This window comes from Mauremys reevesii, linkage group 7, assembly GCF_016161935.1.
Source record: "Mauremys reevesii isolate NIE-2019 linkage group 7, ASM1616193v1, whole genome shotgun sequence".
In the NCBI taxonomy this organism is placed as follows: domain Eukaryota; kingdom Metazoa; phylum Chordata; order Testudines; family Geoemydidae; genus Mauremys; species Mauremys reevesii.
In genome coordinates, this window is record NC_052629.1 from 17,812,493 (window position 1) to 17,956,671 (window position 144,179).

The window sequence follows — 144,179 nt, forward strand, 5'->3', positions numbered from 1 at the left end:
CTCAGATAGAACTAGAAATCCTATCCAGTTGTCCAGTAAAATACATATTTTAAAGCAGCACCTGCTTAAGTCTATTCCTTTCCATGAGTTTTCTTGAGATGATATTGGAATTGACTTTGCTGCAAGATCAGAGTTTATGTACAAAGTTTATGCTCAGTGCAGCTGAGAAATGACTCTAAGCCACCTTTCCACTACCCAGATCCAGGTCTAACTGGTGGCTGAGTGTCTCCCTTCCCCAGTGTAATTTAGAGCAACTGCTGTGCAGCTGTAAGTTACTCTGATTGCAGGAATTTCATAGGGAACGTGTATACTGGAATAAAAGACCCGTCACACAGACATGGCTGGCCCAGGTCAGCTGACACAGGCTTGCAGGGATGAGGCTGCAGGGCTATACATTGCTGTGTAGACATTTGGGCTCTGGCTGGAGCCTGGGCTCTGGGACTCTGACAGGAGGGAACATCCCAGAGCCCAGCTCCAGCCTGAGCCTGAATAGCTACACTGCAGTTAAACAGCCCTGCAGCCTGAGCCCCACAAGCCCGAGTCAGCTGACCCAGGTCAGCTGAGGGTGTTTAGTTGCGTGTAGACATACCCATAGGGCTCACTGCTTGGACTGATGAGCAGGTGAAGTGCTATGCACTCAGTCCAGGGGGAAGGTGATGGGTGACATAGAGCAGCCTACGCCACCCAAGGATTGTCGTGTCAGGAGGTCAGACTAGATCATTACAATGGTCCCCATAAACATATGAATCTATGTCAAGGGAATCTTCAGCTGTCCCTTGAGGGTAACTTTACGGCCACTTTGCAATGATACAGAGTATCAGGTGTGTTAACCATTAAAATGTAATACTGGCACGCTTTGCTTATCAGTGCACATTTCCCTTTACTGTTACTACCTTTTCTGATTAGTATTAATGATAAAAATAAAGAACCAACAATGGGATATATTGTTTGTTCACAATCACACTTTTTTCCCCTGTTCAGCCAGCATGGAAACGCATAACTTCCCTTGTGCTGTTTCACTGGACGCCAAGCTTTGCCAAAATATTTTTCAAGAAAATTAAAACAAACCATAAATACGAAAGTAATTCCTTTAAAAGAAAGGCAATTGTGTGGAATGGGCATATATGTAGGTCTTGTACAATGTATTCAGTGGGATGGTTAAATAAATAACTTCTGTATCCCAGGAGTCTGGAAGCATTAAGTTACTGGAATATGATAAAGTATAAATTCCCTGCGATGTTTTCTTTTTTCTTCTTATATTTGGTGAAATGAACAAAAAATTATTGGCAAGGAGTGTTTCTGTGCCTGTTCTTGGTTCCATATGAAGGTGAGTTTAACAGAAATATTTGTGTATAAATATGCTACCATCAGTTAATTAAGTGATGCCTTCCACATTACTGAAACATTTTAAGAAATACCAAACCTATCCCTACTGCAGTGGTGTAACCTACTAGGGCTTAGTAACGTGTTTCCTTTTCAGTAGGATCATTCTGATGTGTTACCAAATATTTTGTGACATTACTTATTAGATTACCTGTTCAAAAGAAACCAGTTCCATATTTGTCCTGTCAGAAAGGAGAATCCGTTAGCTTTATCCAGCAAATTTATTTGAGTGAGCTTCTGGTATCCTTTTAAAAAATGTCTTTTTAATCAATGATTCATCTTGAGTTATGTAGCTTAAGGTTTGAGGAAGGAAGGAAGAAATAAAGGGCCATGTGGTAACTTGATGGAGGTAGTAAAGAACACGTGCAAGCAATGTGTGTTTGGGTTATGCTAAAAGGGAATGTATTGCGGTAATACACGTAAGAGCCAACGCCTGCCCTCAGATAGGTTTAGAATTCATAGGTCCTGTATGTGGGCATCTGGGGGTGTAATTTGGCCCCAGTGCTTGACTTCTGCGCTAGGGAGTATCTGTGGAGCACAACAGTTTGGAAATAGTGTGGACCAAATTCTCAGTTGATGTAAATTGGCATAGCTCGGTTGACTTCTATGGAATTATACTGATCTACGCCAACTGAGGATCTGACCTTACAGATTTACATTGGTGGACTCTCCTCGTGATGCCTTTAAATGTTTTGCCCAAGATGAAAAATAACTGAAAAGTAGCAGGTCCAATATTAAACCACTGAGCGCATCATTCTAAGATAATATGACAGAGTGGCCCTTACATGATCCAACAGTTTTAGGAGGAAGTAGAGATGCATGAAACAAGGGTTCTGGAACAATCTGTATGATGGGGGTGCTGAGAGCCATTGAACCAAACTGTAAACCCTGTATATGATGGAAACCACTTCAAGCCAGGGGGTGCTTCTGCACCCCCAGTTCCAGCACCTAGGGCATGAAATAACATTGTTTAAGGCTGCCTTGAGGAAGATGAGAATATGGTGCTGTCACTGAGATACAGGTGCCTAGAGTAGAGAAGATGTGTAGTAGCGAGATAGAGAGAGCGTGGAGGAAATGGAGATTATAGGGAACAGAGTCGGTCTGGGAAAAGAGAAACCTGAAATTCTGCAGCAGAAAAAGGGAGACTTTGGGTACAGGGTAGAAAAGAGAGAGATAATTTGAGAGCCCCAGAAAGAGAAAAAATCTGGAGAGAAGGAGCCCAAATGATGACAGGGGAAAGAAGACCTAGTAACCTTGAATTGTTTTAATAGTACAACTACAGTCAAGGACTTGTGTATCATAGTAGTGTCCTTTCCGCATTTAAATCTATCCAAAAACACATTGCTTCAATTAGTCTTTCATTCATGATCCCCAAAGACAGCCACCACTCCTAGAGATGGAACATTAACCTGTGAATTATCATATGCATATGGCTGACCCAGGTCCTGTTTAGATTTTAAGTACCTTTGAGAGGGACTGAATTATATCTTGTTTATATTGTACCAGCCACACTGAAGTTCCTCAGTAAATACTGTGCATTATTAGCAGAGCTCGAACCAACTCCTATAATCCTGGATTCAGAAAAGCACTTAAGCACATGTTTAATAACATTAAAGGCACATGCTTAAAGTTAAGCATGTTTAAGTATTTTGGCAAATAGGAATTGGTATAAGCATATGCTTATGTGCTTTGCTGACTCAGGGCTATAATTCCTCAAAGCATATTTTGTAACATCACTGTATCTAGCCTTACATTCCTCTCAAAAATAATTATTAGGGGGAACTAGCCCACAGACATCTTCTGCATGCACCAGTTTCCACTCCCTGAATGAGTCTAGTTTGTCACCCAAGGCAGTTTCCAAAGAAAAAGGAAAACACAATGGAGCTGAGGTGATGAAATTCAAAATGAAGAGAAATTTGATCAAATAATGTTAATACTAACAATGCTTGCACCAAAGGAAAACTTTAAGCAATATGCAAGCCCCTATAATTTGTTATAAAAGTTGTGAATGTGGTTCTCTGGTGCCAGCTGCTTTGCTGGAAGCAATTATGTAAGCTTTCTCAGATTTCCACTAGGAAACCTCAGTAATCATATATTTTTGTAAAGGTTTTTTTGTTTTGTTTTGTTTTGGTCCATTTGTTAGTGAAATAATTAGACCAAAATTTGGCTTAGACCACTGTCAGGGGGAAAGCATGCCTACGACTAACAGGAGGTGTGCTCCATTGTACAGCAAAGTGTACTGAGTGCCAAAGCACTAGCAAATATACAATGTACTCTGTATGTGGTAACACAAAACCTTTCCCTGGTATGTAGTGCACTGATTAGCTGAAATACAGATAGCCTCAATATGTGTTGTCCAATCTGAATAAAATACTTCTGCTTTCTTTGTATATTGGCCTAATTTTCAGTTAAGCCACACATGTAGTTGGATCAGGAATGGAAGGTGCAGCAGAAGTGACTTTTTGACCTACCTTTTCTCCCCCTGTTTTCTGGGGCAGCTGAAGGCCTCCGCCGCCTCCCTATGAAAGTTACAGCAGCCTGAGGGCTACACAGACATAAGGCTTCGGTTCCCACTTTCCTTAGGGCCTTGGGAAGCATAGAATAGCTCTAGAGCAGTAAACATCAGATTTGCTCCCTTATTCCTACACTCTGTCCCAGCCTTCTCCTTACATCAAGAGCTGGGAGCAGGACAGGTCTTACACCAGTTCTACCCCAGCCAGCATAGGCCTTGTGCAATGGATATTCCTAGGGCCTTTTACACTTCCAAAACAATTTAAAGGATCCTTTGTGTAACAGAGACTCAGGCCCATTGTGTAGCATAAATAAAAGTAGGACTACTAAAAGTAGTCTGTTCGCCTTTTACCATCTAGGGATCCCACCATCCTTCAGTTCCTCTTAACATTCTATGCGGTTATCTACTACTTGTTTAAACATCAACCGGGCATAGGGTGATCAGACAGCAAGTGTGAAAAATCGGTACAGGGGGTGCAGGGGTAATAGGAGCCTATATAAGAGAAAGACCCAAAAATCAGGACTGTCCCTATAAAATCAGGACATCTGGTCACCCTAACTGGCCAGGCCTGTTTGGAGCTTTTCCTTGGCTCTGGCAGACTTTCCCTTTCATACTCTGATCAACCGTGTTTAACAGGAGAGTGGAACAGATCTGGGGAGAGTGTTTCTGGGTCCTTTGGCTCAAAAGACCCTTTGCCTCAGATGAATGGACTCCCAGTTCAGGGCTGCAGCTGAGGTCAGCTGCTGCATGCTTCAGCAGAAGCCCAGAACTGGTGCTTGGCCGGCCTTAAATGGAATGTGACCCTCAGAAGTTCTGAGCCCCTATTTTATGTCAAGCAAATGTTCCTAGTTTTCTTTCGATGTTCAAATTTAGGCAAAATCCCTTTTGCCCATCTGTAAGTATTGCTGCAAGGGATGTCATGCGGCAAAGTGCAGGTGTAGAAAGGGAGTGGAGTTTTGTGGGCATGTTTCCCCTTCAGCACCTTTTAATGTGAGAGAGGGTCACAGCGATTATCGGGTGGTGTCTTTTTCATCAGGAATCTCCATTGTTCACAAAGAGGAATAAAAAGCAGTTTTATGTGTATAAATTGATGTGATATAGCCGGGATATTGTTCTTTGTATTAACCATCCGGCAGATTGATTGCTTTAGGAGAGTTTACAGGACATATCCCAGTTCATTTTGACAGTTTGTACAATATACATGACAAGAGACCAGAGCAGAACAAAAGATAACAAATGAAACAAACTACACTTTGTCCATAACAAATGATGCTTTCATTACAAAGAATGCACAGGTTTTTCTATTCAGATTAACATTATTATGACTTACTATGAATTACTTCCTACATTTCTGTGCTGAAAATCCGGTTCCATGATGTTAAAAAGTTAAACATTTCACCTATTATTCTTTCTTGTCTGTGTATTTTTAAGAGTTTCCTATAATTCAATCTAAAATCTCCAATTGTTTAAAATATATCAAGACAGTGTATGTAAAGATTTTATTGACTATTTGGGAGACTTACTGTGTAAAAAGAGTGAATTACACAGGACAGAATCAAATTACTTTGATAAATAATATTAACTGATTACTTTTATCTGGCATGATCATTTACTCCCAGTACTGGAACATCCTATTATGGACTCAGTGATGATATTTCACAACTAGTCTAATGCTCCTTTGAACTGTAGATTGTCTAACAAATGTGATTTAGAAATTCCTATTTCTGGAACTTTACATTATTACTTAGAAGCTGACTTGACAGCAGGAAAACATTTTCAGTGCATTTGCAAAGGCAGAAAACAGAAATTGAAGGACTATTTTTACAGACAGGTGTCACTGAAGTTGATTTGGTGACCAGATCAAGAATTAGGCACTTATTACAGTAGTATTGAAAGAAGAATTTCTTTTGAGAAATCCTTAATGGATTCAAATATGAATTATAGAAAAATGTGTTCATCTATATAGACCCCTACTTATTACTGTGATGGGTACATTATAATTGCATTTGAGTAGATTAAATTAGATTTGATTAGATAAATAGTGCATTCCTATTTAAGATTTTTGTCCTGGAATTAGATTGTTTTCTTCCCTTCTATAAAACAATTACAGAACGGTCCCTTGTTCCCACAGTATGGGTGCAATTCTCACAAGCACTACTGGTGCTTGCACTTGCATAACGAAGGGAAAATAGACAGTGGCAGTCACTAAAGGGTTAATTGTTTTATTGTGCTATACACTGCTTCTATGGATGGTGCTAATAAAAGTTATGCACAGATATTTATGGTTGAATGGACCCTTTAGTTTTTAATCCGGACTCATACCTGTTGACATGTTGAAGAAAGCAAAAGGAGTCCATTTTAGAATCTTCAAGATACAAGTGTATTACAAGTTTCTAAGGTGAATATGAAAGGAACTACTGTAGATTTCCACATTTCAGTGAACTGAAGGCTCTGCTCTGCTGATCTCGCTTTAAGAACAGTTTAAGTTCAGGGTTCCCCCAAGAACTGTCCCCAGAGTCAATTTGATCTCACTTGAAGAACCAGGTGTCACATCACATTTTTCTGCAGAGCTATGCTGAGAGAGAACACCTTCAGATAAGATTAATAGTCCACCATAGTTTTCAATTTCCTGCTTCCTCTGAACCTATGTCTTAGAGTTTCATTGAGATCCTTTGGAAATAATTAGATCTCAGTATAACACTACAACAGGCTTACTCAGACTTCCAACTAAGACAAGTTCTCAGCGGAGTAGCTATATTATACTGTACCAAGCCTGCTGAGCAACCAAATCATATTGAGGTCCCACTGAGCTCATTTTAGTGTCAGTTAAAGTTAATTCAATGGATCACCTTTACTTTAAGCAAAACAAAAATTCCCTCACTACAATATGATGAATAATTAAAAAAAAATTAAGACACATTAAGGCAATGTCTAACTTAAAACCACAGATTCTAGGATTCCCTGTGTGTCTGCTCTACAATAATAAAGTCATCATCAGAAGCTACTGGATTTATGACACCCCATTACCTTTGCTCAAGAGAAAATTAAGTCTTAACTGTCAGTTTCCTTCTATCTCCTTACTTAATTCAGGTCCTTCATGATCCAGTACCATACATAATAATGACCTCCAGTTCAGCAAAGTACCCAGTCCCAAGTACATGCCTAAGGTGAGCAACTGAGTAATCCCATCATGTCACATGCTTCAAGTTAGCCTCACGCTTAAGTACCTTGTTAAATGGGAGACATGCTTGGAAAAGGAGAGAAACAGAGGGACAGAATATAATGTGGTGCCCCTGTAAGATACTATGTAAGCAAACCCCAGCACAGCTACTTTGTTAATAAAACTATATGAAACCTGCAGGTGCAGGCCTGCCGACGGGGCGGGGGGGGGGGAGTGATGAATCATCATTTCCTCCTCAGGCCCCACCCCCTCGGGACGGCCCTGTGTTCCAGAATTGCTCTCAGTCGGCCTGTGTAGGTGTGTGTGTGCATGCACACCTGGAATTGTCTTTTACAAGACTGTACAGAGAGAAAGACTGTAAAACGGCTGAAGAGATGGTTCAGAAGGATGATAGTATTCAGCCTTGATTTCTTAAAGAGGCTCCCTTGAACATCGGCTATTCCAGATAATGTGATTTAATTATCATATGGTCAATGATAGAATATTCCACTCAAATTCTAAGAGACTGGACAGAAGCCAGTAGTTTAGTGTTTAGATAGATAGATAGATAGATAGATAGATAGATAGATAGATAGATAGATAGATAGATAGATAGATAGATAGATGGCCAGCCTTAGGAAAAATGCCTGGGCAAACTTGTATTTTGGTGCCCCCTGCATCACCCATGGGCTCCCTGGGTTCCTCCCCCTCTCCCATCACCTCTGGACCCTGCTGCCTCCCCCAGTATTTAATTTGTATTGAAAGAGATGCCAGATGCTAGAACCCAGCACTGGCAGGGTGGCCTGATACTGGCGGGTGCTGGCCCGGCACCCAGCTCTGAAGGCAATGCTAACGCCAGCAGCAGCGCAGAAGTAAGGGTGGTCTGGTATATGGTGTATTGCTGCCTTTCTGCACTGCTGCTGTGGCTTATGGTGCTTGATGCTCAGCACATGACTCAAGGCGGGCTTTGTGCTGTCACTTGGGGGCTGCATCTTGCCAGAGCCCATGGCCCTCTTACAGCCCTCTGTCCACTCCCGGCTCACCCAGGGCACCATTTCAGATTTAGCGGGATGGGAGGAGGGGAACTTTAACCCTGATTCCAGGGACTACTTAGGCACCTGAAAACTCTAAGGTTTTTGCAGATAATAACTTAGGAATTAGCTGACAGGAGCACTGTATCTAATCGTTATATAAAGAAAGAAAAAATATATACAAACTCCAGTTAAAGCCACATTTAAAGTTCATACGTAAATTTAGAACGATTAGGAAATAACACAGCAAGATATTTCGTATCCCAAGCCTTGAGGTATCACTACTGTAGCTTTAACACAGATATCAGAAACAAATGTTTGATACTTTGTACACCATCTTTAGTAGAGATAAATAAAAATAAATAAAATCTGCTTACTTTCTCTAACAGATACACTCTGTGTTACTGCCATTATCTACACTATTTCAGTCAATTGTTTTTTCACTAAAAACATAATTTTAACTTTAAATTTAATCATAATTGTGATTAAGGTTTTTTTCTTTTATTAAGAAAGGAAATTTATTTTTCTAACCATTTTGGCATTTATGTTTACTGATCACAATCATGTATGTGACTCACTAACATTTGACTCCATCATTGCTATTGGTATCATAGTTGGAACTGCATTTATTTTCATGCAGCTTTTAAGTTATTTTACAGATATAGCTAAAAATACATTTGAAAATAAGCAACCTTCATCTGCCCAGGGTCTAAACTTACATGTTAGCTCATGTTTTTACATTGGCACCGTTAAGGTTAGTATACGCTAAAGTTACAGTCTAGAAGGATTCTATTATTTGATTGTACCACAATAATGAATGACAAAGCCCAATGTGATATTAAAAGTAATAATTATAATTACTCCAGCCAGGACAAGTTACGCATTTTAGAACTCAAAGAATTAAATGTAAGCATAAGGGAGAAATAAAAACATGAAATGCATAGACCAGTCAAAAAACTAAAATAATAGCACTTTAACAGAATAAAATTACAGAGAATATATGTGTATTGCAGGAAATACCAACAGGTAACAAACAACAACAACAATAAAAGCATATGTTGGGGGGTGAGTGTGAAAGAGACTGTGGGTGAGCTCAGGGAGTTGGGAGAGTGGGTGAGAGACCGCATGCTGCCCCTTAAAAAGCATGGCACTCACCACCAGTCTGAAGGAAAAAGCTCCTTCAGACACAGCAGCAGCTGCCAGCAGCTCCGTCCCTCTCCAGGTGAGCCCTGTTTCCCCCCCCACACACACACACACACACATCCCGCTCTGTCCAGTATCTGGAAGAAAATTTGACCAGTATGTTCAATAATAGTAACGAGATCTTACTGTAATCCAGCCACACACACAAAGCGAATGCAGAGCATGCCAATGTATATTGTACCTATTCTAGCCTTTTGTGTTCATAAACAGAGATTTTGTTTTGAATAAACTGCAAACACATTTTCATTTTTTTTCCTCTGAAAAGTTCTAATAAAAAATGTTTTTAAAATGTATATGCGTTGGCACACCCAGGCTCATATGGCCTCTCCAAGGGCTTGTTCAGTCTTATGCCACTTCATTCCTGTGCCTGCTCTGCAGCTTTTTATGGAAGGTGAAAAAGCAGGACTTACAAACTCGACATACCGCTGCTATTTCATGAGAGGAGGTATGTGTGAAATTCCCAGGCTCTGTGCAGGGTCAACTGTGTTGACAACTATTCCACTTCTGGACAATTGTAGCTTGAAGCAGCTGCTGAATGGGGTTTACACATGGTTTCAGAAGTCAGATAGAAAACTGCTTTCCTTCACTCTGCTTAAACAGTGGCACAGTGTTCAAGCCTATAAATGAAGTCATAAGAAAATATTTTTGTCTAATTATCTGTTTTAGAATGCCTGCCTCATCAATGTGCGTGTACCGAGGGTTTTAAGGAAAAGCTGGAATATGACACAATCAATTACCTTTTAAAAAAACCACACATCATGGAAAAGATATTAACAAACCCTGAAGCATATGCTTTCCTTTTCAAGGCTAAGAATAGGCATGTTTAGGAAAGTATATTCAGAATCTTATTTTGCCTGAATCTGATAAAACTGTAATTGAGCTGATGTTTAGGATAGCCAGCTGGTTTTATGTAATCCAAGTGCTTACTTCAAGCTCTAAGGGATGCTATAAACATATTAAGTAGATAATTATTAAGGAGGCTAATTACGGTAAGTTTTGCTGAAGAACACTTCTGAAAGCATACCTATGTTGGCAGCTTCTAAATCATAAGTCGGTAGTACTGCAAGAAGTAGAAAGAGACCCTTGTGGGGAAAATCACATAGCTACTTCAAGAAGAAAATATTTATGTATTATTAAAAGCCTGATTTTTCATGTGCATGACATTAATTTAATTGAAGATAGAAATCACAGAGTTTTACTGTGTCCACCCTTCATTGTGATGGAGATCTTGCTGAATATTTCAGTAAAGAGATACAGGTCTTCAAACACCTTTAGTTACCCAAATGAAAGCAGACACTGCAGAAAATTATGGTAACATACTTACCAAAAAAAAGGGCCACTTTTGTCATAAATTCAAATAACTTGAAAAACAATAAAATGCAGTTTAGCTGCTGCAGGACGCGGACTAAGAAGATTTGATTTAGTGGTTTGAGGCTTTGTTCACAGTCTCATCTCTGCCACTGAATTTCTGGGTGACCTTGAGCAAGTCACTTAACCTTTGTGTCTAAAGTTACCCATCAATAATTTGGGAGGGGGAATAAATGTCTGTAACAATACTTAATTCACAGGGGCTTTGTAAGAGCATATATATATTAAAGTGTTGTGAGATTCTCAGATCACAGCCCTGTGCAGTGTGTTATTTCTATAGTCATCTTTTCTATGGGGATAACTTCTCATGAATCCTACATCCTTCTCATGTAACCACGACCCTGCCCTGCCACCATGAAGGCCCACATTGCTCGCCCTGCAGTGTAGCAGGCACATGTAGCACCTTTCAAACAGTGCCATAGCCACCATGCACCCACTATGTTCCTGGGGCCAGAGTATCTCCCAAATCTCAGGGTGGGGTGATGGTTGTCTGCACTCCTCCGAACAAGAGAGCTCACCTTTCGCTTAGGGTTGATCACTGCTAGAATTAACTTGCATTCTTTCATATAGGACACTGTACTAAAGTATACAGTCAAGATTTGAAAAATCATTCCAGGACTATGTAAAAGGGGAATTAACTGCATTTGACTGGTTGGAAAATACCACTCACTGGAAAGCCTCCATGAAATATACATACATACATGCACACACACACACATACATATACATTTACAAACTAAAATATTTTAAAAGTACATTTATAATCAATTTAAAGAAAAGATACATTTGGTATTAAAACAGCAATATTCAGGCTAAAATACTCCCTCTATCATTTTCTATAGAGAAGCATTACCAAATCCAAGCACAATATATTGTAGCTTGCATAGTAGAGTATGCAACTTAGTACACCATTGCAAGATGAGAATTGGTTTCTCCTTGATTCTCCTCCTTTCCTTTCTTCCATCAGGCCAGAAATGGAGTGGGGAGAAAGTGGTTCGCATTAGATTACGACAGTGACACTTCACTGTGAGAGTTAGCACCAAGATTTTGAAAAATAGGAGCTTAAATTGAAAAGTGTATAATGTTGATGTCAATGGAGGTTACTAGGTGCTTTGCACTTTTGAAAATCAGCCAAGCTCTTTAGGACCCTAAAGATAGGATTTTCAAAAGCACTTAAGTGATTTAGGTGCACAAATCCCATTGAAAACCATGGGACTCGTGCCCTTAACACACTTAGGCCCTTTTGAAAATCCCACTGAAAATCAGGATCCCAACTTTAGACTTCTTGACCTAATGTCTCTAATACTTCTTCTCCAGGGCCGACAGTTTCAAACATAGCAATAACTTTACCTGTCATGACAAAAAGCAGAAATTGTTGCTGCTCTAGTTATAAATCCAGAAAACTCTTTAAATATTTTAAAAGCAAGTAAAATGAATCAGCTTGTTTATTTTAATCATTCTCATTTTACACATGCAGCACTGAATAGATCTGAAACATGCAGGCTGAAAATAAACCGTGCCCGGCTTTGGCAGTATTAAGCCTAGTATTTTACAGACTTCTGAAGTTAAGCGCACCACATTAAATGTGCTAAGTGAAAAGAAGAAATTGCTGGTTTTGGTTGTTGTTGAGTTCATTTTGTTTGTTTGTTTTCAATTTTCAGATGTCAAGGGGTAGAAAAAATAACAAGACCTGCTTACATTACAACACACCTTGCATCTCAGAGGGCTTTAAAGACTGCACTTATGGGGATGACCTCACTCACTACTGATACGCATTAATCCGTGGGGTGCTTGCACAGCAGTTACTAACTGAAGCAACCACACCACAGTGTTTTTAGAGGGGAAATATGCAATACTCATCCAGTTGAAAAAGTAGTGGGAATTTAGGTAGAGGCACCAGGGGATGTAGCCAGAATATTCAATCTAACACTCTTACTCTTGAAAAATGTGTCTGTGGGACCTTCTAATGACCACAAGTAGTTAGCAGGACCTGGGTTTTAGGTCTCAGCACATCCAGAAACACAGTGCCCTCCAGCTATTACTTGAGTACTGGCAAATTCACTGGGTACTGATTCAGAGAGGACACTGAGTTACAAGAGAGAACTGTGTGGCCAACACCATAGCACCTGGACCTTTAGTAGTATGGAAACATTTTGAGCAGTTCAGTCTCCGTGACTTCTTTGTTGAGACTGCCAACAAAACTGAAAAATTAGTACCAATTAAAATGGCCAGGTACCATTAATCAAACAAAAGGGACAGAGTTAGAGGAGGTCTTCCAGACTGGATGGTGGTTGAAGTGAGAGCAGTGGTATGTCTAGGTGAGTAACACACCTACACGTAGGTGACCTAGTTTTGGTTGATTCCATTTCTTTCCTCCACTCTTGCTCATTTTTGTTCCAAACTTGTGGCTCAGACAGAGAACACCTACTAAAACCCAGCCCTTTTCAAGTCAGGTTTGTTTGCAGGAAAGGGACCTTGCCAGCTGGCATAATTTGCAACAAGACTTTAAACTCAGCACATTTTTGCAAAACAGTTTTCCAGAATGAAACACTAAGTACGAAAAATGTAATTGGGCTTGGCGGCAGCTGGCACTACTTTGCAGTGCCACAGAGATGGGTCTCTCCTGTTCCAGCCAGCACTGCCCTCTCTTCATCTGAGCCTGAAAGAACCACCCTGCCCCACTAGCCAAGGGGCAAGGAGCGCCCTGGTATAAGCACCCAACTCAGGGCCAGCAGCCTAGCCAGAACAGCCCCAGCCGTGGAGCCTGAGTCTTTCATGCTTAATAATTGTTTTGGCTGCCAATTAATACTCTAAACTGGCTCTCTAGGACACAGCTGATAGCGGGAGTCAGTCTGATCCACCAGCTCAGGGCAAGCAGCAGCCAGCACCAGGAGCAAGCAACCTGATCCCAGTCCTCAGCCCAGTCCGAGACAAGGAGTAAGCAAAGGCAGAGCTTCAGAGAGCTGGAAGTTACTTGGGCACCAGCCCACTGAGATATCAGAGCCAGCCAGGAGCATGGCAATTCCTATGCTCCCAATATTCATGCCATGCTACAGCCTCATCAGTCTTAAGTTTTAGTAAGCAGAAAACGTGCTGTCATATATGTAAATACACAGCCTGGGTCATTATATAGTTTGCATAAAATGTCCAGGTTCCTGGTGCTTTAGTCTTAATGACGGAGGGAGGAGGTGGTCTAAGAGGGAACACGCTATTCTCTAGAATCTGCAGAAAGGTTAGGATAGGCTGACACTAAATTAAGTTTTCTGCAGCTCCTCACCTATGCTGTAATGCAGGGGCGGCAGGGGTGAAAGTAACTTACAGGATTTACTGGTACTGCAGGAGTCCTGAGGGGGCGTGGCCCCATCCGGAAGAGGCGTGGCCTCTCAAGATTTAAAGGCCCTGAGGCACCAGCTGTGGCTGGGAGACCCAGGGCCTTTAAATCAACCAGGGGCTCCCAGCTGAAGAGGTGGCTGGGAGCCCCCTGGGGCTCAGGGGCAAATTAAAGGACTTGGGGCTCCGGCCGCCAGGGGGAACCCCGAGCTTTGTGGGGCTGGGGCAGGGATTTAAAGGGCCCAGAGCTCCTGCCGCTGAGGGAAGCCTGGAGCCCTTTAAATCCTGGCCCCAGCCTGGCCGCCAGAGCCGTGGTTGGGATTCAAAGGGCTCTGGGCTGCCCACAGCCACGGGGAGCCTTGAGCCCTTTAAATCCCAGCCCCAGCCCTGCTGCCGGAGCCGCGGTCGGGATTCAAAGGGCTCTGGGCTGCCCGCAGCAGCAGAGAGCTCTGAGCCCTTTCAATCCCCACCGTGGGAGCCGGTGTGGTCCAACACGGCGTACTGGCTCTTGCCGGTACACCGGACCGGACCGGCTTACTTTCACCTCTGAGGGGCGGGCAAACTTTTTGGCCTGAGGGCCACATCAGGGTTCAAAAATTGTATGGAGGGCCAGTTAGGGAAGTCTGTGCACCCCCAAACAGCCAGGCATGACCCGCCTTCCCCTATCCAACACACCCCCCGCCAGCTTCTTGACCCCTCACAGCCCCCTGGGATCCCTGCCGCATCCACCCCTCCCTGTCCCCTGACTGCCCCCAGACCTCCCACCCGACTGCCCCCCGCCGCCTCATCCAACCCCTCCTCTCATTCCTGACTGCCTCCCCCCCGGACCCCTAGCCCCATTCAACCCTCCTGTTTCCCTCCCTCTGACTGCCCTGACCCCTATCCAGACCCCCACCCCTTGACCACTACCCCAAACTCTCCTGCCCTCTATCCAACCCCCCTGCTCCCTGCCCCCTTACTGTGCTGCGCTATAGTCACACCGCCCAAAGCACCAGGACAGGCAGCTGCGCTGTCCAGCTGGAGCCAGCCACGCAACCATGCAGCACAGAGCACCGGGTCAGGCTGGGCTCTGCAGCTGCGCTGCCCGGCAGGAGCTCGCAGCCCCGCCGCCCAGAGCATTGCACTGGCAGTACAGTGAGCTGAGGCTGTGGGGGAGAGGGAATAGCGGCGAGGGGACAGGGGCTAGCCTCATGGGCCAGGAGCTCAGGGACTGGGCAGGAGGGTCCCACAGGCCATAGTTTGCTCACTTCTGCCTTAATGGATGCATGGAAGGAACAGGAAAGGAACGAGGTTCCAGAACTGGGGTAGACACAAAGGGACCATTTGCAGGTGGCCTTGGCCTCCTGCAGATCCCTTGTGATCATCACAGATATCGGCAAAGGGCCAGCCCTAGGTGTTTTGTCACCCAGGGCGGAAAATGTTTTTGGCACCCTCCCTCCTGCCACCAGGTCAAAAGTCGTAAGAAAAAAAGCAGCAAACATGGATTTGGTACCTCCAAATGGTGGCATCCAGGATGACCGCCCTGATTGCCCACCCTTAAGGCCAGCCAGAACCTGTGGATTCTAGGTTCACAACTTCTTGTTCATTCCATGGTGGGTGCATACCCTCTTCCCCGCTTGGATAACAAGTCTGCAAAAGGCATCTCCCCCCAACTCCTTCCTGTGGGTTTTTACTTTTTACATGGGAAGAAACAATTGGGCTCAAGGTAATTTGGACACCAGAGACCAGTTTGTCCTTTGACTTGTATCCTGTGCAGCTCCATGGACTCAATGGAATTGCATAGGACAATATCTGGAACAGAACTTGGCTCTAGAAACATTGAGACAGGCAAATTACTCATGGAAGGTGAGGCAGCCAATTCTGGATTCAGCTTTAAGTCTTAATCATTGTAAGACTCTGACTATTGCATCTGAGACTTCCCCTGTTCCTAAGGCTCTTATGGAATTGATAACTGGAATTGCATATCTCTAGAGGCCATTGTAGTCAGCCAAATTTTGAAATAAAAAAACAAATATTCTAGATGTGAACATTCCTATTTCTCGGACACTGGTACTGTGTTCCTGACATCATGTAGGCTGGTTACCTAGTAACACTACATTAATTTAACACTACTTTAAAATCCCCTTCTCTCCCCTTGGACTTTAGTTCTCTTTAAACAGTGTTATTTTAGTACGAAATATGGTTGCATTTAAAGTGGATGATCCTGCAAGGTGCTAAAATCAGTGAGCGTCGAGAATGGTTGGAACCTTGCAGAAAGTGTTTAGCATTTTATAGATCAGGACCAAAGAAAGAAACAGGATTGCATGTGACCATAGCTGCAAACAGCTGTTAGGTTTACTTGATACTACTATAATCTAACACACTGAGCCAGTACTATTTATCCTTTCAGGAAGTTTGTTTTGTTTCTTTTAATTTTCGCCCACTCTCTTCTCCTTCCGCTATATGATCTTTAGCTTCACTGCTTCTCAGTCTGAATAAGCATTTTGAGCTGAAACACTTGGTCTCAGCTCTAGGGGAGCATTGCTGGAAAGTTTGAGAAGATATTATTTAACCATTTTTGTGTTATAAGGTTCTTGACTTTTAAATGTGACACTTCACAGGCAGGAAATTCCCACTGGAGAGATGTCTTTTAAAAGATTTATTTGTAGCATTTGAAACCTAAGTTCTGCACATGCCAAATAGAACTTTTCACTGAGATCCAAAACTATGATAATATGCTCTATTAAGACGACATCATAACTCATATCTATAGTGTGAGACTTTATTAGCTCAATAAGAGTGAAATTCACCCCTGTGCAGCAGACCAGCATCGGACCTATGCATCACTTAAGTGCCACTCAGACCCTGACTCTTACAGCTAATATAGTCTTCTGATATGCAGGATGCAGTCAACCTCTTTGTAGTGCAGCAGATGAAATGCAAGCCATAATCCTTCCCCAGCATGTGGTCAACAGAGAATCATCAGGAGATTCCAATCCACTGATGAGATGCAACCACATGAAAGAGACTGAAGGTTGTCTTTGTCCCATATTAGTACAAGAATAATGTCAGGAGTGTAAAAAGCTTGTTGGCAAAGAGTGGCCACCCAGCACTTTCTAAAGACCAGGGAGAGATCAATGGCCACCAGGCACAAGAAGGAGTGGAGAGTAGATATAAAAATGAAAGGTGGGGAAAAGGTTTGTTGAGGGAAAGAAAGTAGCTTTGATGGATGTGTGAGGAAAGGGAAGGGTGGAAGCAGGGAGCTGGACTGGAGGGGTAGGAAGAACGCAACCTTCATGACTAGGATGAAGTCTAGGGAACATTGCAGTGAACATTGAACCCAAGCTAAGTTTCAGTGGGTTCAGAGTTCACTGTGAATGTTTCACACAGATCTACATTGACTGATACAGGCACAATCTTGGAACCAGTTAAAAAAGTCCAAGTATTCCAAGAAAAGAAACCTGCACTTCACCAAGAGTATCCTAAATAGAACGAACAGTTGTTGAAGTTTGAAATTATTTTCTTCCCCCTAATCATATAATCATGCAACACAAGAGTTTCAAATACCCTGATGGCAGAGAGGTTAAGAACAACAGCTACAAAGCCCATTGGAATTTGAATCACCGGCTAACAATACTGGGTTTGTGACCCTTTACCTTTTCATAAAAGCTGAATATTCAGTCGTGTTCCAGTGTTTTAAAATAAGTTTTGGATACGATTCATTTTCCTCTTACAAGTGTCCCCAGTTGTCAGAAATGGACAACTGTTTACTTCTGACTGTTTTTGTTTTTTTGTCAAACTGTCAAAACAATGACCTAACTGGAAGCCACTTCTTGGCATAGACACAATGGAATCAAGAGTGCTTCTACTTCGTGAGCTACAAAACAATCCATTCAAGCTGGCTACTCTTGGGGAGCATCTTGCTCCAAGATAACATGGGAGAGGAATGATTGCACCATCTTTTTCTCATGTTACAAAACACAAGTGCTTGTGTAGGCTCCAGGAGCATCTCTGTGCCAAACATGACAGAAGGAAGATTGTAACCTCTGCAAGCTGCCAGTGACCCAAGAAATGTATATTTCTTCTGAGGATCTGATTTCCGCCCACTATCACAATGGTGGCCTTGAAATAGAGAAAAATGAATATTAACATACATGACAGAAGGAACATGATCTTATCTGAGGAACGTGTTATCTTTGGAGGCACTAGGTGTGAGTGTAAGTTCACTTCTGCTAGCAACAGTGTGAACAAGGTATCAGCAACTGTCTTATCTGATGAAAAGAGCCCTCGGCCATGTGCCTTCCTTTCACATTACAGAGGATTTTTTTTCCCGCTGAGAGAAAGCCCTGCACAAAAGAGTCAGTGATGGATTAACCCTTTCTGCTGGCCCCACCGTCCCTCCCATTCTACTTACAGTAAGAAATAAAAACATTAGTCTCCATCCTGCATTCCCCCTCCGTCCCCTACTCATTCACTGCAAAATTGGCAAACAGGTAAAACTTCAAGCTCATGTAAGAATAATACTGACCCAATCCCGCAGTGCTGACTCAGGCAAAACTTCCCTGACTTTTGCCTGAGTTAGGAGTGCAGTGGGCCATAGCTAAACACCCAGGCTAAATCAAAACAGAAACATTTTCGAAAACTTCCATTTAAATGGACTTCCGTGTTCTCATTGAGGAAAGCAGCTGCACAGCATATTCATTCAAGGCCAAATTCTGTCCCTGACCGCTTTCGCCCCGGCACAAGAGTTACCACGCTACTGCTATGGGAGAATCCAGGCTATGGGGAGGAGAGCTTGGGCAGGGCAACTCAGCAACATGAAGGGAGGCACAGCATGAAAGGAGCAGATTTCAAATTATTATTAGTGAACTGGAAATGATTTAGAAGTGGCATTGGGTCAGACAATTTGTATATGGATTTTTAAATGATTGCATGGCAAGGGCCTGCTGAAGTCAACAGGAACCTTTGTATTCACCTCAATGGGTGTGGATCAGGCACAAAGTGCACCTGGAAACTAAGCTAAGTACGTATTAGAGAAACAAAAGTTCATGCCCACAATTTTCAGCTTGGGAGCTACAGTTATTTGTAATCTATAATGAGGGACCTACTATAAAAGTGTCCTGATCTTCAGAGGTGCTGAGCCTCCACAATTCCCAGTGAGGCCAGTGCAAGCGCCAGTGTTTAAAAATATTGACCTTAATGATTTACATCAATCCCATTTACCAGCATGAGTGTCTGCTCAAACCATTCACTTGCAATATAATTAGCCAATCTTCATAGAGACCATGGAATAGAAAACTGAATGGTCATTTTCTCCAGTGATTAAAATGCCTCATTTCTATCCGTCCTCAGCAAATCCATCTTTTCCATTTCTTTTAACAAATACCCAGAGAAAGTGACATTAATGGTGTTTTGTATCATTTGAGCTGTAAAGCTTTATTTTAATTTTGCTTCAGAAAACTACATCACTACTAGTACTGTTTACCAATACATTTTATTTCAGGAGTACCCTGAGAAAAGGTTGAATGCCTGACAGGAATGCCTGTCACTTGTAATGGTTGTCTTGGATTTGTCCTGTTTAAGGCCAAATACCATTCTGGGGCATTTGGGGGAGATGGAAGTCAATAGCAACTGCATGTATACACCTAAGTACAGAGTTTGGCCCTCATTATGTCTGCTTTGTGACTCTCTGGTGACACAAAAAAGACTAACTGGCTAGTGGAGTGTTCCTCTGGCATAGGTGAATTCCCCAGTGGCATAGGGCTGGCTACACTGGCACAGGGTGGCATCAGGGACATGTTCAGGGAACGAGGGTACAGACAGAAAATTGCTGTGCTCTGATAATTCCCAGTTGCCAAAACAGTTCCTGCGGCTGCTATTAGTCAGGTGTAACTTAGAGCAGACCCAGGATAGGGGAGGGTTGTAAAGGTGGCACACAACTGAGGGAGAGCTCAGCCAGGCTCAAGGATTGGCCCCTAGTGAATCATTCCACTGATTTCTGGCTCTGCTGTGGAAATACTGTTAAACTTTGCTCATTTCACCTCTGTTTTTAACTCCACCCCTTGTCTGTCTTGTCTACTGAGACTGTGAGCTCTTCAGGGTAGGGATTATTTTTCAGTATGTGTTTGCACAATGGGGCCTGTTCTTAGTTTAGACCTCTAGCTAATACAAATAAAAATAATGATGGTGCAGTGGGAGATGAGAATGAGAATTTATTCCAAAAATGGGAAGTTACACTCTCCTTCCCTCGTCTTTCCAAATGACATGATCAACAACATATATATGTTTGGAATCATTTAAGTAAAATAAAAAACTCTTGTCAAAGGTAGCCTCTTTTAAATGATCTAGTTATTAGTCTTTATCTACAAAAGGTTATATTTATCCTTTAGTTTCTACATTACTGTATTTCCGTAAGTTAGTAAGATACTCTATTATAGTAGTTCATAGTTACTATCTCATTTCAAATACCAACTGTTTACTCATAAATATGCTATTTTAAATGTGTATGGTTATATATGGTAAACAAGCCCTGATAGATGTCTGAAATGACATTGAAATGACAGTCAGTAGTGCCAGGATTCAGGGTGACCTTAATATTCTATAACTGGAGCATACACAGGATACCAATTGATAATTTTTAACCCTTTTCTCAGGGCTGATCAATGCGGGGCACCCTTTAAATTAAGCACCAGTAATTATTCTGAATGCTATAGAATATCGATCCCTTCGGATAGAAGCATAACCACTATACTTTAATTGGAAAAATGAAAGGCCTTGCAGTGCAAGCCATCTTGATTAAATGTAGCATCTGGAAAACAAGATATTCACAGATACTTCATTTCACAATAAGATTTCCTCCTCATTTTTATCACACTTACTATAATTTCTTATGCCCTGCTTCAAATGCAAAGGGACCCTTCTTTGTCACACCACATACCATCATCCTTTGCGTCCGGCCTCCAATACTGTATACCAGGTTATTCTTTGCCATGGAATTTCAACATTCATTGTACAGGAGAGGATTTTATCATTTTGCTTGACCTTTTTCTTTACTGTAGAGATAGACTCTAATTAGATTCAACCCATCCCTCCTAGAACCTTAGAGAAGTTTGGCTCTGGGACCAGACTTTGTATCTTGGGCACATCTTCATTTGAATGCCTAATATTCAACTCCTAAAGAGTTTTAATAGACAGAAGATTACAGAGGACTATGTAAATTACCATTTCGCATTAGACCCAGAGCATAAGAGAGATGCAGATCCCGCTAACACTTTTCATAAAGACAGCTTAAAGACTAGATAAGCAGCTGCATGACCTCAGGCTGTGATCTCAGCAGGTCTCACAAGCTCAACAGGATTCAGTACTTGGTCAGTAAATGGCTGACAGACCTGGAACATCTCGACGGTGTAGGAAGTTGTATCAGTAATTCAGTAGGTGGCACTCTTAACTCAAACAGTTTTGTACCAGTGTCCCAGCAGTATATTATAAGAAGGAAGTGTGCTGTTGGAAATGCCGTCCTTTGGCTGAGATGGAAAACCTCATGACCACTTGTGGTCATTAATGGCAAAGGAATGGAAAAATTAAAGATCTTATTCCACTTTTCACAAGAGTAGGGTTGTTAATCTTAGTTTTGTAGCCAAATTCCAGTATGGGTAACTATAGTCAGCCTACCTAAATACTCCTAAAACTTATAACTGTATATATTGTATTCTTTCTTACTTCCTGCCCTAAACTGGTATGTAGCATTTCTGTGTGCTGCTATACAGCTGCCTCATTGTACCTTGGACATACTGTAACTACATTGTATTGGTAGATGAGTGAGTTCAGTGTATTTAAAGTGCTTTGAGATCCCTGAAGATGAAAGGCCACGTGTAGAAGCAAGCAATTATTAAACACTTAATAAGATGGGTAAGAGTAGACCACACCTATGGAGAATTAAATACATAGGAAGTATTAATTGTATGATAGTCATAGCTAAACACAACAGAAAAAATATCCTCCACACTTTATTTTTATGATTTTTTTTGTTAAACAATAGCAAAAAAGTTTAAAATAGAAATTGCACCGAATTAACAAATGCTTGTAAATGAAAGTGCAATATCCATCCTAGGGAACTGTATCTGTACTGGAATGTATGTTTTAATTTTAATATGTTTCAAACAATGCCCTGATAGTCCCCGGCATATGCTCTATGGATCTGATTCAACATCCACTGGAGCCCATGAAAAGAGTCCCATTGACTTCCTTGGGGATTTGGATTGTACCCAAATCATTAGTGCACTAAATAATGCTTGTTCTGTGATGCATTTGGTAGTTGTAGAAGATCAAGGGAGGATATGAGAGGATGGTCTTTAAATTAGACTTGGGGCCTGAGCCACCAAGTTCAGATCCAGATCTTGAATCAGTTCTGTCTTCCCCAAAGTTCAGGTATGTTTGGATGTGGTGATCCAATTTGGGACAGGTTGAGCCATGAATTTTGCATCCATATGCATTTCCAAAGTTCAGGATAGGCTTGGGAGTGTCACGATTTGGGCCAATTCTATTTCTAAACTACACATAATGTAAAAGGTGATGGTATTAAAAAAATTGGATGAAATAGTCTCATGATCTGTGAGGACATAAGATTCAATTGGTTAAATAAGAAGCAGAGACTGTATGGGCTCAATATTAAGGAAAACTATGGGCAAATGGCCTAAGCTACCCAGAAGAATCCCTAGGTGGTACGAAGCTGGGCATAGTCATCCTTACACCTGCCTTCCTGGCCCTTCTGCACAGAGTGCATGCCAGAGGCCTGGCCAGACAGCTGCTACTGACTGGCAAGCCTCAGCTCATGTAATAGCCCCTTAGGAGCCATTATCATTGGGCTGAATCCCCGAGACTGCTCTGACCGAACTGGCCCCAGCAGCCCCTGGGATTGGGGAACTTCAGAGATGACACACAACCATTTCTGTTTGGCTGGGCTCAAGATCAGACCCTTTGTATCTCTAAAAACAGAGAAGAAATAGATCCAACTGCCAAGGCTAGTAGTTGAGTCACATTCACTGGAGGTATTCAAGACCGAGAGTGGAAACCCATCTATTAGGGATCGTTTGGGACTAATTAAATCTTCCCTGACAAGATGCAGAGGGGTGAACTACATGACCCACTAGAAATCCCCACCATTCCAAATGGCGCTCTGAACCTACAATATGTATTTTAATTGAACTTCTGTGTAAATTACATTGAGCCCATGTAACTGATGGTGCATAAACTCATGCTGCCTCTGGTATTGGAAAGGCATAGAAATAAGCTGGATGATTTATATTATTCATTGTGCCCTTGGGCTGCCTCCCTACTGTTCGGAACATCAACAGAAGAGCTCTTCAGCAGAATTATAGCTTTGTATTCACTCACTGACTATATATTATGTATTTGTTAATATGCCTGTGAAAAGGCAGGAGGCCTACGTTTTGAGGCTCCCTTCTTGCTGTTAGCACTGTACTGGCCGCTTCCAGCAATGATTTTTAATTGCTTTCTTACCAGATCACAGTAAGGAGTAAAGTCATCTACCTGTATGGAACTGGCTCTGTGAGACATGCAAATTGAAAATAATTGAATTTGATTTCTCTACAAAAAATCCAATAATAGTGGGGGGATGGGAGAGTTAGCATAGGTCAGGCCAAAACAAACATGAAACACATGTACACCAAATTAGCCAGAATAAATAAATATATTGAAAGCTATATATATCTGGCAGGTCTTCAGTGAGGGCAGGTTGAATTAAACAAAATATTGAGGCATCCAGCCTGCTTTGAACACACTTATTTTAGGCACCTACTTTAGAAACACTGATGTGTTCAAAGGGGGCCGATTCACATGAATAATTCACTTCACTCTTCTGTATATAACACTACTCAGGAGAGCTGCCAAACCAAAGCATTTTTTAGTCTGTTTCCCATTTCTGAGTGATTCAGTACACGGGTCTATTGCTTCCATATAAGAGATACGCTTGTTTATTTGCTTTTACCTGGGAGGTAACACTAAAGGTCTGTCAAAACTAGAGATGAGACAAAGCAAACATTTAATTCAAGTCCCACCTCTCCCCATCACCGCCCTCTGTATCACATGAACTTGGGTGATATGGAGAAAATGGCACCTAGATTCAAAGCACCTCCGTTTTGAGATTTGCAAAACCTGACCTACAAGGTACTGCAGAAACTAAAACCAAAATCAAATTATAACCTCATTGGTCAAAAATGCCATTGTTGTTCTTTCTTCCTGTCATTAGAACTCTTCTCAGCAAATTTTCTCTCCTCTCCTCCTTCTTTACTGCTCCTTCATCTCAGCCCCTCTCCCCCAGTAGCTTCAGATACTTCATCCCTTACCTTACTAAAATGCAGGATAAAAACCACCATACTAAAATGGGCTTCTGGCCACTGCATTTTGAGAAAAAGCCTTCTTCAAGGGCCATATCCCAAGAATAAGGTTGTCCTGATGGATTTGTGACATTAGCATCTTCCCTAACCTAAGACCTCTCCATGTCATTCTCTGGAATGATCACCATCAGAATATTTGAATCACGTTATTTCCTGTCTCTTTGTAGGCAGGAGTATTGAATAATATGAATAACAATCTCCAGACACTGATGGCTGCAGTCATACTTGTTATGGCATTCTTTAGATTATCTGTTTTATTGCTATTTTCATCTCCCCACTGTTAATTTCTTTCAAGGGGGAAAGTCTTATTAATTCTTCTGTCCTGAGCTCAAATGGCTGTGTATAAATTCCTGAGGTCTTTACTTACTTTTTACTAAATCCATACTTGGTCAAATGAGCAGATTTGCTAGGCTATACTAATGCTTCTTTTAAAATGGCATGAATATTTGAATTTTAGAAAAAGACAGGATTTGGCTTTAAACATGGCTACTGCCACTTCCGTTTATTGTTTTCAGTCCCTAAGGCAGAATGTTCTACTAAACTGATTTTTTTTCCTAGTTTTGAATTTGCCACACTTAACTGTCATGGGTGTGACATCTTTTTCCATTAGAGACAAGCAGAACAGAGCAGAATCAAATAACAATGATTAAAAGGTGACAGGATGTGAGGGTAGAAGTGAGCCCTTCACTGCTTCAGTCTGGCTGATTCTTTATCTACCTGCTTCTCTGTGTAGGTATTTGTAAAGTGCCTTTTCTCCTGGGTATCTTCATGGTGAGGTGACATCACAGAGACTCAGCATGGCTTTCTCTGCTGAGATATGCTCTCCATTCATATGCGGCAACTGAGAATGTTTTTAACAACTCCAAAATAGGAACACCTGACCACACCGGGGTCCACCCTCAAGAACACAAGAATGACAAAAGAGATTGTTGCACCTCTTCTGAAATATAGCTGTGTACTACATAGCACTTGTACAGAAATATGGATGATGTCGACTGAAAAGACAGAAGTCAAACCCTTCAGCCATTCTTTAAACTGCCCTTGCTGTGAGCCACAATATCTAGTGAAGCCAAAAACACTGTCTGACAAGACTTATTAATACAAGCAAGGTTTTTTGCCAGTTAAATTTAACAATCTCCATATATTTACCTGCTCCCTGAATATGTATTTATTTACAGTTGTATTTAATCTCCTGTTCATGACTGCTTTCACGAGAATTAAAAACACACAAGATACACTGATGGCATATTAATAGATTCAAACTGTTTGGGTAAAAAATATTTGTACATACTAATTACATCCATAACTTATACTGCACCCTGTGGCAGTAGCCCAATCCAATTCTAAACAGCGGAAGTCTGAAATCCTAACTCTTGTTATATTTCAGTGAAATATCTGGCACAACCTTTACTGTGGCTCTGTTCTTGGATTTGCTTATTACATTTGCTGATATCAGTACCACCAAGCATGGCAGCTAAGGAAACAGTCAGTATTCACTATAGCTAACAGTCCACAACATATCAAGTTCATTCCCACTGTACAATATTCTTCTCATTTACTTAATGATTTCATTGTGTTTTAATTTTCAGTATTTATCTATTTTTTTCTGTCTACTATAGCTCTTGCTTTGTTTTTCCATAATGTTTTTATCATAAACTCCTGGAAACGGAGAGGATATAGTCACTCTGAAACTGGGTAATGTAATTAAACTTTTTCCGTGATGCTTCGCTCATTCCACACTAGAGAGAGATTTATACCTTTCATGAAAATAATGAAACGCCCTTAACTAGCTAGGTTCAAAATGCCTGTGCTCCCAAGGTTTCCATGTTTTGACATTTTGCAATCAAACTATTCACCTTTTAATTAAACTGTGTTCAGTCTGATAGAGAGAAATGAAAGGGTCCTATTTGTCACAGGAAATTTTACAAAGCTAACAAAAGGATTCCTGGTGGCAAGCAGCCAACAAGGAAACTTGATCTTGGTCAGTTTTATTAAAGTAACTTTACACTGTTGACATTTGGCTTTTCCCTATAAAACGCCTTGAATGCTTGCAAGGATAAGGAATTTAATATTGCTAAGCCCAGAGGTGGATGGGCAGAAGCTTTGCTTTTGAGTTAAATATCAGCCTTGAGTCAAAATACACCAATCCTGCATTAGTTGTTCCAGGCTAGTAATAAATTATAACTAACTTGAAGTTCACAGCCAGAGAAGTCTGGACTTGAGGCCCTAACTTCCATGACATAAGCCTGACAAATCAAGTCTCATGTTACAATATGAAAACCTGACCTTCAACATAATATTGTGATTGCTCTAATGGCTAAGCATGTTCAGAGACTACCTCCTAGAGTTTTATGACTTATTTAGATGTACAAAAAAATGGCAGATAGGACAAAAATTTCACTCACTCAACCTTTTTCCTTAGCAGAAACAAGAAAATTTTTCAATATAATGATTGTAACCCAAATTTGCTCCGGTCTTTTCAGAGTTTCCTAGAAAAAATATGCATGATATTGCATGCTGTGTTTTTTCATTTCTTAAAACATATGGCATGCAGTGGAACTAATTCTGGAATCTTGTATAACTTGAACATAATTCTGTTTAGTTTAGCACTAGAATAATTCACTCTCAGCATAAAAATACAGAATCAATGAAACCCAATGAAGCAACATATTTCAGATGTTCAGAATATGACTTCATGCAACATTTGGAGTCACGTTAATAAAAACCTGAGACCTTTAGTATTCAATGAAAAAGTACTAAGTGGCTTTCAATTTAAAGCTAGATTCCCACTGTTTGTGATGAGAAACAAGTGTTAAAATGCAAGGTAATTTCCAATACAGTTACCTTTTAGAAATGTTTAGGACTTTCATTGAATTTGTTTATCTTTGAAACCATGATGGAGTTCTCCAGAGTGGTCGTTGCTGATTGTGTTTTTCTTGAATAACATATTTCATTTTTCTTCACATGCTGATATTGAAAGAATAGGGCTCTGGTCCATGACTGGAGTTCCTAGACACAATTGTGATACAAAAATAAAATAAAATGCGTTGGGTGGAATGTGTATATAACAGTAAATTCTGCTTCACATTATAAAAACCAAAGTAACCCAAATAGATTAGAAAGGAGGATTTCTTTCTCTGAGTTTTCAAAATTGTTTTGTTTTGTTGTTTTTTTCATGAAGATATTTGAAGCCCTGATATTAACAATGAAAGACTGCAATAAAGAGACTCTTTTTTTTATACTAAGAAATATGGAGACTACTTATAGAGAGACCATGGCACTACACACACGAGCTGTCAAATCAAAGGCTGGATTCTAAACTAAGTTCTTCCACCCTCATTATTTGTGGATATCCACTGATATTTTCAGGTTATACACATGGATCTTCAAAAGGCCAGACTGGCTCTCTATCAGTTAATGGGATTCATGTTTTCCTTCCATCAGTTTTCACTTATCTCGCTCTCTATTAGGATCATCATAATTCAAAAAAGGTCAGCCTTGCTAGTCTTCATTCATCTTATAAATCCAGCTGATGCTCTGTTCAGGGAGTTCGAGGTATTTATCTATCTTTTATCCAGAGATTTCTTTGTGCATGCTTTTTTCTTTTTCTTTTCTTTTTTTTTTTAAGAAGACTGTCTGCCAGCAAGCAGGTGAAACTTGGGCTACTGTACCTTAATTAAGACCTGATGAGGCAGAAGAAATGGCTGATCATTTCATATTTCAACTCAGAGGTTGGCTCTTCCATGCTAATGCAGTCCAACTGTTCGGCCTACTACAGAAATACTGTCCCCACACCTTGTAGCTTAAGAATAGGATAGGGAGGAAAATTAAGTCTATCTGCACGTCAGTAGCATCCTGGCTATTATCAAGCACCTCAATAGCTTTTAGGTAGGAAAAGAAGACAAAGTAACTCAAGATTGTTAATTGATCTTACACTTGCTCTAAGCAGTAAAACTTTTGCTTTGCTTGGTTGCTAAACATCACCCCTTATTGGCATTATCCATGCCATCACAAGAGAAAGAAGGTGGGCAGAAAAAATCCCTTGAAGAGAGGCGAGTGCAATCTGCCAATTCTAGATCATTCTTGCAGGAAAAGAACATGTTTCTAAGGCTTGAATGTCAACATATCTTCAAACCAAGAAAAAGAAAGGAAATCATAGCTGGCTGCCTTATGGGGGTGAATTAAAAAATGTAAAATAGTTTGGTGAAACATTTTTTAAGTTATTTTCATTGCACAAGGCTTTAAAGGGACCAATGGGTGGGCAGACTATGTGATGTTTTATTATTATATATATATATATTATTTATCATTTTTTGTTTTTTTCCTCTTTCCTTTCTACCCCTTACACTTCCATTCTTTTTTTCTCTAGTCATTTTTAAAAGAAGTTCAAGCATATTGAAAAAAATCACAATAATATTTGTGAATTCGTTAAAAAAAATTCTATTTTGAAAAGTGGCAATTTTTTAATGAAAAAAATTTTTCGTAGAAAAAATTTGGACCAGCTCTGAAAACAACTAATAACTGGAGTTGTTATACTTGCAAGACAATAGAATGGGGCAAATTAAATGGCCACACATTTCAGTCCTGCAGCATTAGAATATAGCATTTTGGAAATGTTAGTGATGTGCATGTATAGTGATGATCATATAAAGTGTATTTTCACAAAATTTATTATGGGCCACTTATGCCCTCAATTGTCCCTTGTTCACTTAAATGGGAGCTGGACACATAGAATCAGACTCGTAGGATAGGAAGGGACCTCAAGAGGTCATCTAGTCCAGTCCCCTGCTCTCAAGGCAGGACTAAGTATTATTTAGACCTTTCCTGACAGGTGTTTGTCTAACCTGCTCTTAAAAATCTCCAATGATGGAGATAACTGAGGGAAGAATTGGTCCCAGTGTTAGTAATATCAGTTGCTACTGGGAATGAGTTCCTAAAGCTCTAAATATTGTCATTTTTTCCATGTCTTGAGTAGTAACTTTCAACAATAAAAAGACTGAAAATTGAGGAATACAAACCTAAAAGATGCAGAGCTAGGAAAAACTTGGATTTGTTTCTACTAAATTTTTATAGTACATGGTTAAAAAAATCACTTTTCCAGCTCAATGTTGCAGTTGGACAAAAAGGTAATTGTATAAAATTATATCAGCTCCTTTTCCTCCCAACTCCTCACACCAAAGACTCCCCCCTCTCCTGTTACGTTTCCTAAAGATCACTGGTTTTCACTAATTCCATTTTGCACCCTATGAAAAAAAATCACTTGTGCTTTCTGTGAAATTTATTTCCCACTTGTTGTAGGGCTATATTTGGTGCCTTTCAAATTAAAGGAATGAAGCTTGATCAGTGTTAGAAGCAGAAACTCTGCCAGCTTCTGAACCAGTTGTATATCACACAGGCAGCAGAAACTTTGAACTCTGGGGGCGGGGGGACCCAAAATCCACTACACAGAATGAAAGCAGAGGGAAATCTGTCAAAAGCATATAAATCACCATGAAATCATCTGAAGAATGATTTGTAGAAGTGACTCCAAAATTCACAACTTTTCAACTACCAAAAATGGAAGCAGTTAATTTTGAAAAGAATGAGAAACACTGAACTACACAGGTAAAATCCTGGCCCTATTGAAGCCAATGGCAACACTCCTCTTGACTTGAATGAGGTCAGGATTCCACATATACACTTTTGGGTCTTAGCTATTTTAGGGCTCAGTTGTGAGCCACCTTGCTGCAAGAGAGGAGTGGGACCTTAGTTCTGACCCCAGACCAGCCCCCCAACTACATGCTGGCTAACACAGTTGAGATGGTGTGGTGGAGGAAATAAATTTTGCTAGCTACAGGGATGGTGCAGATTATGTCTCTCCCAGAGCAAGAGGTGGAAACCAAGATTGTGACTTTTACCATCACATTCTGATTCTTGGTCTATTCTTGGAGATGGGCAACTATGCGCTGCCTCTTCTTCAAGGCTTGTGACAAACTTTAATTGAGCCCTTAGAAGCTGCCAGTCCCCTGGGTGCTATCTCAGCAGTTGAGATCAGCTGGGATACTTTCTGCCAAAAGTGTCCAGCTGTGATCACACCACTCAACGGAGCAACAGAGAGAACAATCTCAATCTCCCTTCTTCCATTGTTCCTACCAAGAGTAAGTCTGACTTCCGCCAGCTTTGGCCTAAAGCGGAATTTCCTTTGGGGTTGGCTGTTGGCAAGTATCTATTTTGTACACAGATATTTCTTAAATGTCTGTGTACATGTTCAGAGGACACAATGGGAACATTTTTATCAAGTGGAGAAATAGATTCATGATTTTACTTTTGGCTAAATCACTTTCGAAGGAGGGAGGACACAACCAGAAAGAATGTAGTGGAGGAAAGAAATTTCTGCTTTTTTAGAAAAAAAAGCCCAGAGCACTGTATAAACACAAGCAGGATTCCCTGGCCACCTAGACTTTCATCAGCATATTTATTCTGGTATGTAATAAATTCTTTACTGTCACCTAAATTTTCATCTCCCTCTCAACTCTATGACCTTTCCCTCATGTGAAAACATACCTATGCCCTTGATCTGATCATTATTAATTTCCCCTTTGTGATCTACCACTCAGCGAGCTCTCCCTGATTACATTTATTCTCCATGAATCTCCTCCCCACTTTGCCCACACTCTTCTGTCTGCTATCTACTGAAGTATCTTATACCCTCTATGGCAAAATCCTATCCCTTTTTCTTCAACTCCTCTTCTCCATTTCCTACCTACTAACCAGTTTTTCCCTGCCTAAAACCTCAGTTGCCCTCCCTTTCAGAACACGTAGGGCGAAGTCTTAAATGGTGCTGAGGTCACACTTATTGCAGTTTGGGGGAAAGGTAAAGCTACTGTAACCCTTCTGCCAGTCAGAGCTGGCAGCAACAAGGGCCAGGTTCAGTATCTAGGGGTTCCTTTTCAATAATACAACACAAAACCGGCTCGAGCCCCCACCCAGTGACCGGGGACAATTACATACCACCCCTTGGGTGCCTCTAAGAGGCAATACTTTCCCTGTCGCAAACACAGAGTCTGAGTGTAGAAAAAAACCTTTTAATTAAAGGAGGGAAGTAACTCGGCATGAATTTGGGAAAACACCACAAACAGGCTTCATAAACATAAACCATGAGCAAAAGACCCACCCCCCAGTAAGTTAGGCAGTGTCCTTTTCCCCTCAGGTTCTTAAATCCAGCAACCAAAAGTCCCTTTAACATGCCCCACAGAGAAGGGATTTCTCTACACCCCACTCACAGTTGTTGTCCTTGGTCAGTGCAAATCCACAGTTCAGAGGTGCACCTGAAGAGTTCACCTCCCACCCTGGACCAAGGGGGGAGTAAGAAGGTACTCACTCCGCTCCCTGGGCACTCGCACACCGCTCCTGTTTTCCAGGTTCTGCTCCAATCCTCTCCGCCAGCCACCTTGTTGGCTGATTGCCACACCTCTCCACTGGCTGTCCTGCCAGCTGATGGCCAGTCCACCAGGATGTTTTCAGGTCCCCCACTTAACACAGTTCTCAGTGATTTCAACTGTTGTGGAGGGAAGCATCACTGTTGGTACACACTGGACAGTCTCTTGCATCAAAGACACTGTCCCAAAGCAGATCTAATGCTTAGACTGAAGTATCAGTGGTTTCAGCTCTGTGGTGTGTAGCAAGACTCACCATTGATTCTATATTAGCTTTTTCATTATACAGCAGAGAGAGTAGGGTCATAATGTGTCCAAAACCCTTTAGCAGGACCCACACCAAGTACATATGCCTGTCACACACACACTGGGCTTTGGAACCCATTCTTCTGCCTAGCAAGTGCCATTTAGTTGAAGGTGAGTCCCTCAATCACGGTATGCCAAATTCTGCTGTCCTTGATTCACACAGCAATGATAACAACCTTTTATTACTCCTGCCCCAATAACAAGGGGACTGGGGATCCAAAAGCATCCAAAAGTGATCATTTGGGCAAGCAATCCTATCATGCTGAGCACCTAGGCAGGGTGGGTGTGCCCATGCAAACAAGATCAGCTCCTGAAGTCCTTTTCCACAGCTTACCACTAGATGTCAGGGGAGAGCCCATTCAGACTCTGTTTACACTATCTTTACACCCGTCCCCAATTTTTCCCTTCAACAAGGGACTAAAGCTGCTCCCATTGTAAACCGCTGTCAGGTCTGCCCTGACACTTCTACCCCAAACTTGTTTTCCCTTCTCCTTCCCACAGCCAAAAAGTGGATTTGGATGGCTGGTGCAATGTTGCTTATCCTAGTAACCTGTTTCCCTCAGAATGCTCCAGGTTGTCTGGTAGAAATCTGTGTGGGGTTTTATGCTACTTGTTCCATCTGCAGCTTCAGCCCCTCCTCCCATCCCATCTTTAGGAAGTACCATGTAGAGCTATGGGGGAAGGGACCAACTGCAGCCTGACTCCTAAGTGAGCTCTCTTGCCAAGGACATGAGGATGTTCACGCTGCAACACAGAGAGATACTTTTTCCATGGCATATGATGGAGAATCCCAGGGGAGCAGATTTCCCCAAAGACCCTTAGGCTCACTGGAGTTTCAAGGCTGTGCAGAACCTCCTGCCTCTTCATCCAGGGAGAATGCACCAGTGACCTCCTCACAAAGTGAACCCTGTAGAGAATTTTGATAACTTTCCCCTTCCTGGGTGCTTTTCTGTAAGAGACAAGCATTTAGCCCTCAGTTTTAAAATAAATTACAGGTATACACCAAAGCCATTTTTCTTGTCTGATATATTTGTGACATACAACTTCTCTTACTGGATCATTTCTAAAGCCACTCTTCAGCATTGTGTCTTCGTTCTTTTTAATTATCCACTGCCATTTTAAAACACACTTTATACTTCTCTATATAGTCTATAACAACAAGCTCAAAATATGGCTTATTACTATTGTTAGCAACATCAATGTTTCTTTAAGTGTTAACTACCCTTAGCTTCCCCTCCTAATGGTTAGCAGACTAGCAGGTCATTAACTACTGGAAATGATCAATTTTTCAGGGATTATGTTTTAAACCCTTTCAAGTTCACGCAGTTCTCACACAACACTGTTTCTGATGAGCATTTTTAAACACATGAACATTTTGGTTTTGCACTGCTTATCACTCTTGCTCATTTCTCAAGATATTATAGCATATTATATAGCAAAACAAAGACTTCATTGTTACCTTTTTAGCTATGGGGTTTATTACACTGGTGTGATGTGCACGTGGGTATCACAAACCAAAAAAAAAAGAAACATTAAGTGACTTTTCAATTGCATTTCTAAAAAAAGTATGTTAATATTGTCCTATGGACATTTTTAAGTACAGGCTCTCAATATTTAGTGATAGCCCTATGTGCGAGGTGTTATGGAAAGTAGTTTTATTTTTCAGGGTTTATAGGTAAGAGAGAGTCACAGCCTGGTCCCCAGTTCACCCCTTGCTCCAGGGGGAAGTAATCCATCTCAGCCCTTGACCTCGAGGAGATTGCTTCCCCCTCCAGTATCACTCTGTTGCACTGGGATGGGGACTGACCCAAATCTCCACCCACTCCCTGCCTCTTTCCATCCACTCCCCTACCACTGGAGTGGGAAGATGCATAGCAGCTACTATTCCACCACATGCAGTCACCTGCAATATGGATAGCTAGCACAGGGAGAAATGAGGCACCTTGCACATCCAAGAGGGTAGAGTTACAGTCTCATCTTTAAACCATCTGTTGGCTTTTCTGGGTCTTTCCTAATTGCCATTCTCCTCTTAATGCAGTCAATCTAATGCTATATCCCGAGGAATTATTATTTCCCTGCTCTGTGACATTAACACCTGCTCAAAAATCAGAAGGCAAAGCAAAATAACTTAATCTGTATTATTTTTTTAAAAATCTTATTATTTTTGAGCCAATCTCATGACTTTGGGGTTTCTGACTCCTGATTTTTGAATGCTTAAGGTTTTCTAATACTACATTACACATTGGCTTCTTTTCAGGGGTCAGCACCACCATGTCGCATGATGGACACTTGACAAAATTACTGTACTTAGTGACTGACATTGGGGGGTGGTTGTTCAGTCATTCAATTTTTTGAAAAATTACGATGGACCTCAACATTTTTACCACGGACACTTGTGTTCGCGTATGGATACATTGCTGACCACTGCTTCTTTTAGCACTGTATTGAATTGTCACACCATAATCACACTTGCTGCCTCTTTCCTTTCAGCTTATTTTCTGCTGAAAGCAGCTGTATTTAATGGCCTGGAACAGAAGGAGGCCAATAAAATGGATATGCACATCAGTAGCAGAGAATGCACTGTGACATCTAATGGATATATGTGAGATTAGCAATTTTAAAAGGTTTATGCTAAACATGAGCAAAAACTATTTAGTTCAGCAGTGAGAAGTTGAATTTCCAGTGCAGGAGCCATTGCAAATTCTCTGTAACCTTGAAGGGAATCACAAGAAAATCTGTATGAATTTTAGTTACTTATTTAATCTGATTTTGAAGCATCAGTCTCAGGAACTTCCATAAAGGTGTTGAACTGATATCATTGAAGATTAAGTCCTGTATTTATCCATAAGCAAAGGTACAGCAGCAAACTCTTACTACCACCATTGTGTCTCAATCTCCACCTGCAGGAAACATCTCTCCATCTTTCAGATTCTCTGCCTACACATTTCTTGCCTCTCTTCTGAGACTACCAACAATGGTGCCAATTGTGGTGGGTTCTGTGATATCAACATTGATATGCTGTGACCTGGACTGAAACCAAGAAACATTCTATACAGACCAAGAAACCATAAGAAACCAATGGAAATATGGCCAAACAAGCATCAGATAGAAACAATCTACAGGAGAAGATTTGAACTGGCCACCTAGCAGTGAAAGGTTCTATATCTCACTACCTATACCCTGAGCCTTCCAAAGCAATTCAAGATTTAAGCCCAAAATATAGAAAATAATGAGCAGTACTTTTAACTTTTCTAGTGCCTTTCATTTGAGGATACCCTGTCACTTCTCAATTATTAATGAAATTAACATCACAAAAGCCCTGTGAAGTAGGTAGCTTATTATTCCCATTTTACAGATCAAGAAACAGAGGCACAGAAAAATTAAGTGATATGCTCAACATCACACAGAATCAGGGACAGACCCCAAGGTTCCTTGCTTGAACCTTACCTACAAGGACATCCTCCAAATCAGCCTCTTTCATGAGATTCCTGCTGTTTTAGGCAAAAATCTTACAATAAAAACAGTTTACAACATTTCTCTGTCATTGAGTAGGAAACTCCAAGTCCTAGTATAAATCTGACCCAGATGTGAATATGAATATTGTCTCCTTGGCCCATTCCTACTCAAAACTGGACTCAGTTATACTCAAAAGTGTTATAAAATTGTTACATTTTCTATGAATTTGTGCTGAGATTCAGATTTATAACAAGCCCTCCCCAAAACAGATGAGTTTCACGTCACTTTCCATTTAATTGAAAACTCTTTTCACAGTTCTAATCTAGACCCTTGGAAGATCTATTCATGGGATCCCTACACAAAAATATGGAAGGGAAAGGTCTCAATTCCAGATGCAACCTAAAAAAAAACCCACCTATGTTATTTTGTACTTATATGAACCTTTCAAATGATCTGAATCAATTTGGACAGCTTCCAGAACCACAGTTTAGGCGTCTGAGATTTTTTTTTCTGATCCAACACACCCATGTAAGTACATTCTTGTGATATTAGAATTTTTAGCAACTGCTTGTTCATTAGCTTTGAGCTACTGCTTTGCTCCACACTGCTTCATATTTTATTCAGAGTGCAGAGCTGTTGAAAGATTTGTGGAGCAATATATCCTTGTTATTGTAAGCTTGTTAAGACAAAAAACTTTTTTTTTCTTTTTTCTTTTGTGCCTTACCTGTTCTGAAGAATTCTGAAAAACAAAGGTGAAAAACTTGCATATCTGATATACACATAATTCATTGCTTTGAATAGGGCAGCATAATCTTATCAGCTTTGCTATACAATCTCTCCCAAGTGGGCAGAAAAAATACTTAGTATAGCTTTAAGAATGTTATTGATGTGACGCTTTCTTAATTAATGATAATTACACTATGTTGGGTTGATTTTATCGCTTTTCTGGTTGAGCGTTTGACTTTAGTTTTGGGGCCATCTACGCTCCTTTCTCTCAGTGAAGCATCTTCTCTCCAGTGCAGAGATTGTATGGGACTCTTAAGGTTATAAAGTGTTGGACAATTAATTCAGCCAACAAAGAATGGTTTTACCACCCCTTCTCCCAGGATTCAGCTGAATCAAAGCATCGTAGCTGGCCCAGGAATGAAATATGTAACATATAAGACATGAAAAAGAGGTACATTGGAAGCAAGAGAAAGATGAAGGAAAATGTAAAGTCCTCTACTTAGTGGAGAAGAAGAGCTAATAATTGATGACTTCAAGAAGGCATAGGTATTTAATGCCTATTTTGCTTCAGTATTCATTAAAAAAAAGGTTAATGGTGATCAGATACTCAACACAATTAACAACAAGAGGAAACAAACATAAGCCAAAATAGAGAAAGAACAGGTTAAAGAATATTTACATAAAATAGATGTATTCAAGTTGGCTGGGCCTGATGAAATTCATCCTAGGATAGTTAAGGAACTAGCTGAGGCAATCACAGAACTGTTAGCAATTATCTTTGAGAACTTATGGAGGATGAGTATGGTCCAGAGGACTGGAGAAGGGCAAACATAGTACTTGTCTTTAAAAAGGGGAACAAAGAAGGCCCAGGGAAATTATAGACCAGTCAGCCTCACTTTGATACCTGGAAAGATACTGGAACAAATTATTAATCAGTTTGTAAGCACCTAGAGGATAATAGGGTTCTAAGGAAGAGCCAAAGTGGATTTGTCAAGAACAAATCATGCCAAAGCAATCTTTGATCAGGTTACTGGCCTAGTGGATAGAGGGAAAGCAGTAGACATGATATATCTTCATTTTAGTAAGGCTTTCGACACAGTTCACATGATATTCTCATAAGCAAACATGGTCTAGATGAAGTTTCCATAAGGTAGTTGCAAAATTAGTTGAAAGACCATACTCAAAGAGTAGTTATCAATGGTTCACTGTCAAAGTGGGAAGATGTATCTAGTGGAGTCACATAGGGCTGAGTCCTGAATCTGGTACTATTCAATATTTACATTAATGACTTGGATAATGGAGTAAAGATGACATGACACTGGGAGGGTTCGCAAACATTTTGCAGGACAGAATAGAATTCAAAATTACTTTGACAAGTTGGAATTGGTCTGAAGTCAACAAGATAGTATTCAATAAGGACAAATGCAAAGTACTTCACATAGGGGCAAAAAATGAAATGCACGACTACAAAATGGGGACTAATTGGCTAAGTGGTAGTATTGCTGGGAAAGATCTGAGTACTATAGTGTATCACAAACTGAATTAGAGTCAACAATGTGATGCAGTTGTGGAAAAGGCTAATATCATTCTGGGATGCATTAACAGGAGTATCATACGTAAGACATGGGAAGTAACTGTCCCAGTCTAAAGCACAATGAGTCCTGTGGCACTTTAAAGACTAACGGATGTATTGGTGCATAAGTTTTCGTGGGTGAATACCCACTTCGTCAGACGCAGAGTAGACTTCTCCCAGTCTACTCTCCCTGGTGAGCCTTCATCTGGAGTCCAATTCTGAGCACCATTCTTTAGGGAAGAAAAGGATAAATTGGAGAGACAGCAGAGGAGAGCAACAAAAAATGATAAAAGATTTAGAAAACCTGACCTCTGAGGAAAGGTTAAAAAAAACCTGGGCATGTTTTGTCCTGAGAAAAGAAGACTAGCAGTGAGGAAACCTGATAGTCTTCAAATTCATTAAGGGTTGTTATAAAGAGAACAGCAATAAATTCTTCTGCTTGTCCACTGAAGGTAGGACAAAAAGTAATGGGCTTAATCTGTAGCAAGGGAGATTCAGGTTAGTTATTAGAAAAAAAAACTCTCTCACTATAAGGGTAGTTAAGTTCTAGAATAGGCTTCCAAGGGAGGTTGTGGAAACTTCGTCATTAGAGATTTTTAAGAACAGGTTGGACAAACACCTCTCAGGGATGGGCTAGGTTTACTTGGTCCTCCCTCTGCTTAGAGGGCTGGTCTTAATGACTTCTCAAGGTCACTTCCAGTCCTATGTTTCTATGATCTAAGCTGCTCTCCCGCCGAGGTGTGGCTCACGTCTCTTCCCTTTTCTCTCCCAGGCTCTTGGTATTACCAGCATTTGGAACAGCTTCTCCCCACTCCTCAAGTGGAGTGGGTCCCGGGTTTTACTGTTTCTTAGCACTTGGTGCCTCCATTCAAAGTGACACCCCTCAATGTATATATAGATATAAACCAAAAATAACACTATCATGGGAGGTGGGATGGGGAGAAGACAAACTTTATTGTGAACAGAAAATAGGGTTTGGGGAAAGAAAGTGTTAAGGTTAACTTACTAATAAACCAACATTTACAAATAAGATGATTTCCTACCTCACAAAATCCTCCAAACCCAGCTCCCTCCCTGGCATTTCCAGATGGTATGGCCAAAGTTGTACATCCTGAGATGGAATATTGCAACAGTTTGACAAAAAAAACACCTCACTTCTCTAGTAGAGATTGTATCAGTCATACAAAGTGGTGATCTTTTGTCATGTTGTATATTTTAATGAAGAGCCTTCAACGATTCATTGTGTCATGCTGTTGATAGGTCAACAAACACCATTCCTGTTACCACACCCTTTTTGAGGTCATCTTCTGTGTATTGAGTGGTGTCAGCACTCGACTGGTGCATGCCTTTCCTGGATTAGGTGTTTTTCAGTGCTTGGTAATAGGTGGTTTAAAATGAGATGCTCATACAGTTTATAGAGGTGATTTAGTAGTGTTATATGCCTGAAGTTCTGTGGCTCCATTGGGGCTATAGCAGAAGTATTCACATTGTGGCCCCTGTTAGATTCTCTGAATCTGAGACTCCAGCTGTACACCTACCAATACAATATAAACAAATTATATGTCTATGCTTGCAGACTGACACAGTCATCAGCATAACTGACCAACTGTACATGAAGGTCAATGCAGTCGTCATTGTCATTCAAAAGGGTCTTCATCAGGGTGGCACGGACATAATTTCAGAAAATGTCAAGCGCTCTCGCATGTCAAACAAGACCTTATAGCCAAAATGTATGCTGACTACAATTGCCAGGTGTTATGCCTCTAGAAGATATTTGGGATGAACTTGACCATTGAAAGACCGCACGAGCAATATGGTATTGACATTTTCATGAAATCTGATGTCATCCACACAACATCTGTGACCGATAATAATGACTTTGAAATCCTGACTGTAGACATTAGTGGCATTTCCATCACATCAGTCTACAAACTGCTGTGCAAACAATTCAAGTTCACTAGCTCACATAACCTCAAACATGATAAAACATGAGTAATCACTGGTGACTAACAATCAGAGCATCAAATGGGGCTACAGTGTAACTGAGAAAAATGGTGAACTAGTAGAATCCTGGGCAGATGCATACCACTTAAGCTTAATTCATGACCCCAAGCTCCCCAGTTCTTTCAATACAGCTGATGGAGAGGGGGCTACAACCCTGATCTGGCATTTGTTTGCAGCAACATAGCAGGTTTGTGTAATAAACTTAGTTTGGCTCTGAGTCCACATTTCCAGCACTGTCCCATCACATCCAGATCAATGCAGCCATAACATTTTGGCAACCTCGATGCCGTGGTAAGAAAGATAGAGCCAATACCAGAAAAATATGATCAGTTTGTGAATGTGGAGTCCATTATCTAAAATAAGAATATTTCAGAAGGCTGCAGAACAAATTATGTGCCAGGCCTAACATCTGAGTTATTAAATCAGAACACAAAATACAAGCAGAGGTTTGAAGCAGACCCATTTGCTGAGGATACCATCACACCCAGCAAAGAACTGGTCTCTGCCATAAAGGAGGAAAAACAGAAGTCATGGCAGAAACTCACTAAGAGTGTGGGCATGACCCTCTGCAGCAAGAAAGCATAGATAACCATCTGGAAGCTTACCAACAACCCAAAAGAAGACAGAGGAACACTATAACAGATCAGGTAACATACCATCTCCTAGAAAATGGCAGTCACCAAACAAACAAGCCAAGACATGGCATAAGTGGCAAAAATACAAGGAGAGTTATAATTCTGGGGCACAGTACACAATGACCAATTAGCCTATGGAATTAACGCCCTCAAGAGTGGCAAAGCCACCTACATAGACAACTGTCATATACTTCAGACCAACAAAGAACTGATTAATCAAGTTGTATAACCCGTGCTCAACCACGTGCAAAAATTAAAATGGTTATGTGGCACTAGAAACTGACATAGTCCAAGTACATGGTGACATACAGCAGAGAACACTATATGTTCTGATTGAGTTTGCATTTCTCAAGGCTCTATATCATACAGATCCATCAAAAATATTTTCCATTTAACTCTTATATCTGAATGCTGTTAAAATGGCAAAAACAAATATTCACCAGTGCCGTTTTAACAGAAACCTGCAATCTTGAGATTAGAATGTAATTTCTCTGGGACTGTATTTTATATATGTAGCTTTAGCTCTTTTGAGCTGTCCCATTGTCTGGGCACAGCAGTACTGGAAAGTGTCGTTCACAGCAATATAAATCATCCTAGGATAACTGGTCTCCCAATCTAGCTAAGAAAACTGTTTGTTTTCTAGGGAATGCTATGGCACTTATTGCCAATAAATCAAAGGAAATTTTCGTCATTCAATTCAGTGTTATCATTTTTAAAATAATCTGTTTAGAGTAAAAGCTACAAATTGGTGACTGCATGTCAGGAAGTTGATGTTCACACTTGCTCGCCTAGTTAGAGCACTTGAAAAAACAACTTCAAGATAACAGAGACAGCTGAATCATACCATCACATCCAAGCCAACATTAAGAACTGCTTGGCTTTGTTTGACAGTCTGAAGGTTTAGGATTTTGCCACCATAGTTTTCCAGACTTGCTGAACATAGGTGGTTATGGTACTATGAAGTGTTACTGTAGGTGGTTATGATTGCATTAAAGTCTTTTTTAAAGGAATATTTAGGAAATAAAATTTAAAGTGTACATACTAGTTACTCTCAGACTGTAATAAGATCACATCACTTACTAACATGTTATTTACTAACATCTGAAAGCAATTCAGATCCCTACACACTGTGTAGCCCCCAATTCAGCAAACAATTCTGATTCAGAAAAACACTTAAGCATGTACTTTATTCTAAGCATGAGTTTCAGTCCCATTAAAGTCAATAGGACTTCTAGCTTTAAGCCTGTTAAAGTTAAGCATTTGCTTAAGTGTTTTGCTGAATTAGTGTCTATAAATGGATTCAGTGCCTTGTGAAACATTAGTCAATTTTCCTCACAGATAATGGGGCCAAATTCTCTTCTCAATTACACTATCTTGTGACCCATTAATGTAAAAGAGCTAAATCCAGCTCTCAGTTACAGAGAATTGAACCAGTGTGAATGAGAGCAGATTTTGACACACTGAAATCAGTGGGTTGGCAAGAGGGTGGCTATAAATTAAGAAAGAATTTGGCTCATATATTATTGTTATTGCTCCCAGTGGGACAATTTTGGGGTAGCTTTGCACCATATTATTCCCAAACCTAAATCCACTGATGTCAAAAGGCTCTTATTAGGGTAAATGAGGATAACATTTGTTTACCTTTACCAAACAACCTGTCTTGCTGTTGTTATTAATAATAATAATTTTTATGATGGTCATGTCTATGGACCAGCCAAGATCGGGGTCTTTCTGTGCTGGCACTAGGCACTGTAAAAACACAAAGTAGTAGACAGTCCCTGCCCTAAAGCACTTACAATCTAAATAGACAAGAGAGAGAAAGAGTAGGGGTTTTGTCTACAAGATGGGTCAGACTATATCCATGGGTGTTTTGGTGGTACACCTCTACCCCAATATAACACGACCCAATGTAACACGAATTCGGATATAACGCGGTAAAGCAGCATTCCGGGGGGGCAAAGCTGCACGCTCCGGCAGATCAAAGCAAGTTCAATATAACGCAGTTTCACCTATAATGCGGTAAGATTTTTTGGCTCCCGAGGACAGCGTTATATTGGGGTAGAGCCGGTGTATAGTAATTTACACTTATGCAAAGTAAATGCAAAGAACTAAAAATATTGCAAGACAGTGGAGAATTGGACCAAATCTCCCTACGCAGTGACACCAGAAAAACATTGGTACTACACATCCCTTTAAGATACTTTCCATGGAAAAATGTAACAGCCATTTTGCTATGGTGAGCTCGTGGCAGCCACACAGGAATGAATTTCATGTAGCCCAATACCATACTTGTCCTAAGAAGTGGACAATTAGTTGGAAGAAAGAGGAAGTCCAATAATCAATGGGTGTCCTTTCAGAGCAGGAAAGAGATTTCACAGATCGGGTGAAGTTCAGATCTGGTATGAGCAATTGTAACTGAATTTGGCCCATTGACATACCCTGATTATGCTGAACATACTTAAAGAAATCCTCTCTCTTAAGGCCTGGTTGCCCCATGTGCAATAGCTAGTTGTTCTCATTACGAGCCAGAGATTTCCTATTACAGTCCAAAGGCATCAGCCTGTGTGTTTTCCCTTGAAAAAGGACTGTAATGAGGTCTTCCTTTTCCTGAGGCATTTTTATGTGGGGAAAGTTAGTGTGCAGCAAGTTAGAGTGTGAATTTACAACACACTGGCTATTGCGCACTAATTCCCCAATTGGAGACTCTACTGCACATTAAAAGTACCCTTGGGTGGCTTAGCTTAATGCACTTCCAGAGTGAATTAAGCTACTGTGCACAAAGGCATTCTTAGTGTGCAGGAGGAATGTCTACACAAGGAGTTAATGTGGAGTAGCTAGCTACTGCAGGCTGTTTCCCTGTATAAACAAGAGTTCTCCCCAAGTCACAATACACAACACAATACTCTGTGGGTATGTTCAGTCATGTCACTATAACATATGTACATGGAGGAAAGTCTAACATATTGCTCTGTGTTAGGAATAATCTAAATAAAATGAAGGAATGGTGCAGATATGTATGTGTCTGCCAAACCAAGCTCCTTATTCCCTGCATTGCGCTGTCTACCTAAAATCCCAGCATTGAACTGTTTGTCATACAACATTACATACTTTCATTTCAGAACAAATCATTTCATATCTTCCATTGCCACTAAAGGTAGTAAAATTCTAATTTACACAATTTTCACACTTTCCTAAATGCCCAGAGACTCTGGAGCCAAGAGACCAGACTTTTTTCTGCCTTTAGAATTAGAAAATGAAAGCAATTCTCTTCAGATGGCGATAATAGCTACTGTAGGGTGACCAGGTGTCCAGATTTTATTGGAACAGTCCTGATTTTGGGGTCTTTTTCTTATATAGGCTCCTATTTTCACACTTGCTGTCTGGTCACCCTTAGCTACTGTGGCATATGATAAATAGTTCAGTGCTGAGGCTTTAGTAAAATGGAGCACAGTCCTTGATTCCTGCAATACCTTATACACATAACTAAACTTAGAATGACAAAAGAATGACACATACCAGGGCATCAAGGAAATCACACACGCAAAAAAAACGCTTTGCATTTTCATAGAGAAGCTGTTTTCAGCAGGGGATCTCAGAGCTCTTTATATTTACTCTGGGTGAAATTCTGTACTGTCTCTCTAAGAGGCACAGCACAGAATTTGCTGCCCATAGGGAAAGAGGGGACTAAGTTGGCTTTTAACCTTCTTTGCATGCTTCCAATCCTGGGCTGTCCTCCGGGCAACTTAGACAGGCCTGGGGGCCTGTCTAGGTTATGACAGCCTCCCTGAGTTGACCCGTGAGCCACAGTCCTTCCCCAAATGTCTGCAGCGCTGCCCCCTGCCTTCCACTACACTAGGGCTTGCAAGAGGATCCAAACTTATGGCTACCTACTTTAGAGCCTGGACCAAGGGAATCTTCCACAGGCTTGATACAAGGCTTTTTAGGGCCCCTGTACACTGCTCTAGCCCTTTTAACCACCATAAGGGGTCCAGAGCAGGGGTGAGGATCTCACCCAGAATAACCAAGTCTCATAGCACTTCTGTGAGGAGTTATTATTCCCATTTTACAGACATGAAAACACATCCCAGAGATCAAGTTTCTTGTCCAAGATCACACAGTGAGTCCGTAGATGAGGCTGGAATAGAACCCAGAAGCCTCAGCCTCACAGTCCTTTGCTGACTCACAATCCTTTGCTTCAACCACTAGATACTCTCCCACCCAGAGCAGCATTTCTTTGTGTACAATGTGCCAAAATTCATTCTTGAATCATAAGGAAAATATGATAAAAAACAGGTTGCTGAGTAAAACTAGATTTAACCCAATGCCCTTCCGCCACATTCTAATGACTCTCTGGGGAGCCACAAATTGGAGCTGTATGATTATGAGAAAGGGAGCAGCGGCAGCACATTATAACTCTGATGTATTACGAAAATGGTAGAAAAGTCCTCCGGGAGGGAAAACGTCTGATGGAATCAAACATGACTCTTTCAGATCAGAAGCTTTTGCGGCACTCCAGCCAAACTACTGCATGCTGTAGTGTCAATGTCCTCGTAGCAATTTCCGAAGAGAACAAAAGAAACACATTCTGTTCAGCTAACTATTTGAATGAGAAAAAAAGAAATTCTGAAGGTCAAATTCAGCTTTATCCTTTTTTAAATCCTTCCTTTAAACCCACCTCTGTTGCGGCACCTACATATTACTCCTGTTTGGCTTTGATTAGGGACGTGGCAAGCTAAGACTTCCGCTTTTCTACTAAACTCTGTTACATTGTTAGTTTATCTTTCAATTCTCTCCCTATCGTTTGTCTATTTCATCCACCTGTTTCGCCCTCTCCAACACCTAGACTGTGAGATCTCAGAGGCAGGGACTGTCTTTTTTTTAAAAATACCTGTACAGGACCTAGCACAGTGAAGACCTAATTCTTTATTAGGATTCCGAGACAATACCATAAAATAATAGTAAAATTCTGCACAGACTTGGGGTATGTCTACACTTTGAGTTGGGGGCAGGACCGGCTCTAGGCACCAGTGAAGGAAGCAGGTGCCTGGGGCGGCCAATAGAAAGGGGCGGCAGTCCGTCCGTTGTTGGGGCGGCATGTCCAGGTCTTCAGCGGCAATTTGGCAGTGGGTCCATCACTCCCTCTCTTCCTCTTCGGCAGCAGCTCAATAGGGAGCAGGTTGTTGTTTTTCCTTTGCCATTTGGGGTGGCAAAAAAGCTGGAGCCGGCCCTGGTTGGGGATGTAATTCTCAGCTCAAGAAGACATATCCATGCTAGCTCATTAAAAACAGAGTGAGGCCATTACTGCAGAGGCTATGGGAGGAGGCATGTACCCAGGACAACTAGCCCCTCCCACCACTTGTGTTGCTATGGTAATACACTGTTTTTAGCACGCCAGCTCCAGCAGATATGCCTCTTTGAGCAGGGAATAACAGTTTGAAGCGTAGACATACTCTAAATCTCTATGCTATCCAAAATCTGGCCTAACACGTAAAAAGACAGAAGGCCAAATTCTGCTGCCATTTACACTACATATAACAGAGCAAAATTTAGCCTCCTGTCTACCAGGAAAGAACTTCTTCTATATTATTCTTATTTCACTATAAGAAACAATTTGTAATTCTCCCCTCCCAGTAAAATTTCTAACTCAGTTTAATGTGAAAACAAAAAAAACAGCCACTATCTTGCTCTAATGCTTCCAATTGCCAAAGGAAAATATATCTATTCCACTAGAGCTCTGAATAATTGAATAGGTTATTTACTGGCACCCAGTAATATGTGGATGATTGCATTCTAGTAGATATTTAAGGTTAAAGTCCAAAACTGCAGAACCAAAAGCAGTTTTCTATTCACATTTGGCTAGAGATACCCTAAATGAAAGGGACCACCCACAATCTGACACTTAGGAAGGCTGCAGTGCGTTGGATCTGCTGAGAGTCAGTTATAAAAATGGATTCAATGAAAAGCTGTTAAACACTAGGAGAAAAAATGACACAGAGTACATTTAAAAAAATTGAACCAACAAAAATATATTTATACTTTAGAACAGAACCTTCTTATAGTGAGCTCATTTATAGTGGAAGGAGAATAAAGTCCAATATTGTTTCAATATGCTGCAGTGTGCAAATTTCTGCTCCTATTAGTTGAAGTTGTATTGTGAAGAAATTTGCTTTAAGGCAGATCAAATCTTTAAAGGAACTGAAATCCTGCCGTTCCCACTGACTATTTTACTCAGCACTGGCCTCAGGATTTGGCCTTACAGGAGTGGTCCACTGAAGTACAGTTATAATAAATATTAATGCCTGCAGAAGTTAGCTTAATATATTTACACAGATTGTTTCTCTCTTGAGTTCAAACAAGGGAAGGTAGCTAAGCAAAAACCAATCTGATGGTAAACAACAAAGGAAATATTTTTCACCATGATACATAGTCCCTTTGAAACAATTCAGAGCTTTCATTTCTAGGAACTTCGTCAGAAACCAAGCAATATGTTAGCAGACCCTAAAAGTCACCCCAACATCACTGAGTCAGACAAGTCGGATTGTACAAGGTAATGGGCAACTGACCATTGTTGCCCTAAAAATGTTAAAAAAAACTTTGTCCCTCCATGCACTGAGATCTTAATCTAGCAAGGGGCTGAACAACCTGGTTCCAGACCAGAAAAACATTTAAGTATATGCTTAATAGTGTCAATGGATTTACTCGTTGCTTAAAATTAAGCATGTACTTTAGTTCTTTGCTGGATTAGGGCCAACGCACTCAACACCTTGCAGAATCATGTCCTCTGTAGAAGCAGCTGGTCATTATTCTCATTTGCTCAAAAAAAAAATCCTAGGCACATTGGAATTTTTAACACTAATCTTGCAAAAGTACCTTAGAGTAAAATGGGTTTCTTGTACCAGATTTGCAATGACAAGGTTGTTGAATGATAAAATTCACCTCAATGCAGAGAACCTGCAAAGGGACGTATGTACCACATAAATCCCATGTTAAAGGCTTCAATGGTGTGTAGAGCCTTTCATCATATATGATTTTATATTGATACATTACAGCACTCAGTTGGCTTTTGGTGATTGTTAGCATTATTGCCTAGGGAGGTTGTGGAATCTCTGTCATTGGAGGTTTTTAAGAACAGGTTAGACAAACACCTTTCAGGAATGATCTAGTTATTACTTAGTCCTGCCTTGTGTGCAGGGGACTGGGCAAGACGGCCCATTGAGCTCCATTCCAGTCCTACACTTCTATGATTCCCTGATTCTATGATTTATTCCTCCTTTCTACCAAGGACAAAAGGTGGGTCAGAGCCAGAAACAGGACACCAGACTAGATGGATCAATAGTTCCCTAGACACAGTAAGGTCAATCCAATTTTTTTATGAAATCCTGCTAGGGCCATCCCATTTTTACAATCCCTCAAACTATTTTTCTCTCCAGAAACAGATCTAATTCCTTTTCAATTTTCTCCTAATCTTGTGCAGTTTTTGACTATTAATATTTATTCCTGTTTTATGGTGAATATTTTGTCTCCTTATAGTCATTTCAACAGACTGAATTATAAAAATAACCCATCAGTTTCAAGATCTTTCAAATCATGTTGAATTGTTGCCTTCTCTTATTCATTATTACTCGTATTAGCAGGTTAGGGCACACACTTCCATCTACTTAAAGCAAACAAAATGAAATCAAAATACATCTGAATATTGATTCTGCAAGCGATCTGTTATGGGACTTACTTCTGTGCACTTCTCTTGAACCTTAATCCAGTTAAGCAGATTACCCCTTCACTGATTGTCTTATTGATTAGATTTTTTTATGGTGTTCCATTTTCCATCTAATTCCTATAGTTCAGGTAAATTATAGTATGTGCACAGCCTCCTCTTTATCTTTCCTGATAGTTGAGTCCCTTACATTACCACAGCAAGGCAAATTCATTTAAATTGCTTTTGTGGTATCCCTTGTTCCGCTTCCTTCAGAATTCTGTGCAAGGGGGGAGGGGAAAGAGACTTTCACACTAAGCAAAGCTCTCAGGCACAGACTTAATGGGAGTGGGATTCTGAAGACTCTAGTTCTAGTCCCAGCTCTGCCACTGGCAAGCTGGGTGACCTTGGGCAAATCACATCACCTCTCTGTGCCTCAGTTTCTCTGTAAAATGGGAATAATTATACTACTGTGTAAAGTGCTTTGAAATCTACTGATAAAAGGCGCTATATCAGAACTAGGTATGATTATTATAAAGTTAATTCTATGCATAGCTCAAAGTTTTGCTTAATACGGATGGACTAAAGCAGGGATCGACAACCTTTGGAACACAGCCTGCCAGGATAAGCCCCCTGGCGGGCCGGGCCACTGTGTTTACCTGCCACGTCCACAGGTTCAGCCGATCGCGGCTCCCACTGGCCACGGTTTGCCGCTCCAGGCCAATAGGGGCTGCGGGAAGCAGCTCAGGCCAAGGGATATGCTGGCTGCTGCTTCCCGCAGCCCCATTGGCCTGGAGCGGTGAACAGCGGCCAGTGGCAGCTGCGATCGACTGAACTTGCGGACACGACAGGTAAACAAACCAGCCCAGCCCGCCAGGGGGCTTACCCTGGTGGGCCACATGCCAAAGGTTGCCGATCCCTGGACTAAAGCATGTGCTCATAATCAAGCCTGTGCTTATGTGCTTTGGTGAATAAGGACCTAAAGCTTGTCAGTCTCCAGACATTCTACTTTTTAAATTACTGACAGTATTCTGTTGTGATCTTGATTTCCTTCTGTATTTCTTCTTCCTGCCCTGGAAAATGTATGACTGTTTACAGCATCTGTCACCATATCCTTCTTTGTAAACAGCCTGGCAAAGAATTCACTTAATGAGACATGCAGGCCAGGGGTAAATTCTTTCCTAAAGAATAGATACAAGCTGTTGTGAGTGTCTGTTGTTTCCGGTCAGATTTTAGCAGATGTTTGTGGGATGCCATTTTTGTTGTTGTTCTCCTTTTATGGAAAAAATCCTATAGAATTTAATGTAAAGGTATAACTTTTCTGTAGATTTTTGGACGATCCTATAGAATTAATAAACAATAATAGCCATGTTACAGAATTCTAGCATATAGTTCAAAAAACCTGTAGCAAGGATATCATTCACGATTAAATTCTGTAGGTTTTCAGAGTCATTTACATAGCACCCTATTAAATTGCAATAAGACTCTTGTTTTCATCTATGCTATATTTAATAGGATTTTACTATAAGGGTTCAGACTACAAATATGTAGTGTGCTACATAGGTTGCTACAAACATCATGTTATCCGAGTCCATCCTCTCCTCCTCCTTACGGGTTTTTTTTGGGGGGTGGGGGTCAATATTAAATACTGTTGAATCATTTTTGCAGCTGCAGGAGTTTTGATATAGGCTTAGTGTAAAGACAATATGATGGTGAAGAGTATAACTAGTATTATTGTGTGCTAGATATTTTTAAGAGTTATGAGTGCAAAGGAGGCTAAACCTTGTGTGCAGGGCTGCTTTATTGTGACACTGGCTGACTTCTCTGTCTGTGAGAAGTAATAATATCACTAAAGTATGTAGATTGTAAGCTCTTTGGGGCAAAAAAGCCATTTTTGGTTATGTAGTTGTACAGCACCTTGCACAAAGGGGCTGGGGCCCTAGGCACCAACAAAATACAAATAATAAATAAAAAAAATAAATACCACCACCACTTTCCATTCAGAGATTTTAAAGCTCTTTAAAATGGTGGATGAGCATCATTACTAGAGCTGAAATTTCAGGTTTGGAGCAATTTTCTGACCTCTCATCATTATCCCATTTTACAGCTGGGGAAACTGAGCCACAAGGAAAAGTTAAATCACTGACTTGTGATTACCCAGAAAATCATGAAAAAAGATGAGAATAGAATCCAGGACTCTAAGCTCCCACTCTAATGTTCTCTATGCTGGACCATCCTACCTAGTCCTGCTATTCTCCGGTGTGTAGTGAGTTGAGGGATAGTGACAGATTTCACCGAGGAGCTTTGCTATAGAAAGGCCCGGAAGTCCTAGGGTCCTTAGAGCCAGAGCAGAGTGAATAATATGTATGCTAGGATTTTCCAAAAAGCCGAGGGCAGTTTTGCACCCAAATCCCATTCAAAAGGCAGTGGGAGCTGGGTGTCTAGCTCCCTTAGGGTACTTTGAAAATCCACATTGTATTGAATAATTTATCTGATGATTGTGCTGCTGCGAATCATCTGAGAGCTTCTCAGATTTATTCACTGTTCAAAATTATTGCAATTTTTTTCTTGGTCTGCAGGTCATCTGAGAGCAGTTCACTGCAAGTATTCATGAAATCCACTCGGAGTGAAAGTTAAATCAACACTGTGTGACTATTTAAATTAATCACTTGGTATTATTTCTGTTCCCTTTTGGATGATTTACACAACAAACCAACAGCAGCATGAATTTTGATTTGTAAATTCAAATATAAATATCACCATTTGAAATTTCCAACACTGCTTGTCAGTTCAAAGTATAAAGGGTGGCTCTCAATATATCTGCTGACAGCATACAAAAAGGACAGAAGTATATTTAGTACATTACAGACGTGCATCACAAAGATAATATACCTCATATGAAAAGCATGACAAAAGGGGATTCTTGACTGCATTCTGTGGATGATCTTCTCAAATATTCAAGGAGCAAAAAAGCTTTGTTATTTTCTCCAAACTCTCTATATTAATTAGCAACACATTTTCGCAGAGACATTATACTGAAAGCCTAATGCTCCAAAATTCATTTTATAAAGCAAATTCCAAAAAAGTTTTAGTCCAAAATGAAAGAACGTGTTTGGGAAATTAAGGGCCCACCTAATTAATTTTTCTGTACTCCATAATACTGCTGTGTCTTCACTACACCTCCAGTTGCTGGATTGTAAGTGGGTTATAATTCTCTAACACTAAAGACTTGCTTCAGCAAACTAGTTTTGAGTAAGATTTGCATAGCGGCTGGATGGCAGCTATAGACTATGAAGAAACTCCTTGAACTTCTGTAACATGGATTGATTCCTGGTGGCTTTTAACTGATACATAACACAAGATATAACACTTTATGGTGTATTATGTGATATATATGGCATTCATTTTTTTGAGCGGACACATTTCCCTAACATCGTAAAAGACAAAATCCAAAGTGACAGGGAAGTTGGTGCTGTCATAGTGAACCGATACCATATGTATGTAATATTCACTGGATTGCAATGAATCACAAAAAGTTTTCAATAAATGTACAGTCTTACTGACTTCAACTTTACACTTCCATACATTGTTTGAGTTTTTAATCTTGTACAGTTCACCTTGCACAAACTGTGGTTTTAGCATAATCTCTAGGAAAAATATCCCACAAAGGCCTGTTTGTCAATGTTCTATCAAATTTCTCAAAGCTGTTTTTGCATGCAGACCTTCAGCTTCCAGTCACAGTTACTTTATCATTGGTCTCATATGGGCCAAGACTAAGAGCTACATTCTGCCCTCTTTTACTCAGGCTGAATAGTATTTGACTACTCCTGTGAGGATTTCCACTGAATCCACAATCAAAAAGTGCCTGTTTTGCAGGATCAGGTGCCTGATCTACCCAAAAACATATAAGAACAGCCATTCTTGTGAGACTTCTGCCCAAGTTTTCTGCTACTTGAAAACAACTTGTGAGATTTTGGTAAGAGTCAATCCAAACTGGAACCCCAGTGCCTTTCAGCCCAGAAACCCAAGTCTGTGTCTAAATCTACTATGGATTCTCAGCTCTTCTCCACATTGCAGAGGAGAGATCCACCCCACAGTGTGGTTCCAGGACATAATTGTGCCTGAGTCTTTCAGAGAGCAGGAGGCCTTTTATTTTCAACCCACAAAGCAACTGTTTCCTTATGTCTCTCTTAAAAATGCCAAGCACAGTGCATCAGCCACATAGTAAAAAGGAAATATATGTTTTCAGCAAGAAGCAATTATTCAAAATTCAGTGAGCATGTCAAATCGTGTCAGTTACAACACCTAATATCAGAATTTCTTCATGTATAGACAGCAAGATGGGAGAGTTTGTTTTCCCTAGGGCTCAGCTTTGATGATTTCCATTGTTTCTAATAGACTTTATGCTGTCTAAAAACTGTAGACATGAGGGCTCCTCTTCTTATCATTCAACAAGAATACAGATTAAGAAGGTATGTGTTTCCTATCAAGGATTTTCTTTCTTTTGAGGGGGGGGGGGAGGGAAGTAGGAGAAGGTGAAGGGGAGAGAATAGAAAATATAAATAAAAGCCAGGATTAAATTTCTGCAGCAAATTCTCCTTCCCAATGCACAAACAGAGATCATGGATTTAAAAATTCTATCTACCATCTAATTTTCAACAAACTGAGAATTGTTGTGCAAATGATATCTAGGAATTCTCCAGCCAGCAGACAGAACCCTTACAGAGCAACGCTCCTCCTTACCAGAATGACCACTGAGCTTAACTGTAACACAACTCAGAGGAAATAGCAAGGGCCAAATTCTGGTGCTCGGATCCTGGCCATATTTTGGTGGGACAGCACAGGCATTGCAAGATTAATTCTTTGCCCATTAAAGTCATTGTTAGTCTTGTTATTGACTTGAATGGGTGCAGGATTAGACCCTGTGCCAGCCTCCCCAAGGCAGAGAGGAAGGGCAGCGTGACTCCACCCTTCCATCTGCAGCAGCTGGCTGAACACAGTAGGGAGCACAAGCTGCACCCTTTCAAAAGCTGGCAGAGCTAACACATCAGCATGTGCTTCCCGAAGGTCCCTGAAGGAATTCTGGCTGAATCAGCCAGTATTTCTCCATAACATTTCTGCTGCAGTATGGCTCCTTCTTCACCAGGGCTGCATCTTAAAGGCGCAATATATCCTAAAGCCTATTTTTCCTCTCCCATTGAAGTCAATGGTAGTTTTACTGTTGACTTCAGTGGAAGCATTATTGGTCATATTTGGACAGAGTTTGATAATTATATACCCACAATTGCACAAGAATTTATACATGCAAACACTCTGATGCGTGTACTAGGGATGACTGGATATTGCTTCAATAATTCCATAAAAATGGAAGGATTTACTTCCAGCTTTCCAGATATATTCAACTTTGGACAAAGACAAGGTAATGGGTAGCTTTGAAAGAGCAATTGAAAACTGGACATTATAGTGAAAGACAGTTTTCAAGTGCAGGAAAATAACCCAATTATAATGTGAGGCCAAGATTTTCAAGCAAGGATGCCTAAGGTTAGATTGCTAACTCCATTGACATCAATGTAAAGCTGGTTGAAAATTTTCAAAGAAACATTTTTCTATCAGAAAACAGGGTTTTGACAAATAAATTCCCATGAGGCACCGTGGCAGCTCAGCTACCAGGAAAGACCATTAATGCATTATGAGGAATGTAGTTTGTTTGGGGAGAAAGGCCAATAGAAAAGAATGGGGCATGAAGAACCCAGATGGCTTAGAGGGATGTAGAGATTAATGTCTATTGACCCAAAAGTAAACTTTTCCTTTTAGATGGACAAACTAAAATGTAGCAGTTCAATTTAGGAAAGTCAAAACATTTTGATTTGGTAAAAAAATGTTGAAACAAAACATTCTGAGATTTCCTAATTGAAATTTTTCAGAAGTTCTTGCTCCAAAAATTGTTTTCTATTTTGACTTTTCATCCAAATTTGGGACTTAAAGGTTGCAATCAGAATTTCCCGCTTGGAACTGATGTATTTATTTATAACTTTCAGCTCCATCTCAAATGAGATCTGTTGGATGCTCGGCGCTTTGAAAATCTGGCCACTTAAGCAACTAAACATAGATTTAAAAGTTGAACCTCAGGGACCCATTCTTTAAAATCTTGAATATTTAATATCAGATAAATTCTAAGTAGCAAGAGGATCTGACTAAACCAAACACAGCAACATGTTTCTATTCTGTACTCACTCTTTTTATTGATGGAATTGTTCTCTATCCTGTAAGCTACATGACAATTGAAGCCAGATTTTTCCTTTTATTTTCTCCTCTATTCGACGGTTTTTCTTATGATTTTAAAAACAAAAATGATCTGCTGATAGAGTAAGAAGTTCCCTTTTAAATCACCTGAGAAAAGAATTGCAAATCTTCATATGAACCACGCAGATTCAAACAAATCATAATGCATTCAATAATACATCCATTGTTCCTCTAAGTATAGGGCTCATAAATTATTTTCTAGCAGATACAACTCTTCTGCTTTTAAATGCTTTATTTAATGTTTACACTTCATATTCTGACACAATCAGACCTTATTTTTGTGTTAGTCCTGGTGATGCTATAGTTGAAGGATGACAGATGTGCTGAAAATGGGAGATTGGGCAGGTAACCATAGTGTTCCCTTGCAGGAATCAGCCAGAAAAATGCAGTCGGTGATCCCAGAGCGCATTGGTAAGGAGAATTAGTGGAGCTGGCCTGAGCTGAACACCTGAGGGCTTATTAGTGGGTGGATAGGGACCATCTGACACTACCCTCACCCAGCCAATGTGGTTCTGATCCAGTTCACTTAACTGAAGCCTAAATGTGATTTACCTTTTCAATAAGAAACCTGTGATCCTAGTGGCCCCTTCTCGCCTTCAGATCTCTGGATCTATAAATAGGGTTCATCAAAAAACATTAATGAAACTTGTTTTCAATTGGGTTTTTACTACACTTAATTTATTGTGGAAAGTGTCTGCTTTCCTCAAAAAAAATCCATTTGTTTGTTAGAAAACACTAGATAACTCAAGATTTTCGGCAACAACCTGAAAAAAAATGATCTGATTTTTGCTTAATTTTCAGTTTGGGGACCAAAATATTTGGGTTTTGATTTTTCTACAAAAAGTCAGCATTTTCCACTAAAATTTGGACAAAAACAGAACATTTTTCATTTTTGTCCAAATTTTCAATGGGGAAATTAAAAATATTTTCTGGCCAACTCAGTCTTTGTAACATTGGTTCAAATTCTATGCTGATGTAGCATATTGCTGGAATTGTATGGGATACAACTGAAAGAAAAATCTGGCTTGTTTTCCCTCTGGAGGGAGAGGGAATCCTCACTTTCAGGTGGTTATCAGTCATGTTTTTAATGGTAAGGTCAGACGGTTAAATCAGATGCAAAACATATATAAACAAACAGCAATTGACTGATATTTGGCTAACTGATTTACCAGTATTTTTTATGCTAACACCACTCCAGAAACAACTGTGATTTGAAAACAATTAATCATGCTAATCTGTGCACATTAGTCTTTATTGAAACCATATCACATCATATTTCAATGAGGCGGGGGGGAGTGGAAACCTGATTTAAAACAGGCAGAACAGAACTCTTTCAAGAGTGGCCACAAGTTATTAAGCACACTATCTTCTCAGCAAGTGTCTCAGACAGATATTTATTATTTGCCTCAATACATTTTCATATAGCAAACTACATTTCATTACAGCGGCTAGAGAAGGAGAGACCTTGGGCCACATGGACCAAGATAGTTCCCTTGCAATGTATTTTCCAGGAAAGGATTAAAGTAATTAGGACCAAATTCTGCCCTGAGATACAAAAGCACATCTTCAGTGATGTTCATGGGAATTAGATATACATATCCGAGGACAAAATTCAGCCATAAGGATGGACAGAGGGACACTGTCGCACTGTATCTCAGCCCTCATATCTTCAGTGGTACTGAATTCTCATGTGGGGTGATCTGAGGGGGAGCTGCAAGATCTATCACAGTGAAATCTTCCATCCATCCATCCACCCCAAAGTGACAGCAGATAAGGGGTATGGAGAACTATTTGGACCAGCAGGTTCAAGTAGCCTCCATAGAGTGACTCTGCAGCTGCTCCACAGCCGGGGGAAGGATTCTTTCCCCCTGCCACTGATCATATCCACCTACTATCCAATTTACCTATTAGGGATCACTGGGCACTGACATGGGCCTTTTGATTTTAGAGCTCAGTCCCAGAGTGCCTGCACACCCTTTGAGTTTAATGGGAGTTCTGCCTGTGTGAGGACTGCCTAAAGGCTGGACCAAATGTTTCACAGTTCAAAAGGGGATTGTACCCCAAAGCGTCTTAGATACTTTGATTCTTACACTTCTTTCTGTGCTTTTTCGGAACGACTGGTTTGCAAAAATTGCCTATGATTTTGTGTGTTCTGCAAAAAGCTACTTTTTCTGGAATCACATTTGTCCTTTTGTTCCGTGGTCTCACTTGGCACTAAGTACCCAGTTCCTGTGCCGATCTGATTAGCTCAAATTACATGCTTTTACTACCCCTACAAGCTAATGCAGCAGACCTACAATTAAGTGTGGGATGGTTTAAGCCCTAAATGGAACTAATGTCTGGCCTTTGCAAATGCCTTAGGTCCCTTTCTTTCCCCTCTCTAAATTGGTATTTTTTTAGGCTGTTTTCCAACAGTTGAGCCCCTGAAACAAGTCAGAACAGGGAACCTACTCACTCTATTCACAATTATTGTTGCTCCCAAGCCATTTTTAGTATCTCTGACAGTTTGCTGAACGTACAATATTGCCCTTGTAAGGGAAGAATGAATTGGAAGCAGTGATGTGATGTCATTCAAAGTTATATAAAATCAGTATTAAGTGTTGTTAGGGTTTTTTTTCCAATGTGGACTGGGACATGGGCTAAATAATGCTGCCTTCCCCACCCTCCCCGAGTATCAAATACAAATAGCAGCCAAGTTGCAAATGAATGAAGGGGAAAAAAATGTTTGGCAGGAGAGCTAAAAATACCATAGGTGTTAGAAGCCCTCTGGCACCAGGATTCCTGAAATGATGACTGACTCTTCAAATTTATTCTGGCCAGTTAATCTGAAAACTTCACAGAGGGAAACAGAAAAATGGATAATAAACATGATTATTTCTTATAGGTCCCAATGGAAAAGGACTATAATTTCAGTATACTGATAGGATTATCTTTAATTGCCCACTATGAGTTGCAATACATCATATGCTGAAGGGGACAACCAGATAAGTCTCAGACAGTGCTTGTGGAATGTGCAGCTCTTGGCACCAGGACTAAAATTACCTAAATCTCATTTCACTGAATATCCTAGTCCCCAAAACTAATATTAAATAAAATCAGTGACCCAGAGAACCGCTAATGATGGAAGCCAAAGATCCATTAGATTGTTTATTCCTTGATAAGGCGTGCATTATCTCAACTGTATATTCTATAGTGCTACCTTCAATTTTAAGTGACTCAAGTGAGGGGGCTTTCACCACTTCCCTTGGGTGTCTAATATTTGGAAAGGAATTGGCCTTCTTTTTCGAGGTAAGTGGGTGACTGGTCTTCATTTTTTTTTTTTTTTTAGTACGTGCTGTACTGTAAACTGGTTCACACTGTGGTTTCTTCCTTTTGGCTTGATCCAGATGTTCAAGTCATTGTACAAGAGTTGGTCAATACTCTAAAGATGTGCTCAAGTTTGTGACTGTACTATTCTATCTTCTGGAGCTATACAACTTTTGATTTTCCTAAAGCACCAGTTTCCTTTGTCACTCACTATACAGCTCTATATCCTATATAGCATTAAAGAAAACAAAAACAGTGCATCATGTATTATACATAATACTTTTCTGTTTCAAAAGTGTTTTACAGACATCAAGCAGTTCATTAAGACTCACTCAAGCAGTTGTAATAATAAAGGGTTAAATTAAGCTTCTTCTTTTTTTGTCCTGGAGACCTGTCAGTATGTTATTTTCCACACTGATGACTCTGAATTGCTGGATCTTTTCCAGCTATGTTCAACTTCAAATTACATTCTCCTCTTCTCCTTATTCGTTTGTGACAGATGGTGCCCCTCCAGGGTAACTGGCCAGCCCAGTCTTTTCCAGTCTTGCCTTATGCTAACTCCACCTTCATCAAGAATTGTAGCCCCAAGCTACCATATTTGAATAGAAGACATTTTCATGGCGTAACAAATACAGCTCCTTATGTATTGCAAAGCACTCATTGCTTTCTTAAGGCCTGCTCCTGAGATGTCAATTCCTGAATGTGGAGTTTGAGCCTATGCTTCCTGAAGCCAATGGGTAAAAAAAAACATTAACTTCAGTGTTGCAGGAACAGGCCTATAATCCCATTATTTTCAACGCAGGATGTTCAGATATAAAGGTTTGAAGAATCAGGGCCATTCATTATCTATTTTTTTAGCAAACTTTTAAAAGAGAGAGTGCCCCCAAGTACATATACCATTATGATTATTTTAATACATGTGTCACTTTTCTAGACACACAGAATGCTGCCAAACATACTGAGTGAGGGAAATCAGACGCGGTCTGGAACAAAGTTATTTTTGTTCCTGTATTTATTTTTTGCCTTCCTTCATTCATTGCATATGCCATTCCACTTCCACTTCCAGACCATACAGAACCTTAGATACAAAAATGTGGTATTGTGGTGGGAAAAGTTTCAAATTATATGTGGTTGCCTTTCCCAGAAAGAAATTATTATGGCAACTCGCACTAGCAACTGAACTACATGAAAGGCAAGATATAACTCAGTATATGTACACGTAGCTCTCTTTTTCTCCTTACTTTGCCTTGATTATTGTTACAATCTGCGTGATAGTGAAGGCATGACAACATCTTTGGCACCTCAGCACTATTATAAGACTTTTTCTTCCTACATGCTGCTAAAATTTCAATACCTGCATGCTTTTTGAATAATAACCTCCCAAAGTGCTTTGCTTAGAGCAATTTTTCCAGTATACTATGAATTTGAGTTTCATAAATTCAGAGGATGTGCACTTCTCACTCTTTTTTAATTGGGATCTGCATACCCTATTCATCTCGTTTCCTTTCCTTCATCCCACACAATATGGCACTCATGCTGTAGGGCAAATATCACTGCTATCTGTGTTCATATAAGTGAATATTGCAAAGATAAAGCAGAACTATAAACACATGGGTTGCTGGGTAGAAGTATTCAGGTGGGAGCTAATTGACAGCTGGTAAAATCTAAGCTCTTTTTTCTTATTGAGAAACTTACCTTCAAGATTGTGAATTCACAGGTATTCAAGGTATTAGAAGATGCACTACTGGATTATGAAGAGATGGGGCAAGGTATTGGTGAAAGTTTGTTGTAGTTTCCTGCACACCCTTTGAATTTCTGCTCAGAACTGTATCAGTTCCCCCTGAGATCCTTCAGTAGTTACTGCTGGCAGTTGCAGAGGATCTAACCTACGTCAGCAGAACTCCAAGAGCTAAATTACTAGGTAAGAAAGGGACCAATGATGATGCACTGAGAATGGCAGAGACATGTGAAGTGTGCCTGCTTCTGTGGAACTAGGATGTCCCTTCCTAATGGTTCCTGAGCATCCACTAGATGGGGCTCCACTAGATGGCGCTCCACTAGATTGGGAAGCCCTGCCTCCTAAAATGCCACCAATCTTGAATAGGAGGTGTTACAGAAAAGTCCAAGTTTCCTGCTTCTCTGGCCCCAGCCTTGCATTTCTCTGTGAAATTGGGGGATCTGGACCTTGGGGAAAATAAACCTAACAACACTTATCAGGAAATTGGTGGTAGAGCAATACAACCATCAACTGGAAGCCATTGCTAGCACTCTTTCAACCACAGCGTGGCCTGGCTCTGTCTGGAACCCTGAACCTATTGCACAAGTGAATATATTCTTGTCACGTTGTCTTGTCTAGTGCAATCCAGATCAGTGAGAGGTTGTGTCGCTGCTTGTCCTGTAACCCTGAGTGCTCTAATATGCTCTGCTGCTGTAGCTCCCTGTCTGGAGGCTCCTAGCCAGCATACAAGCGTGCACTGAGTGTTTGTGTCTTGAGCAGCCCCAGTTCAACAGCTCTGAATCCAGCAGCCCGCTGGTTACACCACAGCCACATTTTGGTCTCCACCAACCTTAGTTACTACTAGCTAAGTGACCCAATACACCCCACATCCCAAATTTCTCCAAAACCATCTGCCCTGAAATGTCTAGCCCTCTTCTGGAACATTGAGATGAATAATAAGGTCCATTGCTTCTTTAAAGAGAACCAGTTTCTCCCTCTGTTTGGTCACAGACTTTAAAGCATAATATAACTGAGTATCCATGTTGCTCATATAGTGTTAATATATACATTTCACAATGATATTAATTACCAAGGTGTCATTAGTTTTCATAAAATACCTTACTTGATACACTTTTATAATACAGTAATATTGTATACAATCAGTTGATTGATGATCAGTTGGGTGACTGGGCAACAAAATGGCAGATGAAATTCAGTGTTGATAAATGCAAAGTAATGCACATTGGAAAACATTATCCCAACTATACATATAAAATGATGGAGTCTAAATTAGCTGTTACAATTCAAGAATGACTCCAAGATCTCTTTGTGGAAGTTCTCTGAAAACATCCACTCAATGTGCAGTGGCAGTCAAAAAAGATTCCCAACATTCTGTTCGCATTATGACTGGGATAGATAAGGCAGAAAATATCAGATTGCCTCTATATAAATCCATGGTACACCCATATCTTGAATACTGCATTCAGGCGTGGTCACCCCATCTCAAAAAAGATATATTAGGATTGGAAAAGATTCAGAAAAGGACAATGGAAATTATTAGAGGTATGGAATGGCTGCCGTACGAGGAAAGATTAATAAGACTGGAACTTTTCAGCTTGGAAAAGAGACAACAAAGGGGGGATATGATTGAGGTCTATGAAATCATAACTGGAGTGGAGAAAGTAAATAAGGAAGTGTTATTTACTCCTTCTCATAACACAAGAACTAGGGGTCACCAAATGAAAGAATCTCTCCCCACCCCCTTCACTAGGTTGATGGCTTTGTTTACCTTTTATGTAAATGTATCTTCATTGTCTTTGACTGATGACCAGGCACAAATGCCTTGTCTACGGCTGACTGTGCTTATGCATCACTTGCCAGATACATTTTAAGAACACAGTTCTAGCACATATCCATAACTCTTTGTACACACCCTAATCATACATCATGAAAGAATATTAAGGATCAGTGAGTTCTTAGTTTTCCAGGGATCTATTACATGCCACCTTTTAGGTATACATCATGACAACAGCATGTTATGTGTAGTGAGTATATGAGACCTGATGAGAATTGGTGACAGAATAGTGAACCACTGTGACAGTGCTAGCAGCAGCACCTTGATCACTGGACATTACTGCAGTGTGAAGAAGGCTGCAGGCTCAGCTGTGAGCAATTAAACACTTTCTATTGGGGGATTATGAGCACTGAGTGGTAAGTACTGGGATAATGGAGTAATTGGAAGTATCTAAGTGAAAGGAACAGGAAGCAAGGGGAGCTCTGCTGAGGAGAGAGGCTGTGTGAAATGCTCCTGCCTGTGTTATGTTCTTGGGCAAAACTGCAGAGGAATAAAAGATATACTTGGTGAAAGGAGAACTGTCTGGGTATGTTCATGCCATGTGGAGACAAAAACAGGCTAGACAGTGTGGCGCACCTGGTAGCTAAGGGAGCAGCCTGTGACAATCACCAATAAGCCTCTGTGTCACAATTCCATCCACGCGTCTCAGACTACAACTTATTTTCTTTCAAAAAGACAATTCCAAGTGCAATGCAGGGCAGAGGGCTTCATAGTGCAGATCATGAGGAGGGTTCAACCGTATGCAAGTGAGGCAACATTCACTACTCACTGCATCAAGAAAATAAAGCCAAGAAAAGGTAGAAAATAAGTCCAGAGTTAAATATTTGCTACACTGGAGCTCCTGAGAGAGCTAAATTGGAACCCTTTGAATCTATAGATTTTTTTTTTTTTTACTTTACTTATGGCCAAAAGTTACTACTGAAATAAACACTCTCAGCCCATCTGGGGAGAGTTTTTGGAGTCAAATAATAAACCATTCATACCTAATGAAAGCTTAATACTGAGAAGACTAAACAGAATCTTGAACAACACAATGACCTACCAGTAATTTTGCATGAATTTGACTCTGGATTTTTGTGTGTGTGTGTGTTTTTGGTTTGTTTTGTTTTGAAGAAGGAAATATTTTTGAGATCTTTACAGGAATTGGGTTGACCCTCTAATGAGATATCCTGTGATATAATGTGCTCACCTTAGAGGTTATACTTATGTTTTTAAATTGCAAGACGATACTAGTAATCATGTTACCACTAAGAAGACAAATGATTCTCAGTATAACCTTCAAACTCAGACAAATTCAATGAATGGTCATATATTTTGATTCTGTTCTTTGAGTTTTCTGACTAGAGTTACTCTACAGGCCATTACAGCTAATGTATTATGTTTTGGTATTTGTCTTTATACAGGTAAGTTTGAAACTCAGTATATTGGGAATTATATGGATCATATTATTTATTTATGTAGTAGGCTATGCTGTCTCAATGGTATTTAAAATGTTGCTGCCTTTGCAAAAGGCTTTCTCCTCTCCCCACCATACCTCTTGTATGTACTCTGTTAAAGTCAGATTTAGGGTACACATATTGTATGTGGACACACTTAAGCATTACACTGATATCCAATATTTACAATAGTATTAGTATAATCTAATAGTATTAGTATCTCTAGTCTCAATGCCTTTACGAAAGAAGCTTGAGATTTTGAAATGATCTTATATTTTAAAGATATCTATGTAGATTTGTCAGTGGTGTGACTCTTTTGTTGTCCCTTGTTGTAGCATTTATAAAACCCCAATAATACATAAGGAAAATAATGGATGTGTTTAACTCACATAAGTTTTGCTTCCTACCACAGCAACAGCAGCCATCCTACAAGCTACCATTGCGAGAAACTGGTTTCTCCTAAATGACAGGAGTGTGAGATAATCAAGAGCATTAGCGGGAAACACCCGACCGAAACTGCAGCTACAGAAACTGACATTTACAGAAAGCATTAATGGTGCAGTATGTGGGGAAACACATGAAACTGTAAGTAATATTGTCTCTGAACAGCTTCAAAATGCAAGAAGAAATTGCGAGCATGTCAATTTATTTCAGTCATTCTAACCGATAACAGATCAGGCTCAGATTGTAAATGAGGGCAACCAAATGGCCTTATTGTAATTTCAGGGCATCTACTCATGTGATTAACAGCTCACTAGTGTGAAAAAGGAGTGTACAATGTGGTCAAAAAGGGAGGGTGAAAGGAAAGAAAGGCGCTAGCACATCATTGTACAGTGCCTCAATCAAGCACAAAAAACGAATGAAATCACAAGTCACTGATCCCTAGTACAGAAGGAGAGGGAAGGAGGAAGGGAGGGGATCATAGTAACAGACACTTTGAGGCAATTATACTTAATGTACATTGAAAAGAAAGAGTCAGAATTTCCCTTCCCCAAGGCCAGGTGTAATATGGAAAGATCTCTATCTGCTCTGTTTCAATTCATAAAGCAGACAAAGAATTCTGGAAACCCATATTGTTTTGTGCAGCTGGTAACGTCATGTGTCAAGGGTGGTGTGGTCTGAAAGCTTGTTTTTATTCTCTCTCTGACATATGTCTTTATTTACCATTGTACTGTTAGTGATCTGATTTGGTTCCTTCAATTTCAAATCCTCTGGCTTAAAATCAGATGCTATATCAGAAGGGAAAACTTCTCCACGCTCCTCCACCCCTAATTTAAATAAAACTAGCCTTCCTTGTTCCTCACCATAAATATAAAATATTCCATAAATTCAGAGAAAGATGGGGGGAGGGGAGTGGCACCAGTGTGTCTATGTTTAATTTTATGTCTTCTTGCCATATTTGAGAAGCTTGAGTGAGAACATTGACATGATGGGAGATAGAGTACAGTTCCTTAGTGAGAGCAATTATCACATTTTTGTATGGTGCAAAAAAGAGCCTGGTTGAACTGAGGAAGAAAATTACTGTAAAGGAATAACTGTAAGTAGCTGAGAAACTACTGTGATGACTTAGACAAAATACATAATCCGGTTTGTAGAGCTTTTCCATTACGGCTTACTATAAAAGCAGCAAAGAATCCTGTGGCACCTTATAGACTAACAGACGTTTTGCAGCATGTTAGTCTATAAGGTGCCACAGGATTCTTTGCTGCTTTTACAGAACCAGACTAACACGGCTACTTCTCTGATACTTGCTTACTATAAGTGTCAGCCAATTAAGCAGGCTGTTTATGCAGCACTATTGCTCGTCTCAGCTCTGTGTTCCACATGTTCCTAAGTGTGTACAGTAAGAACAGAGGTGTGCTGAAGACAAGTTTCTATTTCTAGACTGGGTAACTGAGAACGAGAGCTGGTCAGGAATTTCTGTCAAAATTATTTTTTGACCAAAAATGCACTTTCTGCAAAATTGAAATTTCCCATGGGAAGATTTTGATTGTGCCAAACTTCTTAAATTTTCTCAATAGAAAATTGAAATTAAATATTTATTTTTGACCCAAATCAAAATATTTCAGTTTGTTGAAATGAATTGAAATATTTTGTTTTGAATTTAACTACATGGTGCCACAGATCCTGTTGGGAGTTGAAGTTTGGGTGCTTCATGCCCCCGTTATCTCCTGTGGGGTGGATTTCCTGGCTGGACTACATCTTGAATTTGTACATATCAAATGCTTCAAACATGGTCTGACTGATTTAGCTGAATGTGTGCAATCTGCCTGCCAGAATACTGAAGTGACCAATCTGGAAGCTTGAATTCTGAACCCCCAAAATGGATACTTCATGAATAATCTATAGACCACTACTGGTTTGCTCATGATTTGTACTGCCTACCCACCAAAAAAAGGCCACAATTCACCACAATTTGTATTTGGGCAATACTGTTTGACCACCCTTACTCAAAAAATAGCTAAAGACAAAGGTGAAGTTGACTACACTGGATCTATTGTCCAAATTGAGTAAAGTATGGGCATGCACACACACAAAGTGTAACCAGTAAAAAGTAATAACAAATAAAATCAGTTATTTAAAAAAAAAGTTCAGATTTAATAATTTCAGGTGCTGTATGTAACACTCAACAGAAGGGTCACCGGTGTAAATTCTGATGGAGGTACCAAATCCAGTGGATAAGAGACTGGGAGTCAGAAGGCATGGTTTATCTCCCCAGTTCTGACACTGAACTGCTGGATGATGTTGAACCAGTAACTTTACCGCATCTCTTTTTTCCTTAGTTTTCCTCATTTGAAATATGAGGATAGTGATAATTGCATTATTTTAAGTGCTTTGAGATATAGGGAAGAAAACTCATGTTAGAAGTAAGACCCCAATCCTGTAAATACGTACACATGAGTAACTTCTTTATGTATGTGAGAAGTTCCCTCATATGCATAAGTGTTTGCCTGACCAGAGTCTAAGTATTCGTATTACTCAGCTGAATAATTCTTACTCAAGTTGATTCCAACAGAAGTCTATGCATGAATAAGAATTCTTTATGTGAATAGGGTTTGTAAGAGCAGGCTGCCTTCTTTTTTTTTTTTAATTATTTTTTTAAAAAATGTGACTTTTAATCCCGACCGTGTCCCTCTAAAAGTAATATCATGTAAATGGTAAAAGAATTATAGTAACACCTTTTAATAATGGCAAATCCTGATTATTACTTTTGATATTCATTTTATTAACATTAATGATGATGAATGCACTTGGCATGTTGCACGACTGCTGTGTGTAATTCCTTAGGAATTCCACTTTCATTTAACATTAATTATAAAGCATTCATTATAAAGTGTTACTAAAATTAATTCCCGGTCTTCAGCCCTGTCTGCCAAGTTTCAACCTTCAGCAAATTATTATGGGTGAATTATAGACCCTGGGAAAATGAGATCTATAATGGAATCTTAACTACAGTGATACATTCAGCACGGCAATATTAAAATAAGAACAATATGCAGTTGGATGATTGCAATAATTTGCAATAACATATTCTATGATTCTCCTGTTCTCAGTCCCTTGACATCTTCTCTTTGAGCCCACAAAAATTAAGATATTTAGCAAACTTGTTTAGTCCAATATGACTCACAAGACACTATATTCTTCTTGTTTAGAGACTGTTTGATTATGATATAATGAACTGACTCAGGATATTACCTCTTTGGCAATTCAGCTTCCTGTTGCTGAGGCTGCACAGACACCATGGCAATACTTTTGATACAGCCCAGCAGAGCCAAATGTGGTTCATTAAAAGAAGATTTATTCTCATGCATCTGTCTTGAGTCTGTCATAGTCTCCCAAATGGGACTCAAGGCATTTGACAGTCTTATTTTTCTTCCAGCTCTGACATTCACCATGGAGTATATAATTTTATTTCTCTCGTATTTCCAGCATCAGAAGTAGCAGTTTTGTATATCTAAAAGGCTTTTGCTGTATCCTGTTTTAACAAGAAATCCTAACTAGACATTGAATTTTATAGCAGATCCTACAGCAGAGGAAAAGGAAGGATGGCATTCGTTTCTCTTGCTTTATGCAAGTTCACACACCGTTATTTGGTCTCTTGTTTTGGCATCTGGCTTTTAACATAATGAGCAGATCCAGGTCCATTTGGAAAAACCCACCCACTGGAAAAGAAACCACAAAGATTGAATTTGCCAAGATCAGGAGCTTATTAAAGTGAATGGAGAAAGAAAAAATTAGAGCGAGAATGTTGTGTAAAGATTGAACAGGGAGACAGGATTCCTCGGTGCTCTTTCTTTCTCAGTCATTTATTCACTGTCTGACCTTAGGAAAGTCACTGAATATTTCTGTGTCTTGGTATTTATAATAGTAAAATATTTATTCGGCTTTTATATATGACTTTCCATATTATAAAAGCACTGCACAGTGTTTCTTTCCTTGGTGAAGGAGATGCACTTGTGCCTAAGGCACTAGACTGATATTTATTTATTTTGATTTATAATAAATGCATCAAAGAGCATACACCACAAGCTCTGGGCACCCTGAATAAACTCTTAGAGGTACGATTAATCATAAACACACTCTGGCAATGCCTCCACTAGCCCCACCCATAAATTAAAGCTTATAGTTATTATCTTGTTCAAAAGCTTTGCCATCCTGTCATGGAACACACAGAGTATGTGGAATAGAGACAATACAATGTGACGCAAGTGACCAACATCAATAACAGGGACTGAACGTTCATGCAGGTCATAGATTTTAAGGCTAGAAAGGGCCATTAAATCATCTAGTCAACCTCTTGTATATCACAGACCATAAAATTTCATCCAGTTTCTCCTGTACTGAGCCCAATAACTTGTTTAACGAAAGCACATCTTCCAGAAAGCCATCCAGTCTTGAAAAAAATCCACAGGCTATAAATTAACTGAAACAATTCAGTAAATACTTATAAATCAAAATAAATCAAGCGTGGTTTCTAAACTATTTCTGATATAAAGAAGCTACATGTGTGCCACAAATTGTTCAAAATGACCAATTCAATCATTATGCAAAGAATTTATGCCAGTGATTAATTAAAATATGGGCTTGTGGATATCAAACTGAATTTAATAAAATCTCATTTATTTAACTTAGTGTCCGCCACCTTCTGAAACACTGTTTTTCAATTTTAAAAATTAAAGAAAGGAGACACAGGTTTTGCAAGAGACATGAAAAAATATTTCCTTAGTAAAAGTACAAGTTTTTCTTGAGGTCTAATCCAGATATTTGAGTCTTGAGTCATGCCGGTGATATCACTGACCATGCTGCCAGGATCTACTCAGAATGAATAAATTAAGGTTTTATTGGTGCGGGGGGGGTCTTTTTAGGTGACATACTCCTCATGCAAGCATCGACTTGCAACAACTTGTTTTTAAAAACTCATTTTGTGAATTGTTCTTACAACAAGTCCTGAGAATACAGATCAAAACAATAGTCAGTATGATAGCAGTCAATGCACAGACACATACATGAAAGCTGGCAGTCACAATTTAACATTTTCAGGTTTTCATTTTTATGCGCTTTCCACATACCATGCCAGCTTCCTCCATTCCAGGCCAACACAATCTGCAGTATGAATAAAAGAACCCAGAAAATGTACCTATCACTACCAGGAAATGTACCACCAGCAGGTGATTCATTCAAAGAACATTTCAAACTACTGCGTGGGTTTCAGCTAATTGATTACAATAATTTTGTCAACCTGTTTCATTCTGTTATTCAGTGCTAAGCATTTTCATCTTCTGAGTAGTTGTACATAAGTCCAATAAAAATTAACACAGGCACCTCTTTCCAAGTGGCTGTTTGGTTGCTGGATTGCTGTTAGTACCATAAAATAATCTGTTCACAAGGACTGCACCAATGCATTTGAGCCAAAAGATAGACTTATATTGTGTCATTAAAACACATAAATCCTACAGATTCAAAGGTTTATAAAAATTATGACAACGGAAAAGATCTTTAGGTCAGTAATCAGGAATGACACAGCATATTATTGCCCAATTCCAACCCCATCTCAGGTCAGCCTGACCTTTTCTTACCCCAGTGCAAACTCACTCATTATTTTTAATTATTTGAATTGCAGTAGCCCTAGGCAACCAGTCAGAGCCCTATCATACTATAAGCACCATGGAAAAAAAACAGTTCCTGCCCCAAGAAGCTTACAGTCTAAGTATAGGATGGACAAGAGACAACAAGTGGACATCTCCTGTCCTCTTATTGAACAGCCTTGGAAAATTCTACTCACACAAAGTGAATAATTTTATTTTAGAGGCAATTTTTACCCAGTTTTTAGTTCATTATTTTCTTTCTCATCAGCCATCCTAGGAGAGGACAAACAAGTAAATTTTGTAACCGGACTGGTAAATTTTCACAATTTTGAAAGTCTTGCTTGGTCACCCAACCCAATTTTTAGGGTTATTTCGGTTGTGGTGTTCCTCAGACTTTGGAATTGAGAAAGGGACTTGGCAGGCAGGCTGTACCCTTCAAACCCAGCCTAAGCCTACAACCTTATGCTGACCTCCCACAAGCCAACTTTTAAAGACAAACCAACACAGCTTCTCAATTCTCTCTCTTTTCTCAGCCCCATAATAAAATGAGCCTGACCCATCTGGCGTCAATGAGAGCCTTTTCTTTGACTTCAGTGGACTTTGGAGACGTGCTTGATCACATTCACAGCCAAACTGTACACTGTGTGTTACAGGGCTTTCAATAAATGTCTATTCTTCCTGCAGTAATTCCAAGATCATGACTGAAACAAATGTGGTATTGAAGAATGTGAGTGGGTGATACTGAGTTTATGATTCATTCATTTTAAACTGCACCTGCTCATCCATTAAGGTATATATAGTCAACATTTGAATAACTTCATCCAGTGGGGTCAATATGGACAGAAGAAGATAGAAAGGGTGTATAAAGTGGCATAAGAAGGGGAAATGTGCAGAAAGTAAAATAGTATATATAAGCAAAGTCATCTCCTATCTTTCTAGCTTGTAATACTAAAAAATAAAGGGCCAGATGATGTCTCCTTCAGCAGCACCCAAAGGATATCCTCTGTGCACAGTTCTTCCCATTTACTTGTGGAAATGGGAGGGAATCAGACATCTCTATGCTTGTGGGCCTCACCGAGGCCCTTCATGAGGCATGGGATAATGTGGGCAGGAAGAGGAGGATGCATTACCATCACCCACCAAACCAACAATGAAACTGCAGAAGAGGCAGGGAAGTGGTAACACAGGGATGTGTATAGGTGGGGGAATCCTTAGTGGGGCTTTTTCACTGCAGCTGCTCTGCTAGGGAGGCTGAAGAGATGGGACCTGGGTGAGGTTGCTTACATCTTTCTGTATTCTGAAAAGTTTTCTGTAAAAGCTTGCATTGCCGTCCAAATACAGTGCTGTTCTCAGATGGATAATTGAGGTTTATGAAATGCAGGGACTAACCACTAAAATGTCACTTTAGGTTGAGGTTGTAACTGAGAAACCTCAGTTGTCCCGTTGTTCAATTTTATAACAGACACACAAAACCAAAGTTTTGTAGTTGCAAGGGAACTGTGTCATTTTATAGGGTTTTACATCCTTGAATATGGCAGTGAAGTCAGTAGGTGTATTTTAAAATGGATCCACTGAACAACAACTGTTTAATAAGTTAAATACACATTGGAATTACAAAATAAAGTGAAACATAACCAAATAAAACCACAAATTGTTGTAAATTATGCAGGGCCAGATGCTACTGTCAGATCTCCACTGTAGAGCCATGGCATTTGGCTTTATTTATTCTTTAAAGCTGGAAATGTCAAAGGAGCCTAAGGGCATTAAGTGTTCAATTTCCATTGAATTTTAATGTGAGTTGGACATTTCAATAGGAGCTCGGCACCGAACACCTTTAGTTTCTTTTGAAAACCACATTTTAAAAGTCTTTACAACATAGAGTCCCCATCTTTGATTGGGGATCAGCTGTAACATTCCAAATGGAGCAGATCCCCATATTCACATATCTCTTTCTAAAAGATATGTTCTAGCCCCGTGTTCTCCACAGCCAGCCCGTGGACCAGCTCCAGCCCCTGAGATCTCCCTGACACAGTTCAGGAAGACAGCAAGCCAGTCTCTGATATCAAAAAGGTTGAGAAACACTGTCACCCAATGCAAGGTATAGGCTGGATCCAGGAATAAAGATATTAATTCATTATCAGAGAGCGGCTCAAACCAAAAATCACATATCTGAACAATTCAAAGTTTGGACCGTTTGAAATCCAGATCCTTGTTATGTTGTTTGTCTCTAATTCTTAGAAAATCTTTAAAAACTAATAGATTATCTGGAGGAATATTTCAATTGACACTGCAAGTGTATAATAAAAGGCAATCCTATGGAAATTAATGGGGTTTCTGTGCATGGATCTGTTTCAAAATCAGGACTTGTGGTATTTTTGCAAAATTTTCGTTACATGTCATGATTTTTTATGGGGGAAAGCTACTATTTGGAGTGAAAAAAGTCCCATTCTAAAAGGAAATGGCCCATATTTCAGTCCTACTCCTGTTCAGCCAATTGCTAAGACAAACAAGTTTGTTTACATTTACAGGAGATAATGCTGCCCACTTCTTATTTACAATGTCACCAGCTGGAGAGATGGTAGGATGATGACTGGGTATCTAGACTGTGGGGGAAAGTATCACAGTGAAGTTCAAAACTGTCATGGGTTACTAAGTCTGGCCACAACACAGGTCCCGATAGATAACACAGCAAGTTAGAGATTTTTCTCTCGCATACAACTAACGCTAAGACACCATCACCACTAATCTTAAATTTTATATCAGGTCTGCATTTTATTAATTTCCTACTTTCTGTCAGCTTCCACATCTCTATAGCACAGTTAAAATATTTTACAATAGTAATTAACCACCATTTTTGCAAGAGATCAGCACTGAATTTTACAAAAATACAGAAGAGATGGTAAGGTAGGTAAAAAGGAGTGGCACCTCCCCTTAAGTTTGCCACCCATTCTATTCAGGACAGAGCAATAGGAAGAGGAAGAGACAATTCCTATTTCTTCAGCACATGTCTTTCCTGGCCCAGTAGAGGGATGTGGAAAGCCCTGATATTCAGCAGTAACTGGTACGGAATGCTTTCAGGAAGGAGCTCGGAGAATCTTGGGCTTTCCAAAGTCTATCCCCTGGTGTAATACGATGCGGACTAAGAACAAGAGAGGAAAGTCACTTTCTTCAACTGATGAATGAGGAACTTTATAAGAATAAGGGAATCTCTATTATTCCTGAAGTTACTTTGTCTCCCTCCACTTCATTGTATAGCTACTGCCTAGAACTAATACTGGATGAAATTTGGATTTTCCAAGCCACAGAAAATTCCAATATTTCAACTTTCTGTCTCCCTTGCTCCTCCCACTTAAATCAGGATGAAAAGTTGATTTTTTTCTGAAAAAAATTCAATTCAGAAACATTGAAACTTTTTTCATCATTTTCAATAGAAATTAATATTTTGACACTCTGAAAACAAAATGGTTCATTTTGGATTATTGTACTGTACATAATGCTTCATTTCTGATCAGTTCAATATTAAACTGCATTTTCCTAAAAGGCACACTGTCTGATGGGAGTTGTGGTTCAGGATCCCCATGTCTCCACTCTCTCAAGCTTCCTGACCGGACTAAATTCCTCAGAAGTCACCCAGTCATGTAAGTCCCATGATGCATCACCCAACTCAAACCTGTATTGCATTATGGGAGATGTAGTCCTATAAGTAGCCTGGTTGATTGGAGAGAATGATGGCCTGAACTAAAACTTCCATAAGATAATGTGCCACAAAGAAAATGCAGTTTAATCTTTTGCTGAACTGATTATAAAGAAAATGTTTTGAGTCAGTTCAAAATTAAATATTCCAATTTGGGTTGAACTGAGCCAAAATGAAATAATTCCTTTCAATTTTCTCAAAAAAAAAAATCAAAAAAATTCAGCAAAATCAGAATTTTCTGGATGAAAATTATTCCAGTGGAAAATTCCTCACCATCTCTACCTAGAACCTTCTCCAGCCCACAGCTGCTTGGCTTTCTGGTACACTTTTAAAGCAACAGTACATATATTTTTTATACCCTGTAAGATCTTCCTGGCAACAGATGCTGTTATTCTCCATGTGAAGGTAAGATTATGGGGCTCAGTTGTCCAGACAGGTCTAACTAGGTCTGGTGAAGTGGGCTTGCAGTGGGGATGGGAATGGGAGGTCCTGATTCTCCTTCTGCCGTCCTGCCATCCATGGCCTTGGCTATAGCTGGATACTTGGAGAAAGGAACACCAAGAATTTGGGTCTTTCCTTTGTCAGCCCCTCTGCAAGTTCTTCTTGAATGCTGTTGCTGTTCTTCCATGTAGAGGACAGGGGGGGGGGGGGAAATGGGCCCAGTGCACTGGATTGGATTCATTCTAGGGAAGGGATGACTGAAAGGTTCTGACTTACCCTGGTCTCCTCAGTAGTAGCTAGTGCTGGCTATTTTCTTTCTTTACAAACAGTAGGTGGAAGAGTAACCTACATCAAGGGATAATAGCTTAAGTTTCCTAGGTAAGAATTATAAAATGATTAAGTGTTTGAAATGGGTAAATTGTAGCTGGCATAGTTTGAAGTTTCCAAGGACAAATGTGATTGGCTTTAAAACATTTGCTAAGAAATGAGTTCTGGAAACACTCAATGTCTGGGACAAGTTTTGCCAAGTTTTGTCAAGTGGCAGAAATCCTACCTCCTTCCCATTTTATCCCTGCTTCTCTCCTGCAGATCTATCCAAACTGAAATACTTGTTTATACAGTAACTCCTCACTTAACGTTGTAGTTATGTTCCTCAAAAATGCGACTTTAAGCAAAATGATGTTAAGTGAATCCAATTTCCCCATAAGAATTAATGTAAATGAGGGGGTTAGATTCCAGGGACATTTTTTTCACCAGACAAAATATATATATATATATATATATATATATATATATATATATATATATATATATATATATACACATACACACACACACACACACACACACAGTAGAAGTTTTAAACAAACAATTTAATACTGGTACACAGTGATGATGATTGTGAAGTTTGGTTGAGGTGGAGGAGTCAGAGGGTGGGATATTTCCCTTACTGCTAAATGATGAACTAGCAATTGGCTGAGCCCTCAAGGGTTAACTCTCTCACTCTACAAGGCAGCAGGAATGGAGGGAGATATGTGCATTTCCCCTTTAAGTACCCTGCCTTGTTAATTAGATCAGCATGCTGAGAACGCAGCTGCTGCAATCTCCCTCCTGTCCTGAATCCTGGTGTGTCCCCCCTGCTCTATGGAAGATGTGGTAAGCAGGGTGCAGGAGCAGGAGGACACCCTGACATTAGCCTCCCTCTTCCTTCCTTCCCCTCCGCACAGCGAGCAGGAGTCTTGGGGAACAGCTCAAAGGCAGAGGGCAAGAGCAGCACATGGCAGTGGGGAGAGGGACAGCTGCAATTGCTAGCTTGCTGGGCAGCTGCTGCATAGGGAACTTAGGGGAGCGAGGAGCTGATAGTGGGAGCTGATAGGGGAGCTGCCAGTCCACCCTGGCTCCAAGTCCCCACCAGCTAGCTGCAACGGGCTGCTCTTCCTGCAAGCAGTAGGCAAAGCAGGCGGCTGCCAAACGACGTTAGAAGGGAGCATTTCACAACTTTAAATGAGCATGTTCCCTAAATGATCAGCAATGTAACAATGAAACAACGTTAACCGGGATGACTTTAAATGAGGAGTTACTGTACTTTGAAATGGCTATATCCAGATGTTTCCTCTACCTGCCCTGGAATTCAATGTAAAGTTCTGTGACTCATCTTCTCTCACATGGGCTCCTTAATGAAATGTATCTTTCTTGTTGTGGTGGAAAAGGGACAGTCTGGGAACTGAACAATTAATTGTCAGTCTCAACCATTCCAGTCCCTGAACTGACACCATGTTGGACAGGGGAAACTGATTTCATCCCCTTCATCATTTCTTAACTTCCTCCTTCCCATTAATATACACAATATGTTGCCATAAATGAAGAAAATGGAGAGCTCACTTCCACAACAAATTTTTAAAAGTACGACACTGTGAAATAAGTGTCATTCATCTGAAAGGCTGCAGAAATTTCTACAGAAATGACTACTTTTTCCTCACATTTCACGTAAGTGTGTTCAGCATATATCAAAATGCGTCTATAAACAGTATTAACATCCCTTTAAGGTTTGGCATCTGTGGTGTGGGTATTTTTCTCTCTTTTCTTTTTTTCACCATTTCAGGTAATGATGCCTGACTTGCTCTGTAGTGTACAGGGAAGTCTGGTGAATGTTACACTTGTTTGGCAGACAGGAAGTGACTGCATCATTAACACTATCCAGAAGTGAGTGCTGATAAACCCTGGCACGGCAACAAAAAGAATAGCCAGGCAGAGTGACACGAGAACTTGTGGAAAACATCTGCAGTTCACGGAAGAAACCCACATGACAGAACAAAACAGAATCAGTTCAAATAAACCTTGTCCTGTGCAGGCTATAAACAGAATAAGTTTGAGGATGAATATATTGGCCATGCCATGTCCATTAAGTGAGATAAGATGTATTCTTCTGTTTCTTATTTTAATATAAATGTCAAATGTGTTTTAGTCTCATTGTAAATATGCTTCAGAATATGATATAATTTTAATCAGTCCAGTGAAGCCCAGTTGTAGCTACCATATTGAATTTATCTTTCAAGAATTTCCTGCTTTTATTATTTTAAGACTCTGGCAGTTTAACTGAGACTGAATGGCAGCTAACTCCATAAAAAAAATCTGAGACCAGACTTACAGTAAGGAAAGAGAGAAAAATGCATAAGGGTTTCTTTGGAGTCTGATGCGCCAATCATGATTTACCCTGAAACTCAGTAAGTTACATGAGTTTCTACATGGTGTTCATGCCCCTACATGCTCGGTTTGCTGAATTATTGCCATCGCTCCCTTTTAGCATGAAATATGAGCTAGTTAATGGATTTACCTTATTTTCATATAAGGTATCAGACTGAACGTCCAAACTTGGAAAGCACTTCCTTGAAAAGAAAAGTTTCTCCCCATAGGTGGTGAAATTTGAATAAAATATTTGTAAGTCTATAATGTTTTCCTATAAGAAACAGCTTTTGACATTTTTTTAAGGAACTCTTTAAAGTTCCGATAATTATTGACATGTCTTATGTATTTGTACTGCCATGTCTTCCTGGTATAATAACCTGAATGCTCTCAAATTTAAAACAAACTTCTTTTAATGAGTTCAGGAGAATCAGAATATTTGCCTTGGCATGCTTGATATTTTTAGTTCACAGACGTAGTCCATTCAAACATAATCAGCAGCAGGAGAAGGCATTAAGCTTTCCTCAGTGTTCCTAACTCAGCAAGTTTGATAGCCAAGCACAAAAGTCAGGTAGCCCAGATAATTCTTTAGAAAAACAAGAATCACAGTCCAGTGAGAACAATGAGATCTGACTTAAGAGCGGCAGTCGGAGGGTAAAGTTAAATATGAATAATATTTGAATTAGAAATGTATTCAACTAGATTTAATTATTTCAAAATATTTTGCTATTTAACATATTTGCTGGGTCAAGTTCAACAGATGCCTTAGTTTTTACTCTAGCACTTTAAAGTGAAAAAACCAGAATGGAATGTTTGCAAACTTAATGAATGGCAAGTATGTGACCAAAGGATTGGAGGCAGGTATACAGCCTACACCCACACTTTTTATTCTGATTTTAGCTTCTTATTTTAGAAGCTCAAGTACACCCACTTTTAACAGCTATGGACCAGTGAAGAGGAGGAAAACAGTTAAATGATAGGCTGTAGTCTCCGAGGGTAACCTTTTCAAAAGCACCTAATGTCTTAGGAGCCTAAGTCCCATGAAAGTTCCTAAATCAATTTGACCCTTTTGAAAATAGTATTTAGGCTCCAAGTGCCAGAGATACAAAGGTATTTAGGTGCTTTTGTAAATCCTACCAGGGACATATCTGCACCTTTAGGCACCTAACTGGGTAAGATCTACTGCTGTGAAATAACAGAATTTTTGATCCTGTGGCAGTTAAGGGGGGAAGAAAGAGCAACCTGAAACCAACTTTTTCCAAAAAAAAAAAAATTGGTAAAGCAAAAAGGTTTTAGAAAGTTTTATAAAAATATCCATTTCAGAGCAAAGAAGTTTGACCTGAAATGAAACATTTTGTTTCAATGTCATGGGGTTTTAGTGTTTTTAAAGATAAAATTGAAGAAAATTGTGAAATGCATCATTTAATAAAAAAATTGAAACATTTCATTTAGAAAAATGTCAAAGCAAAACATTTGGATTTTTTCAATTTTTTTTTCATTTTAAGCTTTTTGGTTGTTGTTTTTTTTTATGAGGGAGGTTACCAAAACAATTTGGCAAAATCAACAGAAATTTGCAAAATTTTTGGTCAATCCAAATCTGTATTTTTGGTGAAATTTAGCCCTGCTTTCATAAGATGTTTACCTGTCCCTTTTCTCCAGCTCTATGTTATCTTTTTTGGATACCTTGAGATTGGCCAAGAAAAGCTGGGAGCTTTTTTCTTTTTTTTTTAAATAGGACTTCGACTCCTAAGTGACCTAAGCTCTTTGCAAACTTTTACCCCTAGTTCTCAGACCAGTAACTACAGATGTTGAATATAAAACAGCAGTTACCAGAGAAGAATGGTGATTCACAAAGCACTCATGTACTGTACAATATCCTTATTTCTAAAATTATCACTACAACACCAGAAGATATCACAATTTCTGGATCAGAACCATGGTGGTGAAATAAGTGAGAAGAGAGAATTTACCAGATTTCACTTCTCTCTCCATACTTCAAGCCAAAAATGGCTGAACTCTCACAACACAAACCACTACATTTTGTGCTAGATTCAGGTTCTGAAAGCTGTAGTCATGTTAGGGTATTGCCACACCTAGAGCACATTGCAGTAATTCAGGGCTGGTCTACACTGTGGGGGAGGGTATCGATCTAAGATACACAACTTCAGCTACGTGAATAGCGTAGCTGAAGTCGAAGAATCTTAGATCATTTACCTCTCGTCCTCACGGCGCGGAATCGATGTCTGCGGCTCCCCGTGTCGATTCCACTATCACCGCTCGCTCCGGTGGAGTTCCGGAGTCAATGGGAGCACATTTGGGGATCGATATATCGCGTCTAGATGAGACGTGATATATCGATCCCCGAAAAATCGATCGCTACCTGCCGATATGGCGGGTAGTCTGTACATACCCTCAGTCTTGAGGTGCTAAAGATATAACTGTAGTGATCTCTGTTTCTGAAAGATGTTTGCAACCACCCAGCCACAGACAAATGGAAAACATTGCTCTTACCACTGCTCCCAGCAGGCCATTCAGAAGCATCTGGGGACTCAGCAGAACCCATAGGATGTGAACCTGTGTAGCAAATGGCAGGCAAATTCTCCCACTCACAAGAGCTAAAACTACTACCAATCTTGGCTGGGTTCCCCAACACACAGTCTTACTCAAGATGGGTTCCAGCCAGTAAGGCATAATCCAAATCTCACAAAGAAATGAGCAGAGACACTCAAAAGCAATTCCATTTTCCCTAGCAAGGGCCCACCGTTGTATCAACAAACCCTCACGTTCAGTGGTATCAAAGGCAGCTGACAGATCTAAGAAAATCAGAAAGAACACCTGGTCTTCATCGCAAAGAATATTATACTAACACAACCATTGCACAATCCATGTCATACGCATCCCTTTAAAATTAATTGTCTGGGGTCCAGGAGACCAGGGGCGGCTCCAGGCCCCAGCACGCCAAGCACGTGCTTGGGGTGGCATGCCTTGGGGGGTGCTCTGCCGGTCCCCGGGAGGGCGGCAGGGCAGGGTTCCTTCGGCGGCATGCCTGCGGAGGGTCCTCTGGTCCCCCAGCTTCGGGCAGGACCAGCGGACCCTCCTCAGGCACGCCTGCGGGAGGTCCACCGGAGCCCCGGCACTGGCGAGCAGCAGAGCGCCCCCCGCCGGCATGACGCCGTGCTTGGGGCGGCGAAATGTCTAGAGCCCCCCCTGCAGGAGACCCAAGGATTCCAAATGTTGCCAGATTGCTTTGCCACAACCTTAATCCTCCCTGAATAAGGGGGAGTCACTACAAGGAATAGTTGGAGAGTTTGTCAGCCTCAATATCTAGTTTCTTGAGCAAATGTCTACAAATTGCTTATTTCTTGCCCTTCCTAGGTAAGCACTGACATTCATTTTCAATAAAGGATCCAGTACAATGCTGCTGGCCTCACCAGCCAGAAGAGAAATAGGCCAAGCTCACTGGTTATTAATTTAAGTTCCCTCAACACCCCCATAATCTCAGCAAATTACACTGAGTGAAACTCAAGGGGGCAAGAACCTGCTTTTGGCTCCCTAGATATGGCTCTTTTCAGCACACAGGCTAAATGTTCAGTGCAAATCTGACTGTCTTGGGAAGCTGCGGGCTTGGAAACATTTCACTATAGCATTTTTTCCTGGTGTTTTTCACTGGGGGAAGGATGGGACTTTGGTGAACATTAGAAGGTTCTTGAATGTGAAAAACTGATAACACTGGTCATAGAACTTCCCAAAATAATTTCTAGGACATATTTTTTTAGAAAAACATCCAATCCTGCTAGTGATGGCCATGACCCTTGGTAAATTTCCCTCACTGTTCAAAATTTACACCTTATTTCCACTCTGAATTTGTTTAGTTTCAACTTCCAGCCATTGGATCATGTTTCTCTGCTAGATTGAAGAGCCCATTATACAATATTAGTTTCCCATGTTGGAACTTACAGACTGAAATCAAGTCACCCCTTAACCTTCTCTTTGTTAAACTAAATATATGGAGCTCCTTGAGTCTGTCACCATAAGGCACGTTTTCTAATCCTTTAATCATTCTCATGGCTCTTCTCTCCAATTTATCAACATCCTTCTTGAATTGCGGACACCACAACTGGACACAGTATTGCAGCAGCAGTTGCCTCAGTGCCAAATACAGAGCTAAAATAATCTCTACTCCTACTCAAGATACCCGTTTATGCATTCAAGGATAGTATTAGCTCTTTTGAGCACAGCGTTGCACTAGGAGCAGGGCCGGTGCTACCATTTAGGCCAACTAGGCGGTTGCCTAGGGCGCCAAGATTTGGGGGCACCAAAAAGCAGCACCCCCAATTTTTTTGTAAAGCGTTTCAGCGGCCGCTGCGCTGGGAGGGAGAGGGAGTCTGAGCCCCCACCGGCAGCCCAGGGGTTCCCTGGGTCAGCGTGCCGCTGGCAGCCCGGGGTTCCACCACTCGGTTGCTGCTCCGCTTCTCCTGCCTCCCAGGCTTGTGGCGCCAAACAGCTGATTGGCGCCGCAAGCCTGGGAGGATAATTAGAGCAGGGGCGGTGTGCTCGGGGAGCAGAGGTGAGCTGGGGTGGGGAGCTGCCGCGGGGGTGCCTCAAGGCAGAGTGGGAGATCTGCCACAGGGCTCCTCCCCTCTGCTCCGCGTCCTCCCCCAGCACGTTGCCCCCACTCTAATTCTTCTGCCTTCCAGGCTTGTGGCGCCAAAACAGCTGACTGGCGCTGCAAGCCTGGGAGGAGAATTAGAGCGGGGACGGCGTGCTCGGGGAGGACGCGGAGCAGAGGTGAGCTGGGGTGGGGAGGTGCTGCACAGCTCCCCGTGGGGGGAGCTGCCGCGAGGGGCGCCTCAGGGTGGAGAGGGGGCGGGGAGCTGCTGCAGGGCTGGGGGGAGGGCGCAAGGTGGAAGTTTCGCCTAGGGCGCGAAACTTCCTTGCACTGGCCCTGACTGGGAGATTATATTCATGTGATTATCCACCATGAGCACCAAATCTTTTTCAGAGTCATCGTTTCCCAGGATGGAGTCCCCTATCTTGAAAGTATGGCCTGCATTCTTTGTTCCTAGATATATTAATTTACTTTTAGCCATATTAAAAACCATATGAGCAACATATCTGTATCACTCTGTTCAGTCATCTGTCCTCTTCTTATTTACCACTTCCCAATTTTTGTGTCATTAGTGATGAAGCATGTTTTCTCCAGGTCATTGATAAAAATATTAGATAGTGTAGGGCCAAAAACTGATCATTATGAAATCCCACTGGAAACATACTTGCTCTGTGATTATGCCTCATTTACAATTACATTTTAAGACTTAACAGTTAACCAGCTTTTAATCCATTTAATGTGCCAGGTTAATTTTATATTATTCTAGTTTTTAATCAAAATGACATGCAATACCAGGTCAAATGCCTTATAGGAGCCTAAATATATTATGTTAATGCTATACTTTTATCAACCAAACTTTTAATCTCACACAAAGTTATCAAGTTAGGGTAACAGGATAAATTAAAAAAAAACAACAACACCATGTTGATTGTCATTAAATACATTATCCCTCTTTTAATTCCTTATTAACTGAGTCCTGCTAAGCTGCTCATTTATCTTGTCCTGAAATGATATGAGACTGACAGACCTATAACTACCTGGGTCATCCCGTTTACCTTTTCATAATAATGGCACAACATTAACTTTCTTCCAGTCTTTTGCAACATCCTTCATATTCCAAGACTTATTGAAAATCATCATTAATGGCCCAGTGAGCTCGTCAGCCAGCAATTTTAAAATTCTTAGATGTGAGTTATCTGGACCTGTGAATTTAAAAATGTGTAAATTTAGTAGCTACTATTTAGTATCATAGAATATCAGGGTTGGAAGGGACCTCAGGAGGTCATCTAGTCCAACCCCTGCTCAAAGCAGGACAATTCCCAACTAAATCCTCCTGGGATTTTAGTGGAATGAAAAGAGTATTATGATATAACTACATCATCTGTTTTTTCCCCAAATACTTCTAGGATATGTGTCAAATCCAAAGATAATTTGCATTTGAGTCTCTGATTTAAGTTGAAAAATGTATAAACTTAACAGTAACAAGATAGCTCCCTAGTGAACACTATGGGTCAAAAAATTTCCATTTAAACTGTTTTTCAATGGAAAATTGGGTTTTCAACTACATTTAAAAAAAAGTCTTTTTACACAGAAAATTTTTCATTAAATACATGGAAATATTTCTATTTAGGTATCCTATCACGGTGCCTCACGTCCCCATTCACCTCTATCAGCCAGGATCCCCAGGCAAATTACACCTCCCATGATGCACACACACACACACACACACTATTAAGGGAGACTGGGGTGCTTCATGGGAAATATAGTTTGACCACTGAGTTTCTCCTATAAAGGAAAATGGGAGCATGATGCTCCCAAACTAAAACTCTCATGAGGCACAATAGCAGTATTTCTGAAACAAAGTATTTTGGGTTTTAATTCAGAATATTTCAGTTTTCAGTCAAAGTATTTTGGGTTTTGATTTTTTTCCTGAAAGCTCAAATTTTTGTGTAGAAAATAAAAAGCCCAATTTCTATAAGCTAAGCTAAACTACTTCTAAGCTATAGTGAACTGTAACGGTCCACACCCCTTGGGCCGCATGGCCCGTCGGTCACAGTCTATAAAGCAGCCCTTCAGTGCAGGGCAGCGTGGCCTAGTCGCCAGAGTCTGTAGCGCCACCCTTCGGTGCAGGGCAGCATGGCCTAGCAGCCAGAGTCTATAGAGCTGCCCTTTGATGCAGGGCAGCAGGGCCTAACAGCCGGAGTCTATAGCATTGGGGCACCCCTTATGGGGCATGGCAGTCCCAGTAGGGGGGCCCAGGCCCACCCGATTCCACCAGGCTCCAACCCAGGGCCCTAAAAGTGGTGTAGTGGCTTGCCACTGACTCGGCACGGGGGTCCGACCAAAACATCCTGAGTTTCCCCAGGGTGGGTGGTACCACTCCGTCACCCTCCCTGGGTCACTTCCTACCAGAGTCTGTGTTGGGGTTTCCCATGAGATGTCAGGTCCTGTGTGTTCGGCAGGGCCAGTTGTCTCCAAGAGTTCCTCCAGTCACCAGGGTGCAGGCAGGCCGTGGGCGGCTCCGATTCCCGGTGCAGGCAGGGGCTGTGGCTGCCCCTCCACAGGAGCTTCCCAGGCAGGTCCTTCCCCTGCAGCCTCCAGCCCAGAATGAGCTGGGCTCCCTCCCTTTATACTACTAGAGCACTTGGAGCATGCCCAGTCTTGCCAGGGAGGCGGGACTTCCACTGTCAATAACATGGGCTTAACTCTGTCCGGGCTAGTGCAGGGAAGGCAGATCCCATCACATGAACACACATCTAAAAGAGTTCAAGAACAAAAGTTATTTCACATCAAGGTCAACTAAGCCTTAAATCTGTCTTCAGATGTTCCTTTATGCAATACCATTTGATGAATTAAGTGTTGTGTTTTTGTTTATATTATTTCAACATTTGAGAATCAAACAACATCGTTTTGCAGACATTGCAAGTATAAATCTATAAAACCACGTGAGTTTGGAAATATCTTTCTAGAAAGTTAGAGCATATTTTGAATCTTCACATTAGAGGTTATTGTTTGCTCTTTAAACACATATATAAAACCAAACTCTAGCTTTTACCTTTTTTTTTTTTTTTTGGTCAGAGAGTGTCATTTGCCCATGAGAATTTATACCTGAAACTCATCTGACATTTGTTGAAGAGGCTGTGCTGTTAACTGTAAAATATTAATACTGAAGATCTGAATAGTTGCTTCCTGAATTGTATGCTTTTGACAGAGGAGAGGGGGAAATATAGCTCCAAATGCCATACTTAAAAAGGTTTGCTACATGAGTAAACACACAGCTTACCTCACCTGGGAAATCCTATGTAATGGATTTAAAGATGAACAAATCCCAATGTTTATTCAGCCTAATGGATACAATGGATTAATTTGGTAACTTATCTCAGTGGTGAATGGTATAAGAAGCTGTAATAGGCCTCTTCTGAAAGCCAGGGGAAAATAACATTTGTGCCCATAAAAAATACAATACACTCATGTCGTATTTCATCTTGAAAAGCCAATAGGAGTTCCCAGCCAAGCATTTTTATCACTGGACTATCTTGATTTATACTTTGAAGTTCTCCGAATGAAATATTCAGTCTATCATTTGCTACAAATGAACTTGCCTTCACTTTATCTGGGTAGGAAGCAGTTGACATGGGCAGAGTTTGAGCATTCAGTGGTTATGAAAAAAGCAGTTTAGAAACATCTCCATAACTCCTTAGAGATAACACTTGAGGAATAAGGAACAGCTTTTATAGTATAAAGGATCCAAACCTGAAAGCCCCTACTTGTGTGAGTAATCCAACAGAAGTAGGTTTGTGGGATCGGCCCCCTATAGAAGACTTTGCAAGACAAATACACCTTGCCTTATACTCAGTGTAAGACTCCATGAGTCTAGAACCCAGGCCAGCTATCAGAGAGCTAACATCTCCAGACTGCCACCCAGCAGCATCTATAGCTAGCTTTAGTGTAAGCTCCACACTGCTGCCTGGACACTTACTAGAATGCCCCTTGGATTTATATAGGGCAGAGCAAGGAGCAGTATTTAGCCTAAGCCTCTTGTCTGGGGCAGATAGCAAGTAACAGTCTGGGGCTCTGACCCTCTGGGTGGGGCAAAGCAGCAAGCGGACTTTAAATTCAGCCTTCGGGCTGGAGCAGAAAGCAATTACAGACTAGGGCCCACAGCCTCCTGGCTGGGACAGGCCACAAACAAGGCACAGGCCTTCTGGGCTTAGGGTGAGTAAGCCACCATCCCAGAGATGGGTTTGGTGGCAGGAGATAAGAGGACACAGGCCCACCCTATCAGGTCCCAGCTCAGGGCCCTAACAGTGGCATGTGGTCCCACCGCTGACCACGGGTCAGCAGGGATCTCACTGAAACAAGCTGACTCACTTCCTGGCAGCACAACTGGACTAATGTCTGGTTCCCTTCATCTACTTCCTACTGTAGTCTGTTGCCATGGCTCTGTTGGCCACACATCCTCAGCAGCTTCTGGGTAGACAGCCAATGGTAGTCCCAGTAACTCCTCTCTGTCCTTGGTCCCCTCAGGTGGCAGGGTGTGGGGCGTCTAGGGACCTAGTCCTGAGGAGGACTTGAGATGTCTGCGTCCTTCCCTGGCTTGGCATCAACTGAGCGGTGGGGCCCTCTCTTTATAATTCCTGTCCCATTCTTGCACTTCCATGGAGGGGGAGAGGGGCTAGCTGGTTTGGCTCCAACCACCAGGGGGAGTGTAGTGGGCCCTCACTGTCAGGCTCGGAGGGAGACCACTCTGCCTCACTACAGACATTTTAACTTTGTAGAAACCACTCGCTAGTTTCTTTAGATTTATTTATTTTGACTTCACAATTGTGTTGTAATGAGATCATCGCACTTAAACCTTGCCAACCTAATTAGAGTTGGAGCAAATAATTTATTCAGTGAATTTCCCCTTTTTGTCCCACTCACAAAATGCCTGTGAGTGGCTTATCATTTTCTTTACTTTAGTTACCATGCACCCAGTAATGCTACAGCATCAAGTCTGTCATGACTGGGTGGTCAAAGCAGGGGCTGGAAGTCAGACTGGATCAGAAACAGGCATCAGAGTCCAAGACAGGCCAGAGGGCAAACTGGGAGTCAGGTGTCAGGAGGCAGGCAAGGTGAGGTTACCAGGAGATCAGCAGCAGGCAATAAGAGCAGGTATCGAAGGGGAAGCAGTCCTGAACAGGGAGAACCTAGTTGTATGGACAACTTCCTGTGCTTGGGTTACACAGAGGCTCGGAACTAATCAGGACCCACAGGGTTCCACCTATCAGATGCCAGGAGTAAAGTCCTCTTTTAGAGTTCAGCTGCTATTCCAGCAGCTCTTAGCAGGTCATTGGGTGGCAGGTTGGGGTAGCCTAGCTCCTAAGACTCCTGTGGACCAGGATTCAAGACCCATCATCCTCGCTGCTATCTTACTCTAGCAGACATCAGAAGATCAGTCCCTCTGCAAAAAATTAGGAGAGTTCAAGTTTAAAGGGCCAATATTTGGAGTCTCTGTATAGCAGTTGGACTTATTTTAATTGGACTAATAGCACTGCTTTGTACCAGGCATAGTACGAGAAACACTGTGAAATGCTACACATGCCTTTGTAGCACTGTAGCTCAGTCTCAACCTGTTACAACTTATCCTGTTCCAGATCTGGGTTTCTCTTGTGCAGCAACCGCTAATCGTTCAAACTGCGTTCTAGGCAAGGCCATTAAATTCATTTTGCACTTGTGCTTATAAAAGAATTTGTATTCAAGTCTTCAAAGGTGAAGTCAGTGCACTGTGAGACTTTGGGCCAGATTTTCAAAAAAGCTCAAATTGTTGGGTACTGAGCTCTTTTGAAAGTCTGGCCCAACCTGGGAGTGCTGAGTGGAGCTGTCTGAAACTCTGAATTTCTGCTCCCTCCAAAATTCTGACATTTTGAAAGAGTTTTTGGTCTGATTTGAAATGGCAACATTTCCCGTGGGAAGGAAATTCAGATATTTTTCATTCTGGAAAAACTGAACTGCTTTGGTTGGATTTTTTCAAAATGAAGCAGCCAGCTGTTGGCTCTGTGGCAGGGAGTCTGGGTCCCCAACCTCAAGGAAGTATGCTTGGCAGGGCTGGCCTGGACCCACAGATGCTGGAAGCTCAAACTCCCCAGCAGCCCACCAAGCGAGCTAGCAGGAAACTAGGCAGGCTTCCATTGGAATCCTGTCTGTGGTTCATTCTAAGTTTGTTAAACCAGATAAGTTTCTGCAAAACATTTTGGGTCTGGCGAATCAGCATAGTCTGACAAAAGCACTGTTATTTATATATTGTATATATATTTATATATATTTCTGAGATAGCAAGCTACTGGCAATAGTTCCAGAATGAACGCCAAGTCCAAAAAGTGTCCTCAATGCAACTTTTCCCCCAAATGTAAACTATTAATCAATAGTTGGGTATTCAACAATCACCTACTGCTACAGCATATTAAATATTGTAATTAGTAGACACAAGGTCCAGTTTTCAAACACAGAATTTAAACTTGGGCAGCTAACGTAGTCTAGATACTACAGGGAAGAGTTCTTTAGGAATATACATAAATACTACTAATAAATATCCAGTGTAAGCTCATAAACACAGGTTTATGCACCTAACTTTAAATATGAGGTTAACGTCTTGAGCCACTGGAATCCAAGCCATGCATTCTCAGCTATGCATTTGACTGTAGTATATCACTTACATCATATGATTAGTGTAGCCTTTTATCCTATTTAATGTTAATCACACTTCAGTGGGTTGGGCTCTGGCGGCTACAGTCTCAAGTTCAATAGGGTTATCTCTGTTCTGGATTTAGAGCCCATAGGAACACATGAAACCATAGACAAATATCACATACAATTACAAGAGCATCTATCTTTTAGCAATTTCACTAAAGTTACCAACAACATTATAAATGTCAATGAATATATAATTCCTAAAGATAAGTACCATGTGCCAGTTATACCTACAGACATACTCACATCCTCCGAGATGGTGTTAGATTTTGTTGGCCCTCTCGTGGATTAATTATCAATACGGGAGAGGTTCCTGCAAGAGTTTCCCACAGGAAGCTCAATTTTCCTATTCTGGACACCCTTCTTTTATACTCTGATTCTGTCTATACCTATTTTCTGTGCATGCACATGAAAGTGTTAGCCCTCTCTTTCTTATTGGTCTCTGTCCCCTAGAAACACAAGGGACCCCGAATTCTATAGGATGGGTAGGTTCTCACTAACATTGATGTACCACCTTTATCTTGCAGTTAAGGCACTTGCTGGAGACAGTATTTGTTGTTACAGCATGTTATCATTGAAATTTAATCTTCCCAGCTATACTTTCACAATATTACGAGTTGGTACCTCTTTTCCCATAATTTTGGGGTTATTTCTTGGTCATTGATTTACGCCATCATTTCTTGTCTCCAAGGCCTAAACTAGCTAAGCTTAAGTCTTGCAGGCCTCAACCAACAGGTTCTTGCATTTCAGCTTGTCTTACTCATGTCTCCTACTTGGTTCCTCTAAATATTGATCAATCTTATACTTTTATAATCCCAAAAATCAACTCTAATTTACATACAATAAATATATGTAATATATTGATTAATCATAACATCACACAATAAATGGATAATAAACTAAAATCAGATTGCATTTTCTTCATATCAAATACTTGCTGCTGATTCTATAAGTATCATGCTTGGATTGTTAGTAAATCAAAGATTTGCCAAGGAAGCCTCCAGATTACTTTCAAATTTCCCCTAATATATTAATTACTGAAGAGAACAGAAATAGACTTCACTCTCTGTGTCTCTCACACACAAATATTGAATTTCCTTATTAAATCAGATTCTTTTCCAAGGGGGGTTATATTTCCCAGCAGAAACAGAGCAAAAGCACTCTTCATCAGAAGTGCTGCAAATCAGTAAGTGTAACTCCAATAGTTACTATAAAATATTTTCTCACTAGAAGTAAAGTACTGCCCTAGGACATGCTCTCTCAGATGCCTCTACAGTGGGACCTGAGAACAGAATTTGGTCCTTAATTTTACCCTGTTCTGCTAGGATATGCATTTAGAGATATCCAGCAGTAGATTAAGGGTATATCTCAGCAGTTGGGACCCATGTGTCACAAGGACTGATTGTAGCTGAAATACTGGTGTCCTCACTTATAGCCACATCATGACCCATCAATCCACATACAGAGAATTCCCTTCAGGCATGGATCTTACCCCACTTTTTCCATACAGAAAGATGGCTCAGCTTCTTCCCTGACACCGTCTTCTCTTTGTAGGATCTATTGGGGAGTGGGATATGTGCAGGGGGAGAGGGGAGATTTAGTAGGGCTGGGGCCAGGGAAAGCATATTTTCTCTTCCTCCAGCCTCATGGAGATTTCTTGGGAAAGATAATAGAATCTGGGATTGTATTTCCTGTTCTGCTGATCGCTTTCCATGGAGCAGATTACCTTCAGGGGATGGGCCCCAGTGGCATCTTGGGTAGTGGAACTCTATTGGAACTGCACTGCTAGCAAGTGGGTGAGTGGAGGGGAGATGAGCAGGTGTATTCGGGGCCATATTCGTGGTACTGGGACACATCCCTAGATACCTCAAGGTTTGCAGGTCAGCCCTGAAACTCATACCACAGGGAGTAGAGGATCTCATTTTAGGGTTAAGGTTCAGGTTCAGATTGGCAGTGCCACAATCCTGAGAGCTCTTCTTGCAAGAATTCACCCCCAATATGTGGGAAATCTTACTAAGTCAGCTATTTTCACAAAATTTCTACTGCTTGGGCTGAAATTGCATGGGAATGGCTGTTTTGAAATATTTTGGCCCAGTATGAACTGGAAAAAAGGGCCCTTGGGAGTTTAGGGTTCCTCAAAGATCCAAATCATCGAGGAGGGTTTGGATGCAGAAATCTGAATCTAATTCCACCCCAAAATTGGATGTGGTACAGTTGTGAAGTGCTGATTTTGGCCCATCCATTACTGGAGCTTCTGGCTGATAACTTTTATAAGCCATATGAGCTTGGTGGCTGAAAAGATTCAGTTTTCTTCCACATAGATCAACCAATGTAGATATAATGTATAGAAATCATTGCAGACTCCTTGCTGAGCTAGCACTGGAAAACTGACTTGTTAAATGTGAGGTGGCTTTGTAATACAGCCTATTAAGAGCTAGGAGGCTAGATGGGATGCAACAAGGAAACATTGTTAAAAGTTTCAGAGAAGGTGGCAGTTGTCTTCCTGTACACATACTAAATTAAAAAACATAAGGCAGCCATTGTGTCCCAGCATCATATAGAACACAGAATGTTATACAGTATATGGTTCAAAAATTCAAACTTAAAATAGTACAGAGTTTCAGACTTTAAAATAACAAATCTAAACTTGTACAGAGGTTATACCACATGGGGGTGTTCATTTCCCTTTGTTTTAGTTGCATAAGCTAAAATCCAACCCTGTACAGTAAACGATGTCTGCTCTATTGTCCTATATAAACACTCTGTTGTTATTCCTCAGTGAAAGGCTGTTTAAAGAAAGTGCTGCATGAATGCCAATAAAGAACCTAGTGTAAGAAAACTGGATTCATAAAATGAATTAGAACCATTCTACTGTTACATCTACTGGTGCTAGAAAGCCAAGTCAGATAATATTTTATTTGGAGCTGAAGTGAACTGTTGTGAACTCTGACAAACCAGCACTTCAAAGCTTTGTGAACATACTGCCACTAGCATGAGTAAATTTATCCTTGACTGAGAGCCTGAATAGGCCTGTTTCTGATCTCTTTACATCAGCTTTACACTGGACTAGCTCTGTTGACTTCAGCTGAACTACTCCTGTTTTGCATCAGTGTAAGATCAGAATTAAGTCATTTGGGCCTGACTCTCTGCTCAGTGGTGTATATGAGAAAAGAATAAGGCCCATTGTATCCATTCCACTCACCGCAGAGTGCAACATTTAAAGCAAATAGGCAAAACCTAACATAGTATTCAGATATCTGAATGTGTCGCCCATACAGGAACCAAGAGAACTGCTAAAAAAAAAAATGTTGTTGTGTAGACTGCCATTGCTGAATCTTCAGGATCTGATTCTTATTAGGAAATGTGATACAGGACAGTATTAGACAGTCCACAAGATTATAGTGCCGAGACTAATTTTTAGAAAAACCTAACTATAGCCAACATAAGATAGTTTCTAAAGTACTTGATTTACAAATATTATAAATAAAAATACACCTTCTACCAGCTGTAGCATATAACAGATGTCAATCGGGCTCTTATTTGTGTAGCGCAGTAGCCCTCAAAGGCTCCCAAGTCAAGATCAGAGCACACATAGGATGGCATGGCCAGTCTCTGCATACATCGACAGAATAGTTCAATAGCTGCATGGGCACAAAAACCAGAACACAAGAGGATCTTTAGAGAGCTGTTTGGAAACTGTATTGTGAGGAGTCCCAGAGGGTTCATTATTTGAACCTTTACTAATTTTTAATCTATCCAGTACGTACATGGCCTCAGACACAGAAAACATCTCAAAACTAGTGAAATCCCTTGATGACACACATTTGGGTTAGTAGTAGATATGGCATGGCCAACAAAACGAATTCAAAGCTTTGACTCTGCTGTATAACTTAGCTGACACATGGCATGTGAAACTTAATATAGAGTAATGCAAATTGGTTACAGAAATGCAGTTCAGAAGTATAAAGTGAAAGCATGGGAGGGAAACAGGAAGGCTTAATAACAGTGGACACCCAATAAAACAATCATACAAACTGGCATATTGCCAGTGTAGTGCGTGTGTGTGTGTGTGTGTATATATATATACACACACACCATATTTCAGACAGAGTAAAAATCCCACCCCATCAGCCAGAGGCGGAAAGGTTTAGTCTTAGCCCATAGCTGTGATGTCATCAGAACAAGGCAATATTTCGTTACTTATTCAGATATAAACACACACAAGACAAATTGCGCGACTTTTTAAGCAATATGATCACTTTAAGCACACCAGCTAAAGTCAATGATGTGATGACTGGAAGTGCAGGTATATAAGAAAGTAAAACCATTAAAAAAATTATCTGTGTTTTCGGACCCTCTAAAATAGTATGGATTTGGGGTCATTTATCAAGGGTGCGTTCACCAACTTTAAATTATGATATTACACATCTGAAAGGCATAACTATATGCTTTGAGGGTGAAATCCACTCTTGTTCAGGGGACCAGCACAAGGCATACATATCACTTAACTCCCACTTAAGTCCTATTTTGAGGGTCCTCTGCACAGGGGTGAATTTCATCTCTGATGTATTTATTAAAGCCACACAGTTTTACCAACTTCAATCCATGAACTAGAGGGATTACAGAAATATGTGAAATTTCATCTGTCTTCATCTAGTAAATTGCTGGCACTAGGCATTCTGTTAAAATGCCTTTTTAAAAGTCCCTTGAGCTTAGTTATCACTTCAGAGTCTCTTTAAATTCTACCAGATAGTGTGTCTTTAATGGTATTTCATAAATACTATCATCTGCCCACCATTCTTGACTTCCTCAGACAAAACACTTTTTCATTTCTCGTTGTCCCATTATCTTTAAACATTCAGAAATGCTGATTTTCATGCATACCTTTTGCCAAAAACAGCAGCGATTCTTACATTTATACATGCAGAATGAGATAAGTGCTTAACCCTGTTACCATGCAATTAGAGCCTTTCAATATGACATTTGCTTGACAGTCAAAAGTTCCCTTCATTGACATGCCAGTATATTGTACTTCTGAAAACCCTCCAATGAATCCCAGGTTAGCTGAATTGCTCAATTATAGCCTTATCCTAATCCCGCTAGTTGAGCATTAACATTGACATACTCTCACATCCTAATCCTGTCCCACTTTGCATTAACTCGCTCTCAGTCCCGCCCCAGAAGTGCAAGTTAAAGAATGTGTGTGTGTTAACGCAACACAAACACAGAAGTGTTAATCATGAATGTAACAACAAAGTAACAAGTACAAAAAGATATTACACTCCCAGAACATTGGGTAGACACCTATACAGACTTCAAAAAATGTAAGGAAATAAAATAAATTCATACATAAATGGGTTGAATGGTTACAAATCATGTAACTAATTTATTAGGAGGTGTCTTGAGTATGATTTAAAACAAGAGGGAAATCCAGCTTGAGGACAGATTGAAGCTATTAGAACTAGAAACAGACTTAGAAAATTGAAAGACTTTTATGGGTGATAGACTCCTGTCCTCTATAATTCACTGCAGCTTGGGTAAATAATTCCTTCAGATCTGCTGTTGACAGCTATGATACTGTTGTCAGGTGATAACACAGAGCCAGCCTATAAGCTCTGATCTGAAGGGAAAGTTTTGCAATCTTGGAGAGAGGTTGCCTTTGGGGAAAAAAATATCCACCAAGCTGGAAAACTAGCTGAAGAGCGTTCCAGTGTGGTCAAAAAAGAAGCACAATAGCCTAAAGAAGGTTCAAATTGCTTGCAATGAATAAGGCCAGATTCATGACTGGAGTGCTCCCACAGTAAAAATTATTGATGTGGCCAAATTCATACAAGAACAATTCAAAAGAACGTTGAACCCTGCTTTTAAAATGGATATCATTGTTAGAGACTTTCTCTCAGATTTCAGGGATATGAATATGTGGCTCATAAAAACCATGGTCTAAATGTCTCTCAGTATTTGTCTTTAACTAACCACAATACCAGTGAAATTCCTCTAGGTTTCTACATTCATATAGTTAAATATGCTTTCAATTATTTTCTTGGCATGGTTAAAGAAGGGTTTTGATAGTCTAAAGCCTTTATGTCAGGCTGGTACAAATGTGTCTTTTTGAAAGACATTGATACTGCTGTTACTGAATGGCTGATGCAGTAATTTCAACAATAAAAGGCCAGCTTATCCTTGCGGGTGTTTCAGGGAAGGGGAGGACACAAACAATATTCCATGCCATGCACAAAAGTTAGGGACAAACACTCCCAGTGTAGGTGCACATCATCCAAAAGGGGACAGGGAAGGGTGAGAAGATGCAGGGTCATGAGCTTTCTCTCCAACTGTATCAACATATGGAGCTGGTGAGGTACAATTCCCAGGGAAGATGCATCCCATGCAGCCCCTCCATGTTGTGGGGAGCTCTGACTGGGTGGTACAACTTTACAGTGCACTCAAGCCCAGCCTGTTTTTGTGTTTGGAGTTTTTCCCCAGTTAGGCATGTTTTCAGGGCACTGTGCATGCGCACAAAGTATAGCCAGATAGTTAAACCTATCTAAATAATATTGTATATCTTGGTTACCCTGCTACCTTAGGCTGAATGAGGAAACAGCAGCACCTGAGTAGATGGATAATGGGGTATTCAAAAGGTTAAAAAAAAACAACACAGGCTGGAAAGTGGACCCAAAGAAAATAATCTAACTGTATGGGATTATTCTGCTTTAGATACCAGTAAGTAACTTCGAAATTGCTTTTGGGTATTGTGTTTACTAAAATTGCTTTCCTGTGTCAGGTTTACTAAAATAAAGAGTTATTGTCACCTACTAAAGGAAACTGGACATATACTGTAGTGTTTTTAATGTAAGAGTTATTGATTGGACAGTGATTTAACTAAGGACCTCCATGTAATACTCTGTGTTTGTGTGAGCACGTTCATGCGTGTGGGTGTTTAGTGTGAGAGAGCATAAAACTGTGTGCACACTGCACATTTTAATTGCAAAGTTAGGTTAATACTGCACTTAATATGGGGGTTTGGGAACAGCCAGCAGAATGGGGCTTAAGGACAGCACAGGAATCAGAACAACAACAGTTCAAGAATTTCCTAGTATGTCTTCTTTTAGTCAGCTGACTTTTAAGTGCACTTAAGAGCAGTGCAGTCAGCCTTAGCAAAGTAGTGTGCAATAACTAGTTCTTCTGAATCCCATTAGACACCTTCTACCAAGCACAACAATACATTTGCAACAGACAAACCTGAACTGTAGAAGGGAACAGCAAGGCTGCAGTCATTTCAGTTATCAAGATCTGTCTTTGTTTGGCAGCATAACAGAAGTGACATGCAATGCTAGAGGAACCATTTCTCACAGCTGTTTCTCATTGGATAGTACATTCCTAATTTTAACCCTAATATATTGAGCTGATGTTCCATATTAGAAAATCTGGAGTTGAAAGAAAACATATTTCCTAAGAAATGAGATTTCATTCATAGCAGGCCTTTTCTAGAGCAAAGCACCAATTTGCAGTCTTCCAAGTATCTGGGGTGAAATCCTGACATCACTGAAAGTAAATCCTGGGCCATGTTTAGATGAGTTTAAGAACCAAAAGGCCAGGATCTTGGCTACGCATTATAATATGTTTTTAATTTTTTGGTTGAACATAGCACTCATGAATGATACCTAACCCTGGAGTTCACAATACTTTGTTTATCCAGGGAGCAGGTACAACACAAGCAGTAAAAGTGCAAGCTTCCTCAAATTCCTTATCAAAGAGCCTCTACTCCCTCACTGGAGAACCATTCTTTGATTTGAAAAGGTAAGTCAATCCCCAGGCCATTGAGTCCTTTGGCTCCTTGCTGAAGTTGCCAATGAGATTACTAACTACCTGCCAAATGTAATGGCAGTGTTTATAATCTGGAATCTTGTCAACCACAAAAAGGAATGAGACCACAAACTCATTCACTTGGGCTACCAAACTGTTATTTGCGGGTAGTGCCCAAAAGCCACTACCACATTGTGCCAGATTTCACATGATGAGTGGTCTAGAAGTGGATGACTACATCCAATCACCAGCCCTTCTTTGATGAACATTATATAAAAGACCTGCAGGTAAAGCCATCTAGTCCTCACCTTCCTGGCTAACACAGGTAGAGTTAATTAGAAACCTATTAAATAAGGGTGTACAATACACTAGAAAAAGAATACATAAATTCTCCATCACTGACCATTTAAAAATCAATATTGGATGCTTTTCTAAAGGATATGTTCTAGTTCAGGGAAGTCCTATGGCCTCTGTTATATAGGTAGGACTAGATTATCACAATAGTCCCTTCTAGTTTTTTAATCTATCAATCTATGTAAAAAGTGTGTCTTGCATAGATGTTACACTCTGCAGCCAGTTCTGGATCATATAGCCACATTATTCCACTATCCTCTGTAGTGAACTAGATTTGTTAATCTTTTACATCAAAACTTGCTGTTCATCTGAATTCATTTTAAAACATAATAGGCTAAGTACCATCCTCAGATTCAGAAGCAAAACCATCCTTGATTTCAATGGGAGTTGCACGTGCCTACACCAAGGGCAGAATTTGGCCCAAACTATCAGATTTAATATACTGTAAGAAATTAGATGTGCTGTTATTTTAATACTAATGCTCCATGTGAAACTGTTTAACCACAAGCAGTGTAAATGAGTTAGGCAACTTTTTAAACAGACTTTCCCATAAATTCAGCCAGCATCTTTTGGATTGAAAGCAAATGTCTTTGGGTGAAATTCACTGGTGTGCAGAGACCCTGCACAAGGGATGTGCCATATTTACCACATAAAAGACCATGCAGGCTCTAAAGCAGGGTGGGAAAGGGTTTTCAATCCCATGAGAATTTCTGAGATTTTGAAAATCTTTCCCATCCTAAATCACGATGAAATGTCGAAATCTCAAAAGCTTTTGCGAATTGATAATCTGAAAAAAAATCACAGATGGTTTAAGAGAAATATTTAGTTTTCATAATTTCAAAAAGTTTCATTTCAGTGTTGACCTTTTTAATTCTTTATATATATATATATAAATTAATTCATTAAAATTTCAAAACAAGGAGTTGTTTTAAATCAAAAAAAGCCAACAACAACAAAAAAACCCTTCATTTTGAAACTATTGAAACAGGAAAAAATAATTCAATTTTTTTTTTTCAGTTGGAATATTTGTCAAAACTGACCCTTTCCCACAAATAATTTCAGTTGTGATGCATCAGAATTTTCCAATGAAAAACCATTTAGCTGCAAAATTCCCAATCAGCTATACCAACAACAAAAACAGAGAATGAATGGATCCACACTATTTGATATACCTGACTAGATACAGACTGATGTTGAATGTACTAAACACATACCAAAGATTACTTAGCAACAGGAACTCCACTGGAAAAAAAGAATCATAATGAAGACTATCCTAGGTATAAATGCCCTCTGTGCAGAGGGCCACAACAAGGTCTATACATCTCTAGAGTCTCACTTAAGTCTTATTTACAGACTTAAGTGGGACTTACATTGCACATATGTCTTGTACTGGCTCTCTGCATTGGGGTAAATTTCTCCTCTAATAACTAACTGTCCATATTTTGTCTACCAAAAACAAAAAAACAGAAAAACCCTTAAAAACAGATTTGTGAAGAAAATAATAAACTGCAATTAAAAAAATGATTTGAGCCCTATATAATTAAATAATATTATAATGGCTTGATCGTAAAAATAATTCTTACTTCAGAAGCAAAAAAATTTAAAATGTGTATATTACCTAAATTATTAACATATGATAAAATAGAAATTATATATCTATATCAGTATTCTCTCAAATGGTTCTAAAATACTAAAAATTGTAAAATGAATTATTTGGTTACATCTCTGTGTGTATATGATAAATGAGAAATTATATGTTAAATTATACAAAAAAAATATCTACACTATTTTTGTTTCTTTTGTTGAAGCTTGCAACTTAGTTTGAATTTTGTTTAGTTCTTTTAATTGGCATAATATTTTATATAATGCTATATTGACTCCAAAAAATCAACTATTGCTATGCTGAAGGTCTGTACCACTGAGACTTTTCTAATATTTTGGATGAAAATATATAATTTTACATCTTATCAGTAATTTTCATATGGATGGGATTTAGAAAAAGGGACAGAAATTCTGAGGAGAAGCATTATTGCTTTTGAACCCACATTTATACAATTCTGCCATCTCCCCCAATCTCTCTTTCATTCCTCCTTCAAACTTCAGAACTGGCCACTGTCCTCCATTTCCCATCATAACCCTCAGTAGTTGACGTGGGCAGTTTACACTTTTCCTATGACTACCAAACTCCGGTCACAACTTCTGCATGGGTGGAAGTTCCTGCAGAGAGACAGCCAAGCAGAGTAAACTCTGTTTCTCCTCCTCTGTGGTGTTTTATGCTTCTCTTGACCTAGTCAGTGTGTGGTTCCTGGACAGAGGAGCATTTTGTCCTCTGTCTCATCTCATGGAGCACTCTCAGTCTGCTGCTGTCACGACATTAGTAATGTTTTAACATTCTGTATTTTCAACAAAAACCAACAACTCAGCAATAGAAAACTGCCCTCCAATGAATGCATTGAGGGGAAAATCCAGCCCCTTCCACTTCAGCTGCCATATTATAGAAACATCCGTCTCATTAAAAGCAAAGCTATTTGGAATTATTTCTAGGATACTGCAAGTGGACAAAAATGGAGATGCAATGCATATCAATGGCTCTGCTTAGTGGTACACTGGTATGTCGGGGCTGCTTTTTGCAGCTCCAAACCCATCCTACCTGGCTACTAAAGGATTCTCCTGGGGAATCCTCTGGTAGTATGGGCCTAAGTGTAGAAGCGGAAGGAATGGCCAGTGAAAAGTGGGTTCAAATAAAAGAGTTGGCCATGGACAAAGGGATGGGTACACCACATCCTGTAAAAGGGTGGTGCTTCCTTACACTGAACAACTGATCAATGCATGTGAAGAGCTCAGATATTTCAGTTACAGGGGCATTCAAGGGGCTGATCCAATGTTCATTGTTGTGAAAGAAACCTTTCCATTTACTTTAATGAGTGTTGTATTGGGTCCTATGTACCTAGATAGAAAGTTCATGGTGAACTTTATCCTAGTTCTTCTAATATTAATTTTAAAGATCCACCTTGATAGGAAGAATGTATGGAAATATTTAAGGTCTGACATTTATTGGATTTTAGTCTTTAAAATAGGAACATCAGGGCGAGTGTTGATATAAAAACAATAAATGTAAGTATAGTTCTAGTTTTTTATAGGAATGGTTTAGTGGAATGGAATAGGTATAGTTTTATACAGGAGAACAGTTTGTATTAGTCAGCAAAGGAATGATTTTAAGTTAGAATACAATAGAAAGCGACTCCCCTGTCTAAAGTAGTAAATATTGTGCATACAGTACAGTACTCAGAAAAGAGGAGACAACTACAAAAGGGAATGTGAACCCATCAGATATTAAAGAGAATCAAGAGTGACTCACTTTGGATATTGCAGTGGGCTAAGGTTGATATTTTTTCATTCCACTCAGAACAGTAGGATTTGAAAGTGCTTTTATACTGAAAAACATACAAAATGACAACAGTGGAGGCCAGTTTTCAAGTCTTCATATAAATATCATTGCTTGGTGTTGAGTTTTGGAACTCGTGTTCCTTAAAACCATATATTTGATTTTCAAATAGTAAACCTCCTGCCAAGAAGTTACATTTTTCCCCTCTTTAAATAAGCAGCAAGGGTAATGGCATGATGAACAAATTTCATTTCTCCTGTTCAGTTTTTTCCATCTTTAATACAGCCTCCAGCAGGCCAGATGGCACCAGTGCAATTGCTAGCAAGTCAATACATCTGGCTACATTCCTGAAATGACAAATCTGATGGATAGAACTCTAGTTCCTATACAAAGCCCCTTTTCAGAACGCTCTCCCTGGTGCTTGTCTGCTTTAAGCAAAACCTAATGTGCGAAAACAAAATAAAATTGAGCTCTTTCACCACCCCATGCTAACGTTTCATTTTCAGTGTTTTTATTAACACTGCTCTCTCACTGCCCTGCTTCTGCACTTCAGCCTGAAACTGATGAGAGCTTTCCTTTTGGCACTGCAGAGACAGGCTCTGTTCTACTGCCTCCATTGTATGATTGTATTGGAACTGCTAACAGTTCAAAGCAGGGTACAATAGACACTTTGGACTTTTATCACAAAAAGCAGCAAGACCATTTAGGAAATTATCCTGGGGGGCGGGGGAAGCCAAACTGAAAAATATAAAAATTAAGAAGACACATTGCTCCTTTCAGCCACAATGATCGTTCAGCAGGCGAGTTATAAATGAGAAGTCACACGTGACCTTTTACCCTCATCTGAGTATCAATCCGGCAGTAAGACACTGGCATTACATATAGATACAGTGTGGTGCCATACAGGTAAGATATGCAGGAGTCCATGGGTCTGCAAAGCATGAAGGGTTGTTGTTTTTTCACACACACAAGCAAATCAGATGCTGGGAAATGGCTAATCCGAGCTACTGAGCAGAGCTACTGCAATGTACTGAGTGCAGCACTTCAGGTGTTAACCATGCCATCTCTTTGACCAGGTTATTTTTTATAATTGTTTATATAAACCAGGAAAATGCCATGCATCAGAAAACATGTAAATATGATCACTGAGTAAGAGTGTCCCTCTTCCAAAGAAGGTTTGAGTCAGTATAATGCATAGCAACACTGCAAAATAAACAGAGAGGCGTGGGATGCTTCAAACCTGTGTGGGCCAGGTTTATTGATCATTAACAAAGTCAACACACAGCAAGGGACATACAGTTATATCTGTGTTCATCTGTTTTATGGAGCCAGTGTCAAGGTGATTATTGGACACCTGACAGCCTAACACGGAGAAATTCCAGAGGCTGCATCTCCGCTCTAAGAGCCAGATTATGTCACCTTTACCTACGTTGAGTTGAAATCAATGAGACTACTCAAAGACCAAGATACTACTCACCATGAGTAATGAAGTCCTTTAGACCTCAAAATATATAATAAAAACATTAATACATAAATAGGAATCACGATCATTAATTAGCAACCAATTGAGATTCCCTATTGCTGCATCAATCCAAATGGAGTATCTGCTGTGATCTTTCCGTCGCAAATGCACATCATTTGTTGGCAACTTGGGAGAGTTCCACACATTTCCAGCTGACATCTGAACTGAATATAAACTTGTTCCAAAATTTGTTAAGAATGGAAAAGATAAAAAATTCACAAAAAGAACAGGAGTCCTTGTGGCACCTTAGAGACTAACAAATTTATTTGAGCATAAGCTTTCGTGGGCTACAGCTCACTTCATCGGATACATGCAGTGAAAAATACAGTAGGAAGATATATACACAGAGAACATGAAATAATGGGTGTTACCATACATACTCTAACGAGAGTGATCAGTTAAGGTGAGCTATTAACTTAACTGATCATTCTCGTTAGAGTGTGTATGGTAACACCCATTATTTCATGTTCTCTGTGTATATACAGTCGAACCCATTTATCTCAACCTCGGTTAACTTGCCAATCCTATTAAGTCGATGTTTTAGAAGTGGAACCGCCAAACTCCCTCTTTGTCTTATCGGTTTCTCATCGGTTATGTCGATTCTTTAATCTCGCCGAACCGTAATATCTCGAGCACAGAAGAGCGCCGAATTTGCCACTAACCGAGGTCGAGATAAATGGGTTCGACTGTAACTCCGGCGGCGGCCCTGCCCGGCTCCTGCCGCATCCCTCCCCGGCCACGCGACTCCTGCCCTAGCCCCGGCTCCCCAGCCGCGCGGTTCCCCAGCCGCCCGGCTCCCCGCGTCCCCGACCCACCGTGTCCCCAGCCGCCCGCTCCCCGGCTCCCCAGCCGCGCTGTTCCCCAGACGCCCGGCTCCCCGCGTCCCTGGCCGCCCGGCTCCCCACGTCCCCGGCCGCCCGCTCCCCGGCTCCCCAGCCCTGCGGTTCCCCGCGTACCCGCCCGCCCGGCCCCGCTTCCCCGGTCCCCGCTTCGCTGCCCGCCTGTCCGCCTGGCTCCGCCGCGGTCCCGCCGCGCCGCCCGCCCGGCCCGCTTCCCGGTCCCGCGGCCCCGCTTCCCGGTCCCGCCCGCCCGGCCCGCATACCCGGTCCCGCCGCCTGCCGCCCGCCCGCCCAGCCCCGCTTCCCGGTCCCGCCCGCCCGCTTCCCGGTCCCGCCCGCCCGCCTGGCCCGCTTCCCGGTCCCGCCCGGCCCGCTTCCCGGTCCCGCCGCCCGCCCGGCCCCGCTTCCCGGTCCCGCCGCCTGCCGCCCGCCCGCCCGGCCCGCTTCCCGGTCCCGCCGCCTGCCGCCCGCCCGCCCGGCCCGCTTACCCGGTCCCCGCTTCGCCTGCCGCCCGGCCCCGCTTACCCGGTCCCGCTTCGCCTGCCGCTCGGCCCGCTTACCGGGTCCCGCTTCTTTGGCTACCCGGCTCCGGGTTCCCGTCCACGGCCACCCGGCCCCGCTTCCCCGTCCCGCTTCGCCGGATCCAGCCACGTGCAGGCACCGCGGTAAGGGGGCAGGGAGGGGGTGTTGGAGAGAGGGCAGGGGAGTTCAGGGGTGGGGGGGTAGATAGGGGTTTATCTTGATCATCGGTTATCTCGACGCTTTTTGGCAAACCCCTAGGCCAGCGACATAACAGGGTTCAACTGTATCTTCCTACTGTATTTTCCACTGCATGCATCCGATGAAGTGGGCTGTAGCCCACGAAAGCTTATGCTCAAATAAATTTGTTAGTCTCTAAGGTGCCACAAGGACTCCTGTTCTTTTTGCGGATACAGACTAACACGGCTGCTACTCTGAAACCTGACAAAAGATTCAGTTTCAGGTTTTTTAAACAAACAAATGATAAAAATGAAGCTTTTCCAATTTTACTGTCATGCACTTCTCTCTGGATTATTTTCATTTTTTAAGTGGGCAAACGACGTTAGGCAGGGATTTTCAAAGAGACCTAAGGGAGTTAGGCATCCAGTTCTCAATGAAAGTCACCAGGAGTTCAGTGCTCCATTCGTTTAGAAAGTTCCTGTCCTATTCAATATGTTGGAGTCAAAGTGTGTGATAGTAAATTTGGAAGAGTTTCATTTTTATCATGTGTTTATCTAAAAAAAACCCTAAAACTGAATCAAACAAACCACAAATTTGATCTTTTCCATTCTTAACAGCTTTTTGGAACAAGTTTATGTTCAACTCAGATGTCAGCTGGAAATGTGGGGGTCTCTCTAGAGTTGCCAAGGAGCATGGGCATGACTTGCCTTTATTCAAACATAACTATCTTCTACTCTTAGATTCCATTATTACTGCTATTGGCCATTGGAATATGCTCACATTTGTCTGGATAGTTCAAATTAACATTTAAAAAACGAATGCCCTGCTTAGATTGAAACACTTGTTTCATGTGTGTCCAGGAAATGCTATTATGATTATTTGTATTGTATAGCACTTAGGAACCCAGTGAGAATCAGGGTCACATTGTACTAGCTGCTCCTCAGAGATATGGTCAGTGACAGATCCAAGGATCTCACAATCTAAATGGAGCTAAAACACATGTGACTTTAACAAAGGATCAATCCTGCAAAGAGTTACATACTCACTTAATAAAGACTTTCTGCGGCAGAAGAGAACCACTTAGAGCCGGAGAAGGAAAAGAGAGGTTTATGGCTCCCTGATTCTTAGGCCTGGAACAGCCCCAACAATGCCCGGCAGTCCTAAATTGCAGACCATTGGTGTAGGGTCCTTAATGGTGCTATAGGGACTTGCACCATCTGGGAATCTGGCTCTATGATTCCAGTAATTTGTTGTCCACATATATTGGCTAGCACTCCCTGCATCTCCTATGGAGGGGGAGTGGGAAGGGATGGTCCCCCTACCAGCAGATTTAGAAGGTTTAAATAGTTAGATTAAAAGTCAAATCATTCAACTATTTCACTGAATCTGTGAAAAGAAAATCCTTATCCTTATCAGTAATTTATCTGTAAACCATGTAAACATTGGAGTAAATATAGTTTAAAGTTCTGGAGACAAAACATACTTCAAATTCCTTAAATACCAGAAAAGAGCAACAAAAAGCATCAAGTTCTTTACATCAACAGTTGAAAAAAAGACTAAACCATATAAAGCATCCAATATATGCAGCATTGTGTTTGTTTCCTTTTTCCTGTTATTAGAAGGCTATAACTATATCTTTGGCTCCTGTTACAGTACAATGCATATTCCATTAAGTGAAGTCTCTTAGCTAATTGTTTTCTGCAATAAAGACTCTGAGAGATCCGAGTCCTTATCTTTTTAGGAACCTTCCCTGCATTTGGTCTAATGAGAGCTGTCCTTTCACATTATCCTCCTCCTTTACCATGCAGCATTGAAGCTTCCAACTTTCAGCCAAGGAGGACTAAATGAAAGAGGCCACAGGGAACCTATTTGGGCTACTCCTGAAATATGCAGCATGGGTCACTAAGTCATGCAAGCCCAACTTTGTCCTGCTGTGATCAATAGATATGCTGCCTCCCTTCTTAATGTGAATCTTCACCAAAACATGTATTCAGCCGCATTTCAGGTCCATCTATGCTGTACACTCCTCACTGTGGTGTGTAGAGTAAGTACACTGCACGCCCCTCAGCAAAGGTATAAATAGCAGTGTAGACGGTGAGGCACTTCTTAGGTAAGTAAAGACATGCCTGAACTCATATGGGATGTACCCTACATGGCTCTCCATGCACCCAAGCAGTGCCTCTGCTGTCCACAATGATATTTTTAGCAATGTAGTGTCCCAGTGCCTCCCTGCTCCTTGAGTCTTTCCTGCCTCAGTGAAAGGCTCCGGCAATGAGGAAAGGCTCTGGCACTGGAGAGGCTACAGGGAAAGACTCTGACATCCCTGTGGCAGAGAAAGGTTCCAGCAGTGTGGAGCTGCTGGAGCCCAGTGAGGAAAATCTCCAGCAGGGAGATTCAGTGAGGAAAGGCTATAGCAGCTTCCCGCTGCCAGAGCCTTTCCCCACTGCCTCCACCCTGCCAGGGCCTTTCACTGCCACATGTAGTTACACACCACAGTGTGATGCAGCCTGCTTTTTGCTGCAGCATGTAGCTACACATACCCTACACACCACTGCCAGTGGTATGCAATGTAGACATAGAATCATAGAATATCAGGGTTGGAAGGGACCTCAGGAAGTCATCTAGTCCACCCCCCTGCTCAAAGCAGGACCAATTCCCAACTAAATCATCCCAGCCAGGGCTTTGTCAAGCCTGACCTTAAAAACCTTGAAGGAAGGAGATTCCACCACCTCCCTAGGTAACTCATTCCAGTGCTTCACCACCCTCCTAGTGAAAAAGCTTTTCCTAATAGCCAACCTAAACCTCCCCCACTGCAACTTGAGACCATTACTCCTTGTTCTGTCATCTGGTACCACTGAGAACAGTCTAGATCCATCCTCTTTGGAACCCCCTTTCAGGTAGTTGAAAGCAGCTATCAAATCCCCCCTCATTCTTCTCTTCTGCAGACTAAACAATCCCAGTTCCCTCAGCCTCTCTTCATAAGTCATGTGCTCCAGCCCCCTAATCATTTTTGTTGCCCTCCACTGGACTCTTTCCAATTTTTCCACATCCTTCTTGTAGCGTGGGGCCCAAAGCTGGACACAGTACTCCAGATGAGGCCTCACCAATGTCGAATAGAGGGGAATGATCATGTCCTTCGATCTGCTGGCAATACCCCTACTTATACAGCCCAAAATGCCATTAGCCTTCTTGGCAACAAGGGCACACTGTCGACTCATATCCAACTTCCTGTCCACTGTAACCCCTAGATCCTTTTCTGCAGCACTGCTGCCTAGACATTCAGTCCCTAGTCTATAGCAATGCATGTGATTCTTTTGTCCTAAGTGCAGGACTCTGCACTTCTCCTCTTGAATCTCATCAAATTTCTTTTGGCTCAATCCTCTAATTTGTCTAGGTCCCTCTGTATGATATCCCTACCCACTAGCATATCTACCACTCCTCCCAGTTTAGTGTCATCTGCAAACTTGCTGAGGGTGCAGTCCACGCTATCCTTCAGATCATTAATGAAGATATTGAACAAAACTGGCCCCAGAACTGATCCTTGGGGCACTCCTCTTGATACCGGCTGCCAACTAGACATTGATCACTACCCGTTGAGCCCAACGATCTAGCCAGCTTTCTATCCACCTTTATAGCCCATTCATCCAGCCCATACTTCTTTAACTTGCTGTCAATAATACTGTGGGATACCATATCAAAAGCTTTGCTAAAGTCAAGGAATAACACATCCACTGCTTTCCCCTCATCCACAGAGCCAGTTGTCTCATCATAGAAGGCAATTAGGTTAGTCAGGCATGATTTGCCTTGGTGAATCCATGCTGATTGTTCCTGATCACTTTCTTCTCCCCTAAGTGCTTCAGAATTGATTCCTTGAGGACCTACTCCATGATTTTTCCAGGGACCGAGATGAGGCTGGCTGGCCTGTAGTTCCCTGGATCTTCCTTCTTCCCTTTTTTAAAGATGGGCACTACATTAGCCTTTTTCCAGTCATCCAGGACCTCCCCTGATCACCTTAGTTTTCAAAGATAATGGCCAATGGCTCTGCAATCACATCCGCCAACTCCTTTAGCACCCTCAGATGCAGTGCATCCAGCCCCATGGACGTGTGCTGGTCCAGCATTTCTCAATAGTCTTGAACCACTTCTTTCTCCAGAGAGGGCTGGTCACCTCCTCCACATGCTGTGCTGCCCAGTGCAGTAGTCTGGGAGCTGACCTTGTTCGTGAAGACAGAGGCAAAAAACGCATTGAATACATTAGGTTTTTCCACATCCTCTGTCACTAGTAAGGGGCTCACACTTTCCTGGACTTTCTTCTTGTTGCTAACATACCTGAAGAAACCCTCCTTGTTAGTCTTAACATCCCTTGCTAGCTGCAACTCCAAGTGTGATTTGGCCTTCCTGATTTCACTTCTGCATGCCTGAGCAATATTTTTATACTCCTTTCTGGTCATTTGTCCATCTTCCACTTCTTGTAAGCTTCTTTTTTGTGTTTAAGATCAGCAAGGATTTCACTGTTAAGCCAAGCTGGTTGCTTGCCATATTTACTATTCTTTCTACACATCAGGATGGTTTGTTTCTACAACCTCAATAAGGATTCTTTAAAATACAGCCAGTTCTCCTGGACTCCTTTCCCCCTCATGTTATTCTCCCAGGAGATCTTGCTCATCAGTTCCCTGAGGGAGTCAAAGTCTGCTTTTCTGAAGTCCAGGGTCCATATTCTGCTGCTCTTCTTTCTTCCTTGTGTCCGGATCCTGAACTCGACCATCTCATGGTCACTGCCTCCCAGGTTCCCATCCACTTTTGCTTCCCTTACTAATTCTTCCCGGTTTGTAAGCAGCAGATCAAGAAGAGCTCTGCCCCTGTTTGGTTCCTCCAGCACTTGCACCAGGAAATTGTCCCCTACACTTTCCAAAAACTTCCTGGATTGTCTGTGCACCACTGTATTGCGCTCCCAGCAGATATCGGGGTGATTGAAGTCTCCCATGAGAACCAGGGCCTGTGGTCTAGTAACTTCTGTTAGTTGTCAGAAGACAGCGTCGTCCACCTCATCCCCCTGGTCTGGTGGTCTGTAGCAGTATTCCACCACGACATCACCTTTGTTGCTCACACTTCTAAAGTTAATCCAGAGACTCTCCAGTTTTTCTTCAGTTTCATACTGGAGCTCTGAGCAGTCATACTGATCTCTTACATATAGTGCAACTCCCCCACCTTTTCTGCCCTGGCTGTCCTTGGTGAACAGTTTTATATCCATCCATGACAGTACTCCAGTCATGTGAGTTATCCCACCAAGTCTCTGTTATTTCAATCGCATGATAGTTCCTTGACTGTGCCAGGACTTCCAGTTCTCCCTGCTTGTTTCCCAGGCTTCTTGCATTTGTGTATAGGCACTTAAGATAACTCGCTGATCATCCTGCTTTCTCAGTATGATACAGGAGTCCTCCCCTCTTGCACTCTCCTGCTCGTGCTTCCTCCTGCTATCCCATTTCCCCACTTAGTTTTTAATGACTCAGGGTGCCCAAATCTTTGGCACCAGCAAGCACCAGAATAACCAATAAGGTGAATGGATCCATTTGCCCCAGAAAACATTGATTCCTTCACCAACTGAGCCAGAAAATATTGGAGCAGATAACAGATCAGTATGAGAAGTGCTTATGGAAGATGGGAGCGTTGGTAGACGATAGATGAGATACTACATCAAACACAGGGGGCGCCAGGAATGGAAACATGAAGCTCAGAATGGAAGGATAATTATTTATACTGTTGGGGCTGACTCTTCATGTCTTGCACCATGTGTCTTTCACCTCTCATCTGTCAGTTATCCAGTTCTTCCATGAATTCTTCCTACTGCTGACTCTCTATGATCTCTCAAGGGTCTCTTTTGCCTGCACTATTATTCTGTTTTTTGTCTTACCTGCATTAGACTGAAAACTCCTTATGAAAGGATGTCTTATTCGATGCACATTTGTATGTAGGCATACATGTTTACTATTAATCAATTAAATCATCCCTTTCAAAGACTATTTATTAAATTGTGCAGGTGGTTCTCTTCCTTCAATGTTATTTTTTACTGCAAAGCTCATAAATGTATAGATAAATAATGAAATGAGACTATATTAAAATAATATATGACAATCAGAAGCCTATCTACCCTAATTTGCATTTTTCTAAGTAATTGATCCATCAGAAAAATATGCTAAAGAAGAACGTCACATAATTATATTTTAATTTTTTTTTCAACCAAATCTTTATATTTTATGTGCTAGCTACATACCACTTCCATCTTTTTCCCCCATTTTTGGCATCAAAACTGCACTTGCCCTGTCACCATGCTTAATTTCCTTATGTGAAAAGAACTCAGAGGAATGATTTTTGCTTTTGAATATTCATCTGTTGAGTTATGTGTTCAAGATTAAAACACATTGATGCAGAATTAATCTCCTAGTAGATTAAGACATCTTTCAGGATAGAGATGCAGGTCTGCCAGATAAAAATAACACTCTGCTTATAGTTTTAAAAGGAAAAAGAAATCTGATGAAAAGACATTTCAAACTAAAGTGGTTTAAAAATCTAAGCAAGCACTTTAAAAATATTAATAGTAAGACAAGCACTTAGAAACTATGATGATGGGTACTATAGAAAACAGATGGGTTGATAGAAGTGTATGCATTCGGCCTTGAGAAATCTAATTACAGCTGTGGGGAATTTTTCATTGAAACATTTTCTGTGTGACAAAACTGATTTGTTAAAACTGAAATTTTTCACAGGAAAGGGTTGTTTTTGATTAATTTACCTTTTTGAAAAAAAAAGTTTTGCCTTTTTTTTTCTTTTGCTCAAAACAACTTTTTGTTCAGAAAGTTAAAATGATTGATAGTTTTTTAAACGTTTAGAAAATGGTCAAATACAAAATGAAACATGACGCAAATCATTATTTTTCTCGAATTTCAGTTCACAATTATTTTATTTTATTTTTTGAGATATCTACTTTTTGTCCCAATCAGGATAGGAAAAATCATTTCCTGACCATCTCCAGTTCTAATTAGTGGATAACTATTATATATAAAATTAATTACATATGCAGTTATTGTAAAATTAAAATCCAAGGATGGATTTTTATATATATATAAATAGTATATGAAAAAAGGATGATCTTGTGGTTAAAACAATGAACTGATGTAGGAGCTCTGGAATCATTTCCCAGCTCTGCCACAGACACCGTATGTGATCTTGGGCCAGTTGCTTAATCTCTCTGTGCCTCAGTTCCCCCTCTGTAACAAGGAGACAGTACTTCCTTTCTCTTACCCTGATCTATTTAGCTTTAAGTTCTTTGGAGCATCAACTGTCTCTTATTGTACATTTGCATAGTGCCTAGCACAATAGGCTCCAATCACGACTGAAACCTCTAGGTACAACCATTATAATATTACTCATAATAAATATTGCAAAATAGAAATGTGCCCAAATGATAATACCAAGTCTGGATATCCCCAAACTTTGGGGAATGTTAGATTCAGATCTGATTGCAGGGTTGACAGAAATAGCTGTCTTCTGAAATCTATTCCTGAGGAGTATGAATGGCAGCTTAATGCAACTCTGCCTGACCATATAAAGAATCAGAAGCACTCGTGATTTAGTATATCAAAAGATAACTATAGATTCAACAGTATTAGCAGAGATGATTGTCTTCTGGCCATAGCCATAAGATCACCTACGCATTCCACATTCTGTATCACATTCTGGGTTGAACCCTGACTGGGAAGTGTCAAGAATATTGGCAGAGATCATGTAATGTTGCAATCCGGTTTCTGTTATCTGACCCAAACAATTAAAACCAAGTAGTATCTGATGTGATCACTTCTGGGTAATGTCTGATCCACACCAACTGACTTCAGTGGAAAGACTGCAGTTGCCTTCCAGGAATTTTGGATCGAGCCTCTAGTAGTGATTTCTTAAGTGACACTAGCACTTACTTTAGTATAATTTATGTCACTCAGGGATGTGAAAAAGCCACCCGCCTGAGTAACGTCAATTACAACAACCTAAGAGCCAGTTTGGACAATGCTATGTGGATGGGAGAAGATCTCCTGCCAGCATAGCTATCGCCATTTGGGGAGGTAGAGTAATTATGCTGATGGGAGAGCTCTCTCCCGTCGGAAGAGTGTCTGCATTAGCAGCTCTACAGCGGCATAGCTACACTGCTGTAGTGATTCTAGCGTAGACTAGCCCTAAGACAGTCTTAAAAAGAAAATGAGCTCAAGCACAGGTCGTCAATAGGCAGCCTGAGGTTCAAACCCGGACTATGAGAGGCTTTTCAGTGGACTGTGGGAAGCATGCCGGGACTCGGGGCTTCAGCCCTGCTTGAGGCACTCTGGCGCTTGCGGCTTCAGCCCTGGGGAAGGGGGTGCTTCAGTCCCAGCGTGCCTCAGGTGGGGCCAGACCCCCAAGTCCTGGTGTGAGCAGAAGGCGTGCTGGCTGGGACTTGGAGCTTTATTCCCCCTGGGACTCACGCTGGGACTCAGGGCTGCAGCACTGCCTGGAACCAAGGCTTTCTCTCTGCAGGAGGCATGCCGGAACTGAAGCGGCTGAAGCCATGAATCCCAGCACACCTCAGGTGAGGCTGAAACCCCGAGTCCCAGCAGGAGCAGGAGATTTCAGCCCCATGGGAGGTGCGCCAGGACTCAGCCCTGGGCATCTGCCGGGACTCCTGCTGTCAGCCCCACAGGGATGAGGATCCATTTAGGAGGGGTGGGGGACACCTCCCTCCCCCTCAGTTACATATTAGCCCAGGCACCAGCTCCCGCAAGCCAAACAGCACAGAGCCAGTCACTCCTCTGCCCACACTAGCCCCTCCCCCACTAACTGCCCATGGCCCCCCAGAGTTTTGTGGTCTGGTCAAAAGCCTCTGGCAGTCTAGATTTGGCCAGCGGTCCTCTTATTGATTACCCCTGCAATAGGCCCTGGATACATTACACACCATTGTATGTGCTCATTTAACAGGTGCACTTGTCATGAAAAATGTTTCTCTGGAGTCCGGACCTTGACCATACCTTGACCAAGAAATCTGGACCGTCACAAAAAATAATTGACCACCCCTGACCTAGAGGCTAGGTCAAATGGCAAGAGTCCATTTTACCTAGCAATGGCACAGAATTCCCTCTGTGTTTTGAGAACATCTGGCTGCAAAACAATCTCATGTTCACTACTACCCCTTGCTGTGATTTCACCTCCTGGAACCCAGGGCAATTGTCCCATATTCGGATGTTCTCTTCCATGAAGAGTACTTGATACTTAGGTCTTGTCTATGTAACAGATACGGTGTTATCAGTAGTGACTTGAATAAAGAAGCACATTGTTTCCAGTGTCAAAGAAATATACGACATCATTCTCCAAAGAAGGTGGTTTCTGAAAGAAAATATAGCATATAGGTACATAATTATATGTGCCCCATTATTATGGATATCATTTCAAGACGGAACAGAAAACTGGAGATTGGTATCTAGACAACAGCAACCTGTGGCAGTTATAAATAAAGGCACTTTTCAAGGTCCATTAACCACTAATCATACCTAGATTAAGGTTGAAGAACCACAGGTTTCAGACTGTTGGAAAGGCTCTGCTTTATTCTGTTAAGAAATTCAAGTCAGAGACAGGTCAGCTCAAGTTCTATTTAATTTAAAAGATACTCATCTATTATACATTTGTTAGAGGGCTGGAATACTGTATGTCTTTATTATAACAAAGCACACAGGGAAAAGAGTAGGAAAGAAAATAATCCAAAAGAAGAAAGGCAACATAATCCTGGCAAAGCACCAGCTTCCGCCTGTTCCCAAAAAAAACCCCACCAATTAAAAAGACATTGCCACAACAGTCTCCTGGAAAGCCAAAGAGCCACAGCTCGACTTCATGAAAGCACCTCATGCATGTTTGCAAGGAGCTAGTCATACCAAATATATTTAACAGTTAATTGACCTTGCCAGTGAGCACAGATTTGTGTCAACAGGGAATAACCTCCATGTTTACATTTATGTAAAATGGTGCTCCCTGTGATGGCCTGATGAGATACACATCACCTTTTCATGACAGGAAGAGCAGTCCTGCAGTCTTACATCAGTATGCTGTGCTGCTCTTCTACAAAAACAATAAAATACAGAACATGCCAAGCTTTTATTCAGAACCAGGGGCCTTAGGCCCAAGCTCAAATCTGTGCTCCATCCAGAAAGAAACCCCAAGCATAGTGTGAACCTTATCTTGGGTGGGATGTGCCTGTCTCTAACCACCCCAAAAGAGTTTGTCTTTTTCTTATACTTTGGAAACATTTGTGTAGTCTGTCATGCCAATCAAGTCCCAGTGAATAGCATTGTGTATGAAATGACACCATTATGTTAGCATGCACAGTTACCACGATCATGTGCACAAAAGGTGACTTCGTCACCAAATACACAACTGCTTTTGGTGCAGGGAAATTGTGTCTCTTTCTGAAAATGTGGCTTGCTAGTTGAAGTGCACAACACAGAGTAGTAAGAATTTCAAATGTTGTACGCTGACAACAGAGTTTCTTACCATAATCAATCAAAATGTGTCAGGAGCATAACTGAGAAAACGTAAGTTACAGTAAATTATATATATAAACAGAAAATGGTGGAGACCTTTTCAGTGCCTTTTAATAGCCATCACCATTCAAGCCTATTGGCATTGTTATCACACTCTAAAGCTAATCTTAATGCAAAATGGCAATCAGTCCATATATCTAGCTAACTGCCCATTCCACTTCTCTTAGCAAAATGTCCAAGGGACTGATCCCAAGCCCACTGAAGTCAACCAGAGTCTTTCCTCTTGACTCTGATGGGCTCTGGATCAGGCCCCATGTTAACCACAGCAGCCCTGATACCACCACCACATCAGTAATTATCAAATATCTCTTTCCTTAAAATAATTGACCTTTACCAACACCCATCAAAACAATTACAAATTACCACTCTGTTGCCCGTGTGAGGTCATCAGACGCCAAATAGGGTGGGAGAAGGAAATATTGCCTTTGAAGTTTTTCTGGTGCACTATTGTTCTTTGTCAGCGTTTTGCTTCTGCTCTGCAAAGGACAATAGAAAAAGGAAATATATGCAGTTTAAAGGGGAATCTGGGGATTTTGCTACTCTAATGCAATATTCAGTGGAGCTGGAATCAAGTCATTCCTATGGAAAGGTTGTTCCTGGGACGGAAACTACAATAAGTGTGACTGAAGTCAGCTGGAATTGCAGAGCTGAATATAAATGATCATGGAGATAATGACAAACAATTTATTTAAAACAACTTGATGTGTATATCAAGACATTTCACAGGGACAATGACTACACCGTAGAGATGGTGAAAGTTTGCAGCTGTATTATAAACTTTTTTCCAGCCCCATTGTTTGGGAATAAGTCACCCAAGCAAGTCCTAGCAGCTTTGACTCTTCAAGCTGTGCAAAGGATTTATTGCTGGGTACTTTCCTCCCCCAATCTTGCACTGGGCTAGAAATTCACAATTGTTTCATGGAAGCTATTGTGCTGTATTTTTTTTCTCATGAGAAAACTTGCTTTATTGTTCTCATGAAAGAATTTGCGATGTCTGATTTCAACAAGGAGCTATCAATCCAAGTTTTTTTAAAAAGTGATGTGTTATTTTGTCCTTTAGTAATTGCACTTGTTTTTATGAACCAGTCATCTAGCCCAGTGGCTTTCAGCCTTTCCAGACTACTGTGCCTCTTTCAGGAGTCTGATTTGTTTTGCGTACCCCCAAGTTTCACCTCACTTAAAAACTATTTGCTTATAAAATCAGACATAAAATATACAAAAGTGTCACAGCACATATTACTGGAAAATTGCATACTTTCTCATGTTTATCATAGAATTATAAAATAAATCAACTGGAATATAAATATTGTACTAACATTTCAGGGTATAGTATATAGAGCAGTATAAACAAGTCATTGTCTATATGAAATTTTAGTTTGTACTGACTTCACTAGTGTTTTTTATGCTGCCTGTTGTAAAACTAGGCAACTATCTAGATAAGTTGATGTACCCCTTGGAAGACCTCTGTGTGCCCCCGGGGGTACATGTACCCCTGGTTGAGAACCACTAATCTAGACATGAGAACACATGACTGCTTAGAAAATGAAGCTAAGATGAACCACCCCTTTGCATCTGCTGACTGTGCCATGACAGATGGTGCTCTGAAGCATATTGTTGATTCTCAAAACTGTTTATATACTGTAGGCCTACTAGATTCTCACCGTGACACATCTGGAAATTGAAGCCAACTTAGTCCCTGATTTAGCAAGGTATGTGTTGGAAATTACACACCTGAGTAGCATTTCTTGTTGGATTGGGGCTTTAATCATTGAAACTGTACCAGAATCTCATTCACTTAAGCATTCATTTACTCTATGAACACATATAATAAAAATAATAATTAAATTATGGGCTCTTTTTTATTTTTAAAGCCATCCACCCCATCAGAAATGCTCATATTATGAATCCCTTTTCTATTCCCAAACTCCTACTGAGTAGCGTTTTAACCACAAGAAGGGAGACATGCCAGAAATTCCATGAAGTCTGTTAAGGGCTTCGCTATTGCTAGTGATTTTATGTGGAACGTGCTCAAATACTGTGATGATGAACAGCGGCATAAAACCCTAAGAGCAAGAGAGAGAGAGATATTTTATACTGTCTTTTCATCTGAGACTCTCAAAGCAATTTGTAGACATATTAATTAATTAATTGAGATCCACTACAGTTATGGATTAAGTAAGTGTTGTCAGTTAGAGCTGGCCCCAAAATGAAAACATTTTATGAACATACACATGAAAAAATTGTTCCCTTTTTGCACTGGATAATTTCAAAATTGCAAATTTTTTGAGCCGCTCTCATTGTTGTGTATCTCCATTTTAAAGAGAGTCTCTAAGGACTAAAATGTAGCAAAGACTCAAATGCAGGTCCTGATCCTGTGATCAGATTTCTCCAGGCAGATCCCTGTGCTGGACTCACCGAGATTTGATACAGACACAGGAGTTCACCCTCACAGAACTGATTGTAGGACTGGGGCCAAAATGGGAGCATTTATAACACCATCTAAATGCCCCTGGTGTCTGATTTCCTTTCCTAAATCAAAATGGCTGTTGCTAAATATCTTTCTCCTGTGCGGTTTAGTGAAGATTTTCCAGGCACTGATACACAGAAATTCAACGAAGTCCAGAAAACCTCACAAGAGCAAAAAATGTTTGTAGTTTTATAAATAAGAATAACCATGTTGTCAACAGCTGGAATCAACATGAACCGCTAATTAAGACAACAGTGGTAGTCACCATTCTGCATACCTACCAGCCAGAAAACTGTGTAGGAAAACATCTCATGCAGGCTGACATCATTTGGTTAATTAAAACATTTTTTAAAACACCCATTAAGGAGAGAAAAAAGAACAGCATATGTTTGACATTATTTTTCCTTGAAACATATGCTGGATTACTTTTCTGTTGCTTGTAAAATATAAAAAAAATGTATATTAAAGACATGTTTGGGTGTGTTTCTTTAAAACCAGTGCTGTGTTTTCTCTCAGAAAGCATATGCAGCCACTGAAGAATCACCCTCTAGAACAGTGAATAACTTATAATCAGCGTACATTTTTGGAACTGGGACCATGAAGTATTGCACTCTCCCTCTTCCTCACTGTAATAATTCCATTTTTAAATGAATATGCATATTTCATGCCTAATATTTTAAAATACTCTTTTCCCCTCTAATTAGATCATTCCTTTGAAATTGTACAACTCAAAGGGCATATATGGGGTCTCCCCTTATATCTAGGAGAAATAAGATGCAGTGAATCATAAATTCATATATTTTATGCAGGAAAATGATTTTTCCTGCACTGATTTTGCATAAGAAGTGTAATTTCTGCAGACAAAACTCCTGAAGCAAGCGGTTCTATCAGAAGAGAACTGAATGTTTTTTCAGATAGAAAAAGAAGAAAATCTATGAAACAAAAACAAAGAAAAGAAAAATAAGTAAATGGCCAAAAGCAGCAAAGACTCTGCAAAAGGAAAGAGTTGGCTAGAACCTGTATATCCACTTTGGGCTTTTTTTTTTCTTTCTTAATTTTGTATTTAATAGAACGCTTTGAAAAGAGTTAAACTTTCTTTGCTCGGTATTTATTGTTTCACCTGCCTTGCAATGAGACTTTCAAGCCCTTTGACAAATGGATTGAAATATAAGATTATACAGTTTGAACATAGCTTAAACAGTTCGAAGCCTTATTGAAATGCTGGATTTTAACTTCTTGCAGTATTAATCAGCACTGAATGCAGCTGGCTCAAAATTTTTGAGTGAAAAATTTTCCTATCAAATCAAAATGTTTTGTGGGAAATCAGCAATTTCAATCAATTTTTTTTTTCAGTTTTCTTACTGGAAAATTCCCAATTACAAATGTCACTTTCCATTTTCTGTCCCCCATTCTCTTACTTTTTTCTCTCCCTCCCTATTTATGGTTTTTCCCTAAAAGAGACATAGGGATAGGAAGGTGGAAAGAGGGGGAGGGGAGAGACCCGCTTTTCAGACATATTTTCTGTTTTCCAAATGGAAAACAATGAGAGTGTGAAAGTGGGGGGGGGGAGACCATTTTTTTTCACAATTAACCTGAAAGTTAAAATATTGTAAAATATTTGAGTAAAAATACAAATCAGGATTAGGTTTTTCTGCTCGCATAGGGCCAAAATCTCCCAGGCTATTTTCACAAGATTTCTACTCTAAAAAGCAGAGATCTCAGAAGATCAGCCATGCATCTGAGTTGCATGGACCCAAGAGCCATTTGATTATGAACTGAAACCAAAATAATATGAGTAGACTTGGATTTGAGGATTCAACCCTGGACCTTTGTAAAATTGGAATGGATTCCAGTTTGCAGTTCCAGATTTGGCCCATCTATGGTTTTTACATAAAGTTCAGTATGAACTAAAACAACTGGGGCAGGGCAGGTTTAAGTGAAATTGTTTTTTATTATTTTGGCCTTGGTCCTGCAAGTCATTATGCAATGTGCAACAAGAAGCGCAAAGTCGTCGTGCTCCAACGCATGTGAAAGAGGAGGCCTGTAAGTAAGTAAGGTTAATCCCATAGGGGTTTGAACCTGGGAGTGGCACCTTTGAAGCACAGAATTCCACCTTTTGAGCTAAAGGAGTAGCTATATTAACTTGTAGCAGTGGCAGGCTATCTTCTCCTGGATCAGCCCCAGAGGGGGACATGACACATATCTATGCTAATGTGGGTTACATATCCAAATGAGTCTCTTAGCTGTGGTCCCCTCTTTAGTATCACTTCCGCTCCTATACAAGAATAACTTTGGTGAGCACGCAATAGAGTTTCCCTAAACTGTCTGTTCTGCTCATCCCTTTGTACCTTGCACATATACAGGCAACCTACTTTACCCACACTGTGCAGGATCAACCCTTCCAGTCAAACAGAGGTTAACAATGGCTCGAATAAGCTCTGGTGTTTTCTAGAGACCTTAGTACTTGACAAATCAGCACGCAGGGGAAAACAAGATTAAATATTTAAGCAAACAGGGAAAATATCACTATTACAGATTATATAAATAAGGGGGACACTGATAGCAAGCCGAGAAAAAAGAGCAAGTCTGTTATAAAAGGCAAACGAGATGCATAAATAGTTATGCAATAGTCATTGCATAACTATTTGAGGGCTAAATAGTGTAGCTGCCGACGTTCTACAGTGTTCCATTTATTTGCAGAACAAGGTGTAGCAGTCTTAAAAAGAAATCCATCAAATAACGTGAACTCACAGCTTGCCCATTAGCGAGGTGTGGTCTGTGGCTAGTTCTGTTCATTTTGGAATAACAACGAGTTATAATTCAGTTTGCAAGCTGGCTCCTACAGCCAATAAAGTTCAGTATAAATATAATTTCCTCTGCCACCACCACAGCATGCGCCATACCCCAGCCTTCCTGTTATACACCCAACTTTTCCGTGGAAATTGATAAATACTCTACAGCACATGTTTCTGGCTCTCAAGAAAAACATTTAAGAATTGGTGTGCTGCCTTAAGATTGTATTGTGCTTAAAGATAAGGCAAACAGAAAACAAAGAGTACTTTGTAACCAGCTGGCAGAGCAGCCTCTGAGTTTTCCAGCATTTAAGCGTAAGTTTAAAATAGGTCAGATATTAGTGACAACCGAACCAACCTCTTTCTTGATTAACATTTGTGCCATACTCTCCAGTAGACAAATTCGGTCAGAGGACAGAGCTAACCAGATAGCGATTGAACTGGCAAAAGCTAACACTACAACACAGCTGTGAGAACACCAGTGTGAAGTGAAAGCTAAAAATGTTATAGGGAAATATTTTAACACAGATCCCCCCAATATTTAGGTTGCCTGTTACATTAAAAAGGATTTTTACATGCTTTCCTTTGAGAAGCTTTCCTACCTCTGTTGTTTACAGCCGCCTTTGACGCTTGGCAGTAGAAATACCCTTGAGTTAGAGAAGTGCCTTTTCTTTGTGCCATCAAATTCTGTAAAGCTTCTGTTGAGACATAAACTGTTAAAAATCACCAATTCCCTTCTCTTCCTTAAAAAGCAACAGAGAGTCCTGTGGCACCTTTAAGACTAACAGATGTATTGGAGCATAAGCTTTCGTGGGTGAATACCCACTTCATCAGATGCATCTGATGAAATGGGTATTCACCCACGAAAGCTTATGCTCTAATACATCTGTTAGTCTTAAAGGTGCCACAGAACTCTTTGTTGCTTTTTGCAGATCCAGACTAACACGGCTACCCCTCTGATACTTCTCTTCCTTGCATTTCTCAGGAAAATTTTCGCAGCCTGCCAAAACAGCAACTACTGTAACTGCAAAGGGGCCTGAATTAGGCTGCATGGGCAATTGTAAATCTGGCATTTTGTAACTTTCAAGTGCTTGACTCTACAGCCTAAATAACATTCTTTTAATGCTTCTAAGGAGGTGAAAATAGATAAAAGGGGGGGCTTGTGCATTTATCAATAGCATTGAGAGGAAGAGGATTCTGCACTTAAAAAGACAACATTCAGATGCATTATCTAGACAAAGAAAGGAGGAAGAAGTGTTAACATAGGACTTCTTAGGTTTGCTTGAGCTCCTCACATGCAGTTGGGGATGTGTAGAGCAAGATGATATGGAGACTGATGATGCCTTATTCAGATAAAGCAGCTAGAAAGTATGAAAACTGAAGAGATGGAATTGTTTGAGCATGGACAGAAAAACTATAGCGGAACAGAAGTAGGGTGAGATCATTAAATCATATTTTTCTGATGGGATAAGAAGGTACATAAAGAAGAAAAGAGGCCAGCAAGTTTTCGGTGGAGAGCAGATGTCAAGAGTCAGAAAAACACATGGCAGAGGAAGAGAGCTAATGCCCAAAAGATAAGCGAGATTATTTTCTTTAGTGAATCCAATTCCTGTTCCTATCCATTCTTTCCAGCAAAAACCAATATTTCTATTGACATTCAAGAACAAACAAAACAAGGCTAAAGAATTGCTAGGTTGATTATGCATGAGAAAATTATATCTTCCAGGTAAGGCAGACATAGAGTAGGGTTTTCAAAGAAGCCTAAGGGAATTAAGTGCCCATGGGAGAGGAGCATCTAATTCCTTTAGCCCTGGTCTACACTACAAATTTAGGTTGAATTTAGCAGCATTAGATCAATTTAACCCTGCACCGGTCCACACAACGAAGCCATTTCTGTCAACTTAAGGGCTCTTAAAATCGCTTTCTGTTCTCCTCCCCGACGAGGGGATTAGCACTGAAATCAACCTTGCTGGGTCGAATTTGGGGTAGGTGTGGACACAATTCGACAGTATTGGCCTCCGGGAGCTATCCAAGAGTGCTCCATTGTGACCGCTCTGGACAGCACTCTCAACTCAGATGTACTGGCCAGGTAGACAGGAAAAGCACCGCAAACTTTTGAATTTCATTTCCTGTTTGACCAGCATGGCGAGCTCAGAGGTGACCGTGCAGATCTCATCACCACAGGTGACCATGGAGTCCCAGAATTGCAGAAGAGCTCCAGCATGGACCGAACGGGAGGTACTGGATCTGATCGCTGTATGGGGAGAGGAATCCATGCTATCAGAACTCCGTTCCAAAAGACAAAATGCCAAAACATTTGAAAAAAATCTCCAAGGGCATGAAGGACAGAGGCTATAACAGGGACCCACAGCAGTGCTCATGAAACTTAAGGAGCTCAGGCAAGCCTATCAAAGAACCAGAGAGGCAAACGGCCACTCTGGGTCAGAGCCCCAGCCATGCCGCTTCTATGATGAGCTGCATGCCATTCTAGGGGGTTCCCCTACAACTACCCCAGCCCTGTGCGTGGACTCCGTCAATAGATTCTCACGCAACAGGGATGTGGATTTTTGGGATGAGGAAGATGAGGAGGAGGAGGAGGAGGTTGAAGATGTGCAGCGCACCCTGCTATGCTTTTCTGACTGCTCTGGTGTCTGGCTGCGCAAAATCAGTGGACAGGCGATTTGCCTCAACCTCCCACCCCACCATAAATGTTTCCCCCTTACTCTCACAGATATTGTGGAGCACACAGCAAGCAGTAATAATGATGGGAATATTGGTTTCACTGAGGTCTAACCAAGTCAGTAAACTGCACCAGTGCACTTTTAAATGTCCAAATGCACATTCTACCACTGTTCTGCACTTGCTCAACCTACAGTTGAACAGCTCCTGACTACTGTCCAGGGTGCCTGTGTATGGCTTCATGAGCCATGGCATTAAGGGGTAGGCTGGGTCCCCAAGGATAACTATAGGCATTTCAACATCCCCAACGGTTATTTTCTGGTCTGGAAAGTAAGTCCCTTTCTCCAGCTGTTCAAACAGACCAGAGTTCCTGAAGATGCGAGCGTCATGTACCTTTCCCAGCCATCCCACATTGATGTTGGGGAAACATCCCTGGTGATCCACCAGTGCTTGCAGCACCATTGAAAAGTACCCCTTGTGGTTTATGTGGAGCACTGGCTGCCTTGGTGCTCCGGTCCCAAGATAGGGATATGGGTTCCATCTATCACCCCACCAGAGTTAGGGAACCCCATTGCAACAAAGCCATCCACTATGACCTGCACATTTCCCAGAGTCACTACCCTCAGTGATCACATTGGCTACTTGGATCACAGCAGCCCTCACAGTAGATTTGCCCACTCCTAATTGATTCCCGACTGACCGGTAGCTGTCTGACGTTGCAAGCTTTCAGAGGGCTATCGCCACTCACTTGTGAACTGTGAGGGCTGCTCTCATCTTGGTATTCTCGCACTTCAGGGTGGGGGAAAGCAAGTCACAAAGTTCCATGAAAGTGCCCTTATGCATGTGAACGTTTCGCAGCCGCTGGGAATCATCCCAGACCTACAACACTATGTGGTCCCACCAGTCTGTGCTTGTTTCCCGGGCCCAGAATCGGCGTTCCATGGCATGAACCCGCCCCATTACCACCATGATGTCCACATTGCCGGGGCCTGCACTTTGAGAGAAGTCTGTGTCCATGTCCTCATCACTCTCATCACCGCACTGCCGCCGCATCCTCACCTGCTTTTGAAGTTTCTGGTGCTGCATATACTGCAGGATAATGCGCGTGGTGTTTACAGTGCTCATAACTGCCACAGTGATCTGAGTGGGCTCCATGCTTGCCGAGGTATGGCATCTGCATGGAAAAAAGGCACAAAAAGATTGTCTGCAGTTGCTGTCACGGAGGGAGGGGCGACTAACAACATGGCTTACAGGGTTGGCTTACAGGGAATTAAAATCAACAAAGAGGGCGGGTTTGCATCAAGGAGAAACACACACAATTGTCACACCGAAGCCTTTCCAGTCATGAAACTGGTTTTCAAAGCCTCTGTGATGCACAACATGCCTTGCTGTGCTCTTCTAATCTAATTGCAAACAGCCTAGTCAGCAAATAGCACCAGCAAGATTTTAAACATCGAAAGGCACATTCTACCACCATTCTGCACTTGCTCAGCCAGTTGAACTGCTCCTTACTACTGTCCAGGCTTCATGAGCCATGGGAGCAAGGGGTAGGCTAGGGTAGGTGTGATCGTGCGGTGCTGCCGGCTGGGAGAGCAGCCTGAGACAAAAGCCTCCAGCTCGCATGATAGTCTAGGCAGGACTGAATCTCCTTTAGACGAAACTTAAAGAGAAGAATGACCTGGAGCCACTCCCATTTATCTCCAGACACCCCGGATCAACCTCACCGAGGCTGGCCAGGAGCACCCATGTCTGCCCAGGCGCCTCCCAACTGACCTCACCAAGGTCGGCCAGGAGCAACCAGGAGACAGCAGCAGACACTGCAACACAGCTGCTAACTGTCCTTGCAAAGGCAAGGAGCTGCTGCTGTGTAGCAACGCAGTACCATGTCTGTCAGCAGCACCCAGGAGCTGTACGGAGACAGTGAGCTGAGCAGGCTCCATGCTTGCCGTGGTATGTCGTCTGCATGGGTAACCCAGGAAAACAGGTGAGAAATGATTTTTTGCCGTTGCTTTCACAGAGGGAGGGAGGGGGGCCTGATGACATGTACCCAGAACCACCCATGACAATATTTTTGCCCCATCAGGCATTGGGAGCTCAACCCAAAATTCCAGTGGGCGGCAGAGACTGCGGGAACTGTGGGATAGCTAGCCTCGGTACTGTGGACACACTCCACCGACTTAATGCGCTTAGTGGGGACACACACAATTGACTGTATCAAATCGATTTCTAAAAAATTGACTTCTATTACACTGACCTAACTTCGTAGTGTAGACATACCCTGAGGCACTTTTGGAAATCCCAGCCATAGGAGGCACCTTTAAATAGTCAGCATGTGCAAATAGTCACCGCACAGTTATTTCCTATTCTGAATATAAGGGAAAACCTGTGATGTCTCAGATTGCAAAGGAAGGTGATTGTCAGCAAATTCTGGGTTATAAGGGCAACCACTCTACTTACCAATTTCTCCTTATACCAAGAGAAAAGAACAGGCAGAAAGAAACGATGTGGCAATGTGAGAGAGAAAGAAATCTTAAACTTTAAGTTCAGTAAGCAAGCAATGTGTTTGGCTTATCCCTTGTAAACAGTTTAATAAATGCATGAAGTGTTGTTATAGCCATGTTGGCCCCAGGATATTAGAGAGACTAGATGGGTGAGGTAATATCTTTTATTAGATCTACTTCTACTGATGAGGGAGACAAGCTTTCAAGATTACACAGACCTGAAGAAGAGCATTATATCAGCTCAAAAGCTTGTCTCTCCCTCACCATCAGAAGTTGGTCCAATAAAAGATATTACCTCACCCACCTTGTCTCCATTTTATAAATGTTCATCTATGGACTGAAGAAAGCAGTAAACTGTTTACTACAAATCTATTGTATACACCGATAGTCGTAGAGGAAATGCTCTGAATGACATTTAGAACCTGAATCACAAAGCTAACAAACATAAAAGGAAATCTGATTCAGTCAAAGATCAATGTGAAAAAAATGTTTATGTAATAATCCTCCACTCTATGGCATCAGCAGGGACAGAACCCTGGGATCTTTACTATAGGCTTCTACCGCTTGAGCTACATGAAAACTCCATCAGCTGGTGGCAGTAGTAGGTCTTATGTTGACAAGGTCCTGCAATACCATCATCATCTAGACTTGCTCTGAGCAGGGTCAGACAAAATTATGATTAAAGCACGGGCAGCCATTCTACGTTAGCTAGGAAATTTTAGGTAGAAAGGTCAATGGAGACATAGCCACATAAGCTTAATCTAGAGTGTCTGGCAACTGGAATTCCAGACCAGTTCCATGGGAAATTCTAAACTAAACTGGGGGGGTGGGGACAGATTAGTTCCAAAATGGAACAAAAGAAGCAGAATGCCAAAATTTGACATTCCAAAATTTTGTTTAAAAAAAGTTGAGCTGACATTTGGTCTTGATCTTTTCGGAATGTTTCTGAGACTCCTCAAGCTGATGCTCCAGCAGTCTGCCATAAGTGGAGGTAGGCAGATCACAGACCCTGGGAACTGGGGATCTCAAGACTTCTGGGCTGTCATCATTAAGCCAGGGAGCCTTGGCTCCAGGATAGTCCTTGGGGATCCTGATAGTCCTGGCTCCAAGGCATCCTGCCTAGTGAACTGCTGAGAAGTAAGGAGACATGGAGCCTGGAATTATTTTCTGATGAAAAATCAAAGTTTTCCTGCAAAATTGAAATTTTCCCATTGAAAATTTTGATTTAGCGGAAAGTGAATTTTCTATAAGAAAATCCTACCAATGGAAAACTCCCAACCAGCTCTACTTTTTCCTTTTCAGGAAAACTTTGCCGTGAACCTCAATATAAGCCCCGTAAACTAAAGGGAACAATGTTTAAAGTCTATAGGAGCCAGTTAACCCACGAAGTGGACAGTGAAATCACATAAGATGGGTAGTACCTGAGTGGCTCTATTTCAACTACAGAGGTAGGAAGACTGAACTTAGGAAATTGTAGAAAAAAGGCTAGATAATTAGATAATTAAGATAAACAAATGCAACATACAAAGAGTCTTTTCCCCCAACCTGCCTTCTCCACTGAATTCCTGACACAAAGAATTAACTAAGAATGCAGAGTACTTATTGAAAAGGCTTCCATCTTAACAGTTCAAATGCTGGTTCCCTTGCAAGTGACAGGACCTGTTGCCAAAGACAAAGGGCTCCACTGATGGAGTAGGAAATAGGTGCAAACAATGATAGGGTCAGGATCCTCAGGAACCACTGAGTTTCTATGTGCAGGCAAGGCTATGAAGCCTGCTCTATAACCTATGTCAGCTGTTCCCCAAGTCACTCATTATTTATTTGCTCCTGACTGGGGTAAAAAGAATCTATGTGCTTCCGAGAAACACAAGATCAGGCAGTGCCTTGGTCCTGGAATACCCTCTGAGGTCTGGATAGTACCGGAGTTCACAGAGGATGAGTTTTGAAGCTCTGTGTGAGACTTCTGTTCTCTTTTGGTTCCCAAACTGGCTCCCAACTCAGGGAAGACATTTTTCCCTCCCCTGCTCCTCCAGGGGAAAGTAGCTAATTTGTGTGCCCAACACTCTGGTGCACACACCATCTGGAGTGTAAACCCAAAATTATATTATCTTCCACTGTACAGAGATCTATACAGCATAAGCTCATGAAATTCACCCCCTCCTATAATGTGGAGGAAGATATGCACAGCTTTCCCCCCCACACCTCCCTCCCCAGGCATTAATTTCACAACCTGGGTTTTGGAATAAACAAAAAAACAAGTTTATTAACTACAAAAGGTAATTTTAAGTGATTATAAGGGATAGCAAACAGATCAAAGCAGATTACTGAGCAAATAAAACAAAACATGCAAACTAAGGTTAACACACTAAGGAATACTGGTTACAAATAATAATTTCTCATGCTAAATTTTGTTTCAAGCAGGTTGCAGAGTTTCTTGAAGGTAAACTGCACCATTTGCAGCTTAAACCTCCTGGGATTCCTTTTACAGGCTGAGTTTTCTCGCCTGGGCTCAGCCCCTGCCGCCCCCAGCTTAGTTCCTTTGTTTCTTCAGGTGTTTTCAGCAGTCTTTCTTCTTGGGCGGGCAGGCAGTGGAGAGGAGCCCAGATTAACTCACTCCCCAGCCTTAAGTAGATTTTGCATATGGCGGGAATCCTTTGTTTCCCAGTTTGACCCCCCAATCCTCTTCCCATGAAAAGTACCAGCATTTCAAGATGATATCCTGTACCAGGTGACATGATCATATGACCCTGCAGTGTCAAAGCAGCATCCTAGGAAACTTCTCAGGAAGGAGGGAGATAAGTATCTTAAACGTCCTGTTGTCCTTCCTAATGGCCCATCCAGGCTGATTGTATACTGTCTGGTGGGCATTCCCCAGGTACAAACACAGTTGTAATTTAAGTACAAACACACTTGTAAATTATATAGTCAATATTCCTAACTTCAGATACATAAATGATACATGCATACAAATTGGATAATCACATTCAGTAAATCATAACCTTTCCAATGATACCTCACATGACCTATCTTGCATAAAACATATCTGAATTATGCCATATTCATATCATAACAATATTTCTATGAAGAATATGGGGCATAATGTCACAGTAGGTTGTCATGGCAGTGCCAATTACAGCAAAAACCCAGAAATCTGATTAGAAGACTAGGTAGCAGCCACTGTTACAACTGGGATTTTTTTTTCATGACTCATCCCCTGGCTCTATGTAGGAAATCCGTCAGTGATCTCATCCAAAGCCACAGAGGTTACATTTATTGCATCGGTTGTTGGGTAGGGTATCATGTGAAATTTACATTGACCTAAACTGGAAAAATAACAATGGCAGAGTAAGCAAGAACAAGTGGTGGGGTTTCTAGAATTACCACAGAGTAGTTTCCTTGTATAACAGGTCTAGCAAACAAGATCAAGCCATGTTCTGAAACAAGTCCTGATTAGAAATGGGCCTACCCTTCAAAGTATGAGTCCAGATTTGGAAATGACATACACAGAATTCATGTCCCATGTTTGAGGTTGGCTCACTATGGAGATAAGCACTAGCTGCTAAGTTTGGGTCCAAACATCTCCAGAGTTCAGGAGTGTTTACATTGAGTACATCTCTGTTCCTATGTGATGAGCCAGAAGAGATTAATTAAATAGAACCCTGAAGACACTAAGGATATATCTACACAATATTTTGAAGCGAGCCTCCCACCTTGGGTTGACAGATTTGGGGTAGTGGGGCTTGCACTAGCATTCTAAAAGTAGCTGTGTGAATAGCACTTCAAGCACTGACGGTGAAGCTTGGGCTGAAGCTCAGGCTCTGAAGCCTAGGGCGGAGGGCAGCCTTAGCTGAAACATCAAAGCACTGTCTACACCACTGGTTTTTTTGAGAGTGCTTGCGTGAGCCTTCTCATCCCAAGGCTGTCAATCCAGACTGGGACACTCGCTCCAAAATGCTGTGTAGCTATAAAGGACCCACATCACAGATAACATCCTTCATGTAAGCAATAATAAGCCATGAGAAAATCCATAAAACCAGACCAACTTGGTGGCAATGGTAGCCCACAAGTGACTCTCATGCATATGTTAATCCACACTGGCATGGAGGCATGACATCTGTTTCATTTTTAGCAGCTGGCAAATTCCAAACAGTAGAGAATGAGGAAATGAGAAAGAATTCAACAGCAGTAACAAAGCATGAATGGCAGCCTTCTTAAAAATGCTTGAATAACTTGGGTGTCCATCTTAAAGTTGCCCAAGGTATATTTAAATTATGTAACATTGGCAATTAAGCAACAGATAATCCCTGTAGACTCTGCTTTGGCCATATTACAGGGATAATATTGTCACAAGGACAATTAAGGCTAGAACAATGGGTGCAGTATAATATATGTACTTTTCAGCATGCCAAGACACAAATATGAGGAAAAGACCCAAAAATGCATATTGAAATTAATAACATAGGAAATGTAAATTAATGCGGATTTAACTGCATTAGTAGAAAAGTTTGTTGACCCATGATTCTGCACTTCTGATGTCCAAAATAAGCATTTGTGTGAGACTAAGACAATATGGCTTTGAAAGGAGAGATGTTCCTGATACTGATGGGAGTTAAGTGCTAGGATTAGAGGCAAACAGGTTTCCCCCCTTAACTGTTGGAAAACAGGTTTGTATTCTCCGCCTAGATGTCTTTCTTAAACAAACATTTATCATGGGCTATGCAGGAAAAAACCACCCCTTTCCACCATATTATAGCTCCCCATAAAGTAGTCATTATTATTAATGTAATACAAGCTCTTGTTCCAGACCTGTCACTTTATGCAGTAATTACTTAAAAACAAACCACCCTAAAAAAGCATGATGGGATGTAGCTGCCTTTTGCAGTTCTATGTTCCCCAGCATGTGTAGTTTGGAGCTCTTAGGTTCTTGCAGGAGTGAGAACCTACATGTGAATGACCATGTGTGTTTTCCCTAAAGCTTCAGCTTCTAGAATCAGGTGATATGTGAGTATATTTCATTAAAGAGAAAAGGAAGTTTTTAGCCCTCATGGTTACAGAGAAAAGCTTGAAAAATGTGAACCTTAAAGGCTGAAAACCTAGAAGGTAAATAAAAAGAATTATTTTTTTAAAATCACATAACTTTTTAGCAAATCTCATCATTTTACAGGTAGGGGGCAGTTTTGGTGCATGGTTTTTGAACATTTGGGGCTGGCACTATTGGACCACATCCTTTCATCCTTCATTTTCACTACCAGACTGGATCAGATTTGTTGGTCTGACTGGGTCACAATAGACTTTAGACTTTCATGACCATGTTGTGATGATGTTTCAAAATTCTCATTTACAGATGAATTACTCTCCTGGATGAATGGATGGATGGATAAGATTAACTTCTGAAGTAATTATAAAAATTAAATTATTTAAACAAGAGTTCAGAGTTTGGGCCCATGGAAGAATGATAATGAAAGTTTGGAAAGTACTTGGACTAGCACTAGTAAACATTTCATTCAGTAGTAAGAGCCCATTCAGTAATGAGGAGACTGCTGAAGACTGGAAAATGAGTTCATTTCAAAAGGACCTGAGAGACATCTAGGAAATTATGGCTAGTTGGTTTTACATCAGTTATGGGAGAAAGTTGGAGGGCCTCTTAAGGGCTGAAATGAGAGAACATATTTAGAAGAGAAAAACTAGATTAGAGAAAACCATCGTGATTTCATAAATAGAAGAGTCATGCTTCACTAGGCTACTGGAATTCATAAAGGGTTTTCTAACATCAATGAGAGAGATGCTGTGGATATCATCAGTAAGGAATGTTACTAGGTTATAGAACAAGTTGATTAGAACTAGGTGGAGAACGATAATTCTGTTTTGCGAAGGATTTTGATGTTTTAAAATTCGGGTACCTTCTGATGCAGAATGAAATTTCAAAATTCTCCACAAATGGGAAGGGAAGCCTGGCTTATGGGCAGTCCACGTGGCGGGCTGCCCCGAAGCTAGGGAATCCCTGGGAGCCTGGGCTGCCTAGCGGTGGGTGGGCATGCTGACTGAAAACCAGGCAAATTTCCATCTGATCTGCATTGAAAGCTGATTGTCTCTCCAGAATGTTTTGAGCTTTACAAACCAGCAAATTCTGACAAAATTTCAAGAGGAGACAAGAATATGTGAATAAGAAATGAAGAAAAAGAACTGAGTCCAGCTCTTGACACAGCTAGGAGGCAGTGAGGAGGCCTAGTCTAAAGCCCATTGAGACTGGGGAGTCTTTGCATCAGAGACTATATGAAGAGAAAGAGGGGGAAATGGAAAGTTGCAGTGGAAAACCTAGAGAAATCCTGGCTGACTTAAGCTCTGGGGTAGCTCGCTCTGAAGCAAAACACCTTTTCAAAGGGTTCAGGCTGCCTCAGCTGACGTACTGCTAATGGCCAGTGAAGAGTTGATAAAGTGGGGCAATCCCTCTGCCTTTGGAGAGGCTAGCACAGTGGCAATGCTAGCCTGTAAACTGAGTGCCTTCCTTCTACATCCTCTGCGTATACACCCCTGGACTGTGGGTGACTTATCTGTAGACTCCTTGAACGTTCTCTCCCTACCCCCACCTTCTATTTCCACGCATGGCCAGCCTCAATCTGACCCAAAAACCCTTTGCTTTGGATAATATGTCTGCTAAATTTCCCCCCTATTGATTTTATGGCTCTGTTCTTCCCACACAATGAGATGCATGGAGGAGCACTGCTCTGTATCTCAAATAAGCCAGCAGCAGATTTGGCAGCACTGGAAGTGATGCATGGCATGTGCATATACCTTATGGAAGAGTAGAGCCCTTTGTTCAGAGCATGCTGCTTTGTCTTAATCTCTTCAGATATCCTTTCAATTTCCTAATAATATGCTGTGTGCTTTTTGCACATTATCTGTGCTTCAAACAACTTTTATGGGCATAAATGCATAAACCAAGTTTTAAGCTAATAATGAGACCAGTATTAAAAGCAGAAGTTTGGCAACCAATATAGTTAGTTAACATTGTAATGTAATTATCAGTTCAACTTCTGCTTCACAGGAGAAATGAAGCTCCAAAGCTGGACAATGAGAATTTTGAGGAATACAGGAATAACACACACACACACACACACACACACACACACACACAGAGTATATGTACACACACAAATCCCAGATCATATTTATCCAAGTGATAAACTCCTTAACGTCTACAACCTTGTGATGCACAACAGGACCATATGATATGCTACATATTTTACAACTTTGTCCTATTTCAGTGGGGGAAACAGAATGTACCTATATTCTTAGGGCACAGAATTGGGGACCTTGATCTAATGGTTCTATTCTATGGGACATTCTGCAGTCCAGAAGAGGTAAGATCTATGAAGAATGACTTTCACAGTACCGAATGGATACAAAGGGCATTGATATCAGAGTAGCATTTGGGAAGCCAGGACATTGTTTGAGAGTTAAAGGAATCAATTATCAAAGTATGCAACTTAATAATTATCTTGTTTGTTATTATTTTCATGGCATAATGAACATTAGGTATGAAAATAAAAATTGTTCCTTAAATAATGGAACAAGAGACCACCCTTCATCTAAAAAGATTCTTAATTCAAACACTGTGTCTAGGCAAGATGATCAGAACTCTGTTTCTGCTTCATAGTTCACCAGAGTTTCTGCACACATACTCACACCAGATGGAAAATCACATTTGTTAAAAACCACAAAATCTATAAAAATGGCACAAAAAGCCTTCTATAGTGGCTATATTTTAAAGCCTTATATTTGTAGAACAGCTCTAGCCTTCTACATTATTTCACCCTACACATGCTGTTGGTCATGTTTGTTGCTGTTCTTGTCTTAATTTATGGAAGCTCAAGCTTACAATGCACCTCAGGAAGCAGCAAGATCCCCAAAGGAGTAGGAATTTGCAAGTAAACTTATTCTGATGGGAACTAAGAATCTTGGAGAACTTAGATATTTTCTGTGATTGTCCTAACTTTTAATTCTGCAAAGAACCTCTTGCTCCCAGCCAAAATTTAATGTATATATAAACTCCACCTCCAAGAAAACTTGGCCCTTTCCTCCTACACTAACATTTCTATACAGCCACAAGAGGGTAGGTGATGTAAAATTGCCTGGTTAATAACGCAGAATTTTTCATTAAAAGGTTTGCACTACAGCAACCATGCAGCTATTTAGAAATGTCTAGTCTCCTGAAGAATCGGGAAATAGCCCTCAAAGTGGTTGGGGGGGTCAGAAGGAGTAGAGCTCACATAGTTTGTCTACCTGTTTGGCTACAATGTGACACAGACCACAAGAACATGATGAAACCCTGCTATTTTACTACCCATTGATCCAACTAAGGCAAAAATTCTCTCTCAAGGTGAATAAATTTGAGCCACAAAGTAAAACTCCTGCTTAAATATTGACACAGAACAGCATATATGCTGCCACATACTGTTTTGTTAGCAATTAAAGTATTAGATAACAGGGCACATGTACACAGCTGGATGCAGAAACTCAGAACTTCTGAACAGTGTCCCAGTTTCAGAAGTAGGCATGGAGTCAAAATGACCTTTATCTTGCCAGTGTTAACAAATTTAGATTAAATACACAGATCACTGAATTCCTTGCATGATTTGTCAACTATGTAATGTCAATTTTTGCACCCACACAATTTGAACTATCTCATTTTACTAGGCCCTGTATGAAGCAACAAGTCAAGTATTTGACAATACTGAGGTTGAAAAGAGATTACTTTTACACCGCTATGAATGACTTTACAGTTGGAAACGCTTATGTTCCAGCTAGGTAAGAGGGGCTAAGCTGTCTCAGTGCACCATCGAAATGAGAGTGCAAAAGAGAGTGATTTAAGCTCCTAGGCATCGATCCTGCAATAAGCTCTGTGTGAGCATTGATTTCAGTGGAGTTCTCCACAGGAACAAGGACGTGGTTGGCCATGTAGAATTCATTGCAGGTTCTGGCCTTAGTTACTGGGCAGCATTTAGGGAAGAGAAAACCTAATCATAAGGAGCTAAAATTTTGACACAGAAAATGTAAAGATTGGGCCTGGATTATTTAAAGCAGGAGTTGGGAAAAAGCAACATGTGTTGAGATGCAACTCAGATCAGACTAAGGGCTTCTTTACACAGAAATTCAGCATGCAGCAAGCCAGAGTGTCAACGTACAGTGCTAAGACTGATGTGCACTAAGTAATGACACGATATTGTGCACTAGCAGTTCTATAGTACGTGTTGACGTACTGCTGTTTCAAATCCATTAGGGAACTTTTAGCGCATGGTAGCAGGGTCCACAGAGCAAGCTAGTGGACTTTAGATGTACACCTTGCAAGCCCCAAGATCTGTAGGTGGCCAAGAAAAAGGAATTGGTAAGAGATTTGTGATATCCAGGGTACAGTCGAGACTAGAGGGCTGTGTCACCCCTGTCCTGCTACCTTGGGTGCCTTACAATGCCTTTCTGAAATAGGTCCCAGGTGGGCCACTCACAAACAGCATTCCAGCATGCAAGCCACACCCTCGGTATCTGTGTATAACTGCAGCCTGCCAGCCATTCTGGGTTACACTCTGGCTCTCATTAGCCTTGGTTATACTGCAGGGTGACCCCAACACCCCCCCAGCCTCCCATTGTGTTTAAGGGGAATCTTAAAACTTCATATACAATGTTGCCACACATTTTACCAGAATACTGACCCGCAAATTATGAGTTTTCAGATGACATTTTACAAGGTATACTGTGCACAAAGATTATTACAATAGCATGTAGGGTATGAATACAGGTGTGTATTCTGTCACAAGAGTATTAGTGTGTGTATTCCTGTCTCCAGCCTCCTTGCTTTTAGGGAATACCATACCATCAATCTGAAAAAAATACAGGCAAGCATTTATTGCAGTATTTTATATTGGAATCATATTCAGTTTGGTGGATTTGAAACAATACCATGAATGGCTTGCCAACTACAGAACCAGTTTCTCCTCCCTTGGTTTTCACACCTCAACTGCTAGAACAGGGCCTCATCCTCCCTGATTGATCTAACCTCGTTATCTCTAGCTTGCTTCTTGCTTGCTTATATTTACCTGCCCCTGGAAATTTCCACTCTTGCATCCAACGAAGTGGGTATTCACCCACGAAAGCTCATGCTGCAAAACGTCTGTTAGTCTATAAGGTGCCACAGGATTCTTTGCTGCTTTTACAGAACCAGACTAACACGGCTACCTCTCTGATACATGAAAATCAGAGGTACTCAGGATTTACACTGGTGTCAATGAAATCAGACTCCAACCCACTATCTTTCTAGGCTGGGTTTTCAAAGGAGTCTCCATGGAATTCGGTGACCATATCCCAACATACTTGTGTATTAACCATAAAATATGGCTGTGATGAGTTATTTCACAGAAACCCCCTTGGGAACTGCCAATAATGTGCCAAGACTACTTCTGCCCCTGCTTTCCCTGCCAGCTTGGGACCCCAGCACCCTGTCTTGCTGAGCCAGACATGCCCGTCTGATTCAACACAGACCCAGGGTCTGAATTACTTGCAGACTTGACTGAAAGCAGCTAACAGAAGTGTTCTTATCTTTAACACTCAGATGCCCAACTCCCAATGGGGTCTGTCATAGGTCTCACCCCCACTTAGAGCTGTTGGGTTCCAAAATGGGGACCTGCATGGACTCCTCTAAACTAAAATCCTAGTTTAGATCTGGTAAAAGCTGCCACCACCCAATAATGTACGTGTATTGGGACACAGTCCTTCCCCAAAATCCTTGGGGATCCCAAGAGCCCCAAATCCATGGAGTTCTTACACCTAGGAGAAATAAACCATTCCCCCCCCCCCGCCTCCTCTCCCCTCCCTTTTCCTAGGAGAGATACCGGAATTCAACTACAGAGGGATGCCTCCCTCCTCCCTCCTCCCCTTTCCCTGAGAATTCACCCAAGGAAAGATCAACCAAGTCCTTAACAGAAAAGATTTATTAAAGAATAAAAAGAAAGTAGCTGTCTCTGTAATACCAAGATGGAACAATACACAGGGTCTAAACTTATCAATCTCTGGAGAGAATCCCCCCTCCTTTCTTTCTCAGTAAAAGCAATAACAGTACAGAATTAAAGAAATTCTATAGTAAAACACAGAATTGCAAATACAGAAATAAAAGTATAAGAATACTAGTTCCTTGCTAATACTCACTAGCTTGAACAGAAGAATTTATTGCAGAAACCTGGGAGGACTTGATTAAGATGTCTGGACTCCCTTAACTCCCAAGAGAGACTCTCCAAAAACAAAGAACAGAAAAAAAAACTTCCCTCCACAGGGATTTGAAAATATCTTGTCCCTGATTGGTCCTCTGGTCAGGTGTTCACAGGTACTGCTTATTAACCCTTTACAGGTAGAAAAAAAACCTTAACCCTTAACTAACTGTTTATGACAGGGTCTAAACCCAAATAAATCCAGATTTATAAAGCTTATACAGAGTAAACTCATAAATTGTTCACCCTCTATAACACTGATAGAGAGATATGCACAGCTGTTTGCCCCTCCCCAGGTATTAATACATATTCTGGGTTAATTAATAAGTAAAAAGTGATTTTATTAAATACAGAAAGTAGGATTTAAGTGGTTTCAAGTAGTAACAGACAGAACAAAGTGAATTACCAAGCAAACTAAAATAAAACGCACAAATCTATGTCTAATACATTAAGAAACTAAATACAGATAAGATCCTCACCAGTTCCAGAATGCTCCCTTTTACAGACTAATCTCCTTTTAGTCTGGGTCCAGCAATCACTCACACCCCTTGCAGTCACTGTCCTTTGTTCCAGTTTCTTTCATGTATCTTTGAGGGTGGAGAGGCCCTCTCTTTAGCCAGCTGAAGACAAAATGGAGGGGGTCTCCCATGGGCTTAAATAGACTTTATCTTGTGGGTGGAGACCCCCTCCTCTCTTCTATGCAAAGTCCAGCTACAAAATGTAGTTTTGGAGTCACCTGGGCAAGTTACATGTCCATGCATGACTGAGTTGCTTACCAGCCAAGCCACATTCCTGGGAAGGCACAGATGTGAATTGGTGTCTCCAAGTTCATTGTTGGCTTAAGTGTTTCTTGACTGGACACTTACTGAGACTAGTCTTTTCTCAGGAAGCTGACCAACTGCTTCACTACAGCCTACTTAGAATCAAACAAGTATGCAGCCAATATTCATAGCGTTGAATACAAAAATGATACATGCATACAAATAGGATTAATAGAGTCAGTAGATCATGACCTTTACAGAGATATGTTACATGGCATATGTAGCATAAAACACATTCTAATTATGTTATATATATATATATTCATAAGCATATTTCCATAAAGCCTTATGGGTGGCACTCACACAATGATTTAGACACTGAATTTGTATGCTGTGGAATATTAATCTCAATCATCAGCCAAGCAATACCTAAAATGTCTCATTTACTCATTCTCAGGAGGATAGGATTTATTGTCATAAATGTAACTGTTCTGCCAGGTGCTGATGGCAGCAAAAAAGGGCGGGTTCAATTTTCTAAGGGTTTCCTTAAAGGTTTAGTTTACACCGGCATGACCCTCCACCCAGAAACCTAGGAAATTATATCTACCACCCTGGGCACCCCGATGAGCAATACTTTCCCACTTGCAAGCAATGAACACGGGTTTAAAACAGTTAGTACTTTATGGAAGAGGGAGGGGCCACAACAGAATAAACTGGGAAAACAATCGATTAACAATCCAATAAATTCTATGAGGTAAGTCTCCCACCCCAGGGTGCTTTAACCACAGTCCCAACCTCAGTCCTCCTGGCAATTGATAGCGACTGGTACATTCTAGTTCCTCTCCTCCCCAGTTTCTTTCATGTATCTTTGAGGGTGGAGAGGCCCTCTCTTTAGCCAGCTGAAGACAAAATGGAGGGGGTCTCCCATGGGCTTAAATAGACTTTATCTTGTGGGTGGAGACCCCCTCCTCTCTTCTATGCAAAGTCCAGCTACAAAATGTAGTTTTGGAGTCACCTGGGCAAGTTACATGTCCATGCATGACTGAGTTCCTTTCCAGCCAAGCCACATTCCTGGGAAGGCACAGATGTGAATTGGTGTCTCCAAGTTCATTGTTGGCTTAAGTGTTTCTTGACTGGACACTTACTGAGACTAGTCTTTTCTCAGGAAGCTGACCAACTGCTTCACTACAGCCTACTTAGAATCAAACAAGTATGCAGCCAATATTCATAGCGTTGAATACAAAAATGATACATGCATACAAATAGGATTAATAGAGTCAGTAGATCATGACCTTTACAGAGATATGTTACATGGCATATGTAGCATAAAACACATTCTAGTTATGTTATATATATATATATTCATAAGCATATTTCCATAAAGCCTTATGGGTGGCACCGTCACAATGACGAGACACTGAATTTGTATGCTGTGGAATATTAATCTCAATCATCAGCCAAGCAATACCTAAAATGTCTCATTTACTCATTCTCAGGGAGGATAGGATTTATTGTCATAAATGTAACTGTTCTGCCAGGTGCTGATGGCAGCAAAAAAGGGCGGGTTCAATTTTCTAAGGGTTTCCTTAAAGGTTTAGTTTACACCGGCATGACCCTCCACCCAGAAACCTAGGAAATTATATCTACCACCCTGGGCACCCCGATGAGCAATACTTTCCCACTTGCAAGCAATGAACACGGGTTTAAAACAGTTAGTACTTTATGGAAGAGGGAGGGGCCACAACAGAATAAACTGGGAAAACAATCGATTAACAATCCAATAAATTCTATGAGGTAAGTCTCCCACCCCAGGGTGCTTTAACCACAGTCCCAACCTCAGTCCTCCTGGCAATTGATAGCGACTGGTACATTCTAGTTCCTCTCCTCCCCAGCACCTCATTTAGCTAGCCATTCTAGCTTGGAGAAGTCCAAACATACTGGCAGGCCAGTACTGCCTCCTGGGCTGCTATAATGCCTGACCCAACTGGGGTGATTTTAATTGCTGGGTAGAGAAGCCTGCATCGGAGTCCCTTAGGCAGGCTACTTCTTTCTCTGTGGCTTCAACCCAAGCTGCCTCAGCTCTGCTTTGCGCACCACTGCTTTGCGCTACCTATCACCTTGAAGCTCCTGCCACTCTGTGCCATCCTCTGTTCTCCAGCAGTCAGAGCTCAGCTTTTAGGGAGGGCTCCGTAATATTTAGGGCACTTAGAGTCTCTATCAGCAATAACAGACTCACAGCAAATGGTAGAAATCTCTTTCCCTTCTCTCATCCTTCTTAAGCTCTATCAAGGCTCCCTTACCCACCTGTGCCAGACAGAAATCTCATTCATCAGGACCCCAAGCACATTTGATGTTGGTGTTTTATCCTTGCATTTCCCAACAATGTCAATAGCAATCTATTGCCCCCAAACAAAAAATGTAACTATATTTTAACCAAAATACCCCAAATTGTCACCTACCTAAAACGCAAATGAGGCCTGGCCCATTCAGTGAATGAGCCTTGCTCTCCAAGAGATGTTGTCACAGAGCACCTTCCCCAATGGAGTCACTCTTCTCCCATTTCACCAACACGTGACCACTGAGAGTTCTAAGGCTTCAGGCCACAGGGTTTACATAAACAATGTTCAGGTTTTAATAAAAATAATATAACTGTCTTTGAGACAAGGTGCATTCACTCCTACTGGAACAGTTCCTCGAGTGCCAGCACTCTCTCTGAACATTCACTGTAACTGAGTCTCATTCTGCAAACACCCAGACTAAAGTAAAAACAAAAAATTAACTGAATGCAGATTTGTATAAAAGAAATCATTGAAGGATACAATTCCCTGAATGCAGATGTGAGGACAGAAGGTCACACACATGCTCTTTACCACATCCCCAGTTATATAGTGTAGTGTATATTAGCCAATTACACAGTGAAAAAAACTTACTCATAGGATTGGTTTGTTATGGTCAATTGCACATTTCACCAAAGCTGGTAGGTTTGCTCAAATAAAGATATGATTTTAGAGAAGCTCGGAGACTTGGCCAGGGTCTCTCTGTAGAACATGTTGTTGAAACGTGGGGTGGAATCTAGATAGCATAGTGAGTTCATGCATCAGCCTTACCCACGGCAGTCCACAGCTGATATTTTTGCTTAATTCTTGAGTGAAAATAAATTTATCATTCCCATTTTGATTCCCCATTTGTTACATCAATGAATACCCAGTACTCTAATCAGCATAGTTAGAACCTCGAAGAAGTTCAGATTTGAATCAGAGAGGGGTTTCCAGGTTATGATTCAGGTTATATTAGGCTGGGTGCAGCAAGACCAATTTCATGATCTCTACATTCAGTTAGAAATGTCAGAGTAAATACAATTTGTGACAAAGATCCACTACAAAACAAGATGTTATAAGTTACGAACCTCTTTAATGTTACTAATCTGCATTTCATAATGCAGCACTTCAGATGGGAGTAACAAAAGGCAGGATCAAAACCAGATTTGGGACCGAGCTAAATATGGGTTTGTAATGAGGACAGCCCTTGCAGTCAGCTGCGGCTGAATGGAACATTTGGAGGGGATGGCTGGGGTACTCAAAAAGCTTTTTGCATAATGGATTATAATATTAAAGACACATTTTGGCTCCGCTTCAGTTGGAATCTTGGAGATCAGAGTCAGACTTTGCATGGTTTGCTTACCCTTAATCTTCATTTCAGCAGGTTCAGTGATACTCAGCCCTAATTATATTTAACATACAAATATAAGGGGGGGGTGGAAAAGAGCTTTTAATGACCATACGTGAGCTTTCTGTTGGCAGGTTTCCCCTCTAATGTTCTGGAGCGAGGGGGCCAATCTCAGCAAAGCTTTCAAAAGTGGCAAACTGTGTTGGCTGCACTTTCACTGTTCTTGTCTAGTCTGGTTAGGTTCTTATATGGTTCCCATCATCACAGACATCAACCTGTCCCCTAAACCTGTGCTTTCACCCCTCTGACTTCTCAGGAGATGCTGGTTTTGAAAATATTGTTACCCCTTTTTGACTTAAGTGTCTTGTCAAAGGCTGAGGTGGTGGAGATGTTCCACTTGGCACTAGCAATTGCTAATAGAGTCTGGTATTTTCTTTGATGCTGTCTGTGAATTGCTTGCAAGTAAACAAGAGTCATGCTTCTACAAACGCAGGAGGAACCAAAAACAAAGGAGTAGTTTCTTAACTTACAGGCCCAAGCTGCTTTCAGCCAGCAATCGCAACCCACAATCTTTCTCTAGGCTTCTCTCAAGGTTACACCATGGTTTCAAGGCTGCTGCTGCTTGGCTTTCTTGCCCCATCTAAGTGTCTGTCAGTTCATGTCCTCCCTCCCAAACTCCCCCCCAAAGCTTCTCTCTCTCTCTCTCACACACACACACACACACACACACACACACACACACACACACACACACACACTCTCTTTCTCTCTCTCTCCTGTGCAGAACAATACCCAGTGGAACCCTCTGCCCACCCGGTGTTAATTCCTGGAGAGACTCTTTTAGCCCTTGTTTTGGGTGTGGCCCCTTAACAGTCCCTTCCAGCAATCTAAAATGAAGGGTAAATTCACACATCAGTCTCACTGAGGTTTTAACTCAACCCATAACAATGTTTAACCCTGCTCACAACAGTATCTTCAGAGTGTCAGGAGCTCATTTGGGTCCCGTATCCATCGGATAGTATTACCCATTAAGTGGTAGAAGTGTCTGCTTTGAGTACTGGAACCTGTGGGCAGTGCATGTCTCTGCTGTCACCTAATATGGGGCCCAGGGCAGGTTTGTGGAAAGCCTTAATTTTAATGACTATGCAGTCATTCTTCTGAAGCCGCAGAGTATGGCATTGTACATGGCATGGAGGGAATGAGAGTTCATTTGAATTCCCTCAGCTTGGGAGTACTCACTCACTCACTCTCAGTACCTCTATTGCCATTTTAGATAGAAGGCTGCAGACACCTCACACAGGAGGGAGAGGTATGATAAATGTTGGCCACTGGTGCAAAAACTCTACCACTGTGCGTAGGAGGGATAGAGAATATAGGGAAGGCCAGGGACAGGAAAGAGAGGAGTGTGGAAAGCAATGATGGGTGAAAAGAATCTTATATGAGCTAGTACACCCCACAACCTCATCCCCATTAAGGAGGCTCTGCCAGGGTTGGGGTGAAAGTGACCCACCTTCTGCCCTTATTGAGATAGGGAGACCAGAGGGTCATACAGTTCTGCCCTTCCTTATGGCAGTAAAGATATGAGGACTGGACCAAACTGTACTGGTGGCAGTAGTTCAGGATGCAAGGCTTGCCAGCGATTGCCAGTTTGGCTCCTTTTCCTTTGGTTACTATATTTTCTCCTAAAGCTCAGCCCTCTCAGCTTTGCTTTACTTTACATTGGCCATTGGATGCTTTCACTTTGCTCCTTTTGTTCATTGGGAAAAAAGTTAAAATTCTTATCCATCGAGATTTTTCCCTCCGGCTCAGCACCACGCTAAGCCAGTGAGGACTACTGAACCCAGCAGGGAGGTAACGTCACTGAGCACTCCATAAAAGCTCAGCCAATGGAGTTGGAAGCAGACATACATTGATTCAGTGTATCCCCCAAACCAGCTTAGTCTCCATAGCTTTAGGTGGGTTTTATTTATTAAAAAAAAAAAAAAAAAAAAAAGCCTTTGGCTATGAACCACAGTCTGATTTATACCTTTGGCCGTTTTGAGCCCCCAGAAGTGAACAGTTACTTTTCTTGCCCGGAAAGCAAGGGCACAGTGTCAGGTATAAACTTATGAAAACCTCCAGCCATTATGAAAAGAAAAGATGGTTTAAATTTGAGACAACAAGGCAGGGCATCCAAGTGAATTCTGTTTAATAATGAATTGGTGTTTATTCAACATTTAATAGCTATTTTAATGAAATCTAAATTAAATCCATACTTGGAAAACCCTAACATTTACAACCTCGTCCTTTACAAATGGAACAAATACATTAGTCTGAAATACTGGTTGTTGTCCATGTATTCTTTGCTGATATTACTTATTCTAGAACCAAACTGCAGCTATGTTTGCTGGAGGGTTTATATTGCTTGGTTACAAAACTACAGAAGTGATTGCAGTTGGCTACCAGAGTTTAAATAAATAAATAAAAAATTTTCCTGGGCCTTCAGTGGATTTGTATAGGTGTAAACTGACAAACCTAGTAAACAAATTTGTTGATGCACAAGAAGGAGGTTCTTAAGATATATTGGTTCTGCCTCCCACCCCCACTTTTTTTTTTTTTTTGGTACTTAATTAGTCCAATACATATAGATACAACTAGCAGATCGTTTCATACACATTTTTCAGAGTATTCATTTTCCAGTATCTTACCTCTTGAAAGGGGCCATACCTTATGCATCATGATAGGTGAACTCCCTCACCTAATGCATCTAGTTATTTGTGTAATGCTAAACACGAAAGTGTGTTTGGAGAGACAAATTCTTGCTTGATACCTGTTGTTATCAACTTATATTCTGGAGCATGAGCTCTAACTACCCTCATTTTGCCATATATATTTAGAAAAGTTATTAGTCACTACATTACCAGTCCTGTTATCTATTTTCTATATAAAATGGGAGGCCATTTATTTGATTGTCCACTAGTATGTTGAATACATACATATATACATATATATATATACACATATACATATGAAAGCTCTGTAGAATAAACCCCCGGAAAAGAATTAGGTTTGAATGTGCAGTTGACAAGGACTGAAAGTGAAAATGGTATAAACTTAACAGCACTCCTAAAAGTTTGATCAGAAGTCCCTCTAACAGTATTTAGGGCTGAGATCATCAAAATGTGAGAGACATGGTGAGAAATAAAGCATGGAGCACATAAAAATTATGCTTAAAAGGGACCTGGCATGGGGTTGTTCCCTAAGCTTAGAATATTTGCTGTGCAACAGTGTTCTAGCTATGCCCCCTTCTCTCAAGCCATGTTCCTACATGGCCCCTATGCCAGCAGCCATCAGGAGGTGAGGTAGAGCATCCATACCTGCTCTATAGCTTTCAAGGAATATTTCTTGTTGGCCAGATCTGCTGACCTTTCAGCTGTTAATCACTAGAATGGCACAAAGAGGCCATATGTAGTAGAGAATCTGGCCCAGTTTATGTGGATCCTTCTGTTTTGGAGAGACTGAAAGGTTAAAAAGTCTCAAAAGAACCACCATTGACACATCACTACTTCTGCTGTGCTACTATCTGGCCTGAATGATTCTTGCTTTAGCAGGACCCAACAGCACAGGAGCAGGGAGCCATTAGGTAAGTACAAAATAAAAAGCTCCTCCTTCCATTTGGTTCCCAAACTCTGTTGTCCCTGATCCCAGGATAAACAATGTGAAAGGTTCTTCCCCAGCCCAACAAGAAGTGCTAATAGCCTACCTTCCCTCCTTCCCCCCTCTCCTCCAACTCCTGAAATGTGAAGCTACAGTGCCCTGCTTTCAGCAAATGCTTTTGGGATTTGCATTTCTTTATGGAGCAGCATGCAGTCCAGGTGTTTCTCATTTGCTACAAGAGTAATTAAGGTAGCAATAGCTTTTGTGAGGAAAAGATGTTCAAATGGGGAAAAAATCTAATAATAAGAGGAAATAAAAGGGTGTGGCAAGCAGTTCACAAAGTCACTTGTAACAGTGTTGTGAAACTCATACGGGGAACATTATTAAACATCCCAACATGGCAACTTCAACTCCTGCATCTATAGTTTTCTTCTGAGGTCATCTGTCCCACGTTGACATATGGTCTAGAGAGCTCTGAATCCATCACCTGAAAGACATCAATATGCTGATAGTTTCTTCCAATGAGCCTGTTCCAAGAAGGGTGTCTCAGGACATTATACTGTTCACAGAATCATAGATGCAAAGAGACTTATTAGGTAGTCTGGTCCTATACCCTACTGATGCAGAATTGCTCCCCAAAGTCTATGCTTTTCAAAGCTTTGTTCATGACCCTTATAAAATGATTCAAACAATGGTGAACTCAGCACTTCCTCAGTGGTGACAGTCTAATAGATATCCCAGTTAGGAAATGTTTCATTAGCAGAATGTGAACCCAATAAATCAAATTTTAAAACCCACTATGCTCAACTGGTTAAATATCCCACAAAATATATTTGTCCACCCCTAGATCATATTATTATAAAAACTTTTCCTCCGCATGGAAATCCTGAACTGAGTATCCCATTTTGCGTTTGGAAACAACCTGTCCAGAATGTAATTAATTTTAATCAAGTAGCCACAACTAATTGCCATAATAATAGCCTAATCCTGGTCCTCCTTTACAGCATTTGGACCTCCCTACCTCATATGTCTAAAGTAGAGGAATTATGGGGTCAGATCCTCAGCTGGTGTAAAATTTCCAAGGAGCGACACTGATTTACACCAGCAGAGAATTTGGTCCATTTTATTATTCAAAAATTTTGTTTAAAAAATGTCCCATGCACAATCTCAGAGAGCAATCTGCACCAATCTGACAGACTCCCAAATGATTAACTGCCACATTTGTCTCTTTAAATCTTTAAACCTAAAAAAGTTCTATTTTTATCTCAGCATTGTAAATGATTACAAGGAAGGGTTACAACATTACCAATTAAACAGGTCAGCTAAAATTTAAAAAAGAACTCAGATTGGTGAGGGACATAAGTGCCAAAAAAGATTCAAAAGACATACAGCAGTTTGTCCAAAATAATGATTTATCTGTTGGTTCATACGCTTAGCTAGAAATGTAATAAACTCCCCTGAAGGGGAGACCTGGTCAACTGATGCCTTTGTATCTGTAATTGAGCTGAGTGAATAATAAATTATTTTACAAATTTAGCCTTTTTACTGATCCTGGAACATCTATGAACAGATTGCAATCCCCTTGATTAGAAATCATTCCATGATTTGATTTGTGACATTGTTTTGTTTACATATTTGCAAGTGTTCATTTTTTGCCGTTTGAGCTGTAGTTGTGATCAGTCAGATATGTCACATGATACTGTTTCTGTTCCCCTTCTTGTAGAGGCACACAAGCACTTCAGATGAGAACCCTTGCGGTCGGGAATATAAAATTTGGTTTCTGCAAATACCATGGCACGGGACTGTAAATTTGCCTTCCTCAGCCACATGTGCCAGTGAAACTTGATCACTTGAATGTTCTTAGAGAGTGAACTCAAAAGTGATGGGTACATGGCCAAAGCGAATTCATTTCAAAATTCAAATAAAAACCAGTAGAACCTTTTGGGAATTATTCAGCCAGATCGAATCTATAGTACATTTCTAATCTTGACCATGTCACCCTGAAAAACCGGTGAGACATTCCTGCTGTGTACAATGCTATACACAATTATGGTTCAATATACAATTAAAAGCTCTTGAGAGTTAGAAGTCTACCAAGGTTAAAGTGTGCCATACAACTATTCCTAGGAACTAGCAAACATAATTGGTTTGCACTGGAATAGTCTTCATC

The 144,179-nt window shown here is 40.9% G+C and overlaps 3 long non-coding RNA genes across 6 annotated transcripts; 1 reads left to right on the forward strand and 2 right to left on the reverse strand.

Moving 5' to 3' along the window:
* Positions 1 to 9,550: 9,550 nt before the first annotated feature.
* LOC120368577 lies at positions 9,551 to 82,991 on the reverse strand. Its single transcript, XR_005582656.1, has 4 exons — positions 82,728 to 82,991; positions 81,374 to 81,520; positions 27,226 to 27,390; positions 9,551 to 9,906 (listed from the first exon to the last, which is right to left on the reverse strand). It is a non-coding gene; the product is annotated as an uncharacterized LOC120368577 (long non-coding RNA).
* Positions 54,444 to 61,502, reverse strand: LOC120368578. The gene is made up of 3 exons (XR_005582657.1): positions 61,305 to 61,502; positions 55,045 to 55,102; positions 54,444 to 54,579 (listed from the first exon to the last, which is right to left on the reverse strand). It is a non-coding gene; the product is annotated as an uncharacterized LOC120368578 (long non-coding RNA).
* Positions 61,628 to 75,390, forward strand: LOC120368576. Of its 4 annotated transcripts, none has more exons than XR_005582652.1 (3): positions 61,628 to 61,726; positions 63,219 to 63,391; positions 75,129 to 75,390. It is a non-coding gene; the product is annotated as an uncharacterized LOC120368576 (long non-coding RNA). The 4 variants fall into 4 exon arrangements; XR_005582653.1 differs by having other exon boundaries at positions 75,195 to 75,390; XR_005582654.1 differs by lacking the exon at positions 75,129 to 75,390 and adding an exon at positions 66,825 to 66,994.
* Positions 82,992 to 144,179: the final 61,188 nt, after the last annotated feature.